Source organism: Manacus vitellinus, unplaced genomic scaffold (assembly GCF_001715985.3).
Source record: "Manacus vitellinus isolate BGI_N305 unplaced genomic scaffold, ASM171598v3 scaffold_1_pilon, whole genome shotgun sequence".
In the NCBI taxonomy this organism is placed as follows: domain Eukaryota; kingdom Metazoa; phylum Chordata; class Aves; order Passeriformes; family Pipridae; genus Manacus; species Manacus vitellinus.
The window spans coordinates 38050612-38172507 of record NW_021939396.1 but is presented as its reverse complement, the minus strand read 5'-3'; the positions used below and the strand labels follow the sequence as shown (position 1 = coordinate 38172507).

The 121896-nt window shown below is 40.0% G+C and overlaps 4 protein-coding genes across 11 annotated transcripts; 1 reads left to right on the top strand and 3 right to left on the bottom strand.

Annotated features, from left to right (window-relative positions):
* Positions 1-7063: 7063 nt before the first annotated feature.
* MOS (MOS proto-oncogene, serine/threonine kinase) lies at positions 7064-9779 on the bottom strand. The gene has a single exon (XM_018080162.2). The coding sequence runs from the start codon at positions 9016-9018 to the stop codon at positions 7969-7971; it is 1050 nt and encodes a 349-aa protein (XP_017935651.1). The 5' UTR covers positions 9019-9779; the 3' UTR covers positions 7064-7968.
* Positions 9780-17406: 7627 nt separating this feature from the next.
* Positions 17407-68833, bottom strand: PLAG1 (PLAG1 zinc finger). The gene is made up of 4 exons (XM_029959213.1): positions 68648-68833; positions 28420-28519; positions 24237-24595; positions 17407-23647 (listed from the first exon to the last, which is right to left on the bottom strand). The coding sequence occupies exons 3-4, from the start codon at positions 24476-24478 to the stop codon at positions 22384-22386; spliced, it is 1506 nt and encodes a 501-aa protein (XP_029815073.1). The 5' UTR covers positions 24479-24595; positions 28420-28519; positions 68648-68833; the 3' UTR covers positions 17407-22383.
* Positions 68834-69070: 237 nt separating this feature from the next.
* On the top strand, positions 69071-74060 carry CHCHD7 (coiled-coil-helix-coiled-coil-helix domain containing 7). 5 transcript variants are annotated; one of them, XM_029959215.1, is made up of 5 exons: positions 69107-69195; positions 69915-70104; positions 71911-71982; positions 72551-72649; positions 73458-74060. In XM_029959215.1, the coding sequence occupies exons 3-5, from the start codon at positions 71929-71931 to the stop codon at positions 73557-73559; spliced, it is 255 nt and encodes an 84-aa protein (XP_029815075.1). In that variant the 5' UTR covers positions 69107-69195; positions 69915-70104; positions 71911-71928; the 3' UTR covers positions 73560-74060. The 5 variants fall into 5 exon arrangements, with proteins under 5 accessions (XP_029815074.1, XP_029815075.1, XP_017935602.1 ...); XM_029959214.1 differs by lacking the exon at positions 69915-70104 and having other exon boundaries at positions 69071-69195; XM_018080113.1 differs by lacking the exons at positions 69107-69195; positions 69915-70104 and adding an exon at positions 70342-70468.
* Positions 74061-93128: 19068 nt separating this feature from the next.
* Positions 93129-107286, bottom strand: LOC103755441 (epidermal retinol dehydrogenase 2). 4 transcript variants are annotated; one of them, XM_008921379.3, is made up of 7 exons: positions 107187-107286; positions 103880-104223; positions 99350-99481; positions 98289-98388; positions 97195-97339; positions 96501-96629; positions 93129-95909 (listed from the first exon to the last, which is right to left on the bottom strand). In XM_008921379.3, exons 2-7 carry the CDS (start codon positions 104198-104200, stop codon positions 95816-95818), a joined length of 921 nt encoding a protein of 306 aa, XP_008919627.2. In that variant the 5' UTR covers positions 104201-104223; positions 107187-107286; the 3' UTR covers positions 93129-95815. The 4 variants fall into 4 exon arrangements, with proteins under 4 accessions (XP_008919627.2, XP_017935575.1, XP_017935583.1 ...); XM_018080086.2 differs by lacking the exon at positions 107187-107286 and adding an exon at positions 107056-107175; XM_018080094.2 differs by lacking the exon at positions 107187-107286 and adding an exon at positions 107025-107137.
* Between the last annotated feature and the right edge of the window lie 14610 nt (positions 107287-121896).

Sequence of the window (121896 nt, the reverse complement as noted above, 5' to 3'; positions counted from 1 at the left end):
GATATTAGTTGCAAGTCACAATTTTATCTAGATTACATCCAGGTGTTGGACTTCTGTGGGACTTGTGAAAAGGTGCCCTTCCCAACCCTGGCATCAGTAAAGAAAGATTAAAGCCAATTCAGTAATGCTTCTGTTGTGATCTGACCCTCTATGACCCAGGCAAGTTAAATTACTCAAAGCCTGACAGAAACAGGAATAACAACATAGAACTTAGGACCTGGAACTAAAGGAGATACTGTGGTGTTAAAGATGTGCTTTAGAAACAGGAGTTAGCCACTGAGGAAATTGTTACACTGTGATTGCTCAGAACAGCTGGTCAGATCCACACTGTAACATGAAAATGATCCAAGAGGCATCAAATATGAAGAAGTTTTGGTTTCAAAGGGTTTGCTAACTTCTCTAAAAGGCTAACATGGCAAAGTGGCAGCTGTGGCTTACTGCATAGGAGTTCTGAGGTTGTGGTAGGGGGGCAGGAGCAACAACACTAGAGTCTGTAATGTCATCTCATGGAAGACCCAGAAGTTTTATTTAAGAGAACAACTTACTAGGAGAGTACAGCAAGTCTATTAAACTTGTCTTTCACCTAAATATATGTCAGAAGTTCCTACTGGTAATGAAAACTGGGCTTGTACATGTCCTTTCACACCAGACTATAAAACATCATTGTAAATGTGGAATAGGTTTTGGAAATTATATAAAACAGAAGTCTTTTTCCCTTGCCACAATCACTTAAATGATGTAACAGCAATTATATGTAAATGCACACAATTGCACTTCTAACACTCCTACCTCTGTGCACAGTGAAAACCCTAGCAACAGGTTTTCCAGATGCAGATCAAGGGAAGCAGTATTGTCCACAGGCTTAAAACCAAGGAAAAAATAGTATTAGCATTTAAGAGGGTTATGTTCAAGCATTCAGTTTTTAGGCAAATAAAAATAAGTATCGTGGTATACACAGAACGTGGGTTTGAGTATGGTAGCCATGCCTTTTGAAAAAATTCCAGAAATATCAATACTTGTAATTTTTTTCAGTATTATGGCCTCATGTTTTTCTTTTAAATACAAAACACACATGTTAAAAAAATATTCTTTCATTATGTGAATGACTGTTGGAAGATGTTTCTGAGAGCACCCAGCAGGTACTTCATCCTATCAATAACCCCTTACCACATCAGAGCAGGTATATTTCCTTTTTGAGAGTCCCTTATGTATTCAGAGGAACAACTGATTCTCATACACTCTTGTTCCTGGTGTAAGGTAGAGCCAATAACTTTGTTCTGGCAGGCACAAATGCTTATGCTAATACCTAGGGATTGATTCTCATCTTTCCTAAACACAAACAAACAAAACCAAACCAACAATACACCTTTGATAAAGGAAGTGTAGCTTTTTACTCTTAAAGTCTTCTGTATATAAAGGAAATTTCTTTTCCAGCGAAGAAATCTACTTTGCTAAGTCATTGGTGCTATTAAAGTGTAGCACTCTCAGGCAGTTTGGGGACAGGTAATGGTTTGCAGAACATTTAATTTAGACAGTTTTTCAAGAGCACTTGGGTTTTGGGAGGGCTGGGGCTAAGAGTGGAAGGTTATGCTTCTTTTAACTAAATGGGACTACTATGAGCTGGCGGTAATGGGTGACCACTCTGAACTGAATCAGTGGCCTCAGCTAATTTTAAGCACTAGTTCAAGACCTTAGTTTAAGTCATAAAGGGTTCTGACAGCCCAGTGGGCAGGTATCTCTAGCATACAACACACAAAGTCATGTGCCAGAATAAAGTTATTTTTCAGTGAGAGCTTCACTGATTCACAGGCTTGTAGCAAATAGGTTTGGGATTTGGGGTGTCTCCCCTCTCCCTGTTTCTGGCTTGACTCCTTTCCTTCTCCAGCCACCTCCCTTGTTGCCCTGTGCAAATGGCCCTTTTTCTATGATTGGTCAGGTAATGCTAATTTTTATGATCAGGACACTTTTTCAAATGCTGTTTGCAATTCAGTATACAACTTTTTAAACAAACTATGCAAGCACAAAAACATTTTTTAAAAAAACTAACATTTATTTCCTCTGAAAGTCAGCTTTTGGCAAAAAAGATTAATTAAACTTTAAGAATATCCTTTCTTCCCCTTTAAATCAGAAAACATCTACTAGCAATCATTTCAGTCTCAAAAGCTATACAAGGATTGATAACTTTAAGGGAAGTCTGGAGTTCTGTCACTTTCTTAACAAAGAGAAATCTGGGTGACATTCATCTACTGGCATGTCAGTGCAACAATACATTCCTTCAAAAGTTTTGCATGTGGCTTTTGTGTTATCTGTAAAACATTTTATTAGAACTGTTAGATAAGAGAAAAACAAGGATGTGGAAAAAGTATATGATATCTCCCTAAACTTCCTGTATTATATCATGTATAGAATTAACTGCTATTAAAAAAAAACCAGCTTCCCCAGCCTATCACTTCCCTTATTTACATTTATCTTTTTTACAATCTCTGTTCAGGTGCAACTTTCTTTACTTGTCTCTGGGACCAGCTTCATTTGTGCCATATCTGAATCAAAATCCTTTCCCCATTTTCCCAGTAAGTGGTTGAGAAAAATACATGGCTTGAAAATAAAACTGATTTTCCTTCCACCCTTGTGGGGGGAGTAACTTGAAAAGAGCTAGACATTTACGTTTCCAATTTGCAGCCTACTTTGCTCTTTGTAGCCTGGCACATGTGCAGTAGAATATTTATTAAGTTATGAATTACCCTATTATCCCAGGTGCCCTGCAAAGGCAAATGCAATCACCTCCCTGCTCTGCTGAACACTTGAGCTATTGAACTTCAGGCGGGGTTGAGAGCAAAACTCAGCCTCACGCTTGGAGAAGTCCAGGGGCGGATGGTGGTTCCTCTACTGCCAAACTGTCCTATGGCATCCTTAGCTGATGGCAGACTGGGATAGATGCCAGTAGACTTTTTTGTTCCATTTTCCTTCTTTAACTGGTTTTAAGGCTTTTCATTTGACAGGCAGACAAATATTTGGCAGCTGGGTTAACTGAAGCATAGAAAGAGGCTCTTTGAGTGCTTCATGAAGGTATTTGCAGCAGATAAATGGCTAAAATAAACAATACGTAAAATTTTCCACATACAGTTAATTTTAAAAATAACCATTCATTTTCTGTCCCTGTTTTCATCTTTGTTCTAGTGGATGAATTCATGAACACAAATGCTAATGCTGCAAAAGTTGATATACAAGTTAAATAATAAGCATCCACGTGACTCCCATTGCATTTACAAATATTTGTGTTATATTGTGTAAAACACTCTTTGTTTTCTTTGCTGCGGTATATCTTACCACGGAATACGGAGGCAACCCATACATCTTCACACTTATGTTTTTGTGCTTCCCGTCCTAATTCTGTATTGAGGACCTGCTCACCTCCAAGTCATATAGTATTTTTATTATTTGAAGATAGTGATGTTGTTACCGCTTTCTTTCTGGGTTGAGATAAAGCGTAATACTGAAAAAAAAAAAAAAAAGAAGCCTTCAAGGAAAGAAGAACAAACAACAGAACAAGCCAGGACCAGGGTTACAGAAGCTTCTGGTTGATGGGAAGCCAGAAGCTCTGTAAAAGAGAAACAGATAAAGGTTCCCCACTTAATTATCAAATATGTTTACCTGCAATACTCCACCCCACCTCCAAATAAAGAGAGTAGCATCAGAATTGTAGCTTATGCTTCTTTTTTCAAAACCTATTTTGAAATGTCTGTTGATATTTCTAGTTGGGAACCAAAGACACTAAACCTTAAGTAAGAGCATGAAGATTAAGACAGAAGATAAAATTCCTGTAATCAACTTAATGGCCCTTTGCTGCACTCCTGGTCCAGTACAGCCATGACTTTCTTGTTCTGGCAGAGTCCTGAGCTGACCAGAGAGCTCCACGTGTCTCACCAGGGCTGAGTGAACAGCGGGGAATAACCTCTTGTAGCAGCGCTCCAGAAGAGCTGGCACCACCCTTTGGAATGCACCACAGATGCTGTTGGCCGCCTTTGCCACAAGGGCGCATTGCTTGCTCATGTTCAACCTGGTGTCTGCCAGCAGCTCCAGGTCCCTGCAAAGCTTCTTTCCAAGCGGTTGGCCCCCAGCCCCCGGCATCGGTTCCCATCAGCTGATTTCTCCAGCTTGGTAAGATCTCTCTGAACACCAGCACAACCATCCAAGGTATTGACTGCTCCATCCAATTCTGTATCAACTGCAAACTTGCAGAGGGTGCACCATCCCATCATCCAAGGCTTTAATGGAGGTGTTAACCTGCACTGTGTCCAGTATTGATCTCTGGGATACACCACTAGTGACTGGTCTCCCACTGGACTTCATGCCATTGATCACAACACTCTGAGCCCAGCGGCTCAGCTGATTTTCAGTTTCCACTATCTAGTCAGTGCTTCATCAGTTTCTTTATGAGAATGTAATGGGAAACAACATCAAAAACACCACTAAAGTCAAGATAAGCAACAACCACTGCTCTCCAGCAGCCAGTAATCTCACTGTAGAAGGCTCCTAAGTTGATCAAACATGATTTCCTCTTGACAAATCCCCTACGATCCCCCAAACACCGTTTTGTCCTTCATTTATTTGGCAATGATTTCCAGAATGGTGCATTCCACCAGTTTCCCAGGGATTTAGGTGAGGCTGACTGGCTTGTAATTTTCTACATCCTCCTTTTTGGCCATCTTGCAGACATGAGTTAGATTTGTTTTCTTCCAGACCTCAGGAATCTCTCCTGACCACACGACCTTTCAAAGGTAGTCAAGAGTTGCCCCACAATGACACTGGCAAGCTCTGTCAGCATTCGTGAGTGCATCCCATCAGGTCCTCTGAACTTCTCTAAGTCTTGTTTAAATGTTCCCTAACCTCATCCTTCTTTACCAACAGTAAGTCTTCCTTGCTTCAGACTCCCCACTGGTCTCTCAACTCTTGCATATTTATTATTTACATTTGAGTTTAATCAGGAGCTCTTTTTTTATCCCTGGGGGCATCCTGCCACCTTTGCCTGATTTCCTGTTTATGAGGACTGAATCTTGAGTTTGTAAAAGGCAATCTTTTAAAACCAACCAGCTGTCCTTGGCCCGTCCTCTTAAGGATCATATCCCAAGGAAGTCTTTAAAAAATAAGTTTTCTGATTACATGATTGACATCTGTATAAGATACATTAGCAGATCCTATATTAAAGGAAATAACAGACACATAGACCTGATTTGTTTAGAAGGAGCCAATATTGCTTTGGCTGGAAGGAGTTGCACTTCACAATTGTGTAGGATTGTATTAGGATTCTTTAGGAGCGCTGTCAGCATGCAGATAAAGCACTGATTGATATGTTCCCTTAGGGTTTCCAAAGGTATTTGAAAAATCCTTCACTGCAAACTTTTGAAAGGTATTAAGCAGCCACATTTAGGAGAGAAAATCCTGCACTGGATAAGTCAAAAGATAGGCACGGGGGTAAAAAGTAAAGTGTCAGTTCTCTCAGCTAGAGAAAGTGTCCACTGGTGTTTCAGGGGATCCTGTGCTGCCCAGCACATCCATAAATGAAGTGCAAGAGAGTGACCCATAAGATAAACAAATTTGTTGATGGTGGAGTTATTTTGGATGTTAACTACAAGGGCCAACTACAAACTGGCAGAAAGAAATTCAAGGTATATGCATTTAAAGTGAAGCAGGCAGGCAAAATTATCCTCATCACATAGAACCAGGGATTCTGAGCTATTAGGGTTGAGATGTTTCTTGATTAGTATTAACTCAGAGCTCAATAGCAATCAAAAAACCCTCAAAACAAATCAAACCTTAGAAGTTACTAAAAACTAGAGACCATCATTATTACAGCAGAGTATGATGTGCCTACATCTTGAATGCTGTGCAGAGTTCTCTCTCACTCGCTGTCAAAAGAGAACCCTGAAAAATTGACAGACATCTGCAGAGCTGATTATACTTCAAGAGTAGGTCTTGGCCATCCAGTATCATTCTGTCAAGTACAACAGAGAATTTGAAGGGTGCTTGATTTTTCACAGAGACTCAAGTAGCACTTGTTGATGCTGAAGGATCATTAAGGAAAAAAATAGCAGTTTTCTAACAGTATAAGCAACCAGCTACCTAGATTGGCAAAATAAATACAACACATAAGCATCTAGGAACTACTAACAAACTTCAATTCCATTTTTTATTATATACTTTTGAAAACTGGAGAAGCACTTTTATTTAAGGCTTGATGTTAAGATAAGGCATGTCAATTGGCTTTATCTAATATTTTATCTTAGATGCCCTCAGCTTATCATTTCAAAAGGTAACTGACTTATCATAATAACTTCTTTAAGATATCTTCTTTATTAAAATAAGTTATGCTACACACACAAAAAAAGTTCTGGTTCTATAGCATAATTATTTTGACAGAGAAAACATGGAAAATATTTTCCAGGATTCACCTTAGGTTTTTTGATTCCAGCCAGCATTTTACAGTTCCGCTTAAGGGGGACGGAAGACCAAGAAATAGTTAAGCTTAGATATGCTTTATAAACCATTAATTTCAATTACCAACCCAAATACCATAAAGACCTACAGAATCATCTCAAATTCACATAGTTGCTCATTTCCAGGATTTCACGGGGCTAAGAACAGATGTGTGTCAGAAATCAGGAAACTGGCTCAATTCCTTGGGGATTTTTTTTTTTCCAGAATGGAAGCAAGGGGGAGGAAGGGTAAAGAAGAAAAACAATTTGACTGAAACATCACTCTTTCTCCTGTCTTAAAAAGAAGCAGAGTCTTTGAGCAGAATGGCAATATCAGCTACAGCAGTTGGCCTCTGATAAGGGCTCAGATGTACAATTATCAGTTCTGATAAATCATGGATCAGAGCTCTTTGTCATCTGCATTGCCTACAGCACTTCCTTTCCCAGACACATTACAGCCAGATTAGGAAAGATAGTAGATAAGACATAAGCAGTGCAGAGGATAGTTCAATGGCAAACACTTTGAGTACCAGCAGAGTATCATTATTACTGCTTTAAGCAAACTTTCTTTACAGTACTTCCAGTATCTTGTCTAATACTGACCCATGCATTATGAAGCACAAATAATCCTCCTTTTACCAATAATTTTTTCCCCAATTTTTTTATTTTTCTAACTCACCCTGTACCTCAAAAACTTGGTAACTTTCTGCTCTGCACAAGATGCTCTTATAATGCTTCAGATATTAAAGTTTGCAGTGTTCCAGCTAGCAAGTTGCAACTAACACTTCCCTCGTAGCAGGGAGGTCTTATAAAAGTACAGGTTGTTAATGTATCTTCTTACTCTTAATAGCCTTAGACTGGCAAAAAGTTTCCTTATTTCAAGATGTATATCATCAGTTCACATTTTCCATATCAAAAGCAGCATACTTACTGGAATTAAGTACATCCAAGAACAAGGGAAAAAAACCCCACTGACACTTTGTATTTATTTTTCTGCATTCACTGATTTGCGATACACACTCATTCCTTGGTAAATGGAGAAGAAAAGCTCAAATGCACAACCCAAGCTAGTGAAGAACTACTCATATCTGACATTTTGAAAATACCAAAAGGTATTAGGTATAAAGAACCTTCCAAAAGCAGCTCCTTAGCCCCTTTTTTTGTACTTCACTTACTTAAAACCAACTATTTTTTTTGCACATCACATTCCCTAGTTTCTCCCTGAGCAAGACAGCACACAACAGATCAGCCTGAAAAAGTTTTATCTGCCAGTGTCTTGATCCTTGTGTCTATTCCCTCCCAAGGTAAGAGCCCACAGTTTTATTAAATCTCTTTATTTATAGTCTTCTTATATCAAAACAGTTTGGTGTGTTTTTTTTTTAGTATAAAAAAACAGCAACAAAACCTTTAGAACACACAGGGGCTAAATTAATTATGTTCAGAGAAAGGGTTAAGGAAAAGTTGACAAAATAAATTTAAAGTGTCCCAAGTTTTCCTAGAGACTCTGTTTGAGGGCTCTGAGGCTGGGAAGCAGCTGGGCTGCACTCAGGCGCTCCTCTACATTGGCCTTCCAGCAGCAGCTAATAATACTTTGGAGTTTCTGGCCCAGTGGTGACTCGTGGAAAATAGCAGCAGCCAGTGAAGGGCGTAAGTTGTAGGCTACCACAGCATAGAGCACGTGCTGCCGCTCTCCCAGGTAGGGCTGCTCCCGCATGACAATTTGCCAGAGCGTGATGGCAAACGAGTAGATGTCTGCTTTGGCAGTGACCCTCTCCCCCTTGAGGAGCTCAGGGGCACGGTGTGTGTATGTGCCCCCTTGCTGGCAAACATGGGGGCTGTGGGACAAGCCCTCCTCCAGTTTCTGGGAGCACCCAAAGTCTCCAATCTTGCACACTCCCTGCTCAGTGATAAAGATGTTTGCAGGCTTCAGGTCCAAGTGCACAATGTCCTGTGAGTGGAGAAAGGCTAAGCCAGTCATGATGTCACAAGAATAGCACACAGTCTCTTCCATGCTCAGGGCCTTCCTTCCACATCCTCCTTCATCATCCTCCCCCTGTCTCCACGTATCACCAGTGCCATAAATCACATGGTGCAGGGTGATGCTGCCCACATACTCCATAATGATGGTGCCCAGGCTGTTCTCGCTGGCTGGGGCACACGTGCTGGCGGCCACCACACGTACCACATTATCATGCTGCAGCCAGGCTACGTTCAGCTCAGCCCAGAAGCTCTGTCGCGATGCCAGCCGGTTTTTGCTGCTTTTCTTCACCTGCTTTACAGCCACGGTTGTACCATGGTAGGTAGCTTTGTAGACAGAACCAAAGCCCCCAGAACCTATGGGCTGCAGGAGGCAGAGTTGCTCCCAGTCAATGGAGCACCAGGCCAGGCGTGGAGGCAAGCGGCGAGTCCTGACTGCAGGAGTTCCCCCCAAAAAGCTTTTGCTGTCTTTGCCAGGGATAACTAAAGGGCTGCTGCAGGGGCGCAAATCTGCAGATGGGGAATACTCAAAAGAAAGAAAACAATTAAGAGGAATAGGTGATGGCATAATAAGATGGAGAAAACCAGAGGCAGTTAATAAGACAGAAGACTAGAAAAATTTCCCCAACAGAAAGGACTCTACAGTGCCTTCCAAAGCCTTTTATCCTCCCTTCACCATTCTCCCTCCCACCCCCAAATGAGCTGCATCTGTCTCAACTAGCTGAACCAAATCAGTCTCACCTGGAAACATTCTTCTCCAACCCTGAAGCAAATCTCTAGAAAGTCAGAGCAAATGGATTTAAAGCTAAAAAGTTAATAACTCATAAGTATTTCACATCATTTCTAATCTCAAAAAGAAAGATGTTCTGCCCATTGAATGCCTCTAGTAAAATGCCTCAGGAGTTAATAAAGCAGTGACTAGTGAATGCATTTCACCATGACTCCAGGCAGGAATGATCAGCATCAGGTGCATTAAACAGCTCAAAGTCTTTGTCAGTGGAAGTAACTGAAATGGTGAGTGCTAACATTTGATGAGGCTACAGCAGGCATAACTAAATATAAAAGTGTGTTTGTAGAAACCTACCACTTCAACATGACTGGGACAAAGGGACTGGTTTGGCTGCTCAGTTCTGCCCATGCAGGACAGCAACCTTAATAGCAGCATAAATACAAATGATTGCTCCATATCATCCTTTGGATATAGTAACTAGAATTATATATAAGTACTTGGTAATCTTCCCATCACACTCCATGCAGTTACTAGAGGTGTGTATTTTATTTCTGGATCCTCCTTTGAAAACTTACTGCTGAATTTACAGAGCTGTTCTGGTAGAAATAAAAAAAAAAATGTAATTTCGCCCTGGTGTTTCTTCACAGAGGCTTTTGGAATTTTGACCCTGCTTTCACATATTCACAGTGGTCATTCTAACTGCCATAGTGTTCAGTACCTGCTGTACTGCCCAGGTATCAGAGCACACTTATGGAACCTATACAGCTAACAGCTTTTGAATATTCCAGTAAGTAACTTTCTGTACATGCTGACAAGCATCTTGGAAAGACTGGGCCTCATTTCCCACCTCCTCACCCTTCAGAACCTTCCTCTGGATGTCAGCTTTGTTGGTGTGGATCCTGCCATGGGACCTCAAAGATTGGCAGTGCCTGTTTCTCCAGAGTTTACCTCTGGGCAGTACTGGCTCTGCAGGCAGTTCCTGCAGAGTCTTCCTGGTATTTTCTGTTCTCTTTCTTTTGCTTCTCTGGATAAGATGCAGCACAGGTCACCGAGGGAGGTTTCAGGGGTACTCAGAACATGTTCAAGCAGAACTGGAGTGTTCTCCACTTTGAGATGGATTCAGTTGCTCACCTCAACAGGCAAACCTGATGTCCAAAAGGCATCTTCTGATCCTACTTGAACTCTAGAGAGTGAATTCATTCTGTAGTAAATCAGTGACGGAGATCTTCCCCAGTACTGAGACTATCAGGAGAAATTTGTCACAGCAATTCACAGGGAAGCAAGCTTGGATCAGAGATTAGTGTGAATGGGAAATTTGGGTCATCACCTGGCAGTGTGTGAGACAGACAGGCAGTGAAAGAACTTATAAACAAGTGCTAAGAGGAGTTGTTACCAAGGGAGAGTGCGAAGACTTAAGCATGGCAAAAGGCCTCTCAGTGGCCCTGGGTACAACAGTTCCTGCAGATGAGACTGGTTGACAGCACAAGGCTCTTCTTTCCTGGCCCCTCCCAGAAGAGACTAACAGTTCAAGAGGCCCCTGGACCCCTCAGGTGCTATCAAACCCTGTGAGCTTTCTTTGTACAGTACAAGCCAGCCAGGTAATACCCTGTTGCTGCCTGCTCCTTGGAGCAGCTCTCTGGTTGGAAGCACTGCTCAACATCAGTTACACAGGGTTGTTTGGGGGTGGGGGGAGGACCAGAAGATCTTTAGTGTATTCACTTTCCTTTTCTGAGCAGCACTGTGATGTTATACTTGTAAATAAAAGTCTTCACTTCCAATCTTTGCAGAGAATGTTTTCTATGCAGGTGAGCTGTGATGGAAACATAAAGCTGCAGAAAGCTGATGAAACTATATGGAAGAAAGATTTTTATGCCTGTTTTCTGAGTACTATTAGGGCTCCAATTCTTCAATGGGCTTCTCTGCCAAATAGCATATAAAAGCACCAGAAAGACATTTCTGCTCTGAATTCTCCAAGAACTTAAACCTGTTTTCACCAGGTTAAGCTGGCAGTGAAGTTCAAAGGGCAAGTTGGTTGTGGGAGAGGCACAGGTAGAAGGATGCATGGATGAAGAGACCTGTTAAGCTGCCAACTATAGCAGCATATCTGATGATTCAGAATGCTATAGAACACAGCAGTAAAATCTATGTTCATAAAACAGAGGGTTAGAATTAGGGTTGTTTCCAAATTTCTTTGATCGAAATGTCATTCAGAAGGGTATACTAGACCTTCCATATTACTATTTCCAAACTTTATGTCCACTTCTTTCAGTTGTCCCTTTGTTGATAATTTTCCTGTTACCCTTTTCTGCTAGCAACCTTTCTGTTTTGCCCCTGTCATGGCAGACATGTTGTATTGTTCTCGGGGAATACACTGAATTTTTGAACAGGAACTGTCTTAATGTAACTTACTGTCTTGTCTCAGACTTATTGCTGTGGACCAAAGCAAGGGAACATCCAGTGTCTTTCAATGTGAACACAATTAAATCAGATTAAAATGCAAGGAGGCTTTTATTAAGAATAAAGATTATTTTCCTCTAATCCATTAATGACTTGGCCCAGTGACATCACAGGAGACACAACTGCTGTATGACATCCTTGCCATGCTTCACAGCCTCGTTTAGCTCCAGCATTACCACAGGCTGGAGTAGGGAAACACAGCGAGGCCTAGGGACCAGCTGCTGGGGACAAGCTGCCCCTTCCCTACCAGCTGCTCTTCCCCAGGGAACCCACAGCAACCTCCAACCACACTGTTCCCACTGCACTGCTATTTCCACAAGGAGAAAGGAAGCTGTAGGAACCAGAAGTCATTAGCAGAAAATGCAACAGGAACTTTTACAAGTGACAAGAGGGAAACACACAGTCTGTGTCCCGTGGGCTGCAATATGTCACAGCTACAATAACCTGCAACAGCAATAATTTTGTTCCAAGCTTGTGTATTTCTGCAAGTAAAACACACCTGTGCATCCAGTGTTGCAATAGCTGCCCAGCCTAATCTGTGCTTCTGGCTGGGAAGGTATACAGAATCAGTCTAGCTCAGTTCCTCCATTTATATTTCACTTGTTTATCAGGAATATAGAAACTCTTTGTTTGCTGTCGTTACTTACTACTGCTGTTTAACTGGTCATTGGACAGGAGAAGTCAGGCCCAACACCAAGGGCCCTTTTTAAAGGGCTGATATGGATGTAACACAGGACACATACCAAAAATCAGAGTTTCATTTTGATTGAGGTGCATTACTCTTGTGGTTAACAGCCAAAGTTTTGTCTAAAACAGGTGAAGGACAGAAATGGGAATTGGAACTGTTTTCACAGAGAGTTTAAGAGTATATATCCTTCTCCATAATCATTACTTTATTTCTTTGTACATTTGGTTGGTGTACCATATAACAAACCCTTGAAGGCTTGCCCGTCCAGAGGCTCCTAAGAACTGCTTTACAATACATTGTGTTTCTAATAAGGTACTTTGTAATCTTGCTAAAGGAGCCAAATGTAGCTCTTCAGGACTTAAATTACAGTCCTAGTCAGAGCAAGACAGTTCCTTTGCCTGTTCCTTCGTGACTTCTGAGAGGTTTTCTTCTCTGTTTCAAATAAAAGTTTTCTTTTTCCTCCATTTACTGTCAGTCCCTGTGATCTCAGTTTGGGATTTGATGATGAACCTACATTCTCCTTACACACATAGCGTTTCATGGTCCAAGCGTTGCTTCCAGTCACAACTCATAGATCTCAAATGATATTCAGAGTTGCCTGAAAGGAGTTCTGATATTATCAATTGCACAGGTGTAAGTGATACCATTATCTGAAGCCAGTCCCTACAAGGCTTTCTCTGAAGATAGGCCACTGATTAACTACTTTTTTTTTTTTTTTTTTTTTTTTTAACACTAAAAGCACAAACCAGGAAAAAATCGAGTTCATGTTTCAGAGTTTGGCTGTTTTGGTGAGACAAATGACACCTTGGAACAGCAAATATAAGCAAGTTTTCTTTAAAGCAGTGAGAGGTAAACCCAAATGCAAAGAAAAAATACATCTGCAAGAAATGTGATGTTATTTTACTGCTGAGACATAATAATAATAAATATTTTAAAAGGTTAAACCCTAGTTTATAAATAATAAGATCAAGTTTCAAACACACATTGCCAAACAGCTGCTTGATGCTTTTTTTCCTTCACAGAAAGGTTACTCCATGCATTCAAGAACATGAAGCAAAGGCTCTCCTTACCTGAACACACAGGTTTTAACTGGAGACACTGGCAAGGCAAGTGAGGTTTCACAGATGATTTACTGGGGCCTCAGTGACCAAGGTGGATCAGGGATAACAATCTGGGATCTGCTGCTCTAGATTAATATCACAGTTTCAAAAGAGTACCTTGCAAGAAGCTAAGAGAATCTAAACTTAGGGATAAAGACAATGAAATGTGACATACAGGCTCTCACCCATAGCAATATTTTCTGGCCATGCAAAGACAGACACCTATGCTGGCAAGTTGACTGTTGTCATGTGGCAGGCAGTTTCAGTATTTTCAGCCAAATGGTCCAAGATGGGTTTTGCAGTCTTGCCCCTGGAGCAAAGCTGACTTTGCTGGGTCACAGGGAAATGCCAAATATAGTGGTAGAATATGGGACTTGTAGCTTAAGGACTAGAAAAGAGCTTCAGTGCTTAATGAGAAAAATTAATCACATACAGCAAAGGGCCCAAGGAGGTAATGTTAGTGCTAGTCTAGTGCTGGGAGGCTGCTGCCTTCCCAGGTACATAGATCTAATGCTGATGTCTAGGACTGATGCATAAAGGGGTCAGTCTCTCCCAGTAGCTTGCAGAAGCCCATTAACACAGATCATGCCCAGCCCTGTGACTGTATATTAAATACACTGCCATAGCAAATGTGGTGGCTTCCTGCAAATACCACCTCTTTGCAGAGTTGTAGAGGGGAAAGGGCAAGAGGATCATCCAAATTTGGTGGCTCTGAAATGATGACCTGGCTACTCTGGTGGGCCATAGCAAATTCTCAGAGGCTGCTGTAAGTTAAAGGGTTTTAAACCTGACTGATTAAAATGGGTTATACAGTTCAAGTACATTGTTGCAATTCATAAATTTTCATCAGTGAGTAAGCAGAAGCTTCTTGTAAAAATACTGCTGAAGAAAAATATGCCTAAGCTGAAGAGAAGAGAGCACATAAACTATGGGACAACCCTGTAATACTTTATTGGCATAAAGAGCCAGACAGTGACGAAATAAGAGGAGACAATTTTCAGGCGAGGACAGACTTCAGAAAGTTTGCGAGTTTAGTCTGTATTTATTTGTCATGAATGTTTGATATTTGATATTCCTATGTTACATCTCAGACATTGCTCGCTTATGGCATGCCCCTTAATCATACAGAGCCTGTATTTTATTTTTATTTTCAATGTAAGTACTTGTGAGGGAACTTAAGGATTTACCCATGACCATGTGTGAAACAGTTTAATACAAAAGCCAGTAAGCCAGTTGAGTTTAATTTCAGAGGCACAGCCTACAGAACTTTTCTGCTGAAATTGTATCTAGTACTACACAAGGACAGCTGACAAACACCTTCCTTGCGGGAGTCTGTGCACCCCTTAGATAAATTGCTGTCTCTCATAGATTAATCAAGTATTTGGAAGAAACTCTTCCAGCTTGCATGGGAAACAACACACTGTGTTAACTAGGGGATACTTTAACAAACAGCAGGATTCACTTTGGACTTGTAAAACACAAACACTTTAAACATTTTGAAGTAAACCAAAACAAAATAATTTATCAAGTTTTTCATCTTACATTGATACTTTCCCACGCATACATACATACATATCTACATGTACACACAAATGTAGATATATATATATATATACACACACACACACATACATACGCAAAAGTTGAAGCAGTGTACTGATTTTGAGAGGCTATGACTATTCAGGTTCTCTGCATTACTTAACACACATCAAGCAGAGATCTGACTGATTTATATGAAAATTACACTAAGTCATTCTTCTTTTTACATTGCACTTCGGTGCAACAGTAAGAATCAGTCCCATGGGTAAACTATCAAGGAATCAATTCAAATGATTTCCAGCTCAGCCACAGACTGCATTACCATAGTCCTGTTTTCAGACTGCTCAGCCAATAGCTGATGTCTCTTCAGCTCTATCTGAGGCAAACTAGCTTTATAGCTGAAGGTTTTATGATACAAGTATATCCGAACAAGACAAGGTTGTGCAATGATGACACTGAAGAACCACTCGTATTTTTTACAAATACTTACTCCTCTGAATATGTTAATTTCCTAAGGACACACAGGTCATTACAACAAATAAACAGAATTATATAAAGATAAAAATACCAGGCAAGATGTTACACCTTTATTAGGAGTAGAGAAAGTTTATACTGAATTACCTGGGATATAGCACATAAGCAGGAACTTGAAACCTCATGCAGCAGTTAATCTTTCAATACATTTCTCAAACTATTAAGTTCAGACTAAATTTTGCAATAGAGCTTATCTTGCTGTGCTACTTGCTGCCTGTTTGTGATCACCAACCCTTGCTGTGCCAACTACGGCAGCTGCCACTTTGTAAAACTTACTTTCTATCCGATTTAATACAATGTTTTGATTTGCAAAGCGGGGAGGCCAACAGCATGTAGCTGCTTAGTTCTTGCTAGTTCAGCAGTAGCTCTGCATCACAGTTTTGGATTTCTCTGTCAAAAAACAGCCTTTATCCTAGGGCATGCTTATCTGTGGGAAGGAAAAGAAGGCATGAAAAGTGAGGGAGGGTGAAGGGGGAAACTAGCATAGTCTTACTCTTCCACTCCTGAAGGACAGTGAGACAGGTATAGAGGATACTGAAGGACCATTGTTCTGTACTTTCTTATGCGAGTTTTGGAAAGGGGAGGTTACACAAAAGAGAGAAGGGAAGACGCCTGTGGCTCTGAATTTAAACAAAGAAACTCTGGAAAGACTGCAGCAAGAGATCTCTGGATATAACACAGATATCATCTGTGCAATCACATTCCACTTACTACAGGGGCTGACAGAGTTTCTAGAGGGTTTCCAGAAGCTATCCATTTGGAAGGAGGACAGGTTAAATAGTAACGGTGGGTGAGACCAGCTGTGATGGGATGGCTTTCTCTCGAGGGGTTGTGGGCGAGGGTGTGTGTGTTTGTGGGTGGCTATAAATGGTTTTGCAGAGCATTTATTATCATAGAGCATCTGTAGACCTCTTGACCCTCAATATAACAAGGCCAACCCTCTCAAACAAGTTAGAAACCTGTGGTACAGAAGTGATAAGTCAGCTCAGAGGAAAGGGGTAGGTAGGGATTACAAGAAAGGAAAGATGTCTGCATATGGAGAAGGTAAAAGCCAACAACTCTCTCTACAATCATTTCTCTCATACTGGGTTACAGCAACAAATCTAAAAAGTCAAGACTTAAAAAAGAGGGGAACTCAAAAGCAGGGAAACACAGACAATGCTGAAGATGTTAACAAAATATGTTCCAAAAAGCAATGAAATGTGAAATGCTAGTCTTTTACTTCCCTGTCAGACAGTCTACGCTAGGGAACAACTGCACGGAATGAGCAGAGGCAACCTTCTGCAGTTGTGTGCAGGCTGCTTGTCTGGCTGCGAGGCACCTCTGCCCCCACGCACTACAGTCTGACTTCTTAGGCACTGTCATGGGCAGATGGGAGAACTATGGGATCAAAGCAATGGAGTTTCTCCTGGAAATACTGCAGAGAGAAACCCTCTGGCATGCTTAGTACATGCCACACCCCTAAAGTCTGTCCTGTAAACCATAACAATTGATGTAAATGATTTGCATTAATCTGAAACGATAAGAGAATCACTCACCTATGTCTCCCAAATGAGTGGTCCCACTACAGAAACCCCACACTCACCTTCCAGTGTCTCACAGCATTTCAAAGTGCAATTTGATGGCAAGTTCAATTGCTTCCTTCAGTTCAGATCTGTCTTGTCACAGACACAGTAGCATCATCCCATTTGTTCCTTGGTGAAATCATGAAACGTGGATATTTGTGCTTTAATATTTTCTGAAAAACTGACATTTTACCAGTCATAAATTGGAAAGACAGTTATGCTTTTGCAAACTCAGAATAACTACACCCAGCAAAACTGGATGTATTCTGTAATTACTTACTGTAACCCCAAACACGCAGATCAAGATTAACTATTGAAATGCCAGGCATAAGTTATTCATTAACTAAAACCATTCTGTAATTTTATTGATATATTTTGTGGAGTTCACATATTTTTGTACAGCAAACATAACACTGTAGGCCACAAGAAGCTGCAGCACTATTGTTTAATAGCAGCAAGGTATATTTTATAATCAGGGTATGTGGACAATAAATAGTCTGTTTCTTTGGATGTGAATGTTTAAAATGAAGTTCTGCTGCAGCTTCATAATGTGATTGCTATTTTACAGAGCTTATACACAAAAATATATATGCAATCTTTTTGTCTATATTTTATACAAATACAACAGTAGTTTGTGAATACATTTTAAAGTACATATACATGATAAGCAACTCAATTTCCCATATCACAGGATAGCAAATTTTAAATGCAAGAAACATATACAAATTCAGTCTGGAATGCAGGGTTTTCTGTGTTCTTTTTTTTTTCTCTATTTTTTGACTCAAAATTTTTATCATTAAAAACATTTTAGCAAACAAGTCCAAACAATTTTTCCACTAGCTAAAAAATATAATTTCAGCAATCCGACTCAGGTTAGGCTGTGTCATCATTCCCCAATATACTTTTCCCAGTTTTTGTCTAAATCCAAAGGCTTTTAATAATATATAGCATGTTCTTCACTCCACACCATATAAAAAGCCCGCATTTAACATTAACTAGCAGTCACCTATTTTTGTGAACAAGAGCTAGGCTTGTCAGCGTTTAAATTTGCATGTCCAAAATTTTACTTTTGCAAGTGCATATGAATACATTGTGGTGTTGCACAAAGTTCATTAATGACAAATTAAGTCACAGTATAAAAATATATCATACAACTATAGGTCTAGTATAGTCCTCTTTTTCTATGGGTAAAAATACATCTGAATGAGACAGGGAGGTTTGTAGCACCATGAGAGGAGTTGTATCCCAAGTTACATTAGCAGCATGATCCAATATAACAATATTGCAGGAGTGTTTCTGAGGAGATAAACATTCACTCTGGTTCAACTGTACCACTGAAGCTTATACTGAAAAGTGTTTACATATGATTAGCAATAGTTCTGTGTCACTTCCAGGGCTAGATAACTGTTATCAAAAGACACTGCCTTCCAACAAAAGTAAGACACCCTTATTGCATAAAAGCTTTGGGACTACCCAAACACATTTTGAACTACTGTGGCATTACTTGTAAGTTGAGCATGATGCTAAGTAAGCTGTGGTTTTAACTGTACACTGGGAGGATGCAGGACGGGCAGCTAAGCCTATACGGTTTACTACATACCAGAGAAGTACATATATTTCAGAGGCTTATCTATAGACTGAGAAGAATACAGGAGAAGCTGCTAAACCAGTGTATGAGACAGACATAACAAAGGATGCAATCCTGCTGCCCTTGACATTTACGGATGCAGGATCAGGCCCTAAGTTAACTTCAGACAGCAGCATAGCAATGATAGGATATGATAAAAAAAATCTGTATCAAATACTGCATGTTAAACATTTTTGACATAGTTTACCATCCAGAACTCCAGAGGACACAGTTTGCAAACGGAGAGGACAAACTCCTATTTGTTTTTGACTGGTATTCAAAATGGCAGTAGAAGACAGTGTAGTTTGAAACATGTAAACCTAGTAAAAACCATTGTAAAACCCTTAAGAAAGACACACTGGTTCTGTGCAATATAGCAAATTGATAAGAAAACACTGTAAAAATGTACCTGTTTAAAATTACAATGTCTACCATTTTGTACACAAAGCATTATACCAAAGGCCTACATATATGTAATCTAATGGCACTTGAAACAAATTATAATAAAAGGTTTTATAATAAAAAGCATAACCTGTAAGAAATTTTCTTAAAAGGTTTAGGTTTTCTTTTTGAAAGTGCTATATCTTGTAATATGTGTAACATAGAGGTTGACCAAGCTTTATTTTAAAAAATATTGGCCTATAATACAAGTTTAGCTCACTAGGCAAATGATCCTGAAAATATGTACTCTTAACATTCATTATTAGCTTAATAAAGCAATCAGCTCTGGCTCATGTTTCAGTCAGTATATGGTTTTTAAAAACCGCTACTGCCAAATTAACAATAAATCACTCTATTCCACAATTTACTACTAAATAAAGCACAAGCAACAAGTACACAAAAATATATATATTTAAAAAAAACCCAACAAAAAACAAAAACAAAAAAAAAACCAAAAACCAAAACAACCTTACTAGAAGTTTAGAAGTTGCACAAAGAGTGGTGCATGATCAGCCAGCCCTCCCCCCCCTCCCACCAAGAATCCATCTGAAATCAAATAAATGGAGTTTAAAAACTGATGGTTTAGTAGTGGCCAATATTGACTCTGCCTAAGTGATGCTCAAAAGCACTCCGGTGGCGGTGGTATTGCTTACAGGGTCAGTCTGCTTCCACATTACCCTACATCCTAGTTCAGCCGCAAACATGCCGGGTGCACCCACCCACTGAAACCCTGACTGAATGAGGTTCAATATCTTGTCTGAGGTCCCTATTTCTCAAGTGAAATGTACATCTAACTCCAAAGGGAAATGTCAATCCCTTTTCAGGAAGCTAAGGCACAAATGAAGTAGTAATAAGGGTTCTGGCTACACACTAAGAAACAGGTGTTGGCAAAGTGTCCGTTGGGTTTTGTTTTCTAATGAAGTCTTTTGGCAACTGAGACAAACAGTGGCTACAGATTGGAAATTTGTGAGCCAGAGGCTACCCAGGATGGGCAGTGCTGCCTGGTCACACTGCTGGGCCAGCTGCAGGATGACAAGCACTTGCAGCTTTCCTCTGCTGCAGGGAGAGTTGCAGATGCTTGGCTCCACATGGGACATAACCCACTGGAGGAGTTAAGTCCATTTATCTTCATCTCAGATCAATTAAAAAGATTGAGAATAAACCCGAGTTTTTTCTAGATGCATTATTGTTGCTCATTTAGACTAAAGTTACATTCGGTTGCATTCACTTTGTGCTCTGTTCATCTGTTTTTTTCTTTCCTTTAGAAAGGTGAAGGGAAAAAAAGCAATATTGAACAAATCATTCAACTAAAGATGTAAGTAAGTGAGCAATCTGTTTCACAGAAACCAGAGGAAGCAGTTGTGAAGCAGAGCTAAAAGCCCACTGAGATACTATGCTCCTAACCCCAAAATCTAGGAGTAGTTTGCAGAATTTCAAAAAGTATTTTCCTTATTAATACATCCTTATTTTAATGCCTTTGGAACACAAACACATTTATAAAAATGTTATCTTTCGGTAATAAAATTTAAATACACATATGTATAAAATAGTAAAACTACACCTGCATATTGCTCCTAGAATTAAAAAAACACAGTAGGAGCTACTGATAAAACATCTGGAGCATGAGCTCCTTAAATGGGAGCAACTTTTGTTTCTGTGAAGTATATTTAGTTTAACCACTTAAAACCTTGTACGAATCTTCATTATTGTTTGAGAGATATTAATGTACTTGATTTCTATTTTTTAATTCCTTGTACAAAAATGACAAGGAAAATAATGTTATTGTTGAATTACAGCAAATCTAGTTTGCTCTTATGCATCACAGGGTTGGTTGTTTTTTTAGTTTTTTTTTTTCCTCTTTTGGTTATTAGGGGTTGGGGAATAGAATATATTGCATTAGGTAAAAGTGGTGTAAGCAATATGCTTTTACTTCACTCCTAAGAGTCCTGTCTTTAAATCTTGGCAACGGGCAAAAAGTCCCTAACCAAGTACCCAGGTGTAGAAAGTGTGATTAACATCTAACTTGTTGCTTAGGAGGACATAACACACCATGTAACACAACTGAAAAGATCATTCCAATAAAAAAAAAATCCAAAACAAAAACCTGGTAGTTGCAAATTTACATTCACTCTCTGACTGCACACTAGTTTTGAACTGAAAATAGATACACACTTTCTGGCTGGACTTGATCCACCTTTTGGTGGTGGCAGCTGGGAGAAGACTGATGCCTACAAATGTGAATACACTACTGGAAGATTCCTATGCAGTACTCCTTCTATGCTACTAAAGAGAAAAAACAGCAAGTTAAGAATTAAAACAAAAACTGCGACAAAATATTCTGCATTACTACATTACAACACTTTTATATTTCAAGATCAGCCATTAATTTTGCCTGTTTCCCTATACCAGAGTCATAAAAGCACAACAACACAGTTCCAAATTCAACTTGAAACATTTGTCAACTAGGCAAGCAGAGATTCTCTGTTGAAATTCTATTCAGCCATAACTTTAGAGAAGTAAATTTTTTTTTCTGTTATCCATAACAGGCCACAAAAATTTAAGCCAGAAAATGGCAAAATTCTTAACAACTTTTATAATGACTTCGATACAAGTCAAAATGCTGTATAAATGTACATGTGTATATATGGACTTCTATATATACACACACAAGTTTTCAGAAAAATCTGAATTCTATATTTATTTAAAAAATTTAGATTTGTCATTATAGAACAGGTCAGATGTGTCACCATTTGGGAAGAGGATTTGTTTGGAAATGGACTGGAGATTTTTTTTCCCAAATCTTCAGGAATATTTGTGATACATATTTTAACTGGATTACCTGCAAATAGTAAAATATATTAAAAGTTAAAAGTGGCAGTTCTACCACTGACATCAACAAAATGGAATAACTGGTATGGTTAAAAAACTTCTAAAAAAAGGGATGAGTGTTGAGAGTTTGCTTGGGATGACTTTCTACTGAACATTTTAAATGTGTGAATTGGCAGTGAATATGAAAACAATACAATGAGACTGTTTAAAAAAAAAAACAAACCAAAAACCAAAGTAAACACAGCTGAGAATAAACACTTTCAAAACATTTTAAAAAAGTTAATTTAAATTTCTTACTGGCTTCATGAGATTGGTACTGTACAAAAGCAGAGAATTTATAATGTCTTATAGTAGGCACTAAGTTAAAAATGGTCACCTAAGGCATTTCTACAAATAGACAGTAACAAGCCAGCTTTGTACATCCTATTGGAAAGCTTGATGAAATCGTGGTAGGGTGGTGGTTGTGCTTAGACTGCTTGTGAAAGCTGCTGACAATGAGTGCAGAGACCCAAGACCTATACTATTGCTAGGATCTTGTGGATCCTGGGTTTGTGGTGGAAGTTGAGTCATAGAAGAATGTGCCTCTTCTTGCGTATAACTCATTCCGAGGTTTCCCACTGAAACAGAAGGAGTATAGGGAGGGCCATTTACAGGTATGAAGTTGAACAGCTGAGAAAAGTCCAATGATGGGGCGTTTAGAGGTTCACTAATAGGAACAGAGCCCTTGGAAAGGGAAACTTCCCCAGACCCATCATCTAGTGGCCCTACTTGTGGATCCAGCCCTAGTTTTGATGAAGATGCTTGAGAATCCTGGGATGAAGAAGGCATACCACTTTGCAACTCCATTAAGTAACTTTCAATTTCCCCTTTCAATGGCTGTTCTTTTTCAGGCATAGAAATTGCGTATGAGGTAGTACCGAGCGGATATTTCAATGATAGCTGGTGAGAAGGGTGGACAGACTCCATATCTATTGGACAAGGCATTCCCAATGGTAACGATGTGGCAACCATTTGGTGTGCAGATGCAGAACTCTGCATGGACTGAATCTGAGTGTTGTAGAGATTTAATTGCAAAGTGTTTGTAAATGGCTTTGATGTCAGTTCACTGGAAGGTAAAGACATCACTGGAAGCAGCTCATCCTTAATAGGCACAGAAACATTGCAGGTAAAGGGATCTAGAAGGTCCATTGGCTCTGTTTTGACCTTCAGAAGTTCTTGGTTGTGACTTTTCTTCATGTGGCGTGTGAGGTGATCCTTCCGCCCAAATCTCTGTGCACAGTATTGACAGAGGAAGTCCTTTCTTCCAGTGTGCACTACCATGTGTCTGCGGACATCCTTTCGGGTGTAGAACCGACGATCACAGTGTTCACACTGGTGTTTTTTCTCCTTCACTCCACCCGATGACTTGCCTGCATGAGTTTTTAGGTGCTCCAGCAGCACTCCTGTGCTTTCAAAAGTCTGCAAACATACCTTACAGGTGAGGTCACCACTTGTTGCAGCATGCAAAGCCAGGTGACGTTTGAACCCAAGCTTGGTATTGTAGTTCTTTCCACATTCTTCACACTTAAAGGCCTCTTTGTTGGGATTGTGTGTATGTAGGTGATTCTTTAGGTGATCTTTTCGGTGAAACATTTTCTCACAATAATTACACTTGTGGGTTTTCTCAGGAGAATGAGTAGCCATATGCCTTTAAACACAGATATATTCTGTAAGTAATTATTTTGATCAAAAAACATGTGCTCATTTTTTAATGGCAGCTAAATACTACACTAAGGACTGCTTTGCAACAGAACCTTTTAACTGAAAGCATGACACTACAAAGACATTTTGACAAATTTAAATATAGCAAAACGCGAGCCATTTCTCTTAAATTGACACTTTAGTTTTGGTGGGTTTTAGCTACTGTAACAGGGGTATATGGGCAAGTATGAAAGTACTCGTGTAAAAGTCCATAGCCAAAGAACTTTCAGTCCATACTCTTTTTCTTGTGACAATTCCTTACACAAAGGAAAATTCTACGCTCATTAAAAACAAAACAAAACAAAACAAAAACAAACAGAAAACAAAAGCAGAAAACAAATTAAGAAACAAAATCAAAGACATTAGCTTGCAAACTTAGGTAATTTAGAATTCTAGAAACAATCCAATGGCTACTTTAATTAACACATCCTCTCTGCAATCAGCTGAAGGCGTACAGAAATATATACTTTTACACGGCTTAACACGGCCAACATAAAATAGATAATATAATCTGAAAGATAAATAGAGTTTAATACCTTAGTAATTTGTACTTAGAAACAAAGGCCTTGGTGCAGTCTTGTTGTGTGCACTTGTAGGGCCTCTCTCCTGTGTGAGAGTATGAGTGAACCTTTAATTTCTCAACACTGTTAAAGGCCTTGTCACACAGTTGGCAAGGAAAGTTTTTTCTTGGTTTGGTTTCACCACGCTTACGTTTCCCTGAAGGGACTTTCTGGGTATCTCTTACTTCTGACAAATCACCAGGAATGACAGTGGCCATCGCAGCCTAAACCAGGCCTTCTTGTTGGACACTTGGGAATTGCCCAACTCCACTAAATGATTTAGCTTTAGATGGCTTCTCAAGTTTCATGTGGTCGTAAAAGAAAGCAAAAGGGGACTGGAAAAAAAAAATAAGAAACAACTAGTTTGTAACTAAACTTAGATTTTGAAGTTTACTTGCTATGTGATGCTTCTGAATAAAACTTAAAAATAAAATTAGGTTCAGCTGGTCTAATGTAATACCTGCAGGTTTCTTTATACTATTTGCTGCAACTCTTAAAATGCATTGCTCAGGATGAACAGATCCACATATGCCCTGAAATCACACCTCACCTCTCCCTCAAACACTGATGGAGAACAGCAAAGTTTCTGTCAGATTAAGGGAGGCATGAGGCAAAGAACCTACCTACCCAGGCACCTTTTGGCAGCTTCGGATTTCAAAGGAATAACAGCCGCGCCTGTGGTGTTTATACAGACATCCGCACGCAGGCACACACCCATGCACGCAGCTATCAAAGTGAAAATCTGTAAGCCTCAAAATACTTGAAAACCTGCACAAAACACAGCAGTACCCATGCTGACAGTATGGGGGACAAAGCTTGTGTTCTCCCTCAGGCATACCTCTCCCCTGTGATCACTGACATCTATGCACCCACTCTAGCAAAATGCACGCATTGCCAATGATGGCTAATGCCAGGTGAAATTCTCCTGTTAACTTGCCCTCTGCAAACAGACTTGATGTATTGACAACAGAAATCCCATGGGTTAGAGATAGATTATCAGCCAGCACTGGAGACCCCCACCCTCCTCATGCTATCCTGCGAGACATGAGGGCTCTAAGTGTTCTGACTCAGGCCAGCTCAGGATGGAAGCTCCTAGTCCTGCCCCTGTGGCATGGCAAACTGTGAACTAAATCACAGGTTTTCAGTGTCGGGAGGTGTACGACGTGACCTTCGTGTCTGACTTGTAGGTAAACAGCTTTAAATTCATCATCTGGTATCATATAGTGGCAACTGGGCCCCTGCCATCACAGGGCACTCAACAGCCCTCCTTTGTCAGCGGTGGCTGACAGCTTTTCCTCATCATCGGAGCACAACTGCTACTACAGATACCAAACCCCAGTGCTACCAGTTGTGGTAAGGGTGGAGCGCGAGGTCTGCAGCAGCAGGGGCAAGGAGGACAGCGGGAGGACAGCACTCAACGCAAGCGTTTGGCAGGGTTGGAAAGCCCCAAAATTTGGCCTCTCTCCCTCAAAAGTGCCACCACCCACCCCCTGGCCCCGGTGTCAGGGCTGGCAGCTGCTGTCCACTCCGGTCTCTGCCGGGGCAGCTGCGCGAGAAGCGGCTGGGCTGGGCGGCACCAGGGCCAGGCCGCAGCCGGGCGGGGCTCGGCAGCCAGGCACCGCCACAGCCCCCAGCAGCAGGGCTGGGGAAGCCGCAGCTGCTGGGACAGGTGGAGCTGGGCAGCTGGGAGCTGGGCAGGCACCATCAGGCTGCAGCTGCTCCAGCCCAGCGCCACCTCCCTGAAAAACAAACCGGGCTCTTCCCTGCTGGCAGCAAGGGAGGATGGATAGCTGGGAGGGAGCCTGGGCCTGGCTTAGCTGTCCTCTCCATTGCTGAGGCTCAGCAGAGATGGAGGGAGTCAATTGCCCAAGAGGGGAGTGGAGAGCAGCGCCCAGTTGCACAGGGGCAAAACTACAGAGTCATTGCAAGAGCCCCAGTGTGGTCCTGGAAGAAAGCAAGAAGGAAGGAGAGCCTGTGTTTTCCTCAATGCATGCCAGGACAGGAAGGCTGAAGGAGCAGGGAGAGGGAGAAGGGGATGTGCCTCTTTAATGTCTGCATTTTATGAAATCTTCAGACTGAGATCTCCACTGGAAATGTGTACACAGACTATGTCTTTATCTACGCCTTTTCCTCCCACCTCCCTGTAGCTTTTCCCTTGTCTTTAGAAGAGGAGAGAAGTACCGGCACACCAAGATGAAAATCTGCTTCCTTTCAACCCTGAAGTCCTTGAATGACAGGTTAAACTATGCTACCTTGTTTAAGCAAGTAGTTTTGTAAAACCACCTTTAATCCCTCAAATTTTATAAGGAAACACTAACCTCTTTAAAGATACCCAGTGACAGAAAAGGTGTTTCTTTAGGGACTCTTATGATTTCAAACTTGTCTAGGACTCATTCCCACTCGTGGGACGAAGTCTGGAGACATCAGTTCCATGAGTGGGAACATGCACAGGTCTTCAAAGTATCAGCTTAATTTTATTTTCTGTCTCATAATCAACTATCTAGTTCATAACTGAAAAAGTGAAACATTGTTTGGAGACTTGGCAGCAATATATTTTCTTCAATAAAAGTAAATGAAGATCAGTTGCAAAACACTTCAATAAAGCCACCAATGTAATCAAAAGGAGGGTCTGATTCACATCAAAGTTGTGATATATTTGTGGACTGAAAGATACTTTTTTTTCAATATAAGCTTTAATTAGAATCTGGCAATAAAATTAATTTTGCTTTTCTGTTAACAAACACACTGGTCTTTAACACACATTGGCCTGAATGTAGAATGAAATTTTGTTTTAGCCTAATCTCTCCTGACCTACACAATTCAGGAGGGAGAAAAAAATTCAACTTGACCTCCACTCACACAGTCTTTTTTTATACCATGCAGGCACCTGTATGAGACCCACCACACAGAGCCAGCACAGCAGCCATGCCCTCACTGCATAGCTAGGGCACTTATAGCCTCAAGAGGGTTAAGAAGGCACTCTGGCTCCTTTTGCCTCCCTGCCAAATCCACACCGAGCCTGAGACAGGGCAGTCAGCATTTGCATCAAAGGGCAAGGCAACTGCCTCCACAGGTTGCTGCAGGGGAGCGTGGCTACTTTGACCATGCCGGGTCCAGAACTCAGCAGCAAGTGGACTCTGTGCCCAGCCAGTGACAAGGGAAGCAGGCACAGCAGGCAAGATACAGGCAGGGAGGATGAGCTGCTGCAGGGAGGGACGGCGGTCAGAACCAGGATGGGGCTGTGGGGCTAGGGAGGCACAGGGAATCCTGTACAGGGGTTGGAAATATCTAAGGACATGTGGATAGGGGTGAGCTGGTAATGCTGAGGGCTGGTAAGAAGGAACTTAACGTGCATCAAGCTGGGGAGATGCAGGATACTAGGCCACGCAGAAGGGTGATCTGCAGGGTCTGTTGTGAGGTCAAAAGCAGTGTTTGTTGTGGAACAGCATATTAAGCTTAACTGTTAAAATTAACAACTGACAACTTCTCACTTCTTTTCTCAATGCAAAGATCACACCTCAGGCTGGAGGCCATCCTATATTCAGGCCAATATAACATTTTGTTTTCTTCTCCAAAACTTCAGGTAATCTAGCTGCTGTACCAGAAGTAAGTCAGAACATTCACAGGATGAAGAATTTGGGTTTTGTTCCTCTATGATCAAAACTAATTAAGCTGACTTTGAACTGTGTATAAGTGTCCTTAAAAATGCATCATTAGAACAAATATAGTGTGGATCCAATCTTTGACAATGACAGCGATTTATTAAAAACCACGTACGCACTATTATCTCAGTACCATTTCTCAACAGCTGAAGCAATTAAAAACTTTAGTATTGATCTCTGAATAGCAAATAACCATTTTTTTTGGTGTGGATATACAGACTGAGCAATGGAGATAAAACTTTAAAAAACACTGATCCTCAAATATTAAATTTTTCAAAGACCAGCTGAAAGAATTTTATGAGTAATATTGCCTGTTTGTGCCTCAACATATTATCACTTAAAATCCCCATTCTTACTGGTGCTTTCACAACTGCAGGATGAATGATTATATGCAGTATCAAATAACAAACACATTACACAAAAGCTCATATATAATACTATTTTTAAATAAGCATATACTTAAAGCAGGATTAAAGCAGCCTCTGTTCAATGCACACCTGATGTTTGCCCACTAAAGTCCTCAGATTTTGCTCTTAACCAGTTCCGCTGACTCTTCTTGGAGGAAACCAGAATCCAGTACTTCCCATTTTTACTGGTCTGAAAAACAAAAGGAAGAATGGACTAGACTCCAGCGAAACCAGTATGTTCATAAAGGCTGGGATGTGACAAGACCAGGAATTGGAAAGAATCAGAAAGGAAAAGTTAAAAGGGATAGATCCAACCCATGCACAGAACATTATATACTGTTAATTATAAACTGTAGGAATCATTCTCGCATTATCAGTAGCAATTATGCACTTCAATTTGCAGTATACTTACATAATTTCAACTAACGCTATGCTGGACAGTGACACATAAAGAGATAAAATTAGACAAAAGCAAAGGAGTTGTTGTCGTGAAGTTAAAACAAAACAAAAATAATCCACAGACCACAAATAATTCAGAAGTAACAGCAAAAACCATAAAATGCTGGGCCCAGACTTGAGTTTCTTACTCAGAAAGGACTGAGTAAGAGAAGATTCTGGATTAGGCCCAACTTTACTAGAACCTAATGCCTTCATTCTGCTTAATTATACAGGAAATAGCAGCTTAAAATGTGACCTGCAAAGGAAAATAAAATTAATTTAAAAAATAATAATAAAACCTCTTAATGATGTACATGCTACAGGTAAATCCCAATAGAGGGCAAGTCTAGGTATGCCTGAGCAAACCAAGAGGGCTTTTCTGGAATTTCCCTTACATCTCCCTTTTCCCTGCCACCATAATTTTGTAAATTTGCAGCAGGTCTTCCTTTTCTTCCTAGAAGGCCTCCTGAATGACACAGGTATACACGTTCAGTGCCTTATTGTAATGGGGAGGTTTATCCTGTCCAGCTCTTCCAGACATATAAGGGCGAAGCCCTATACAGTGCACATACCCCACGTGGCATAGCAGGCTGAAGTTATTTGGCAGGAGCCCCAGAGTAATGTAACATTTCCCCACAGACAAGCCATTTTCCCTTCTTGCTTCCCATTCATTCCAGAAAGCATTCTTCCTTTTGATACCAAGTTCAGCTTCGCACAGCCCCAGCCTCCTCTGTTGGTAAGAATGAACATGAGCAAACAGGTGTCCTTGAACACCTATTAATGTCAAAAGGGCTTCAGAGCAGCCGACTGAAGCTCTCTGAGAGCCAAGGAGCATTTATCCAGGGCTTTGTACACACAGGCAAGAGGCAGAAACAGCTCCAGTACCCAAAGAAAAAGCGGAAGTTCTGTTTTCAACTAATAAGCACAACCCTCACCTCCTCTTTTGGGAGTCCCCAAATCACCTTGTTTAAGGGAGAAAATGCTGACCCCCTCTCTCAGCAAGACCCTTATAAATCAGTTACCCTGCAGTGCCTATCTCAACATCTTCCACTATTGCAGCAGAAAGGAAGAGCTTCATTCCCCAGATGTTTCTGCTAATGTAGTTCACAATAAGGAGACAATATTTAAGACAGCCACATAAATGTAATGCACTAAGTTCTCATGAAGAACATAATACAAATACAGATTATTTCCTATTCAGGGAAAAAAAAACACAACAAAAAACCCAAAAAATCCTATCTAAAATATTATAAAGCCCTCTCAACAGCATTTAACATTTTCTCTTAAATGCTTATAGTCCTCAATGTTCACCATACATCTAAAGTTACTCTAGCAAAAAGCACAGGCTCTCAGAAACAGGCCACTAGAGGCATGGAAAGACCACTGAATCAGGGGAAACCAAAGCAATTGGAACAAATAAATAAGCAAGATAAACACCAGATGTAGCAAAAATGCTGAAGAGAATGAAGGAGGACAGTCAGGTACTCTTATTTATTACCTTACAAATACAGCAAAATCACAATGCAGAGGATCCAGATGAGAGCACTGCTATACCTACATTAGCTGGGATCTCAACTTCTACAAGACCATTAGCAGGTAAAGAGCTTAACAACATACACATAAAAGGGGATAAGTTTGTATGAATAATGAAAACATTTACTACATTTGACAGGATTAAGTGAAAAGATAACATAATTCCTATGCTTTGCAGCAATAAATATGCTATTGGAGAAAAGATATTTCCTTATGCACAGAATACAAAAGCTGTCCATGATAATGCCCATTTTTACACCACCTTTCTCAGAAGCTTTTGGTGTTAGAAAATCTCTGAGGCAGAACATTGGACAAAGATGTACGATTCTCCTTGTAATTGCTTAGAGTCATATTGTTCTAAGCTTCTTCTCAATTATTAGATGAGGTAGGAAGAATTTTTAACGAATAACAAAACTCAGATTATTCTCCACATGAAGCAGAGAAGCATCACACTCTAAAATGCATTGTCACATGCACATACCCAAAGCTCACTTAGGTACTAGTAGCAAAATATGACTTCCATAATTTGTCAGCATTCTTAGAATTTACCAGAACTTCCAGTATCTGTGAGGCACTAATTTTGCTAACTTTCCAAACACCCAGATAATTCCAGGTTAGACAATATTTGAATTTCTACCATATCAGGAGTGAAAACAAAAAGCCCCAAAACCCTAATAAAGAAGATAGATCATATAAAATATAAATATAAAATAATTTATTCTTTTCAATAATAATAACTAACCTTTTTTCAAAATTCACAGATCGTATTCAAAAATCTGAGAAAAGAGCTGCACTTGAAAATTTTTTAAAACATTTGATATCTCAGCTAAAAGGATAATGAAGACATTACACAAATATAACCAATAAGCCTCCTCCTAACTTGCATATCATACATAAGAGTGTTCAAGCACAGTAAAGGAAAGCAAGTTTCATGGTTATTTTCTTTCAAAATAAAAGAGCAATAATGAGAACACAGTACTGAGAATGCAGTATCTGTCATTTTGCCTTTTATATAAAACAGCAAATCTAGTTTCAATTCCTGAAATCGATCAGTTTTAAACCAGAGGAAGGATCCTAGAAACATTAGAGTCATAATAATGGTGGAACTCAATAAGGATTTAATAGTACTACAGAGTCATCCCAGGGTTTAAAAATTTCTTTAGGAAACAAAAAGAAAAGCGGTTACTTACCCTATGAAAACTGTGATTCTTTAAGAAGTGCTGTCCGCACAGATCCCAGGTGAGCACGTACTCACACGGACAGGATCAAGTCCTCTGAAGACATTATGTCCATCCAGGCAGTGGTGTAAGGCTAAGGACTCCCCAGCAGTGCCACACACACCATCGCACCCCCCAACCCGCTCTGCAGCAGTGGCAGCTCCCACTCTGCTCTTCACTTACACCATGGGGCAAAAGCCAATCACAGACACCACTGCCATCACTGTGCTGCCTCAGGAAGTGGCAACCTCCCTCTTCTGTGGCTGCTGTAGTCCTGCTGCTCCCAAGCCTGTGTTCCCATCTCAGGGGGTCAGGTGCTGATGGGAATTGAGCTGGCAAGGTTTGTTGTGGCTGATGAAAGGTCATAGGAGAGAAACATGTGGGCAAAAGTTGATATCCTAGTTGGAAGTGTGGTGAGAGGTTTGGAAAGCTGAAACACAGACTGGCATTCTGGTTTAGGAAGAAGGATGAACAAATGCAGCCCAAGGCAGCAAGGAGTTGCTGCTGCTCAGGGTAGTAATGGAGCAAACAAAGCTCAGGATGCTCCAGTCTAACCTCGCTCAGGTTTGCCAACAGTAAAGAGTCATTTCAGAGTGAAGGACAATAGATGACTTGTGGTGCCTCTATTGCAAATGTACCTGGAAGAGCCACCATTACTGTAGCGTAAATAATTTTCCTCTTTTCTGTATCAGGTGACTAATAGTCTAAAGAGCACTGACTAGCAGTCACCTGACCATAAAAAGTACTGACAGACGACACTTGCTCTGTCTGAGCAGTCAGGGATACCTGGGGGAGCCGAGTTGGTGAAAGAGTCAGCAAGAGACAGTTGATTTAGCCACTTACTGTGGCTCAGAAGAGCCAAAGTGACAGACAGCACCTCCATTTACAGAGTGGCAGACTCTGGAACACATTGCCCAGAGAAGTCAGATGCCCCATCCCTGGGAGTGTTCAAGACCAGGTTGGATGGGGCTTTGAGGGTCTAGTGGAAGGTGTCCCTGCCTGTGGCATGAAAATTGGAATTAGACAATCTTCAACGTCCCTTCCAACCCAAACCAATCTATGATTCCAACTGCAAATCTCATCATGTCTGCCCCCTCAGTCAGGGCTGTTAAAATGGCACAAATGTCTCCAGAGCTCCTGAAGATGAAGGAATCTAACCTGCTCAGGAAACTGAAGAAGGAGCACCATTTAGCCTCCTCTGGCTTTCCTTGTGCTGTGGACTTACACACAAGACTCTCACTAGGCAGTTCCACTCGTGGAGATGCAGATTTAATCCTCCTTCCTTCAGACACCTCAGCTGATAAAGCTGTTGGAAGGGGTTGAGGGCATAAGTGGCAAAGTGCCTGCACTGCTCCAGGACAGCATGCTGGGACCTGCAGCCCTGCAAGGCTCAGACACCCTCCCTGGATCAACAAGGATCAACGTGCCTATTGCACACTTGTACAGACCTCAGAGAGAGAGCAGAAGGTCTGACTGGCTTTGTAGAAAATTACTAGACTTTTTGCAGCAGAAGCTTCACCTCAGAGTAGCTGCAGCTAGCAGAAGATCTAGTTGCCAATCCGTGAGTTTCAGAGGTCCCTCTTACAGAGAATTAACTTTCAGTAAGGGAAGATCTCAAATGGAGAAGCTGATCCTACCAATGGAAACAGTCAAACAGGTAAGAAAAATTTATGCTTAATTGGCAAAGATGTTGAAGCATTGATGACTTCAGGGGTGCCTTTCTCCATGTAGAATTAAAATCAGTCTTCTGGCTGATGCAGGGCTCTACATCACTGTTTTTGCGTGGCAGGCCATTTGATCCGCATCTATTTGAACAGCATGTCACTCTTTAAAGGAGGCAGCCAGGGAAACCTGCTCACCTTTGTCCATGTTTAGAAGAAGAATCCTATCTTTGGTAGGAAGGTGCTGATCCTCCCCTACTTGTTCTTGTCTGGATGGGCCTGGAGAGGGAAGGGGGCAACAAAAGGAGGTGTCCCTCTGTGGCCTGAGTTCTCCTACATCTGTAAGCTGAAGCTGAGACATTGATGCTAGAGGACAGGAAGGAAGAAGAGTGGGCATTGCTGGGGTGAGGCAACCAGAAGGTGGGTTTGATCACAAAGTCTCCCTAGGCCAGGACGGGCTCACACCAACACTTTCACAAAGTGAAATTTAATTTTCCACCTGTTTTATTGTGTAATTTGGAAGACATCTGAACAGCAAGCACCATGTACCGACGTGTTTCTACCCTAATCAATGAAAATGCCTGGCATTACTGTCTATAAACACGGCACTGCCAAATGGCAGGAGGGACAGATCTTACCCCCAGAGCCCCCTGCCCCTTTTGTATGGCAGGCAGGGAGGGGAAGAGAGCTGGCTGGTACTCTACCTGACAGCAGCTGGGAATCAGCCAGGGGTTTACAGCTCCTCTCAGAAGCTGACAGAGAGATGTGAAAAGACAAAGGGGTCCAACACTGAGGCCCCAGGGGGATAAGATGTTACGGAGGGGTGGGTGATGCCACTTGGCCTTCAGCATTTTGAGACAACAGTTATTGTAAATAACCACTCAAAGATGTAGGCAGTGTTTCATGTAAGAACAGATAGTTAGCTGTTTGGTTTTTTAAATACATACAAGGTTGTATTTATCTTATCTTGAACTTCACAACTTCTTATAGCAGGCAGCTGAATTCAGAGAAATTCTGTTCCATGAATTCAAGCTCTAGCCTACAGCATAGAGGGGTGGCTGAGGAAGCGTGGTAGGACAGCAGTGAGAGCATGCACAGGCTGCAGGAAGACACAACCAAATCCAAGCATGCATCAGGAGAACTGCCTGTGAAAGGTGCTGCAGGAAAATGAAATGATGTGGGCAAAACAGTGAAAATATCTCTCCAGCGATCTTAGGTATAAACATAAGAATGACTTAGAGATAATAACACATAAGACTTCACCCCTCAGGGAAACAGCCTAACATCTAGAAAACAATGAAATCACATAAGCACTGAAACTAAAACCAGGCAATCTTTGTACTCTACACATCACTAATAACTACTGTGTGCAGAGCGATGATTATGCTGCAAAGAATATTATATAGAAGGTAGAAAAATACAAGATCCATCAATACAAAATTTTAATTAAGTCTTTGTTGTTTTTTTTTTTTTTAAACATCCACAAAACAGAGAAACCTACTGAAATTGCATAAAGCTGAGCAGGAAAAAAATCACAATCCTTTTAAATTAGTCTGAAAATTGGGTAGCAATGGAAACAAATGCATAAAATCATTAAACCCATTTCTTTTCTTGTGAGCAGTATATATACACAGATTCCACTAAGAAACGTCTGTTAAATATACATATCTTTTATTAATTAATAAAGCAAGCACTTGGAGGAAAAAATACACTAGGTTCCTGTGAGACAGCAACTATCATACAAAAACAGGTATTTCTATAGATTTGACTATTAAGTTCAACATTTTTTTTCATGATCATAATACCATGCAATTCTTGAAATCCGTACTACAGTCATGAAATTTGGACAACCAGCTTTTTAATTTTAGAAAGTAACTAATTCTTATAATAGAATCTTACAGTAGAAAGAGCATTACATAACTTTTTCTTCATAATATAGAAGAAAAATTCTATCAGGCCTGCCTTTTTTTTTTTCCTGTTAATTTTCTGGAAAAGTAGAACGTGAACTTACCAGTGTTTATTTTAGCATGACCTAATAGTCTGTAATTTAAAGGAAAAAAATCACAATACCATCTAGCATCTCTTTGTGGGCTTTCTATGTTTCAGATTACTTAGGTCCACTTTAAATCTTGAGAGCTCAGTTTTGGTTACTAAATGTTCCAAATTGAATGTACTCAATTGAAGGAAACAAGAGCTGTCTAGAGTTAACCCATCTGATGATTGTGGTTTTATGGGCTTTTTAAGAATCTCTATGGCACTGCACTGATGTTTTTCTAAAAGCTTTGGAGAGGCTGTGATAAAATAACATTGTTATTGTAAATACTGTTAGAATTTTTTAAAACCTGCAAAAGTGTTCTCATGTGCTTTGGAATGACACCACGATCCCCACCCCTTCTCAAGAATAATCTGCATCCATTTTTAACGTGATGATGCTTCCGTGAAAACAAACTTTGGTTACTATTTAATCTGCATATAGGACCATGTCATTTTTATAGTAAAGCCTAGTCAAAGGCAAATCCTATAGATGTACATGTAAGCACAAACACACAACCTCAAGGTGTATATGAGATTATACACCAATATGATCAGGAATTAATTGATGTTTGTAAGTAACAATATTGTCCTTTGTCACAAGACACCTTAAGTGAGACTGGACGTGCAGGCTAGATTAGCGGTACATCTCGGCCAGTATTCCGTCTTCAGTAATAGCCAAAAGTTCAGAAGAGGTCACAGATGTGTGACAATTCTCACTGACACCCTTCTGACCACCAACTACTTTGATGTCAGGAACTTCCTGAACCATATGTTATTTCTGTTAGTTTAGCAACTTTCAGCACATCACCCTTCCAAGCAATAGTCCATGCTTCCCCTGGAAACCGTATCAGTTTATAATATCTACTGCATATATTTGACAAGTCATCCCACAGGTCTCTCCACTACTGATGTCATGGAGAACCTCTTCTTTTTGAAGGCTCTGAATCTGCCTTTCCTCCTGTGTATGTTTTTGTTTTGAAAAGAAGTTGTCTTCATCTTCCTTCTCTGCAGATCTCCACGATATTGCTCTCAAGTCATTCTTATCCTAGACCAAAGTCCTAGTTTACAGAAATGTTCTTAAATGGAAGCCACTCCATCTAGCTCATCATCCTTGCCAACCTTCTCTAAGCCTCTTCTACTTTTAATAAACCTTTGAAAGCTCCAGAAGTACACACAGCACTCAGAAGGTAACTGGACCATACACTCTCATAATGACATTCTCAAATTTATTCTGAATTTCTTTACTCTGACATTTGAGTTGTGTTTTGGTGACCAATGAGCTCATGATCTCATAGGATCCCCAATCACAATCCCCAAATCTTACTTCTCAATGGTAATACTCAGCTTAAACTCACAACCTAATATATAATTGGGATTGTTCGGCCTAGTTATCCTTCTCAGTTATCCTCATTTATCTACACTGAATTTTATCACTCATTTTGTTGCACAAACATCCTCAGCACTTTAACATCCTTCCATTGTTCTCCACAATGAACCTGAACACTTTAGCATGTACCATTTAAACAACATAATTAGGTTGCAGAGCACACAGAGGATATGAAGTTCCAAGTTTTGCTTTTTGAGACAGTCACCTAACTCAAACTGTAATTCAAGATGTTTTTAACAGTTTCAGCTATCAGTCAGGTAAATGGCTTCTGGTGCTCTAGTCCTGCTAGCTAACACAAGCTCAAATAAGAGGGGCAAGGCAGTGGTTGAAAAAAAATCACAATACCACACAGAAGCTGCAAGGACCGTACTAGGACAAGGCCTTTCATGGGAGATAACTTTCCTCATGACGTTACACTAGATGGTTGGGAACAAAAAGACAACTCGTGAAGGACAGAAATAAAGTGACTGAGAGACAGTCACTGGGGAGGGTAGTCTCCCCAGTACATACACTGCATCCTGGCTGTAGGTGGTAGCTATGCAGTAGTCCAAACCCTGCAGCAGAAGTCCAGCCCTGCCCTGAGTCCCACTGCCTGAACAGCATTGCCTGGGTGCAATAGCTGTGACAGGGTTTAGCAGTGCTTTTTTCATAACCTCTGATTTTCATATTATTTGTTGGAGCTATTAAAATTAAAATACTGATTCTGGTTGCCCTGTTTCCTCTTCACCTTATCCCAGCCCTCATAAAAAGGCAACAAGTAAGAAAGAGTGGCCAATTTCCAAGCAGCCTAGAGTCAAGGAACTGCTGTTCTATGTGAAAAGAAAATACTTCATAGATTATTGTAGCTTTATAGTGAATAGAAAGAGTCACATTTAGCCATGACTGCTTTTGCTACTGCTACAGCTGTGATGTTGGATGATTGTATCAATGACCTGATGAGTTAAAACACAAAAGCCTTAGGGAAGGATAACTGAAGATGCAGAATATTTAGGATAACAACAAAGCAAATCCCTCTTCAAAGCTATAATCAACGAGCCTTTCTGAAGCTGCACAGCAGAGACAACGAATGTATTTCTGACTCTTGTTCATGCATCAGCTTTGTCTATACAATGATATAAGCATACACCTAAAAGTCACTAGAGTGACTTCACAGTCCTTCACACCATTTTGCTATGAGAACATCCTTGTGAATGAGGTAAGTGTGTAGCTCTGCATTTGTTCCCATCTCCCATTCAGTATGTTGAACATTCTGCTCCAGAGCACTGTGATGTGCTACGCATGTCATTTTGGGATGCACATTTGAATCTATAAGAATTCTGATATTGATGCCAGATTAGCGAACAGCTAAAAGCAGTCATGCATAACTTAGAGCTACATGACTGAACACAGCAGAGGGAGATAAGCCAGACAGTTAGTATCCAGAATAGTCACCTGGATTGCAATATTTGGATTCAGGTGACCAGCAGCAACTACTGGATCAGTTTTAGGCAGCAAAGCCAGAACCTGCTAGAAGTCCACGCAGATTCTGCCCTGGAGCTGCACCAATGTAAAACCATTTTGGGTGCTCCTGTCAGCCTGATGAAATGTCATAACTGTGGTCACCAAACAACTCTAGTATTAAATCACAAGGTAATCACCTCATTACTGGCAGGGTAACACATCCAGGAAGGCTGATAGTAGCACACGGGGGTTTCTGAATGTCATGTCAAGTCACAGCAATAGGGTTCCCTGTTCCCACAGGTTATGAAACACATACCTGTTGCACTACTCTATCCCAGCTCCATCTCCCAAATGTACAGGCTTAAGACTTTGTCAACACACTGTCATATTCCTACACATCTTGCTGGACACAGTTTACCACATTAAGCATTCACCAATACTAATAATGCATGATCTATGACAAAAGACCCATGTCCTGAAAAGTAACTTTTATTCTCCACAGACACCAGGACACTTATGAGCCCTCCTCTTTTTTTTAAAGCAACTTAGTAGACTCTGCTTCCCTGATTTTCAATCCTACATTAGGTAATGGGAGAAAAACACATGCAAGATGTTGCCTTAAACAGCTGCAGACTGCCAGTGCGACAGGCTTCCAGAAAGGTGGAAGGAAGATGCTGACAAAAAAGATGGAACAAAAATAGTCTTATGATGTATGGTATGCATCAATGTTTCATGCACGTTATGAGAAGAAATCCTGGAGGGCAGATGGAAACATGAAACGGAAACGCTTTTGTGAATCCTGTAGAATGTGTTCCTCTAAAAGTGCTCTCCAACAAGACGCTTGAGCTCCTTTCACGCTGTGGGAAAGTAGCTGTAGGCTAGCAAAAAATTTGCAATCAAAAAGATATGTTTAGTTTAATTTTATTTTTAAAACGTTGTGAGGAGATGAGTTTTACAATAGTCATGTGTTCCATTTATTTTTCAGACGGGTTTTTAGTAAAATTGATTTATTTACTGATTTAGCTGACAGTGAATTTTTTTCAATGAAAAATAATGACCTTAAAAACAAAGCAGGTCACGCACAGAGTGCTCCTCTAGATGATGTACACAAGAATCAGAAGAGTCAGGAAGCACTTCAGTTCAACTGACACAGTGGTCTCAATATGGAACATCTTCTATGTTTTGCAGGGTGTTGGAGACATAATGCTTGAACCGTGTTTTGTTACAACTGTTTATGTTTAGCACCTTTGTATTGCCTGTTTCTTGTCCCCTTCCAGAAATGCATAATCCATCACAATCTTCTGGGTATTCTCCAGGAAACCCTCCTTTCACCACTTTGCCTTTGCTGAGCTGACAATTTCAAGGTTCAGATCCACCTTTCATTTATCTTCAGAAATCTGATGGCTATCTTTTAGCTACTAATTCCCCTCTTCATGTGGGCTGCAGCTTTTTTATGTGCTAAGAGAAATCAGAAAAAAAATAAAGATGTTACTAGTCAACCCACTCATTACAAACTCTATTTTAATACTGCTAACTAGTTTCTTCCCTCATGACCACATTCAGATTCTTTTCTCCCAACTTTTCACCGTGTGCCCTTCAAAACTGCAGGATGCCTTCCAAATTACTTCCACATATTACATATGCTGTTGTAGGTTTTTCTGGGACACACATAATGGGGTAAGTTGGTTGCTATTGTTTCAAAAATTGAAATGTCAGACACTGTTGGATAGGCATTTGAGTATGAAGGGTTCTGCTTTTAGTTTTTGGGGTTTTTTGTGTTGTTTTTTTTTTTTTTTAAGAAAAAACTAGGAGGCATTACATATTTAATTGCATACACACGCAACTAGCTGTCCTTATCCTAGAGGATATTACTCCCTAGAAAATTCCTGGGAGACTTAAGGATCTCATTTATATAGATAACAGGCAAATTTGTGATAATGTACTGCGAGGTTATCTATTGACAAGCTCATCCAGCAGTGCTAGCAGAGCATTTCTTTAAAGAGAAAAGAAACCCCAACAACCCAACACCTCCTTTACCTGCACTTTTTGCATCAAACCTCCCTCCCACACACTTTTTCATGGCTCCTAAAAATTACACAAAGCTAAGAAAATTCTGTAGACATTGTTAGGTCTAGACAAGCTCACTCTACTAAATAAAAGTTTTAGAACAGCAACACAGTTCAAAATTCTTTGTGTACTTCACCGTGAGTGAAGATTGAGCACACTAATGAAACTCCATGACAGCACAGCTTTATACTTGAGACTGCATTAAGATGTATAAACACTCTGAGCATGACTAAGGTCTGGAGCAGGGGGGCAGCATAACCAAAGCTGGAGAAGGCTGTGATTAGTGAGGAGGAAATGAGAGGAGATCAAATCAGCTGCGAAAGGAGGCAGAAAAGTGCAACTCATGTTTGGGACTTGGCACAGCAAAGAAATATATCATTAAAGCTTTAAAGTAAGACTGATGAGAAGATGACATTTCAGTGAGGGGAACGAGAGTAAAGAAAAAAAATGCAAAGGCATCAAAAAGTGTGATCAAGAGCTCTTGTATTTGTAGAGTCGGGTATTGGAGAAACTGAAGGATGTCACCTGGGCAGGGGTGTAGGCAGCGGCAGGAAGAAACACAGTCCCATGTAACAACACCCACTCTCTATGTCTGTGCATGCCTTCGTACACATGGTTCCCTCCAGCCTTCAAACTATCTCCCCTTGCACCTACATGAGGAGCAGAGCTCCAGGGAGCGTGGATGTGAGCCATACCATGGCTTCAGCTCAGCTAACACAGGCAGCTCCTTGCCGTGTCTAGCTGGGTTGGGCTGCTTCATGCCTTCCCCACAGCCCCAGGGACCCCCCAAAGGCAGGGAGCGAGCAGTGTGCTCCATGGTGACATCAGCACCAAGAGCAGGGTCACCGCTCTCCTCCTGGAGATTTCCAGCCAGGATTTCCAAATAGGGCAAGGCAGGTACGGGACAGAGTTGCAAAGATCTGGACAGTGAAAACAACTGATTTGGGCAGAGAAGATAACTTGATGCTATTTCTCATGGAATGGGTCTTTTAAATTGAGGGTAGAGAGCACAGAGAATGAGGGGAAGGAGAAGACATGGAGGTACCAGGGAGCTGACAGTGTAAAGTTTCCAAAAAGTCCTTCAGTACAGCTGGACTGATATGTAGGCAAGGTTAGCTGAGCAAAGACCAGGGATAGGGGTAGGGGATACTAACAGTAAAAGTTGATACTCTGGGTGAGAGTGTAAGAGAAATGACAGGATGGAGGGACAGCAGCTGGAGTGCAGAAGTTTGGAGGTGGCCAGCGATGCACACAGTGCATCTGTGTGGATGAGGACCCCACAGAAAATAAATAAAACAGGAGTCTGATCTAAGTCTGAGAACAGCTAAGTTAAATGTCCAGGGAAAGTCTGCTACCTGAGCGGTAGAGCTCCACTCCAGAAAAAGTAGTTTAAACCCTCCTGTCAAGTTACTGTGCAATTTGGCATGCAATACTTACCAGATTAGTTTCCTCCTCCAGCCTCTGCAGGATCCTGTAGCCGTTTCTTGGGTATTGTTCACAGCTGATGAAACACAGAGCTTTGCAGCAGGCCCAGGCCCAGACAGACACTATGGCACGGGTGAGGTTATTGACCTTTCTTGCTGGGTTTTTACCCAGTTACCTCAGGCTGTGGCATTGTGCACCATCCGAGAGAAAAAAAATAAATTGCTGGTGGCTTTGGTGGCAATGTCACTTGCAAAACCACAGCCCAGAGCATGTATGAAGGCACTGATCAAGAATCCTGTTGTGTCTCTTTGTCTTCTGCTACATCTTTTGTGGTCCCTTCTGCTGATTCATCCCCAAGGCCAGGTCCAGGTGTGCTTTCTCTCTTTCACTTATGTGGGGAGTGACCTGTACCTGTCTATCCCATAACAATTCATATCTGAGTAGGGTCAGTCATATATGAACTGGAGGCCACCCAGAGCCTTGGCAGACTCTTCAAAACTAATTGATTATTCCAAGCAACTTGCTTGCAACCTCCACCACAAAGAGCAGCCACTCTTGCCTACCTGTCAAAATCTGTGGAGCATCCCCTCAGGATGATCCTGGAGTAAAGAAGGACATGGGTAGTGAGCCAAGTAGGAATACAAACTCCAAATACAAACTCCAGTATATTATAAGCAATTAACCCAAAGAAACCTTAAAGTGGAAACTAACTCACCACAACAAGCATTTACTAAAGTAAGTAGTCCTCCGTGATGCAACACTGAGAATTAAGTTCAGTATGGACACATGATGCTGTAAAGGATCTGAAGTGTGTTCAAGGTAACATCCTACTGTGGACTAAGCCATAGTACATTGGTTTTACTAATTATTTCCCAGTAATCATCAGTCTAGACATTCTTTCTCACTTCATCTATTTTAAAGTTCACAAAGGGACAATTCTACCTATTGTTTGCTTGAGTGAATCCTATGTTTCCATACTTCGAAAAACAAAATAGAAGTAAAGAACAGAAAGTGAAGTAAATTTTGCATGCAGTTTCTGTTTGTTAGGGAGAATCTCTTTTTCAACATACAGAAAGAATATCATGCATAATATAAAGAAAAAAAATTCCCCACAATAGGTTATTCCTTATCCTCTACCTTTAAGAGACTACTGCAGTAGATAATACAAACTGGTTTGTAGTAACTGTTTTCAAGCAGATCATCTCTAAGCCACTAAGATACCAAAAGAATGGGTCAGATGGATATATATATTTCAAATCTCCTAAGTCCTGGTCCCATCTCTCTCACATACCCCTCTGCAATTTTGAGCAAAAGCAGCTCACATCTAAGGCATATCAACATACACGTTTTTATCAACTTCCAGACTTTACTTAAAAAAGAAACAAAACTACTTAACCAAACCCAGCCTACCTCTCTGTCAAGTCTGCTCTCCTCTTGCAACCTGACCCAACCACCCCTAGTTTCTAGAGTGCAGCCCTAGCCACTCTAGTCTTGCAGAGCCTCCACTGGCCACAAGCAGTTGCAGAGCCACACTCCTGCTTCCAAGGCTTCATTGCTCTAATGGCAAAACCTGAGGAATCACTTCAGATCCTTGGTGAAAAAGCCTGTAGGTCACTGTGCACCACGAATCAAGTGTTGGAGCTTTCTGTTAGATACACAGGCTGTTCATTATTTACAAAGGCCTGGATGTTAAGAAGACACCACTACAAACAGGAGCAGTATTTATTTACAGATATCATTAGCAATTTACAAGAAAATATAATAAATGGGTCACACAGGAACAGCTGAAGCACTGGATCTTAACTTCAGTATTGCATCAAATGCTGTAAGAGAGCGACAGATCACTAACGCCAAGTTAGTAATTTTCAGTAACAGTTCTCATGGAATTTTTTCCTTCTAAATAATCAAAACAATTGGTCATTGGTCCTTATAAGGAAAAATGCCATACCAAACAGAATTTCATAAAATACAGCTGTTTTAACTTTACGGTTCCTTCCAGTGTATCTGCAGCACCTGAATTTTGGGGTTGCATTTTTATGATTGATTGTTTTGGGGTTTTTTTTCTTAACAAGATAACAAGATAAAACTGTTGACGTTATTGGCAGTAGAATTAACTTGTTCAGATGGTTTCATCTGTTTTTATGACAGAGAGAGATACTCAATAAAACCACAGCATAGCAAATTTTAAACTAATAAACACCAAAACTTTATTTTTAAACAGCAAAGTATTAGCCCGTTGCTGCTAGAAGATAGCACACAATTAAACAGACAAGATTTATATAAATAACTGGATCATCCAGAATTAATATGATTTCAAGATGGCTTCAGGAAAAAAATAATGCCAACCCTCTTTTTCCAGGGCAAAATACAAACCAGCACAGAGTTAAAAAAGAGAGGATCTTTTCCTTTGTATCTTACGGTTATACCACCCCTTGAAGCATCTAATAGCACCTCATATTAAGACAAAATACAGGACTAGACAGAACAGTAGTCAGAATTCCTGAGTTGTATCAGATCTAGAGAGGATAACACTTTTGTGAACTCCAAACAGCAGCCTCCCATCTCTCCAGAGCATCTTTTGAAACATGCAGTTGAGCTTGCCTCGAGTATAGCAAAGTATATGTTTTAAGACCTCAGGCACTGGGATACCTGCCAAGTCACAACAAATATGTACACATAATCTAATCTACTTAAATTTTGAGTGGAAACTCTGTGCCCTTCAGGTATATCCCTCAAGGCTACGAACAGTATGCTTGTCAGACAGGATGAAGTTTCCCTGTGTAAGTAATAACTGAGCTATTCTGGCAGCTAACCACTCCTCCTGGCTTCATCCAAACCAAAGATCAGGGAGGGAGGAGTCATGAAGATGAGGGAGAGGAAGTTTGGAGATAGGGGCAAAATGAGATTAAGTAAGAAGAAACAGAGACAAATTAGAGGCCGATTAGGAACAACAAGGCTCTCTTAATAAAACAGGTATAAGAAAGCACTCTTTTCCATTCATCCCTCCCTTTATCTGGCAGATGACAAGTTGGTAAAAAATGCCTCAAAACAGCGAATGCCATGAAGAGGAGAAGGAGATCTAAAGAGTGAAATGAAGCCAAGCAGAGGCAAATCAGCAGTGTTAACAAATTACAAGGCAATGCTCGGTAGAGGATTTTTCACACCCTTGGTATGGTCGCTGTTTAGGAAAAAGTGGGTAGAAAGCAAGCCAGTTAAATCCTTGGAACCCTATAAGGGCTTCTGCAACTAAGAACAAAATTAACAAAACAAAAATCAAAACAGTTTAGAATACAAACAAATGTAAACAAACGGGCATATGTTGACAGCAAAAAGCACTTACTGCATTGTTTTCTGAAATTATGGAATATTACTATTTTTCTTTAAAAGCAGGTGACTATTGAGCTTGAAATTTCATATGACACTCGTTTCTAAGGCCTATGAACCTTCTGTTAAGAAAAGCTAAACAACTGGATAAATTCTAATAAGAGATCTTCCCATTTGGACTCTAAAAAAAAAATTCACTGGCAGCCTTACTTCCTACCACTAATCAATCTCTCAAAATATAATATTTATTAATCCTTTAAAACACTTGGTCTAATTGCACACGATAATGGTCAGGTTTATCTGAAGCAATCTAGTATTTTCTAGTTGTTCTAGTATGTTCTACACTACTGATTTTAGCAGGGTTTTTTTTCTTCTTCTTTACTTCTAACAGATAATGTTACAATTGCAAATTTAAAAACTGCAACTGCCCTGATTACCCAAATCTGAGTATCACAGGGAGAGAAGAGAGATGCAGAGACACATGCCCATGCCGTTTGTGTGCAACTGCACAAATGAGCAGCCTTTAAGAAAAAAGAAATACGTGCAAATATGAAGTGTGGATTCATAACCAGCTAACGCTGACAGCAGTCTGACAGCACAGCTTTCTATCATTAAGAACACATGAAAGTGTAACACACAGAAACTTGGCTGTAGAAGTTACATTTCTTTCGTGCCTCCTATCATATCTCAGAAATCTGCCAGAGTAAAGGAAGGTATGTATCCCCTTCTGCAGGAAGGGCTGGGAGCTCATCTTACTAAACCACACTTGTTACATATTATCAACTGCACACAATACACTTATTTATGACCTGTGGCGATGACAACCTTCCATCACTCTCCCCTGACACACCCAGCCCTGTCACTGTGCACAAGCTGCCACCATGACTAGTGCTGAGGGGAAGCATCTTCTAATGAAAAGGGAACAAAATGGTTGAAAAGAGTTAGGGCTATGCAAACAAATGGCTAAGAAAAAAGACAGACTATAAAAACAGGTACAATGGCCTGATGATTTCAACATGCTCGTTTTTGAAATCGCTTGTTTCCTTACCAAAGCAGGGGTTGCTTTTGGAGGAGCCTCTATCCCGAATAAGAACGTGAGAATGCATCAGACATTTACATTTTAATTTCTCATTGTTACCATAGTTGTCACCAAAACGTCAAGGTTTGTACGCAAAAGGCTGTACTTTGCTGTACTTGCCAAGAGGAGGGCTGGTATTTCCCTTGAATTACACACAAACTAGCACTGTGAGACATCACCTTTTCAAAACAAAACAGAACACAAAACAAAACACAGAAGAATCACTCAGTATATAGCTATGGTACAGATAATTGCTGTCAGTTAACCTCAAGGCCTGATCCTTCATCAGATTTGATATCTGCCTTGGCAAGCAACTTCAGCAGTTACCTTCTCATCTCTGGATCCAATCCCAAAAGCAAAGCAGCTATCTCCAGAACTAGGTAATTCCACCCAAGCAAGCACTTTGTTTACTGGGTCAGCCACAGGCAGAGGTGACCACGCTCAGCCAACAACCCAAGCTGGCCAGATACAAGCCACCTTCTTGATGGAGGCCAGGCTGTGTGGCAAAAGCATCCATGAGCAGCTCAGAGGCAGGGGTTACAGATCTGGTACAGTGTCTTGGCTAATGCTCTAGGATTGGAGATGGACACATCTGTCCAGCTGTCACGTTGAAGAGAACACATGAGAGCGCTCTGTTAGCATGTCCAGAACTTAGTTATTTTCAGCATGTCCCCACGCTGAAACAGTTCAAGGTACAGTGCTTCTTCCTCCCTCCCTTTCCTTCTCACACTGGTGCTTGTCTGACCACACAGTATACCAGGCCAGAAACCTAAAACATTCACGTTAACCCTAAAGAGCTAAAACAGTCAAATTAACCCTACAGAAAAAATGTTAACCATTTCTGTGCAGTCCAAGTCTTTGGAGTGGTTTAGTGCCAGGACAAGAGGAGGCAGAGAAGAGCCACCTCATGAACACGGATGAGCAGTTCGGGATTCCCACATGCCTAGCTCCCCCTGCACTCACAGATTTCCCGTGGTCTCTTGGTACTAACTGTATTGAGTAGCCATCCAGAGACAGGAATAGCAGAAATTTCAGCATCCTTCTAGACAAGGGGATTTGGCACCATCTCTGCCTTGCAGACCCAACATCCAAGAAGAATCAACCTGGCAGAACTGAGCACAACAGACTAATGCAGTATCATGACACTGTGAGAGGCTCTCACCTCAGCCAGGGAGATGAAAGGTACTAAACGACTAAATTAATATTATTGGTGAGATGTCTCCTTGAATAAACTTGGTTCAAACTAAGCCTGCCAAACATCTACAATCACAACAGAGAAAGCAGTGGGCAACTGTTAGAAATCACTATTCCTAGTAGAGTGAAAATAATGTAGAATTTTACAGTCCTCTGCACCAGAGATGGATGTCAACCACAGACAGCAACACAGGAGCTTCTGAAAGGTGAATTTAAAAAAAATATATAATCTTTCTTATTGAAATACTATCTTCTGATTTCACAGTAAGCAAGGCTGTGATGATATGGAAGTCTCTCAGAACAGCATCAAATCCAAGTACAAACTTTTTGCCTCATTTCAATATTGAGGAAAGGTGGAGAAAAGTTATCTGGACACGCAATTAATGATGACAGCATAGCCTCTTGCTTGGAGCATGCTTTCAAAGAAAGAATGAAAACACAGAGGTAAAGAGAAAAAGCAAATAAAATGTTTCATGATTCTTAAAGTTGAACCACATCAAACACTCAACTTTTCTTCACCATCACAAATAGTCTTTATACAAAAGAGGTACAACAGCTCTAGTCTCACTCAGTAAGAAATCTGCTATACTACCACCTGAGCAGTAGTTTGTTGAGCTGAGAAGAGAGGGGTTAGTTCAAGAATAGTATGGTAGGAAAAGCAGATCAAGAGGAGATAGCAACAGATTTCTTTCAGAAAAAGGTGGAAGGATTTTACTTATGGACTTCTGCCAAGACTGGTCTTCAGTATTTTTTGATTCAACATTTTCATTCAGAATTTTTTTGATGTCTTTAAGTGAGCACTACTAAAATGCGCAGAAAACATGAAACTAGAAGGTGGTAGAAGTACAGTGCAGACTGAAACAACACACAAGAAAAATGGTAACAAATCTTAAGGACAGAAATAGGATGAAAAGTAACAACAAAGAACAGAGTAACACAGAGACTACTAGTTTCTGATGAGAAGTGATGAACTGTTAGTTGGAAGCAGCAGAAAAGGAAAAAATTTGTGTATAATCTTCCTATAAGCAGCTAGTAAAAATCACTAAAACAAGTTGGTTCAGAAGAAAGAAAATATAATGACTGGAAAAAGCTGTATTTTCAGAGCAGAAAGGGACATACAGATGCTACGTCCAAGATCTTGCTGGGAACACCATGTATAAATTTAGTAATACAAATTCACAAAAAAATTTATCTCGGATAGCACAACAAAACATCTGACCAAAAAAAAAAATGCCTACAGTTCTTAGTAAGTACACCAAAGAGACAATCTACAGGGCTGGAGCAAATAATAAGTGTAAGCTTATCAAAAGTAAGTTTAGGCTGGAAATGAAAAGGCTTTCTAGACAACAAAACACTGGCTTTAAGTTTACATGGAAAAAACTTCACTAGTTCGCAAGTGGTTCTCTATAGGTTCAGAGACAGACATGGTTTCTGTGACAGCAAGGCATCTGGCTCAGCCAGAGTGATTTGTTACAGTTCTGGGTGATTTGTTCCGGTTCGGGGTCCCTGAATATTCATCAAAACACAACGATGGTCCTAGTGGGCCAGAGCAAAAGTCCATCCAGCCCAGCAGCCTTGCTCCAATAACAGCAACAGCAGATCATGAGGAAGACAAGTATGTAGTATTTTTGGGAATTTCACCATTTGTGATTTAGCGACTTACTGAGCTAGATAGATTAAATACCCCTCTTTCCCACTATTTTGGCAGCCCTCTCTCGTGCTCATGTAAGCCTTTGTACTGACAACATCCCATGGCAAGGAGTTCCACAGCTTAATTTCACATTTTATTAACAACTGCTTTCTCTTAGCTCATTCTGAACCCATTTCCCACCATTTCTCTTTTCTCTTAGCTAATGATTTTGCTCCCCTTCATCCCATCAGTGCCATTCATGGTTCCTTTATGATTCTGCCTATGACATGAAATCTCTATTTTCAGTACTCTCCCTTTTGTAGTCTCATTCCAGGCTGAAAAGTCTAAGCCAACTTAGGCCTTCCTTTTTTACATTCATCACCTTGTCCTGTATTTTTGCCATGCTACATATCTTTTGTACAGCATTGAGCAGACAGACACACCACAGATTGCTGCCCGTTTGATTTCTTTCCTAACAATTAATACCCAAAATCCATCAAAGTACTACAGTAAGCTTGATGTCTACGCCAGGCAAGTCAGGATAAACTTGAATAACAACTGGGGGGTGGGAGGATACATGAACAAATACAATATATTGGTGAAGAGGCAACACAACTAAGGAAAGGAAGTCAAGCTCCACGAAGCAAGGGAGCTCTCTGAAGGAATCAATACACAGGTATGCCTGCACTGAAGTGGCTGGAGAGAGACAAAGCTGAACAGACTGGTAGCTACTGCTTCTTCCAATAAAAGGGCTAGAGATACAAAATTAAATGAAAGGACACAGGCTTGAGAAGGAAATGTACCTGCTTTTCACACATTTCTGCTGCGTAACTCCTTGCAACAGGGTCTCTAGACACTTTAAAATTTACAAAGGCTCAAGAGGTCACAGGAAAAAGTCATGGAAAAAGTCCAGTGAGGGTTGGTAAATACAAACCCATCGTGTTTGGCTCAGGAAGCCTTTGACAAGTGGATAACTGAAGATCAGGATAATACTCTGGGAAAGCCATTCCTACTCCTGTAACTTTCACAACACCTTTGGTTTTGCCAGTGTCAGAAACAGAACACCAGGCTTTGATATGCACACAAGTATAATTATTCTTCCTAAATAAAATGCAAACATAGAATTTGATCAGCATTTATCAGGTTAAATAAAAGTGCTATCATCTCGGGCCTTGATGGGATGGCAAAGGCCCGTGGTAACAGTTCTCTTACAACTCTTGATTTAATAGCAGGACAATTCCTCTGTTAATGTACACAGGAACTGACATTGCTTTCACTAGGTACAAATATGAACTCAAATCCAGCATATTTTACTATTGGTAGAATTAGTAGGGTCACATTTCACCATGCTGCCAAACACTTGCCATTATAAGACAAACTCCTCTGTATAAGACAACTTTGCCAAACTGCCATTGTTTTGGCTGAAATTTTACAAATTAGTCTGCTACCCTGTTCTGTTTCTTCACTTTTTATTCATTTAAAACGGTGCAGCCATTTCAAAAACAAAGGTTAATATAAAATAGCTTTGTCTGGGTCAAAAGATTCTGGCAGACTTCTCCTACTTTTCCTTTTCCTAGTGTTTTGAACCCCTGTCCTTTGTGACGGAGACTTGAAATTAGACAGGGATAGCGGTAGAGCTGTCATTCCTGAGAACTCTACCCAAATTTAACCAATTTTTGATTACTTATTCCACAAGCCTTTTAGTATTCAGAAATCAATGTTTTGAGTCAGAAAGCTGTCCTAGAAGGACTCTGATTCTATTAGAAATCTCTGTGTCATTTAAACTAAATGCTACAGAAAGGTCATTAATTTTCTCGGTCCTTAGCGTGACTCTACAAGGAGTGATTTGCAGAAACACTTAGTGCCTGAAGCTGCATTGGGAGGCAGTGAAAGCTGCATTCTAAACGGATTACAAAGACAATGGTTTTGAAAAACTCAGCCTAGTAGTCTCAGAACAGGTTCTTCCAAAAAATGCCAAAAAGTTTGATTCTTAAAAAAACAAGTCTAAGAAAAAAAGCCACAAGAGTAATTTACTTTATTCTCACTCTGCATTTTATCCTGTGCATGCAACCCAGGCTCTCCTCCTTTGGTATCAAGGTGCTTTACAGTACAAGTATCATGATGCAGGTTGGGCAAGAGGTGTCTCTCTATCACAAGAGTCAGAAACAACATACAAGCAGCTCAGTGTTTCACCAGGGTATGGACTGTGGCTGTAGGGCAGGTTTTCTGGCTGTAGGGCAGGTTTTCTCACAGTATCCAGAGCCTGAAGCAAAACATCAAACGTGCTAGAGAGCATACCAGAACTCTGTATAAATATGTTCCATTGTCAAAATCCATGCATAAGTTTCCAGCCAGAAAACTGGCTTATGAACTCCCATCTGCAGGATACATACAGCTCTGAGAACTAGCACCCCACTGGATATTTGCCTTCAGTGATTCAGGGCCTGTAAAACAGGATAGCATAGGAGTGTCCATGGCAATGACTGAGAGGAACATAGTTTGGCTTTGTGTAAATGAGGGACAGCTGAATTTACTATTTGATTTAAAAACAGTAGTGTCAGCCACTGTTGTTAAATTAACACACAAAATTAAACAGGGTGCATACATGCAACCACAAGTACTCAAACTGCATTTTTTCCTTTCTTTTCCACATGTCTCAGTTCTCCTCCTTCGAGTAACACTGTAAGCTTGTCAGGGGAAGGACAGATGCCTGCTGTGTTTTCCTTTACAACTTCTAGTACACTGAATCCTAAAAATGGATGTTACTTTTCTTTTTTCTAAGACACGAACAAAGCAACACAACTCCTAAAGCCTCCTTTAGTTCCATTTATTCTTACCCGGTCATCAGTGCTTAGAAACAAACATTCTTCCTGTCCACTGCTCTCCTGTGAAAGACCACAGTATCTATAGTTACTGGAGAGGAGTGCTTCAGTTATCTAGGCTCCAATCCTTCCCATGCTTCACTTTTCAGCTTGTCCCAGAAGGATCCTCTGCTTTCCTCTGCTTTCTCAGAGGATACCAGAACCAAGATTTCTCTCTTTCCAACAGCAGCTACTGAAATTCACTCTCATCACCAGGAAGCTCATCAATCCCTAAGAGAATCAAATACGAAGATCACATCTGAAACTGAAGAGCTGAAGAGTCACTTCTGATCAGCTTATAACTTCCAGAATCTTGCCAGGCCTTCCCCAGTGCAAGCAAAGAGGTGAGACTGCAACTCTAGCCCTAAGAAATGCTATCAGAGAACACAGGTTGAGCTTTTTTTTTTAAAAAAAAAAAAAAAAAAAAAGAGTTACTAACTTCCCCCAAACCATTTTTCTTCTTATTTGTAGGCCTTCCTGCCAAAGGAAAGCATACTGGGCAGGTGGCACACACAGTTGACACTGTGAAACTCTCACCGGAAGGATACAAATAGTATCAGAAGCACCATCCCAACTTCCTTCAAAATATCCACGATTTTCTAACAGCCCTGAGAAGCAAATACCACGATAATTTCCTATCCTAAGAATGGAATAGCATGAGGGAGCAGGAGAAGAAGGGCTATATGAAGAAAGAATCTATCCCACTCCTTTCTTAAGCCATGACTGCTTACAAGAGGCAATCTCACACAAATACAAGATATTTTTGTCTGATCTTGCTCAGCTGTTTCTCCTTGGACATTTGGATACCAAATTTATTAAAGACAATACTGTATTTTTGGTTAAAGGCAGACTAAGAGCTTCCTCCTTAGAATCCATGAGAATTCCTCTTCAGTTCAGTGGAGCAGCACAAACTTGCGGCTAAGAGATTTCGGGCGTTAATTCTGAAAGGTACAAACAAACAAGCCGACGTCCAAGTTCACGCAAATATCCTCTCAGGGCAGCTGTTTATTTTATATGATTCTTCCAGCTGTGCAAAAGGTGCTTTTAAAAAGCAGAGCACATTGCAGAAGGCGGCGCAGTAGCTCAACACAACCCCCAGTATGGCAGAGTTCTTCCCTGGGGAGGAGATGGGGCACGGGCAAGAAGTCCAAGCCCAAGAAGCTGCTGTGGCACAGAACACAGAGTAGCAAGACCCAGGACCTGAAACCCTGCTGGCAGATGGACATTTCAGATAGTTCATCTCAAGGAATGTGTTAAGAATCACACACAAGAATCCACTGAAGCATTCAAGTAGTCAGAGGATTGATATATTTTGCAGGTATGTATATCCTCAGTCACAGTCTGCTAGTGCTTTATCTACAAATTACTTGTCAATACACAAATAATCCTCTGTCTCCTAGTGATCCTATGTCACAGAGCACCACTGGAACAAGTGGTGCAGAAATAAGCACACAAACATCTTTCTTTTGCAACTGATGAGTAATATGGGACTGAAAAATGATGAAAGCAGAATAGAAAAGCAACGTGGTACAGAAAAACAGTACATTAAAAAAAGTAGTAACGAAGCATTCAGGAAAGAATGAATCAAAACAAAACCTAAACTGAACTTTTCCTTTAAATCAGACATTTCAAAATACTGAACAATGAGATACTTGATTATGAAAAATCTTAACATGCAAAAATAAAAGGGCCAGATCAATAAGGTGTTTTGAAGTATTATTAAAATGATGGTCCACCTGGAGAAGGTAGTTTCCAGATGCACTGACTACTCTGGACAATCTTATTTTATGCTCTCCCTGTTTTCTTGGAGATATAAATGAAAACCACTGTTGAAGAAAGCTGCTTAAACTTGGAATAAACACGAAAGAGTAACAAGATGAGAAAAGCCATAACTAGACAGGAAAAGACAGAAAGCAGAAACCTGGAAAACCTGAAGCAAAATAACAAACAAACAGTTTAACCTTGTTGAGGACAGTGGGACATGGATAACTAGGAACACATACTCTCCTGGTCCTCTTTTACTATAAGGAATTTATCCCGGGTTTGACTTCTTGTCTGACTTGGCTTTTTAAATATAAAAGCTCCCCTTCGGTAAATACATTCTCATCTTTAAAACATAATTATCGTCTGAAAGTTGACACTAAAAATAGCATGAAGGAGCTTCATATTCACGTCTTCTTGATTTCTGTATCAATTTACTTGATTGCAACAGTCAAGCATATGTCCTCTGGTCCTCAAGACTCAAAGGAGTTCTGAATGTTAGTCCTAAAGCAATGTTTGACAGCGTGATGCTTTTCAGTTTAAATCCATGAGTAATAGTTGAAATTCAACGTGTAACTGTAAACACGTTACATATAAAGAACAAAGCAGTCAAAAATGTTTACTAACTTTCTTAAGAAAAGCAAGTATCTGAGCAAAAAAACCCCAAATTAGATTAGGGAAACACACAAAAAACCAAAAAGAATACATATTCCACTAATCCGTACTGGCATGCCAGGAAAACTTAAAGACAATTTGGAACAAACTTCACAAATTCTTACAATTAGGAAATACATGAGGAATAACATCATGAATAAGTCTTCAAATTAGCAAGTGACCAAGAAGTATACACTTTGCCAATTTCAGTTCAAATCAAAATACTTCATGATACAAGCATATTTTTAGTACTTTTACAAATAAATGAGTTCTTTGGAATAAGATTCTTAACTCATTAACATTCCCCTTTTTTCTCCTGCAGTGTCAGAAACAGCCATTTCAAGATGACTTTTGCAAATCTGTAAATTGAAAGGAACACTTAACATGTAATCTCATATGAAATTAGTCTGAAAAAAAAAGGTCAAAAATCTTTTAAATATGAATCTTGGAAAAGTTAGGGCTCTTTTTTTCCTTTACTTTAACGACTGTCTGAACTAACTACTGCACTAACCTGATGACACACTTATTTATTATATTTTCTTATGCTTGTTATTCACTTGTTGGCAGTAATACAATTTCATTTAGCAATAGCTTGGACCCCTCAGTAAGGGAATGTGTACATAGTAGCGCTCTAATCTTGCTGCCCAGCTGCTAAGACAGTCACATGAGTCACTTGCTGCCTTTAGAGCAACACACACCACTTGCTGAATTTAGAGACATTCTCTGTTTCTGCACTGACCATACATGTCAACTGAGTAATACCCTATCCTAACCACACACAAAATTCACTAGGTGTTTGTTGGTGGGGTTTTTATATTTAAATCAGTGAGTCAAAGAGTGTATTTCTTACTAATGCAGTTAACTACCCAGCTCCACAAAGTGATTTATGTACCGGTTTCCAGTATTATCATTCTCACACCAGTTAGGCTAACTTCAGGAATCATTTCAAATGTAGGTAACCTCATCTAATTGTTCAGTGAAAATCCAGTCCCGGAAGAATGAAGAACTCTGTCTGCCAGGACGATTCAGTATACAGCTCTGGAACAAAACACTTTACAACAATTCCTGCCTTATCAGGATTTTAAACTGCGACTGTTTGGAACACCACCTTATTCAACAGTCTAATTAAAAACAATTTACATAAAGACTGTCAAAACTACTTCCACATAGCACTTCAGTCTACTAATACATATAACTCCTTGTGGAAAATACTCTATTTATTAACATAATCTATAGGTGCTACGTAGGAAGTGCTATCTCATACTGTTTGGTACGCTGCCTTACAGCAAAACACTGTGAGGAGACAGTTCTTTGGGCTGTTGCTGCATCCTCAGTGTAGGCCTGAGGATGTTTCATTTTACTCTGTATCACGTAATATCCTCTTTCCCACTTCCCACCAAACCCGAGGAGTCTTTTAGATTATACGAAACACACTTCTACAGTCCAAAAATACGCTGGCACAAATTCCAAAAGATGTTTCAGTCGGCCTAAAGAAGAAAGCAGTGTATCAAACCTTACCTAACTCTGTTTGTTTCAATTATGGCCAAGCTTGCCTTGAAACAATCCTTACAGATTTCTTGCCAGTAGGAAATCACAGTAGGCAATGTCTCAGCTTGCCAGTCAAGCAGCAGCACATTTTCAAGTTAAATACTCTAATCTGTCAGATAACATTAAATAGAGCTCCATAACTAGCCAGAATAGAGTATCAAGTAATAACAACTAACTAAACTTTTCATTCATGTTGTATCATTCTGAATTAGCATTTTAAAAAATAAACTAAAAGGATTATTTCTATGCTGTTTCAGCAAACTTTGCACTGTAATTTAACTAAATACAAGCAAATTCCTTGTATTGGTATTTATTACCTAAAAAATTCTAGTCACTGATGTACACATTGCCAGTCAAACTCCAGTCAAATTTCAGATTAACACCCATATATATACTGTTCTTACAAGCAACATCTAAGATTTCTGAAGTCAAAAGATAAGGCAGAACTACTTTTTGTTGTATTTTTGCACTTTACAGAATTTTCTGCCAAGTCAGTATTGCGGTTTCCCACGTCTGTGTGACTCTTTACTCAGCAACAGTATACTATTACAAACATTGAAAAGACAACTTCAGAAAACAAAGTGGCAGAGGGACATGGGGCAAGATTAGCAATTGAAACAACTAATCCAGATGAATCTCAGTGTCTCCAATCCAGCTGGCATAGATTCGCACACCCCTTTATCTTTCCCCTAATCAGTATAGCATTCTATTCAGGTATTTCACTATCACAACAGAATAATCTACATCAGAATTAGGAACTGCTACCCCCTCACGCTGTGAAAAAGTTTTGGCATATGCCAGTTTTAATCATCAATTTGTCTTGAATAGCCAGAATGCCTTAAAGCAGGCCAAAACATGCTGACGTATAAAACAATTCTTGGAAAAAAGTCTGCAATTTGATAATGAACGTATTACGCATTCTATTAAAGAAGCTTCTCTGCTTAAGAATTCAACTTCATGGGCGTATTTCTGGGATGTCCTGAAACCTTTCAGATGGGCTCTAGTAAGAGGTAGCTGCTTAGGATAAAAACATTGCCTACAGAATGATGTATGATGGCTTAGTGGATTAGCACGTTAAAAGTATAATCTCTTTTGACACAGCTATTTTTAAGGGTTCTTAAAAAAGAGTATAAAATGTTAATTCTGTTTTCCAGTAAACATAACTTTTGATCTGCTGAGTCAGAGGTGTTATGCATAATAATCACAGCAGGAGTACAATGCTATTTGTATTTTTTTGTAGGAAAAAGAATGAGCACAATTCCATGCAAATAACAAGAAAAAAATAATCACAGAGCAGAAGTCAGTTAAGGGCAAATACACCAGAGGAAAACTGTAGTTCTGGCAAAACAAAACAATTGTTTTCCTAGGTAAAATCCACATTTCTACAGAGTCAACTCCAGAGCCATATAACATTCACATACAGGTTTTATAATATGCACTTTCAACACTTGACTAAAATACTGTGTGCTACTAAGTCAGCACAGTATCACTTTTCTATGTATCACTTTTAATTCTGAATTCAGACCCACAAAACCAACAAACTCAGTAACCTTAGAAAGCACTTTATCATGCACTATCTGAATGCAGCAGAAGAGCTTTGTGTTTGTACAGCTCCCAAAAATCATCATGGAAGATTCTGAATACCTATGCATGTCTAGGTACCTAACCTTTTCATCTCAAAAGAAAAAGCTATGGATGTACATGGACACAATGTAATTTTTTCTTTGGTCAAGTTTTGAAGGTTTTGTTATTGAAAACTACATTCTTCTAAATGTACATAATATATTATTTTAATAAATATACTCATATAGCACACATTCCCTTATTGAGGGATCCAAGCTATTGCTCAACGCATCTTTTATGACATCTAAGTATTATTTACTTTGTTGGAAAATATCACCAGATGAGTACAGTAGTTATTTTTCTTTGCTTTCAAGACAGTTAAATATTTTTCAAACACTCTAACTTCATATGTGGTTACACTAATTGCCCTTTCAAGTTAAGAGACTTGTAAAATCATCCTGAAGTGTCCATTTCTGATACTGTAGGAAAAAATCAAAATGACACTGAATGAAGGAAGGATCTTATTATAAATAATTAATTTATTTGTAAAAGCCAGAGTAAAGCAGTTCCCTGTTCACACTCTAGAAAGCAATGAGTCCTTCACTGCTGGTCTGCTCCTTCCACATTTAGGACACTGCAGTTCCATCATTAAGCAGCATCCCCTGCCGAGAAGCACATGACTCTACTGTTCCATGATGTACCCTCAGTGACCACCAATTTCCGAATGAACCTGAAAAAATACTGGTTTTAACCTGTAAAAAAACCTGCTGAACAGCTTGATTCTGGGCAGCCTTAAAGATCACCCCTTTTCATGAGTGCTACCTGAAGCAATCTCAAATGCATGTTGCAATATTAAAAAAAAATAAAAAGCTAATGGGGAAATACCACTCCCTCCCTGAGCAGCACTTCAGCTTTAACACAGATCTCTCATTCTAAGACAGGTTTAATATGTTAGCACTACAGACCATACAGTTACTACTGTATAGTTACTAATGACCTACCTAGAATTTGATAGATGGAAATGGTGACATTTGGAAAGCATGAAATAGAAGCTTCACGTCTTGAAGGTCACAGAGAAAAGAATTGTTAGCATCCAACTGGATTTTGATAAGCTTTGTCAGAGGAACCTGGGACACGCGTTTTTATTGACAGCTTGTTCAATTTATTTTGTTTTCATTTATAGCTAAGCACTGTTGAAAAGGCAAAGGAAACTTTCAAATAATCTGGTCAGGATCAGACAGGAAAAAATCTCCCTCTTCCACCAAAAAATTCTGTAGTTCATATCATTTAATAACTTTGCCAGCCACTGCAACACACTAAAAAAAATACCAAGAACAGACTTCCTAAGCAACTGACAAATGCAATAAGTTGAGGTGAAAAAAACCAAAGGATTAATTTTTTACTCCACATAACCAGTCTAAAAATACCCAAAGCAAGAGGATAGAACACTTGCTCTTCAGGCCAGAATTCTGCCATGCACTGGGAGGGGAGCTGAAGTAATTTTGACAACATTCGCTCTCAGATGCACCCCAAACACAAAATCACATCACAAAATTACAAAGCCATTAAGTAACAGTTAATTCATTAGAGGGATACAAATGCAATATGACCTTTGTCCAGCAAACCTTACAACCTTCCTACAAAGGCCTAAGTTACAAAAAATTTGGATATATTACAGAATTGTAGAATGGTTTGGGTTGGAAGGGACCTTAAAATCATCCAGTTCCAATCCCCCTGCCATGGGCAGGGACACCTTCCACTAGACCAGGTTGCTCAAAGGCCTTGAACACTTTCAGGGATAGGGCACCCACAACACATCTGTGGGCAATGCATTTCAGTGCCTCACCACCCTCACAAGTAAAGAATTTCTTCCTAAAATCAAATCCAGTCCTCTGTCAGTTTTACCTCTTGTCATATCACTACACGCCCTTATAAAAAAATCCCTCTCCAGAGGCTGTTGTCAGCCAAAGTGGTGGCAAATTTAAAATGTATTTGGGAAGGAAGAATTAACAAATCAGTTACGCTCTGTCTTCTTCAAACTATGAGTCTCACTATCCCAATGTAAGAAATGGGATTTAAGTACTACTTCACAGAACAGAGTACTTGCAACCTGACAACATATTTCTGCCTGCCTTTTTGCTTTTTTGTTAAGCTACCTACATAAAACTTTTATGCTAAAACTACCTTCAAATACCAAACTACCTCCTTTATGATGAAGATCTTAGCAGAATGGATTATTTGACTTTCAACCACAATTTAAGAACTAAAACTATGACAAGAATAGGGGACATCCATTAAGTCTTAAGTCCATTAAGTTTAGGGCATCCATTAAACCTTTGAAAAATGGTTTGCTCAGAGTTGAGAGACTTTCTATTGCTTGGTTCCTATTAAAAACCAGAATAAATAGCACAATACTCAAGTACTTATTCAGACATAACCTTTAGGAAATTTAATCTGCCTAATGAAGAATTACAGAGTTCATCTCAAGATAACTGAATATATTATCAGTTTCAAGGTTGCAACATTACTGTGTGACTGATATCACAAATAAAGGACTGAGAGGCAGTGATTTAAGTTGCCAGAGCCCCTTCTTGATCACACCTCCCTTTTCATTCAAGGCTTGAAGAAAAATTCAGTCTCGTTTTATGTTCAGTATTTTTATTAGTCAAACTATAGAAATAATAAAAATAATAATACATATTCAACCTCCTTAAACTAAAGCACCTTGCTACTCTAATTAAATGGATGAGCAACCAATGCAGCTAAAAACTGCTTAAATGAACTTTCCTTTCAGTACAAATATTTAAGTATAATGAAAAGCAAGAAGTTTGTTTTACATAATGCAGAGATAAAAACTGTACTAGAAACCAAAACGTGTTACTCAAGATGAACTTAACTTACTTGTTCTCAAATATTCTGAAGTGGCCAAGTTTTCAAAGGTGAAATAATATTATACTGCAGGGGAGACCTCTAAAACTTGTTTTTTGTTCCAGGAAACTCATCTCATCATTTAACAATACTGAAAGTATAATCTAGACTTCTGTTTGCCTTCTACAGCAATTCATACTAGGAGTGTGTTTGAGTAATTCTTATGAGAAATAAGTATAGTACATATTTGACTAATCCTACAAGGCTACAAAACCTGACATCTTTTCCTCATAAGTTAGTTTAACATTCGTCCAGTTGGGGTCTATTCCCATCATCCAAACACCATTATGACTAAGTTTCCAGTGTTACTCTACACACAATTTTTATACTTGTAGCATCACCAGCTCAAGTTAATGACACAGTACTCCTCAGCACAATTTTTGTAGTACAAAAATGATCAATATCAAAACTTAATGAGACACAGATTCACTCCAAGAGACTAAAAGAACTTTAAGTAAGTGAAATTACTGCTGGGTTCAGAAAAGAGTGTATCCAGATGAAAAGATACTCTCATGCAGCTAAGACAAAAACCCTTTAAAATTATAACTGGGAAAACATTACATTTTACAAGTAATGAGAAATTAAACGAGTTTGATATAAATATTTCATATATACTTTTTAAAGTAATTTCAACACATATTAAAACCAGCCTGAATAATTAGGATAATTAACATATTAGGATTCTGGGTTAACTTTTTAAGTAAAAAATAATGTAACTTTGTTGTTTAGGAATAGAGCTGATTTCATTGTACTGGTATGCTTATAACTGTACTTAAACACCATTTAAAATAGCATGTAGCAACACCGTCCTTTGACAGACGCAATAATATTTTTATGACTTTTTCTGAAACTGATTAAAATATAGCCATAAGCTATATGTTTGTGCTGGGACATAATTAGAAGTGGTTTAGTCTAAACACAATCCTAGTATTCAAAAGAATAAAAGAAAACTGTCAAGTCACAGAGGAAAAAAAAAATCCAAATATTTAAATTAACTGGCATCTATTGTGATCAGCTATGTCTAAGCTCTTCTCTAAGCTATGCGGTTCACCGTTTCCTAGTGTCCTAGATGAAACAAATTATGCGAGTATCGACCACAGTAACTTCCAGTGAACAAAATAAGCTTGAACAATGTCTATGTTTAGCTTTTAAACAGAGCATGAAACCCTGGCAGGATTTTATATTTGTTTTATTTTAGTTTAATACTCACTCTTCTTAAAGTACTTGTGAGGAGAAGAGTACCAGTAACTGATAGCAGGTAGCTAACACCATAAATTTACACCTTTGGAGGGTATCGTCTTATGAAAACATAAGAACAGCTGCAGGCAATTTCTACTTTTACATATTTATATTGTATCTATACTTGCATGTGATAAATGCAGTACAACTAAGCTCTGCATGTAGGCAGCTGCAGTAAATGCACAACTAGTATAAATGAAAATTCCACACATGACAGTAAGAGTTTGAAGAAACTTAACATTTACAAACTTGTAAATGTTTTATTACTAAATATACTGGCTTGATTGAAATTTAATAGCAAGCTGCCAGAATCTCTCTTTTTGCCTTTTCTTCAAAAAGGTCTCTTTTAAAAAAATATTCCTATATCACAACTGATTCAAAAGACATTACATTCTATCTGAACAGCCAGATGTTTCCTTAAAATGTGTCTGTGTATCTATTACATATAAATGTAACATTCATGATAAATACATATACCGCACAGTAAAGAGCTTTATTAGAAGTGACAAGCACTTGGGACAGTAAAGTCTGATTTGCATACACAGGGTCTTTCTGCTGTTCAAACACTTAGTGTAATGAGATCTCATTAATTCAGAATCAGGTGATTTGCAGGGCTTTTTAGAAAACTCATGCACTAGCAAATCTGACACCCTGTAGTACACAACTACATAGTCAATACATGAAGAGGGAAGGTAAGTTTTCTGACATTCTCCTTCCTTTCTGATTACTTGGCAATTCACAGTAACTGTGCATAAGGCAAAATCAACCATCTACATCTTATTTCATATGAAATACTTCATGCTTTGCAGACTGCCAAATCTGATGTGACTCACAACCATAAAGAAAAGCTCTCATGGTTAGTAATACAGTGTCAGGCTACTAGGTAAATTACCTGTACAATACATAAGTAAGTCTATGTGCAATCTGCATGGTTAAATGATATCAAACAAAGTATTATTATAGCAATATGGAAGAGATTATTATTAGTTATCCTAACTTTAGTGAAAAAACAACTTTGACAAATAATTCCCTTTAAACACCTTCTAATCTGATTTCTAGGGATATTCTCCTTGAGAGAGGAATTTAGCACATTAAGTGCAAAAGAAGATTATAGCAATTCAGTTTACTGTAACAGACACTTTTTGCATTTTTCCAAGTTCCTTTACATAGTTATTTCTTAATTACTTCTGATGGCAATTGTTAGGTTTTACTTTGCTCATTCCCACTTGACTTTCTCAAATCTGATTTGAGCTGTTTTACTCCAGAGTTTTAAGTTACTGTTCTGTGTATTATAACCACACTTGTCTATATTCGTTGTATCTATCTCCCTTTTTGGTTTTATACCAGTTCAGACCTGTTTTTTCTTTTCCTCTCTTTCCTTTCCTCTAAACAAATAAAATAAAATTATGCACACTGGGCCACATGCTACTCTCCCCGTGCCATCTTGTAAGTCTATCAAAACCACAAGGGCTGAGCATGAAAAAATAGTCCCTCGCTCTGGACAGGTATTTCAATGTGTTTAACAAGGTATTTTTACAGTCTGCAAAGACAATGAACTAGGAAGGGGACAGAAGTTATTACAGAGAAGGCTATAACAGAACTGATTTATTCCTTCAACATGAGAATATCTACATATTCTTTTCCACTCCTCACTGTCAAGTATGTACTTAGTCAGTCACCTCAAAACTCTGCTATGTACGGGGGTTAATTTTAATGCCATGATCCTACAGTAACTGCTCACTAGACATGCAGGGTCCATTTAAATATTAACAATTTTAATATAACCTATGAGAAGGCCCCATACTTTAAAACTGTTAGCACAAAGATACTTTAAAAAGCATTTTATATCTTGTCAAAATTTAAAAAAAACCCCTCTCATTCTGTTCATTTTTGCTATTTGTCTTAAGATGATACAATAACAGGTGAACACTGATACTGAAGTAGATAAAAAACACTTTAACAAGCCAATCTAAATAAAAGTGAAGCTGAACCTGCAGCAACGGTGACCAGTTCTGCTAAATATTACGTTTTCTTTAGTTGCATACAATTAGAATTTCTTGCATTTGATATTTGGTGGAAAACTGTTCATTTAAAATGCATTAATAACTGCAATCTATGCAATTTCAGATAAATATTTCTTGAAAAATCAAAACATATATAAGCATCTGTATAAGTGATTATATTGAGAGTTAATCAATGTTTTACATTCAAGTTACAAGATCACACAATTTAAAAATCAAAATAAATTAAATTAAATTCTAGATGTCTTTTTTTTTTTGATTAGCAGGAAAAATACACAATTCTCTACTATCAAAATGCTCAGATAAATGCAAAAAAACCCCTTAGGCTTCAAAAATTTAAACATTTTATATTTGATCAATACAAATGTTACTTTGGTCTAATATTTGAATTATTTTTAAATAGTTTTTTAAGGCTACCTAAACATTTGGTAATTGGTTAAAGATGCTTAGAAGTTCAGTGGATAAATACTGCACATTTTTTTTCAAAAGCTCTGCAAGCTAAATCTTTTCTAGTAGCAGATATTTGGAGAATATCTCCATGAAAGCAAGTGCTCTGTCACTTCAGTGGTGATGACTGCTAGCTCCTTTTAACTCTACACTGATTTGAGAATGGTCTAAGTGCTCTAACATATTTCATGTTTTCCAGAATATCTCCCCTTGGTAAACAGATAAAGTTGTTCAAGAACCTTCCCAAAAAGCATTTGTTCATAAAATCTGGTTTTAACAACATAAGAAGTTATAAGCAATTTTATAAAAAATTTTAAAAACTTATGTTTTAGACTCTGAAGCAAAACATCCATTTTAACAAAATAACCTTGAACAGTTGCAAACAGTGGTTTATTTAGAACATGAGCAGTACCCTCTTTAACCCATTAATTTTAAAACACATGTAATACCCTGAAAGGAGGAGACTTAAGGGCACCATTTTGACTAACTAGCTGCAGAGATGGACAACCATTAGAAGTGTCTGTGCTTAGTATGTAGTGCCTTTTGGAATTACACAAACTTTTTAAAGGTTTCTTAATTTAAATCTCAAAAGTTCTATGCTGGGAAACTAATTTTTTCAGGATAATTAGTAAATTAAAAGTACACACCAAGAGACACATTTGAACTAAGCATTCAAGGAAAGCTGAATGCATATCAATTCAGATTCGTGTATTTGCTTGTACTGTTGTAGAATATTGCAGTTATTAACTTTTAAACAGTATTGAATAGGAATGATAAGTATCTAAGAAGGATTTTAACACATTTACAGCTCTCCAGTTTACCTACAAAAAGTAGGGTAACTTTACCAACAACAGCCCATAGCATTTGTTTCTTCAGGTGTTTTAATTTTAGAAAATCTTGATAAAATCATACTGTATCATGTATAGAATCAGACCAACTCATAACACAGGAGATTATCTTAACTCTTAGAACTAAGGAAGCTTTGAAAGTTACTTTCTATTTTTATTAAAAAAAACCCACTTCATCACTGTAAGAAAAATTCAGTTTTCTACAAAAGAGAGTAAGTTTGTAAAAAAAAATCCTAAACAACATTTATTTTCTGCTATTACTATCACCATCTGGACTATACCTTAAATTAAACCCAGTTTAGAACAGCATCAAATTCTGTGAGAACACCCTTTCCTCTTTCTCCTCCCTATGTCCTGAATTTTGTACTATGGTTGGATACACCGAATTTAATTTGTAATACATAGCTGTAAGTCAAGAAAGATACTGCACTACCTGTGCTTCTTTCATGTTGTTATTACCAGTGCCTATACCTATTTTCAGCATTACAATATTAATGATTAAGAAGTTCTTAATTAGGTAAAAATATAGTAACATATTAAACACTTCATACTGATGGTCACAGATACAGCATTTGAAGGGTTCTTAAATACTGTTCTCAATACCATTAACTAGTTTATTTAAGTTAGTTCTGCACATCTACTAGTATCTGTCTATCTACCCTGGTACATTAAAACCACCAACACACAGTGTACTGCTATTAATTTATCAAATTTCTATGCATTCCAGGGTAATGTTACTTCAGTCAATAAAAATAATAGATCAGGTTAAGAAATATTCAGAAAGGAACTTTTAAGTCTGAATCTCTAAACCATAAAAGGCAGTTTTGGAAAAATGTTAAAGTTCATTCCTTTATACAAACTGATTAATCTTTCTTCCTTAATGAGCATTTTTTTTCTAGCCTAAAAGTAGTTAATGTGATTTAATTTTCACAACTGTGAGTCACTGGAAAACTTTGAGATTTCTTCCCAAATTTTTAACCACCAGGCTATCTAGACAACAAGCTTCTTTGGTCACCTTTGTAGTAAAGGTACAGATGATTTGTGAGCACATGCTATTGAACACAGAGGGCTATCACAACTGATACTCAACTTCCACAAATTCAAAGAAAATATTTGCTGAAATAGCCTGCCTACAAGTTCAGTACTTCAGCTTTGCTCTCAAGAACCACATACCTGTATTCAACTTTCAATACAGAATTAAATACAATGACTAAAAAAACCAAAGCAAATCTAAAGGAAACATTGTAACTCTCATAAAGATATAAAATTACCATGTTAAGAGGCGATGTTATTTTTTTAAAATAGGATATTTCACTGAAAATTAAAATACATAGGAGATAATAGGGATAAGCAGAGCATTTCACATCATTACAGTTAAACATTTGCAAGTTAAAAATCAAGCATAAAACTGTATCAGCCAGAACCCATGCTAAAAGCATGCATGCACACACACATGCACACATATACATGAAACTAGACCACAGTTAGGACGATTTTTCTTTCTTTAAACAATGCCAGAGGCAATTCTTCCAAGTGATGCTATAACTACACAGCTAAGGTGTACTTATAAAGAGCCCCTACCTTGGCCAATTAAAACCTACAGTTACTTTCACTATTTTCAAAACCTTTGGGGACTGTTCAGGAGATTCAAGTACAGAACAAGCTTTTCAGCAAACTCAGGTGTTCCCAACAAAACTGAATGTATTCAAAGTAAGAATAATGCACTTCACAACTTTTACAAAATGTCTATGAAATTGCCCTACACGCATAGGGAATTCATCTCCTCCCAGGGAATTCACAGCTAGCAGAACAGCACTAGGTCTTAATATTAAACAACCTGAGACTATTTTATTTCTGCAACATGCACTCCAAAAAATGCTCTCCAAAACACAGCATCTCAATTAACACACCAAGAAAACTCCCCTAAAGACCTGCTACGCACAAAAGAATTGCTTTGATCCCAACGAATCTGCACGTTTTTCCCTGTTATCCTGCCTTAATTTATCAGACCAGGGCCGATTTGATAGCTTTCCATTAAAAAAAACCAACAACGAACCATCCCTCTGCTAAAGGCAGAGGTGCTGCAGAGGTGATGATAACCCTAGGAAAAGAGAAGCTGTCTCTTTAAAATGTCCTGCTATGTCCCTGATCCCACGTGGAACCAACATCAGCAGCACTTTCGCATTAACTTCAACGTGAGGTGAGATGAGGCATCATTATTTTATATAAATAAAACGAGGAGACTGCAGAATACATTCTTTGTAGGAGACAAACAGGTGAACTGAACGTGCCAGGGAAATCAGCAACCACCCGCAGAAGAGGTGCCCTGCCCCTGAGCCCTCTCTTCTTTCCCTATGGAGCATTACCTCAACCCCACACTACTCCGAAGAATCCAGTTTAAATAGAGGAGGGAGCTACCAGGAAAACTTGAAATTCAAAGACAACGAAAACGCACTTTATAAACCGGAAAGGTTTACTCTTTGCCTCACACATCCTAATTAGATCAGGAAAGTGACACTACAAAGGCATTACATTCCGGTCCGAAAAAAAAAAAAAAAAGGAAAGAAAAAGACAGAGGCAAAGAAAGGAGCCCCCATCTCCCCAAACCCCCCCAAACATACCAAAAAAGCATTAAAAAAGGAAGTTATAAAGCAGCACATAAAGCATTTATCTTATCTAGGATCACTCCACATTACCCCCAAGTTACACACTTTCTGCACCATCATCTCCCCCTACCTCTCTCTCCTGAAAGGGATTTTCACGTTTTCTCATTGTCGGTGGCGAGTTATAAGAGGCTTTTGCCTTTCCAAAGAATTCATCAACAAAAAAAAAATAATAAATATTAACTCCTTGCTCCCTGAAACCTTAAAACGGTCTCGGGAAGACACGGGTTTTATTCTGTTACCTTGAGGAAGAAAAGGGGGAGCAGCTCCGATTTTTAGGTATTTTTTGGCATTTTTTTCTGATTTTTATTTTGTTATATGCCTCAGTTCTCCCTCCATTTTGGTTGTTTATGATACTGACAACAAGCTGTCCCTGCTCTCTCTCTCTCTCTCTCCGGATCTCTCCTGCTTTCAGTTAGCAAAACCCCCCTCCCCAATGAAACACGACTCAGCACTTACTTGGGTTCACACTTTTCTCTAAACACATACCGATGGGGAAGGGAAAAGCTCCTGGGCCACTCGGAGGGAGAGAGCAGGCAAATTCGTTTCTTTATTACGAAAAAAAAAACTTTTGTCCAAAAAACGACGGGAAAGGGGGGTCGAGTGCCCCAAAGTCACTCCGGATCCCCCCAAAGCCGCAGCCGCCAGGTCCGGGGGACACCCCACGGGTAGCCGGGTCCACGGGGGAAATTTCTGTGCGAAATTTGTCCGGTTTGAGGCGGTGGGCGAATTTATATTAATTTTTTCCCTCATTTTTCGGCACCGCGGTCTCTAATGTCTTCCGCTCCCTCTCTCGCCGCTCTCGCCGCTGTCACTGCATTCACAGCACAGGCTCCGGAGAGGCGAGGAGGGGAGGGCGGCCCGCGCGCAGCTCCTGCCCCTGCCCCTGCCCCGCGGCCCCGGCCCCGGCCCGGCGCGGGGGTCGGCGGCGGGCACCCCGCGCCCTCCTGTCGTCCCCCGGGCAGGCCCCGCCGCCTCGCCCGCTCGCTCGCGAACCAACATAAGCGCGCGGGAGGGAGGGGAGGAGTGGAGGAAACTCCTGAGAGAGGTTTTTCTGAAAATCATCTCTTTCTCCCCGCGAGGGAGGGGAAGGGGGGGCACCTCTCGCCTCGGCCTCCCCTCCCTGCTTTTCCCCTTCGTGGTGGGGGGGTCCGACGCCGGGGCGGCGGGGGGGCTGCGGGAGATGGCGGGGAGAGGGATGGAAGGGAGGGATGGTTAACACAAACTTTTCCTCACTGCTCGCTGCTCCTCTCTCCTCTCCCCCCTCCTTCTCCTCCTCCCCCTTCATAATTTAAATAACCCTGATATTTCCCTGCTAAACCCCGGCGCCTGCCCCCCAAACCCGCAGCAGACTCACCGCGGGAGCCTCAGCATCCCCTCTGCGCCCCGTTTCCACCCTTTACAGTGTTCTCCGATTTTTCTGTAATTTTTTCCCCATATTTCGGGCTGGACGCGGCGGGCCTGGAAATTGTTTGCTTTCCCGTCTTTCCAGCGCCATTGTAGTGTATGCGCTGCGGTGCAGCCCAGCCTGCGCACACGCCGCGCCCACACCGCCCGCCGCCACACGCACCGCGCGGTTGGACGCCTCCCCCAGTCAGTCCAGGGCCGCGCGGCCGCGCCCGCCGCCGGCGCCTGCGGGCCGCGCCGCCGCCCCGTGTGAAGGAGGCCGCGCTCACGGCCGGGGCGGGCGCGACGCCGCCGCTTGGCGGCTCGGCCGTGCCCACTCAGCACCGCCGGGGGGCGTGGGCGCGCGGCGGCGCGGGGGCCGGGGGAGCCGCGGGGCCGGACGGGGTAGGCTGCGCCCGTACTTAAGCGCGCTGCCCGAGCCGCTGACGTCTTCGAATTGGAGACGGGCTGTCCCCCTCCCGCCCCCGGCTCCCGCGGAACACGGCCGGGGACGGAGAGGTGAGTGCCGCCGGCGGCGACCCGCGTTGTGCCTGCCGCCGCTTCCCCTTCCCGGCCGGCGGAGGGAGGCTCTCTCGCCCTTCGCCTCCCGCGGCCGGGGCAGCTCCGCTCGGGCCCGGCGCGGCGCGGCCCGGGCACCGCTCCCTGGGCGGCAGGTGGTGCCGGGGGGTGGCAGCGGGACCGACCGCGGGGGACCGACCCGGGCCGGGGGAAGGTGGCGCCGGGAGCCTCAGGCCGCTCGCCGGGGGGCGGGGACGGCTGGGGCCGGGCAGTGGGCACCTGGATGGCCCCCGGCCCCTCTGGGAGGCCGAGTTCGGCCGGGCGGCAGCTCCGCGGGGCCGTGCGCCCGGGTCCGCAGGCTGCCGCCTCCCGCCCCCCTCCGCCGCAACAGCGGTAAAAGCCGTAGGGTGTTTAATACGGCCTTGGCTTCAGGGTTCAAAGTTTAATAAGCTAGTCTGTATTGCAGCATAATTAGCGATTTTGCATGCGTATATGTGCATTTAGAACAGACCAAGCGCTTTTCAGTGGGAGGGAGCCTGTGGAGAAGTGCCCTGATGGGTTTATGAACTGAAAAAGCCCAAGGGCTAAAGAGTGCCAGCAACAGCCCTGGTTCTCTGTGGTACAGTTAACAACTGTTAATGTGTTAAAACATAATTATGAACTGCCGAATAGACAGGCCTTTGGTTGTGGTTGGGTTCTGACCTGTGATCTGAAAGCAGGAAGGGAAGCCTGTGCCTATGCAAAACCTGGGAGGAGGAGGAAGCTCGCTTCCTGCCCAACTGCTCGTGCAGTCACACAGCAGCATTTCGGCGTGACCCGCCTGCCCTTCCAGCTGATAATGTTTCAGGTCCTGAAGTACTTCGGAGAGGGGGAGAGAGGAACACGCGCGGGAGCTATCAGAGCTTTTCGGTAGTACTAAGAATGTTTAAGCACTTGTCTGCTCTGAGCTAAGCAGCTTCGTGAGAACCTGAACTGCCTGTTCATTAGTAGGTATTTAATGCATTGCGTGCATTGTTCCTTAAACCAGGCAAGGCTGCAGACTCTGGTACTGTAATCATACTGAAAGCGTTAAGCGCAGTTTGTATAATGAACGCTGATTATGACAACGGATCCTATGAGTCACAAACACTCTTTCAGAGAGTAAGTCTGAAGTCAAGCTAATACTGTACACCTTAAGGCATGTCTGCTTAGGTGGTAATATCAATGAAATGCAGAGTTATAACACAGACACAAACGAACATCTAAAACTATTGTGTCTTTTATGCTGACTTAGGTGAGGCATTGTGACGTGCTGCTTTTGCTTTCTGCTGCTTTTCCTCTCCCTCCTCCTTTCTCGAAGTCTGGGGTGATACTAGTATAGCTGCTTGTGTTTCCATTTGAGTTGGAAGTGCTGGATCAAAAATACTCTTGCACTCACAAAAAAGGCAAACATTTGCCTAGCTTGTAAAGTTAACTTAAGCACTGGATAGTTCTCAAAGGCAGGTTGAAGGGTTTCCAGATGCTGTTCGTTAAAAGGCCCATTTGCAGAAGACTATCCTGTGGAATGCAGAGAGTACTCTAAGCATGAGGAGAGAGTATACATGCACAGGATGTAAAATCTAGGGCTTGTTTGCCGAGAATGGCTTACTTTTACCCGAAGAAGAAACCCCATCGAAAACACTGTTTTCTGTCTGTGAGTTACAAAGAACAGTATTTGATTTTTGTTTGCTGATATTAAGCAAAACTGGCTTTTTACTGCAGACTTGCATTATCTTTCTCTAATGTGAACAGAAACAAGTTTAAGTTTAGAACTTTTAGGGAAAATAAAAAAATGAAAGATGCAGCTCAGTTTCCCTCATCAGTAGTATTTGCTCCCTCAGTCCTGTTCCTGCTTGCATTGCCTCAAACAGTCATCTGGTCAACATTAATTTATTTTTTGTTAGATTTAGTATTTGTTTGGAACAAATACCTGCATGGCCATATGTGTGCCAGAGGCAATGTATAGGAAGTTGTAAAGAGAAAGGGAGTCTGCTCTTCATCTTGATGTCATCGTCTTGGATCAGTGTAGGTTCTTGGCACTGAATTCTGTGTCTCTTAAGCTTACAGTTCCTAGAGTCAGTGTCAAACTACTAAAGTGCTGAAAAATGCGATTCAAGGTGTCACGCAAGTGCTAGTGCGTCTGGTCCCACCTTGCAGGGAAACCATTTCTCTTTCTATTAAATATTTGATACAACATCACAGGAAGTAGTTGGGCACTTGTTGTACCTGGGAAAGCTCAGTGAAAATACAGATGTGATTGAGCTAAGGAGTAGGCACAAATCTAGAAAAGTTTACTTGTACATTCCTCCCACACACTATTAATTGAGGCGCCTACAGTGTGTTGGCTGTGAACAGTTTCTATGGAGCTGTTTCTCCTAAACGCGGTCACTTCCTTTGTGATATCACGGGCTAGTGTGAGTGTTACTGCAGTGACTCCATTCTCTGCAGAAATTCATCAGGGAGTAAGCAGTCTTGGTGGTGGGCTAAACTTGCCTGAGTTTTCTTGCTGTTACTGCTTTTGAAATAACATTTTTGCAAAATAAGTTTGGTAGTGATTTGGCTTTTGTTTGTTGTTTTTTTTTAAAGGCAACCAAACTCTGTGTGTTATTACAAGGCCTTTATTACATGTTCAGACTTAATCCTGAGTTACTAATAAAAGTAGATACTTAACCTGTTTATTTTATGTTTCTATCCAAGGTACAAGTATCTGTCTAGATGTCCAGGCATGCACAAAAGCTTAGAGATCACGATATAAATCCATGTGTAGCGGTAAGATGATCAAATTGAGATTTCTGTTTTTATGTTTTGATGTTAAATAATGCAATTTCTAGAGGCCTTTTTCAGGAATACCACTCTTACATTATAGCATTTTGCATAAAGAGTTTCTTAAAACTTTGAAGATGGAAGAGCTGAAGATCATCCATTATAGTAAGCGTGAAATAATGAGTAATTCCCAATAAATAGGAGTGATACAACTGATAGCAATCTCTTTTAATTTTCTGTCCTTAAAACCAGAGCCTGAAATCCTGGTTAGACCAGCTTGGTTGTTTTTTAAAAGTCTTTTGTGAGTTATACTAAGCATCATTGTAAACAATTATTCTGCGCACTCTATCCTTACTGTTTAAAGAGTACTAATGTCTGTTACCTCCAAATGAAGTCACTACTTGGAAGTACTGATTATCCTTTGTGATAGATGTTCCTTTACTCTCTTTGATAGTATTCTTTCATCTCAGAAGCTGCCTCCTATCTTCATAGATATTCTGGGACTTGTTGAAATATTTAAACACTGAGTACAGTAACTTCCCTCAGCTCTGAAGTATTTTTTCCCCTATTAAAGGAAACAGATGCCACTACGAAATGTCTGGATGAAAACAACTATAAGAAGGATATGTGTACTGCTTATTTTTTGAAGTACAAAAACTGCAGAAAATTCTGGGTAAGCAGAGTAGACTTTCTAATTTTTACTCCCTGTTTTGCTTTAAGTACGTTACTTCTGACACACTGGTTTCTGAACCCTTCAGACTTAGCTAATGCTGACTACTGCTGTTTTTATGGTAACTTACAGGTCCAAGTAGTCTCAGTATGTGTTGCTGGAAGACTTAAGCAGATGCACATCAAAGCACTTCACTCAATTCTTCTAAGTTTACCCTCTTAGGTTGTGTGTTCCTGCAGTACCTGATGTTTCCCTCTCAATTTGAGTCAGATATTTCTGGTAATAAGTTTTCTTTTAAGCGTAGGCAATGAAAAAGTTCTGAGGTAAGGTAAGGTTATCTGGTTTTCCATTGTTTTAGATCATGTTTGCTTTAACTTAGGATAAAGCTTAGGAAGAGATCATTCTTATTTGGTGGTTCATTCTTAGGAAGAGTTCATTCTTATTGCCTTCTCTCTTGTGGTAAAGAAGTATAATGAGGAACTACGTGGTTTTGCTGCTTTATTTCCTTATGCCATAGTAGTAAAGAGTTTTTAGCTTAGCCTTTAAATACTTTGCAAACTGCAAAAAAAACTATTTACAGACAATTGTGCGTTAGTCTGACGGAGTGTAACGGGAATATGGATTTCACTGTCTTCTGAAGCAGCAGGGTAAACTATCAGGTATCTTCAATTAAGTACTAGTAAGCTTAGTTATAGAGTATCTGGTTCTTGATATATTAAAAGTTTTTCTGTTAAAGAATCTTGTTCGTTTGGAGCTCTGAAGCAGAGATTCTGAGAAATCTGTTCTCATGGTCATTTTATTCTATTTTCAGCATGCCATTATGATGCAAAGGAGAAGAAATGGTGTGAAACCAGAGATGCCCTCAGCAGACGAGAGAAAGAAAATCTTGGAATCAGTGGGGAAGCCCTACTGACTAGAAACTTGAATTGACTGTTTTCTCTGTACATATGAAGACTTACCAGCAGCAAGTTACTGTTTTATGAACTGAACTCTACAGTTGTCATATCTTGGATTAAAATAAGATCTTAAGTTTTGAAATGTGTGAGCTTTCTAGGATAGAACTTCCTGGTCTGATTCATACTTCCTGTCATGGGAACTTGGCCTTTTGCTGGAAGACATGAGTATCAACACAACTTATGTCTAGATATTTTGGAAGTAGAAACTAACTTGCTGTGAAATGCTAAATATAAAATTAATGGGACCTGCAGAAAGTCTGAGTAAAAAGAGGGGGTGATGAGTGTTGCAGTGTGGTTCTAAGACTGGAGCTGGTTGAGAAGCTGGTACATGCAACGTGTTTCGTGCACCCAGCTATTCTGCCCAACAGTGTGGATTTACCGTGTGTGTTCTTATCACTCTTTCCACGTGTGTCGAATTCTGTGTCCCGAGATTAAATAAGACTGTTCATAAACTAAAATCCTAAATGCAGCGAGCTTGTCGTTAGGTCTGCCACTGTACTTGTCAGTGACAGCAGAAGCTTGCAATAAATCAGATCTGTAAGCTTTGCTTGTTGCAAGGTTAGAGAGGTTGATGAAGATAGTTCAGACCTGAGGAATCCAGTTCTGAATAGTACTTTCTGTCGATAGTAAATAGATACTTCGCTGGTGGGCAGGCGGGGGGGGGACTTGCAGACATGTAAACATATACTCTGAGTGACATGGCAGGTTTAACTATAGTACATCTATCTAAGACTCTCTGGACAGCTGAAGCTCTGGGTTTAGAAATGCTTACTCATACAAGGCTCCAAGCTCAGTTTGAACAGGTACTGTAATCTTAAGTAGGATTGATTCCTTAACGGAACAACTAATAAGTGTAAACAGGTTGCTGTCTAGTGGAAATAGTGTCTTCTTACCTTTTGCCTTCTGATGTCGTGGCTTAAAAGCTTGAACCCTGTGGCAAAACAGGAAAACTACTATCATGAGCTCAGGTTCCATATGAAATCTTTTAGTACTTACTGGGATCAAGTTGGCAGAACTCTGGCTGACCTCATGGAGGATAGTGTAAAAGTGTTGTCTCTATTTAGACTGTTTTGGAAAGTCTTCATGGCTTCCTGTTTCCCCTGTCTGGCTTGCCTTGTTTCTTTCCACTGGAGGCCTATTTCTATGCTTGCTGGGATTTTTATGTTGTTTCCACCTGCCCCCTTATTTGATCTGACTAATAACTATACAAAATCTGCTTTCGCTCTTCCTTTCTGTTCTCCATCTACATCTGAGTTTTGAAATGGATTGATCCTATCCTTTCTCTTATTGGAATAAGTGTGTAACTCTATGCCTTTTGAGTATGCAATTCTCTGAGCATAGCTGTGCAGCCTCTAAGCCATGTCACAAGTTCTCTTGTCAGTTCCTGGCAAGGAAAGTGGACTTTCTTCAGTCAAGATCATAAGATTCTTAATTTCAAAGTACTTTCTCTGCACTTAAATGCAAACTTTGACATTTTACTTTTTTTTTCCTAGTGTGGAACAGAGAAGAAATTTTCATTCTAGATTCAAGGGCTTGCTTTTGTCCACTGCTTCCTTGCCACCTTCTTCCAATACCCTCCTACATACCAGTCTTTTTTTTTTTTCCCCATTTGGCACCAATTCTTTTTTTACTGATTTGGTCTGTTCTTATTCCATCTTTTTTCTAGCACCTTTGTTCTGTCTCTGATCTAATGATGTAGTGTTGCAATAATGTTCTACTACATCTCCTTTTGAAGGTCTTGTGCTCTGTTCTTGTCATAGTGAAAGAACTCCTTGCTTTCATTAGTCAAACTTAGCCATAGTACCTCCTCATTGGCCATGCCTCTCTCAGCTGCAATTTTGATGGAGCTATTGTCCACTTTTCCTTGGGGCTGTGTCTCTCTGGACTCCTAGTTTTGCCGCCTTGCTTGCCTAAGGGCACCTTCTCTCCTACTTGGCACAGGTTTGTCATTTGGCACCTCTGCCGTATCTTTGGGCATGTTCTTTGCTCCTATGGCTTTAGCTACTATTCTAGTGCTTGCTGTTTTTCTGCTGCTGTGCTCTTACGCTCTGGGCTCACAGTAATTAAAACATATATTAGATATTATACAAAAGAACTTATCCTAAGTTTTCCTTTCAGGTTTTCCTAGGTAAACTGTTGCATTTACTTTTTTTTTTTTTCCTGCCAGTATTTGCTTGGAAAGTTTCCACTAGTGTTCTTTTCTTTTGAAGGTTGACTGACTTATCTTTAGACTTTGATAGGTACTCTGTACTGCTTTGTAAAGAACTAGTGCTGGACTTCAGAAAGTCAGAAAAAGAGGTGCATTCCCTGCTTTCAAGTATCATTACAAGAATGTGGGATCACAGGTTAGGCTAAGGCACATGTAATGAAAGAACAGTAGTCTAATATTAGACTTCCTGATCATCAGTGGACACACATGGTGAGCTGTCTGTGGGTGTTACAACAAAAATGAGTTTAGTGTAGAACTGAGAGCAATTTAAGCAGTGAACTTGTAGATTTAATTCAGGTGATCAGTCATCTGTTGTAGGGAATGCCACTTATTTCCACTGCGTATGCCTTATAGTTACTGTTAAGTAACACAAGTTTATGAAAAATCTTGGAGAGCAAGAAGTTTTCTTCCTTGTGTTATAACGTCTCAAGTGATCTGTTAGTTGAGTATGACTTTTCATCATTTTTTTCCCTCACTAGAGGTTGCTGTTCTTGCTTTCATTACTGAAGCTCAAGTGGTAAATTATGATAGCTAAAACATAGGCTCTTATGTATGAAATGGTTGAGTTTTTTCCATTAATTTCTGTAGTGTGATTAACTGTCTTTGGTTGTGAGCCAAAGATAATGGTCTTTTTCTCATACCTGAGAGCTTATATTCTACACTTCACTGAAACACCGAGGTAAGCTGTAGCTTGCCAGTCTTACTGGGCAGAAGTAAACTGGGCAGAATTCTTAGTTTGCTAAAGCACACTTTTGTGTACTAACACAGAAAACATAACACAATGGATCAATATAATTAATTCAGAAGAAAGGAAGGACCTGTGAGTTGGTTGTGGGTTTTATTTTGGTTTTTAAAGGTTTTTTGTTTTGGGGGTTGTTTGTGGTTTTTTGTTTGTTTTGTTGTGGTTTTTGTTTTTTGTTTTTTGTTTTTTGGTTTTTTTTAGTTTTTGGGTTTTTTTAATAGGTATAATCATTCATTTTGTTTGTGGTACAAGGACCAAATCTGGATAGTAGCATGAACATTTGATAACTTTTTTGTTTGACAGCTGGATGGTGCTGTTGCACAACAGACTGAAAACAGCAGCACTCCACCCACTACTGGCTCTTTCAAGCTCTTTTGGCCTCTTCCCACAGAGGTAGCAGAATTCATGCAGGAGAAAGGAAAGATTGGTGCTGTCTCTACACTGTAAACAGAAGAGGACAAGAGTCTAAATCACTGCTGGGAAACAGGAGGTTTCTGTGCAGCCTGGGAAGCTTTGAAATAGGGTCCTTGAAAGAGTTTTATTTTTTTTTCCACAGTGGTCATTTGATCACAGCTGGGCACAGAGCAGCAGCTACAGGCTCTCTCCCAGGCTTAGGTGAATATCCAGACTCCCATCTGTACACTTTTACCATCTCATTTTTCCATTAACCTACAGTGCAAGGTCTTTGTCTGGCTCTGGGAGTTAGCTGCTGCCACAGTTGGAATGAGTCTGCTCTTGAAGATGTTAGAAGTAAGTTATCTAGCTCTAGAGTCCTGAACATTTCTTTGGGTTTATCTGAAGCTTTTGAAAGGCAGGGAGTTGCACCTGCTGTGGCTGTGAATCTCTTTCATGGTCTTCACCTAATAAAACTTCTGCGCTCGTGATCAAGGGCATAACAAGATTTTGCTAAAACTTCTTCAGGACAGGCAGGATAAATTTACAGTATAAAATGTTATTCTGCTCTAATGTTTTTGTAGACAGCCCGTAGGTTAAAAGTATCTGCATCTGTAGAGTTAGTCTTCAGAAATAGCCATTAAAAAAGCACTCATAGTGTGAAAAAAGATTGGAAAAATAGTACACTATTGCAGGCTTTTTTTTTTCCTCTTAGAAGAATCTGAGGCAACTGGAGGAAATAGTTCAGAAAGTATCAAAGTAGTAAAAAGTAAAACAAGCACACTACTATAGAATTTTTAAATTTTTATTACAGCCTATTTGATATGAAGAGGAGGGAAGTACTGCATTTATACTAGCTAAATGCAGTGGGTTCTTAAAACTTTAGTATATGTTTTACTACATACATGATATCATATGTAGTAACTCAAACCATCAGATTTTTGAATAAGTAATTTTTCTCCATCCTTTAGGTTTCTGCCTTGATTTCTATCTCACAATCCTTTTTTTGAGGATTTTCAGCACCATTCTTCCAATCATTACTCACTCTTAAAAGTCCCTCTACTCTTGAGCTGCCTCTTTACGTATTTTACTTCAATAAACAGCTATGCAATGCAAACACTCGCTTATGTCAAGAGACTTTGGCAGAACACAACAAAATTCAGGATACAACAAAATTAAACTAGTGTCTTTGAAAACAGAAGATAATTGCAATATAAGGTGATGTCTAATGATAAAAAAGATTATTGTCAGTACCTCATTTCTATCTTGAGCATAGAGTAAAAGCAGTTCACAGCTGTATGACAACATTACACTTATAGCAGAAATAGGGGCCATCAGTTCAAGCTTGCAGACATAAGTCTTTGAAGAATCCAAATGCTTTAATTGATGATAAAAGATGCCAACTGTTTTGTAAAAAAAAAAAAATTACAGCATTTTCACAGAAATGGCCTGCTGGTAATATTTTGTTATTGTATTGCATGTGAATCTAAAATTTTTTTCTTGCTCTCAAATGTGAACCTACCTCTAAGCAGTCCTTGGTGGCAGTTTCATGCAGCTGGTGAAATGAATGTGGTTGCATATGACAAGTAGGGTGACATTTTCTCCTGATTTTTGTTAAATAGTGGAATCAAATGAAGTTTCTGCATTGGGCTACGTTAGTCATACAATGCTTGCTTCAATGCATAAGTAACAAAAGGATGGAATGGAGATAAGAGGATAAATTCTTAAGGTGGGGGTGGACTATGAATTTGCCATATCCTGCAATATCAGTCTTCAGAACTTCAGCTCTATGTTTCCTGATGCTGAGTGGATTTGAACAGGTGTTACTGATAGTCTAAGAAATACTGTGTTTTAGTATTCTTCCATTTGACTGTCAAACAACTACAATAGTTCTTAAGTTAAAGATGACAGTTCAAGGTCTTGGGCTGGTCCTATACAGGATTGAAGAACTACTTTGACTCTCAGATTTCAAATTAACAGATCCTTAAGGATCTACACTTGTCTATCTTGGTGTTTGGACATCTAGAGCCTGTGGATGCCAGTTTGATATTAGAAGTCCCTGGTGCTTTATGTTCTACCTTGCACTTTGATGCTGACAGTGCTGAGGGACTGCTGGAATTTATGGAATAAATATTTCACTCCCATCAGCCTTGCAGACTGACTGTGAAGTCTGCTAGTGTGTGGGTGAGTGGAAGGAAATTTATTTTTCTTCAGGGTGTTGCTTGATGGTCATCTTTACAGTCCTTCCCTTGAGCAACTGCCATTCCATCTCCCTTCTTCCTGCCTCTATCTGGTGCCTCTGCACCAGATTCCCACCACCACTACTCGTGCAGAGCTCTAGTAGCTGGGGCATGTATCCAGCTGCAAAATAGCAAAGGGAAAAGGAGAGAACCTCTGGGCATCTCTCTAGAGCTGCAGCTGCACCCTTGTACCCCTTCAACAAATGTGGAAGTCACAGCTGCTCTCACAGGTCAAAAAGACTTTCTATGTTTGAAGAAGCAGCTTAGCTATTAAAAGCTGTGAGTACACAAGGGCTGTGATTCTTAGAATCATAGATGTAACATTTCAAATACCTCCAGGAATGGTGACTCCACCACTTCCCTTGGTAGCCTGTTCCAATGTTTGACAACCTTTTTGGTGAAGAATATTCTCCTGATGTCCAATCTGAACCTCCCCTGGCAAAACTTGAGGCCATTTCCTCTTGTCCTGTTCATTACTTGGGAGAAGAGACTGCTTCCTACCTTACTACAAGGTCCTTTCAGATGGTTGTAGAGAGCAATGAGGTCCCCTGCTGAGCCCACTTTTCTCCAGGCTAAATACCCTCAGTTCCCTCAGCTGCTCCTTATTAAACTTTTCTCAAGACCCTTCTTGAAGGATGTCTAGCTTTTCTGGCCTCCTTTGCCCTTCAGGACTGCCTCCAAAGAGATTGTCAACCAGACTTCTAAAGACGCCAAAGTCTGCCCTCCCAGTGTTGAAGGTGGCAGTTCTTCTGACAAACCTCTCCAGTACCCTGCCACCTGCTCCCTTACTTTGAGAACTGAAAACTGTCATTTCATTATCACTGTGTGCCAGGTGGCCTCTAACCATCATGCCCCTCTAGCATCCCCCAACAGTCCTTCTTTGTTCACAAACAACTAGAGTGCCTTCCCTAGTTCGCTCCCTCACCGGCTGTGTCAGGAAGTTTTCTTCCACACACTTCAGGAACTTCCTGGACTGTTTTCTCTCCACTGTGTTATATGAGGTGTCAGGCAGCTAGAAGTAGATAGAACCTAGAAGGAGCCACAGTTTCCTAGCACTTCTGTCCTTTAAATTTTAGTGTTCAAAACCCTGAAAATCAATTATATTAATAAATACTTTAGCACCTCAGCTCTTTTAGGGTTGCTGTGGGACAAGAAGAGTTCACAAAATGCTTTGGTTTTCTGCAGTGTAGAAAAATTGCCAGCCAGGAGTGGTAGAGAGCATCAGTATATCTCCTGGTCTCTTCCAGTTGGCAGCTGGAGGAGGTCAGCCTGCTGGAAAAGCAGGTGAATATTTCCAAACAGCCAGCTGCTCCTTGAGTCACGGTAATTTCGTTCTCTGACCCAAGTGGGTACAGATCAGCTCAATTTTATACAGGTCTGGAAACGCAGGCTGATTGTTTCTGGTTGTGCTAGGGAGGTCAGTTGTGGCTGATTATTGCTACCAGTTTGCCTCTGTAAAGCCACGAGAAGCTGACACTGTTCCTAAATCAGCCATTTGCTAATTTCAAATGTTAACTGATTAATTTGGTTTTGTTCACATCCTCTATTGGGTCTAGAATTGCTGTTCCCTTGTAGAGAATGATTTTTTTTGTGCAAGATTTTCCTCATGATTTATTTCCAGTTCAGCTTCCATATTGCTAGATTCTGCACCAACCCAAGAGAAATAATATTCGCTTTTCAGTAAGGGATTAATACAGTTGATGTTTCTGACACAGGAGGTTCACAGATGTTCTTGCACAAGCCTTTAGAAGGACATTCGACATGTGGCGATGCAGTAACATATTCAGGAAATTTTAGGTAAGCAAATTAACTTAATAAACCACTTTTCATCGAACTAGATGGAGCCAAATCAGGTACTTTGCCAAGAAATCTATGTTTATTAGTGCAGTATAATTTGTTGCTTACAAAGCTCTTTGGCTCAGGCAGGGTTTGTGAGGGGAACGAGCGGTGGTGTTGGGAGGTTTCCTGCCGAAAGAGGGCGGCTCCGCTGGGAGCACAGCAGCAGCGCTCACTGTTCCTTCTCCGGGTCCTTAAGGAGGAGATCAATACTGTGCCGCACAACCCATCCCTGAAGCTCGAAAAAAATCATCATTTGACATGAAAACCAAAGAAAGGTGAGCTGTTTGGTATGCCAGTTTGCTGCTAAGGGGGGCTGGACTAGGAAATTGTCACAGCACCAGAAAGCATCCTAGGACTGTGCTTCCAGTCTCACAGTAGTTTCTGGGGTTTCTAACAAGGGCAACCATTCACTGAGTTAAATTCACATCCATAAACTCTTTTGTGGGTAGTGAATGCATTGGCGTATGCAGAGTTCTTCTTTTAAAAGCCTATATTCAATAGAGATTTAAACATCTCCACAGCAAGTCATCTCTCTGTATCCCCAAAGACTAAGAACCATAGAAGTTGGGCACTTTTTATAATTTAAGTGTGATTTCTCTAAAGGGAGATGATTGCGGAAAAGAAGAATTTTTCTTTTGCCAGAAATGACCTCCCTATATCACTGTCTCTACTGGAAGATGTGTGTGGTATTTGGGATATGCTGTTATCTTCACAGTGGGTCTTGGATGTGCCTTGCACTTTGCCCAACACAGAGCCTATCAGGCAGCTCACAGATAGTGTTGACTCCCACAGTATTTATCCAAATGACCTTAAAATTACTTAGTCAAAGAAAAAAAAAGGTCATAGTCTTTCCCACCTTAGACCCCTGGAGAGTTGCATAAATATCATATTTCTTTAAGAGTTATATAGGAAGAAGTCTTTGTTTATATTCCCCTTGTTTGTAGCACAGGAACTGTTTAATATGTCCTGCTGTTTCTGGATAGGTAGCACTCTCCCAGCGTCAAACACAGCTTACTAGACTGCCAGAGTGACAATTTCATACCTTATGATGGAAGTCCTTAGCATGGCTTTTCTCAGCATAAGGCATCCAAAAGCTCCTTGTTTCAGCACCTGTGATCCCACTTTATTATTTCTACCCTTATTACATCACCCAACATATGCTACTCTGTTTTGTTAGGTGGGATCTGATAAGTCTTTTGTGATGTTATGTGAAATAATAAGGCAAACCAAAATTAGGTGTCCCTACTTCAGCCACTGGAATAAGAGTTTTGTTAGCAAAGTGAGATAGAAATTAATTTTATTTTGAAATATTAGCATTTGGTTTTGAGGGTATCTGCTTGCCAAGTTAATTTTATGTTTCTTAATATACGTATCCCTTATACTGTACCATCATTTCCTGGTTTGTAAAGCTGAAACAAATTTGGTACTCTTCCTAGTCACATAGTTTTTGTTAAAATGGAGTTTTGATTTGGTTCTCTTAAAATTAGGAGTATATTTTGATTCAATTTGATTGTTTTTTTAAATTTTGGCAACTCTGAAAACAAAAAACTTCTCAAAACGACTTCTTATAAATATCTGGACACTTCAAAATAAATGAAACAACACCAGGTAGTTGTTCTTCAACAGCCTCATTGTATTTTAATCTCTTCTTTTAACAGTATTATCCACTTTTTAAAAAGCAGTATTATCAAAATTACTCAATAAAGACATTTCATCATTGCATCCATAAGCTAATCTTGATTTTTTGAGATACATCTATACAATCTGGCCTAAAGATCTGAGCCAGCAACTTAAATGCATGTGAATGCTCATTAATTTTACTGGTGGATCTGAGCTAAGCTGTGGGCAGGGTGTATCCCTGAGCTGCAGTGTTGAACCCTTCTGAGTGCCTGATGAGGAATAAGTTTTCTTGTGTGAGATGGATGTGAAACACTTGAATTATGAAATACTAGCTACATGTAAGGAAATGTATTGCTTGTGTCAGTGAGTTTAGTGATTATTTTTCTTTCAGATGAACCTCAGAATGTCACAAGTTGCTGTACATTAGGGAAGCCTTTTGAAATGTTCCCTCTGTGCTCAACAGAATCAAGACTGTTAGTGAAAGACTCAAACATGATATCCTGCTGATTAGAAGGGGTGTCATCTGCTCCTAAAAACTTATCTAGGAGTGCAGTAAACAACATCACTGAAAATTAGCTTCACCTATAGACATTGAAAGAAATCCACAACCTCTAGCCCCCAGAACAGTTAAAGATTATTTTGATTCAGTAAAGACAGCAGTAGGAAACTAATGTAATTTCTTCTATTCCCAAGAAGCCAGATCACAAAACTGGTACTTTTCTTCCTCAGGTATTACAAAAACCTAATTCTTGAGAGGAAAAAAATGATATCTAACAAGTCTCTCTGTGCTCCTTATATATCTGCCCTAATTTTTGCCTTACTGTCAAGGACAGCTAAGATTTAATTGACCACAAGCAGAAAAACAACTTCTAAATTCCTCACAAAGACCACATTCTACCAGCCGGTAGAATGAAAAAATATGAAAAACCAAAAAATATGCAAGTAATGGCACTTCCAAATAGGCCATCTCCAATCCTATTATGAAGACAGGTAATTTCCCAGGTAAACCTATACTAATGGTTTAATTGTTCAAACTTCTAGGCCTCATTCTGCTAAAAAACAAACAAAAGACTAGCCCACCAAAAGGAAAAGTAAAAAACCAAAACCAAACCAACAAACCCTGAGGGGCAACTAGCACACATCTAAGTAGGCATTTCCATGTCAGAGTTCACTGCATGTGTATGATCATGTGCATATTTTCCCTCTGGTGAAGCAATCACATTTTAGCTCTCAAAACTACAAACGTTTTCCCCCTGTCTTTGAGACTTGTTTAAACTATTTGGATGTTATTAAGCTAAGTATCATTTGTGAGAATAATTCAAGCAAGCAGAGAGATAATGGGAAAAAAAGAATATTTGAGAGTATTTACAGACTTGTTTTAGTATTTAATAATTTAATTATTTTTTTATCTTAAAAAAATCCTCTAGAAGAGAGATTTTATTGCCAATGTGAAATCTGGGGTTTTAAAAAAAATGCAGACCTAGGCCATAGATACTTCACTCTTTTGAATAAATTTTAGAAGTTCATATGCACTTCTAGCATCAACGTTCCCAAGTCAGCAAGTGGCAAAGTCTGGAGCCTCGATCACCAGTTCTATGTTCCATTAGAACACATGGATGGGGAACACTGCAGCCTGTGCCCTATTTGTGGTAGACCTGTGGCATCCACAGAGGAGTCTTGTAGTCACAGACCCCTGCCCAGACATTATGACATTTCAAACAAGGTTTTAAGAATGGAAATATGTGATTTTTTAGGTAGTGTTTCTTCCTTATATCTGTATAGGGAGTGTCTCAGGGTATACTCATAGTATGGAAATGCCCAACCACTCAATACATCTTAAATCCTGACCTTTAACTGTTCGTATCACACTCCTGATGTTCTTACACCTTCATTCAAGTTCCTCAAGAACCTGCATCACATGCTAGATTCTGCCTCCTCCTCCTCCTATCTGGAGAAGTTGGGACAAAAAAAAGAAGATATGGGAATATTTTGCCTCTACTCATGTTCTCTTTGGAAACTGAGCTATTTCTGGGAACCTGGAGCCTAGTTCTAGTCCAGTTTTCTTGTCCTGAGGTAAGCCAAAGTTTGCCTTTGAGAAGACAAGTATGTCCCCTCCATTCACCCTCACCTGCAATGGCAGAAACTGTTTTCAACCCAGGCAAGTGCAGTGGATGTTCCTGTTCTGTGGAAAGTACAGATCAAAGTGATTTTTGAGACTTGTTTTGACTGTACCAAAATGTTGTAAAGCATTACACTGTCTGTGAATTTGTTCATTAACTCATGGTGCAGGAAAAACAATCAACTGTGTACCTTTATCTTGCAAAGTTTGATGGTTTAATTGTTCATTGCAGCATATGGAAAGCAACTAATTATTACCAGTTTTCTTTTTTCTTTAAGTGGTACCTGTCATCAATAAGCAAAACGTTTTTAGATGAGAAACTGTAGAGCTGATCTCTCTAACAGCTCACCATTGTCAAATGGGGAGACCCTGCTCCCTTTACCCCATCCCATTGCCTAGGGACATTTCATCTTTAGCCTTCCACAAGTTCTCACACTTGCTAGATCCTTCACTGAACTGATCCCATTGCTAACCAAGCAGCTTAAAGGGTACAGCTTCTGTGTTGTTAATGGCTGCTCTTAAGTAATTTCACACTTAAGCAAGTGATTGTGCAAGCACTGAGACTCATGAACCTCAGGCACCAAGCAGTATCTGGTTACAGATAACCATCTGTGATTGCTGCCCTTCTGTTCAGTTATGGACATTCAGGCCAAGTGACCTCCCATGTAAACCTGGGTTACCACCAACCAAAGTTATGAGTCAAGGCTGCAACAGCTCATATCCTCTATGGCTCACCAGAGAGACCTCTAGCACCAAAAGACTCCAGTTGCATGACAGTGGGTTCAATTCCAATTTTTCCATCTAACTGTTTAACAACAAAAGCCTGCAAAAAAAAAAAAAAAAAAAAAAAAAAGCCTGACAAACCAAACTTATGAGTTTGCTTCCTGTTTTCTGAAGCTAAACTCAGAACAACAGTTTGTGTAATGATGATGAACTGTTAAATAAAATTAAGTCCCTTTCCCTATGGACTTTGTAATAAAAATTGTAAACAATATTTTGCAAACAAAGCTGCAGGACTATGGGCTGTCACTCCCAGATGGCATAAATTAGTGGAAGGTTTGTTGTGCTTCCCTTCCCAAGCCATCCACCCCTCCCTGGGTTTTGTATGTGCTAGCCTTGAACAGGGATGACTCAGCTGCTGGTGAATCACCTGCTGAAGTGCTAAAAGTGCTAGCTTGGCTGCATTTCCTCAAGCAACAGTGAACTGTCAAGGCAGACTAGCAAGAAAATAGTCTTCTGCAGCTGGGAGAATTTTCCTGCTTGCACATCTCAATGTGCTGCAATTAGAGGTGGTTGCACAGATATTACCGTGACTTCAACAATCCCTGTTGAGATGTTGCTTGCTAAAATCTTCCTTGTGCAATTGCTTGTTCATGACAGGGTTTTTCCACAGGCACTGCTCTAAAGCTTTCTTTAACAGAAAATTAGTTGGTTAATAGGTCCTGTACACTATAACTGGAGAAATACTGGTCAGGGATGTTTCACTGTTTTCCTGTTGCTGACATGAAAAGTAATGGAATATTCCAACCAGAGAGATTGTTCCAAAAAAGACATGAGGTCTAGAAAAGCCTTCTGAAATCTTGCTGTTTCAAATTACTGTTTTCTGGATTGATGATGCTGGAGAAAGACAGGAGGAAAAGTAAAAACTGCATGGAAAGCTTTGCTGGACTCTACATCCCCACAGGACTGTATATATCCAACCAGCTGCTAGAGAGAAAAATATGGAGAACCTATTGTCACTGTGTGGTAAGTCTAAATGTCTTTTACAAACAGAGACAGTTTGAGAGATACAAATCAAGGCTGGCTTGCCACAATAATTTTTAACTAATATGATTGATGGGCCTTTTTGACTATTTTGTTTAGTATTTGTATCTTCTTTGCCTTAATAGTCAAAGAGTTACAAAATCACTTAGGTTAGAAAAGACCTCTGAGGTCATCGAGTGCAACCTTTGACCAATCACCACCTTGTCAACTAGACCATGGCACTAAGTGCCACATTCAGTCGTTTCTTGAACATCTCCAAGAACAGTGTCTCCACCACCTCCCTGGGCAGTCCATTACAATGCTTTAAAACCCTTTCTGTGAAAAAATTCCTCCTGATGTCCGACCTGAACTTCCCCTGGCACAGGTTAAGACTATGTCCTCTCATCCTGTTGCTAGTTTCCTGGAAGAAGAGGCTAGCCCCCACCTTGCCACAAACTCCTTTCAGGTAGTTGCAGAGCATGATAAGGTTGCCCCAAGCCTCCTTTTCTCCAGGCTAAACAATCCCAGCTTGCTTAGCCACTCCTTATAAGACTTGTGCTCCAGACCTTTCACCAGCTTCATTGCCCTTCTCTGGACACACTGCAGCACCTCAGTGAAGGGGCTTGAAGTGAAGGGGCCCAAGACTGGACACAGCACTCAAGGTGTGGCATCACTAGTGCCAAGTACAGGGGGACAGTCACTTCCCTGGTCCTGCTGGCCACATCATTCTTACTACAAGCCAGGATGACACTGGCCTTCTTGGCCACCCGGGCACACTGTTGGCTCATGTTTAGCCAGCTGTCAATCAGCACTTTTCCACTGGGCTACGTTCCAACCACTCCTCCCCCAGCCTGCATAGGTAATAGCAGTGTATAGTATATGGCAGTAGTGTATAGGCCAGCTGCCAGTTCTCAGCAACAGCAGGACCAGCCTCCCCTGCTGATAAGCAAGCAGACAATGGGAGGAAATCATGTCCAAACCTCTTTTGTGGCCCTAAGCATGAACCAGCATGTGAAGAGCAGGAGTATCGTGGCCCATTTAGCTGGTTGACCAGGTCAACCTTTCCCAACAGATATTTCCTATCATCATCTTTGTCAGGGTCCTCTGAGTCAGAATCCTCTTGCAAACCAATGGTTGCACAATGATGGTTAAATTCTGAGTCATGTAGGATAGAGAAAACAGTGCCAAAAAGGATTATTCAGGTTACATATCTGTGTAATTTCTCATTGTGACAAAGCCAGAGGGTTCATCACCTGGCAGGACCAAGGTAAACAAACAAGTCTATTTCTATCAATTCTTATTTTTGGAACAAGTCTGATTAATATTAACATTCTTGTGGGGGAAGATCCAAGGATATGGCAGAATCCCCATATGAGCCAGGTTTGCTCATATAATGTCTCAATAAACCTTCAAATTAGTCTTACAATAAGCATATTGTTTGAAAAACAGACAGGAGATTTACTCAAAGGCCTTCCTTCCTTCCTTTGAGTATTCCTTCCTTTCCATATTTTTTTCATGAACATTCCACATCAGTAATATTAAAAAATATTCCACTGTCTGGAAAAGCAGGCATTGGTCTTGGTGCTGTTTGAGGTTCTTACAGGCAGAGGAGGTGTTCCAAAACATAACTGCATGCAGAATGCAAATATCAAAATATTTGCAGAAAAGCAAATGCAAGGGTACATACACATCTCTAAGTGCTGTGTAATACTACCTATTCTAACACCATTCCAGCTTCAGTGGAAAGCCACTGCTAACCTGTGTGCTTAGTTGCATGACAGCACACAAATCTTAGATACAAACAATTATTATCAGCGTTGTACTGACTGTTATTTGCCTTTTCTTGTCTTTCTACCTCAATTTATTTTCAAACCATAAGCCACTTTAGTGTTGAAAGTCTTCATACCACTGAAGCTAACTATTTGTCATTGTCAACTTTATTCTAAAGTTAAGCATAATATATGTGTATGTAAATTTACAGGTATTATTTTTTTCTCCTAAGATAATTGCTTTTGTTAAGAGGGATCTTCTTAAGGGATTATAGTCCATTTACAATCAATCCATTTTGCTAATCTTTAAAAACCTCTAAGATAACTGCTGTCAATTTATATCAGTCCTTTCTCTACGCTCACAAAATATGAAGGTTCTCAATATTTTCCATCCAAGTCTCCTTACAGTCCAGCTTGGGAGTGGCAATAGGATGAGAGCCAAGGAATTTCCAGAAATCTTGAAATGCTACTAAGTCATTACTGACGCAGTGCCATGAATACTTACTTGATGAAAGTTAGATGCAGGACCATTCTGTCCCTAATTAGCAGATATTATCAGTGCATCCCATCAAAAGTCAAAGCTTCTTGCTTGCTTACAGACTGGGGAAAGAAAAAGGGTAGTTACTTCCCCATTTAGGAACAAACACAATCTTTCAGCACTCTCTGACCTCTCTCTGGAAGAGACTATTTTAGCTACCACCTTTTCTGAGTCCCTTTCTCACCTCCAGTCATTCTTCATTTAGGTTATATTTGGTTTACAGTTTAAAAGATTAATAGATCTATTGATGTTAAAATATCCTTTAAAAATATTTGTAGGTGTATTAAGTCTGGAGACCAGTCTTGTGGCAGAATGTCTTCCAAAATAGATTTAATGGAATACACAGACATGAAGCCCTAACGAATGCCAAACTTGATAAGTCACCACAGAAGCTCTAATGGTTTACATGTAGGAATGTAAGAATGGACATTGTAGATTTCCTCAGGGTGATTTTCAAAGTGGCAAGATCAAATACTTCAAAGTAGTTAAGAGAATTTGTATTTGGTTGTAAAGGCATAATTTATTGCTTTTTTACACCTCCTCCAAAATCCTTAGCCAAGGAATTGGTGTGATCTCTGAATTTCTCCCTCAGCTTGTTCTCTTGATCTGCTTGTACTATTCATGCTCTTTTCTGACTATTAAGAGAACACTATTAAAAAGAAAACAATAAAATAAACAAATCAATCTATAACTCAGGTGGAGAACATGGATAGATATTCACAGTATGTCTTTGTGGCTTTGTCTGCTGTAACAGAACAAAATAAAGAACACACAACACAGGAGAGGCCTTCACAATGGAAATAATGCAACAGCTCTTTCTATGAATGTGAAAAATCCATTATTTCTGCACCATGTTCTGAAAAACTGTGTTCAAAAGGCTAGGCTTGTGGCTGGCTGAATAAAGAAAAGAGATGTGAACATGCCACTGTCTCAGTCCAGGTTCTTAGCAGTCAGGGTGCTGGCCCATAAAATGCCTGCTATTTTGAAAGAAATTATTTAATCTGGCAGGGAAAGCATTGCACAGGCAAGTCACTATCTGGCTTCAGATGTAAATCTCAAATCTGCTATAGCATACCAGATTGCAAAAACTAGTTGAAAAGACTTGTCTGCCTCAGGAAGGAGGCATATTGCTCCTTCACTCACAACAGCTCTGATCTACCTCTTTATATCTCTGTACAGGCAGAATCCAAAGAAAACCTAAACATTATAATTAATATATGTATAATTGAAGCATATATATATATATATGTATGTTTATAGATGTCCTATATTCCGCTTTTCCAAAGTGCTTATTCTCTTTTAAAAAATACCTTGTTTGAGACTCTAAAACACAATGCTAGCCTACCATTATTTCAGCTCAGGAAATTCTCTAGACCAGTAAAACAGGTCCAGCCTTCAAGAATCCTGTGGACCAAAAGGAAATTTTATGGTACTTCCCATAAGGAGACTATTTACCAACTAATTACTCATCACCCATATCACCCTTCCCTCTTTCCTTGCATCTTCCATGTATTTAGTGGACTCCCATTTGAACTGGTGAATTAAACTTCCTCACTGTTTTTTCATGCATCCTCCCATCTTTTTCCCTAAGGTGGTTTTCCACTTTGGATACCGTAGTTCTTTCCCAAAAAATGTAGCTGCCTCTCTCCAAATCTAGGAAAAAGCAGATGACAGGACATTATTTCTTGAATGTGAAGTGATTGTTTAAGTGCTCTCTCCCCTTTGAATGGAAGCTGAAAACCAGACCCATTTTATATGGGCAGAGTTAAAACCACACACAAATTAAAAGCAAAGATACTTTGTTTTTTTTAATTATCTGAAGACTAAGGACCAATCTATAATCCTTAAAATGTTATTATAAATATTATTGTAGATAAAATTATCTGTATCTAAAAGCATGAATGAGGGCAGTCAGCCATTTCATTGGCAATGTGGGAAAAAAAAAATTGAATAAACTAGTTTCATAGCTCTTTTCCAAGTCCTTGGCTCAGAAGCAAGGTTGGAAACAGACTTCTGCCTCTTGCTGCAGATGGAGATAATTTCTACAAGGAGACTCTACCTGCTTCAAGTCTTTTTTTTTTTTTGTGAAATTAATTTGGTATTCCTTTTCTTAGGGAATTGGAACACAGAAATTTCAACTAGATACCTTGTCATTTTACTCCCATCCTCTGTTACAGACTGACTCAATACTACGGCATGGAAATTACATACTTCCTGAAGGAAACACTTCAAAACAGCACCTCACCTGGCTATCCAGGTGAGATTTGTTCCTTCTGGATACAACAACCTTTACAGATGTGATTGCTTGGAATTGATAGCTCTCTCTTAATTTGTTAGAAGCTCCCCAAAAAATGAGAACAATATTCTGCAATAACTGTAGCATGATTCAAATCAGTTTTGGAATTTTATTAACTGTCCATAGTGCATTGTGTGGTTATTTTTCAGGGTCAACCATTATCATGCCAGAAATATGCAGATAGACCAATAAGTAATGCAAAGTGTATTTTCTAAAATTAATATAGAGAAGACTTTCCATGTTAGCCTTCCAACAAGAATTCCCACTTCTTGGCAATAATAATTAAAAACCATGTGCTGAATAGATTCTGCAGCTATCACCAATCACCCTGCATTAATCCCTGAACAAGCTGCTTCTGCAGTGAGGTACTTAATACAGGTGATGCAGTACCTCCCCAGCGGGACTGCACCATCGCCCGGGTTTCATAGCCTAAATCATGGCACCTTCTGGGCATGAAGTTTATGGTGCCAACAGGTCACACTTGTTCAGTAAGAACCTCTTTTTTTGCTGTTGGCTGCATCTGCTGACAGCGTTGTTGCTGCTGCTCGTGTTCTGGCTCTGTTGATTCTTCTTTCTATGCTAAAGCCAGGGATGCTGCCTCTGGACCTGAAGACACAGAAAGGAGGAAATGTCAGAATACGTCTCAGGGTTCTGCCTCTTCTGCATTTTTTCTGTTGTTCTTCCCTCCTGGGCAGGGATTCTGGAACATTACTCCAATACAAGGCCTGTAGAACCACATTTCCTGAGATAGATGTAGTTATTTGCCACCTTGGATAAAGGTGACATCTCTCAACACAGCTATACCAATAATCAAGGTTTGTTTTAATTGAACAGTAACTACCCAGCAGACCAAATACTGCAAGGCGCCTTGGCATAGAACTTCTGCCTTTGTCATACCCTTTTCTTGAACATCTGTGTCCCAATTAAGAGGATGCTCATATTCCTGGTGTGAATGGTGCCAAGGGCAAAGGAAAAAGGTGTGAAGATTTTGTCACCTCTCTTCCCTAGACAAAACTATGTTTTCCTCAGGCATACGCTGTCTGCACAACTTCAGGCTCTGAGCTTGGTGGCTTTGGCAAGAAGCTAAAGTATGGGTCAAGCTGGAGACACTTAGGACTGCAGAGAAAGTGTGTCATACACTGAGTGGACAAAAGCCACTGTTTGTAGTGCTCCTCCACCTATTGAAGCATTAATAACACTTTTAAGTGTCACCTGAGAGACAGCAGTTCTGCATTCTCCTAGAATATCTGATAACTGTGGACCCAAACCCACCTCTCATGACTGTCACAGTAAAGAAAAAGTCAGTGAGAGAAGCTATTTTGTTAAAGTATTTGTTTTACAAAGCCCATAGTTTTGAACAGCTGCTTAGCAAAAGCACACAGTCCACACAGGTGTCAACTGCCCCTAGGAAAAGTTACCAGAAAAGAGGTACCTGCTTGGTTCCTTCCTGAAGTGAGACCAGACCACCATGAACACCAGCTTCCAAGGAGGTGCATATAGCTCTTGGGTATGATTTCCAAATTCATAAAATAAGTAATAATAAAACTTGTATCTCAGCTGCTGGTTTTTTGTTTGTTTGCTTTCTTCCTCAGTCTTGTTCAGAGAATCAAGTTAATTTTTCTTGGCACTATGTCCTCCATGTTCTGAAGCATTAAAAGAAATACAACAGGCAACAAAATACCATACGTTGTCTTTGAATCACCCTATCACTAATTTTTAGGCCAACACAGCCATCCCAGCCAAATTTGGGACCCAGTCATTTTTGTTAAGAGACTATTTAATATTTCAAGCAGTGGTCATGAAACCAACAATTCTTTTGTGGGAGCTGCCCAACATACCATTCAGCAGTCCTGGGCTACTGTCAGACATTATGCTGTCACAACTGAGTTGCTCTTTCTTTTGATGTTCTATCTTCTTGTTTGGGTCTGACAGCTATCCTTCCATGAGTTTTCTTGCTAAAAGCAGGACGAAAGAATCTCTCTTAGCATCAGGAAAGTAGTCAATCAAGACCATTATTATGCTGGAAGTAAACCATCTTTTATCTCAAAAAGTTCATATGGCAGTTGAAGATCCAAACACTCCATGCAACCTTCTGAACACAGGGAAGCTGTTTGTGCTGTTTGACCTCCAGGATACAGCTCCACTTATCTGTCATGCCATCTCAGGAGATGTGGAAGATCAAAAGCACCACAGGACAGGTTATTATCCTCCAGGCACATGATGTAATTTGACAGTGACCACAGTATTCAAAGTGGCAGCAGCACACTTACATAAAAGCAATATTTCTGTACTCCTACCAGCACAGCAGAAATTTTCTAGTGAAGCTCTGTATGACATATTGTACGTGCTCAATCTTCCACAGAGCTTGGTCTCTAAAAGACACGAATATACTGGACTGAGGCCAGCAAAGGGCTGCAAAGATAATTAAGGTACTGGAACACCTGTCATACAAAGAGAGGTCAAGATTGCAGAGATTGCTCAGTCTGGAGAAAAGGCTCAGGCCCAATGTGTATAAGTACCTAAAAGGAAGGTGTAAAACACAGAACCAGACTCTTAGTGGTATTCACGTAAAAGAAAAGAAAAAAGAAAGTACATTCAATGTAAACATAATTTTATTTGTTTTTAAGAAGAGTGTGAACAAACACTGGAACAGGTTACCCAGAGAGATTATAGAGTTTTCAACCTTAGAGATATTTAGAACTTAACTGAACACAGATACTTTCCAAGCTTAACGATTCTGTGAAGTCGTAGTCCCTTGGAGACGTACTTCTCTAGCACAGATTATCAGGTAAAATCCTCCTAGTGGTGTGACAAACCTGAACCTGCTGAGAATCCACAAATCCCACTGCCTGACTCACTGCTTCTAATTTCGCTCAGAAGAACATGTCCACAAAGACACTAAAAATGAAAAGCTACTTGCTCTGGAGTTTGGTACTCATACTGTTTATATGCATAACCCACTTTTCTTCCCCTTTGCTCCAGAATTCTGCATACCTAGTATTTCATAGCCAGAAGGGAAAAATGTGGTGCATTGGTATAAAAAGGTGAGGAGTCTGAAAACACAGATACATCACACAGTTATTAGTGGTGGACTTTGAGAACAGTGAGATGTGTGTATGGACACCACATTTAGACAGCCTCATTTTTTACTTGTTAACTTTTGTTTCCTCAAGCATAAAATAAGTGGAAATTCTGAGGTAGAAAAGCTGCAGAACTGAGAGTGAAACAAATCCCTTCTTCATCAGTCTGAATTCTAGCTCTCATCGATCCCTCATAAAGGTAAGACTTTTTAACACACTTCTTTTACTCAGTGTTTCTTGCTCATCAGTAGTAAAGTAAATCTTTCTCTGCTAGTATATTTCACTAATTGTATAGACAAGAGAAATGAAATAGTTTCTAGGCCATCATGTAAAGAAAAAAAAAGACCCACCATTAAAAAAAGTCACCCTTTTCTCCATACCATTCCAACTGCTGTACCAATTGCTAGCAGAGTACTGTGACATGACATGGGCTTAGCCAGCATTTACATAAATGACATACATATAAGATTACTGTTTCTTGTTTTGGATTACAAAAAGCCAAGGGGGCTTTCAGCTTTCTAAGCATCCCTTTTCAAAAGGGCAAGGCCTCCTCAGCATCTGTCCAAAATAAATGGATGGTCCTAAGAGTAAAGGGAAAGTAAAACAAGTCTCTGTGGACACAAGGCAACCTGCCACCCAACTCAGAGAACCAAAACATCATGCCACTACTCAAGCTATGACTGTAATGAGACCATTCACTCCAGTTCCATCAGCATCATCCCTTTCTGAAGTAATCCCAAGAGAAACCCCTATTATTCAATACACCACCTTTGCTTTTAGTAGCTTGTTGTCTTACTTGACAAGACATTGTATTGCCCACCTAGACTGGCCTTATGCTTTATAGCTACAAGTTCATTCTTTTTAGGAGATGACAATTTCAAATTGTTCTTAAAATACTGCACCTAAATGATACAAAGACTTCTGTTACAAAGTTGCATAGTATGAGCTTTTAAAATAAATTAGGCAAAGTAGATCAGCAGCACAAAAACATAATTTAAATCCTTCCCCATCCCTGTTCCGACATCCATAGTCATCTGTGAGTTCGGAGACCACCACCTCCAAATATTAATATATGTCATTAATATATTTCATGTTTTTTTCATCAACACAGCACATATTTTCATTTCACAAAACTTTCATTTGTATGAATTACAATCTTGTTTCAGGAAACTCTTGAATTCTTCAGCTTACCAGGGAATGATACCAGCAGTACAGCTCATCCTCATGGTTCATTGAATGGCAGCAAGAAGTCAGGTCCACTAGTGCCTTTTCTGGCTCCCTGCTGAATACATGAGGCTTCTTGCTCCGTTCTCCCCACAAAGTCACCAATTAGTAGTTTGTGATGGAGGATCATATTTAAGGCATTATAAACAGATATAACTAAAGCAACTAAATTCAATTAATGTATTTTCATAATGAGATGAAAATAAACCAGTTCACTGGATTAAAAAAATAGTTTAAATGAAAGCTGTTAAGTGCCAATTAAAAAGCAACTTGTCTAAATCTTGTTACTAATGAGAAATGAGGCACCCTAAGTTCACAGCTGCTAGAGAAGCAAACCTTTCCCATCACCACCTTTAGCAAGGTCCACTTTAGAGTTGCTAGTCTCTGCATTTTGTGCTTTTTCACTCTTTCTTTGGTCGACCTTTGAAGGTATCCATTGCATGGAGTACTCCAAAATAGTCCAAAAGGAGAACAGTTGCTTTTGCTGGTAGAATGCTGTAAGGAAGAAGATAGAAAGGAACAAAACAGACATCAGAGGAGTTGTGCAGTTTTATCACAGAATTAGTTTTACCTAGCTAGTACTGGCAAAGGCAGTATACTCTTTAGAATATTGGCCCACCGGTCCTCTCATAATATCTATTATACTTGTTTGGCAGCCTGAGTTATTAGACAGGTTGGTATCCCAACCTGGCTTTTAACAGAGTCATAAATGCCCTAATGCCGGAGCAAGACACCAGATAGGTGCTGGGTTAACAGCTGCACTCAATGATCTTAGAGGTCTTTTTCAACCCATGATCCTATGACATGCAGTAACAGAGCAGCAGGCCCAGTCTCTACAGCCTACTGTAAAACAGCACCCTAATGGAGTCAGCAAGTCACAGTTAGACATTTCTGTCATTGTTCTGTGGTCCAAGGGTAGACCGAACCCCTAAAACAAAACAAAACAAGAAGAGAAGCCCTCCAGAAATATGCAGAACCTAATGAAAAGTCACAGCAACAAGTAGAAGTCTGGTACATTTAGTCAAACATGCAGCTGTAACATCCCTGGACAGAAAAGAGAGAGAGGAAAAGAAAGTCATAACTTACCTTTTCAAAGCAAATAATACATGAAGGATGGTGTGTGGTATCAGCAGCAGTTCTTGGTTCTGCCGAACAGCAGTGACTATCTTCTCAGCCACATACTCTGGATCCAGCAGAGGAAGGATACGTGGCCACCTGAAAGAGAAAACATCTCTTACTGTAATATAAATTGGTTTGAATTGACATTTAACTCAAAATAAGTCTCCATTTTACAGTTATTCAACTAGAAAAAGAAATAAATACCACAAATCCTATGAACAACGGAACCTTCATTATGTTAGAGTGAGTGGACATTGTTATTTTCCCTCTGTATGACCTCTCACAAGACAAATCAGAGTCCTCCTATTAAGACACACCAGGCTTTTATTCGGCTCATAAATTTTGTCATTATATACACATACTGAGCAAACCTATGACATTGGTTTCAGGAGTTGAATGGGGGTTTAGAAACCAGACAGGACAACCAGAGCATTTGGCTTCTGCAGAGGAAAGAACACTAAATTATTCACATTTCAGCTTAAATGAATGGTAAAGTACTTAGGCTTTTGACATTTGGCTTGCCCAGTCACTGTTAACACCCATCTGAAGCCCTAAAAACAGCACAAGCAGAGAAAAGCCTAGCTCCTGATTTTCATAAAGGAAATAGGGGTAACACACTAAACATGCAACTTGCATAAAAACCTCACAAGAGTTTACTCACTTGGTTTTAACACCATCAAACATTCCTGTGTTTATGACGACAGGACACACAATTGTGGTTTTAATACCAGTCTTTCCCAGACTTTTCATCTCTATATCAATTGACTCTGCAAAACCAACTGCTGCAAATTTACTTGAACAGTAATCTGTAAAATAAACATTAATTGCACTTTAATATTTAAATTTACAAGTTAAACTTTACTGAACAGATTAACAGTTTTTGACAGAGAACAAAATTTTGCTCTAGTAAGTAAATGGACTAGACACCTATTCTTTTTTCAGTGTATAACAACACAATATAGTATTGAAATGATATATACATAGTACCTGCAGGAAATTACTGTCCAATAATAAAACACTTCACAAAAGAATAGGAACGGTTTTCAGGATTAGGTTACTAATAAAATTTGCCTTTGATGTGATTCATTCCATTACTTTCCCTCTCCTAAATTAACAGTTGTTCTAGACTGGCAGACAGAGGGTCTCTCATTGCATCCCTGCTATCACTTTTCCACTTTGTATGGAGCAATGGTAAATGAAATTACCTTTTCATACCAGACCTTATCTTTGAATCCATGTACTTGCTTCTTATAATCAAACCTAAGTTTTCAAGACTCTCTAATGTGGTTTCAACTTGAAATGCAATTTGTCCTCATTATCACTGCCTTGAGGCTAGATTTCTTTTACTGCTATGTCACCTTATTTCATTTTCCTCCCCCTTTGTATACATTTTCCAGAAATGCCTTCTGAGTTTTCACTAAATCTAGAGTGGCCTCTTCCCTATCAGAAATGCTCAAGTTAACTTTATGGAAACTGAGACCCTCAGTGTTGAAAGTTTTATATGGCTTCTAGATCTTCTAACTGCCTTGGCAGAAAAACCTGTTTTAGAGCACAACTGAGCTTCTGGAAAACTCTTTTTAAAGAAATTGTCTATTTAAGGTCAGCTGCTTTGAAAGTATGACTATTTGCTGTACCTATAAGGAAAGATCCAGAAACTCAAATTTAGTTTGTGAGGTTTTTTTTCCCCCATGAGTATTGATTGCAGAATTTAAATCAAACTAATTGTCTAAATGAACATTAGCTTTAATACACTACCTGAAAGACGAGTGATTCCACATATGCCTGCAGCGCTTGCTATGCTAACCAAGTGTCCATGGTTAGTGGCAATCATTGCTGGGAGGAAGGCTTTGTAAGTCTGCAATATAAGTCAGAGTTGCAATGTAACATTTTACTAATTAAGCTACATGTGATAATATTACGAAATTGTTGTTTTTAGAGAAATTTTCCCTACAGAAGCTCTCCCCCTTCCATTATGGAAAGGGGGTGTGTGTGTGTATGTGGAGTTTGTTGTTTGAACTCTAACCTTCAGGTATTTAAACGGGGACTTTTCCAGCCACACAAGTACTACCAAAGACAGATGATAACTTGCTGAAAGCTAACTATATAAATTCAGCTAGTTGTGAAGTTTCTTCCAGCTCACCACTGCAACATTTCAAACGAGAATGAAGTGTTCAGTGTAAATTTTCTAAAATGGCAAAAATTGGAATTTCATGTTTTCCTTCTACTGAAGGAATTAAATCTTTGTTATTAAATTTATTTATAAATAAACCAAAACATTTTAATATCTTCTTCACAATTCTTTATGATAGAAACACTACATAGGTGATCTGCCTTGCCTGGAAGGAAGAAAAAGCACATAAGCTTATTAATTTTGAACAAAAGCTCCACGTATTATTAAGAGCATTATCTGAACATGTGGTATTTCTTACTTAAACTATCATAACCACAAAACAACTAGAACACTAACAGAATTGAACACTTCTCTGTGACTAGGGCAGCAATTATTCAGATGGGCCTGCTTCATGTCGCTTAATCATATGACTACACTCAGAATTTCGAAGATGGTACACTTTGGTTCTTAAGAGCATTTCTAAATGTGAAATACTTCCACCTACACCAGAGGTTCTCAAAGGATCCACTCTTCCACCTTTTTTTTTTTTTTTTTTACAGACTCCAGGGCATAGAAAGCAATTTCTTGCATCGTTTCTAACCCAACTTCCTTGCATGATTCCCTCAATTCCAAAAGGCAAAATTAACACTGAAAACATGTTAGAGGGATGTTTTATATATATATATATGGAAAATACGGGTATTACCCAGAAATGTGCCATTGTGTTGACTTCCATGGTTTTTTCTACAAGTGAATCTGGAGAATCAATAAATGTCTTCCCAGTTACAATACCAGCATTGTTGACTAGGATGCTAACATCGCCAACTTCTTTTTTAACCTAAAAACAAAAAGCATCAAGAGATTACAATAAGTACGAACCATGCTTTCCAAATATTATATAAGAAAACTTAACAAACAGAAATATTAAACATTTCAAATAAGTTAAACTTATCCTCTTATGGATCCAAACACCTCAGGTCCCTGCATATTTTCACCTGATGCCTTTTTAAAATCTGAGTTTTCTACTGGATTTTCTTTGGAGATGTGGAGTCCCAACAGCTCCATACAAGCTTCTGCTTTCAGCACCTCTGTTTCTGGGGACAACTGTTACAGATAAGTGTCTACTGCAGAGAGCTTAACGAATGCAACAAGTATTTTTCTACGGTAAATCCATCTTAAAATCAATGAACAATTCTGGACTAGAAGCTGGTACACTCTATCCTAGAAAATAAGTTGGCTAAAAAGCAATACCTATACCTTTAATTCAGTAAGAGGAAGTATAGTTCTCATTTTAGCTCCAGACTGAAAACATTGATGAACAGACTCACTTGAGAGAACAACTACAGGCCAGCTGATACCAAGATACTGTACCAGTTCTCAAAAGGAGAATGAAAATATTCAATATAGTATTTGTAGTACAATTAATTCATCTGAGCTATCTGGGAAAAAAAGAAAAAAGTACTCTTTATGTGGTTTAATTTGTGACTTCCAGATTAAGTGCTGAACACATACTGATCAGTAGTTTTGGGAAACCAGGTTGGTTTTATACCATTTTGCCATACAACTGGAGATCACAGAACCTTAACTTCTTCATGCTTCTTTTGCTAGATGCCTACAGTGACTAAAGAAAGCCCAGGCAGACCAGATAGGCTAGCCTATATAACAGTAAAGAATTAAAGGGTAATTTATCACCTACCCTTTATTCTAGCTTAACTTTCTCATCTTCCTTAAACTTATTCATGTTTGTTGACTAAGCAAGGGTTCAAAAAAACAAACAACAAAACCCAGAGAGCAACTTACACAGAATTAGGATTACACAGAATAGCTTATATAACAAATTCAACAGCCAGAGCCACTGTCCACTTCAGTCATTGCTCGAATATTCTTATCTGTCTATTGCTCTCTCCAAAAGTTGTAGCAATTTAAATACTCTGAAGCAGTGGCACACGATCTCCATAGGCAGCCTCAGACAAGTTGTTCCAGTCACCAACCTGAGTATGCACCTCTCATCACAAGTTAAAAATAGCATAGACTCATAAATGTATTTGTTAGTGAGGGATGTTTTAATACTGCCTCATGTCAGATGATCTAGCAATTCTGGAAACCTGGACCAGTACCTCAAATCTACTCTTTGGGGCAAATAAATACCTGAATAAATGGTCATGCTTCTTTTGTGCAAACAAAAAAAGGACAGAGTTGGGGGATGTGGTACGTACAATTCATAACTTGGTGACTGGGGCACTCACATTAGATGAGCAGAAGGACAGCAAACAGAACTTTTATCATGCCATTTCTAACTAGTGGTGAAAACCTGAACAACCTCTTCTTTTACCACTTGGCTCTGCTGAGTCTTACAAAATATATTCACATTTTGGATGGAATTCAAAGCAGATTTAAGTGCCACACTTTGCAACCCAGACAAATAATTCCAGCTTTACAACACCTCTGTTCATGCTGCTTCCCTATTAACTAGATGTGACAGCTTTCCTCAGCAAATTGGCTGTTTTAATTCACTTCTCTCAGCCCTCCCTTGTGCATGACAGTGTCATGATACTCAGCACAGGCTTCCACATTCTGCTTTGAGGCCAAGTATAGAGACCTTTATCAAGCCTTTTCTCTAGCTACTGGGGGTGGAGGAGTGAGTGTGTGTGTATGTGTAAAAACAATGCCAACTCTCCAGAGCATTAAACCTCTCAAATCATGCAGTGCAAGAAATTATGTTCCAGGTGTTTTAGGCCTCAGCAAAGGAAGCATTATGCAAACAGCTGGTCTGATTAAACATCTTTTCCAGGTATAAACACTTTTCTGTTTGTTTCTGCATTTATACTTAAGCATTTACATTGAAGTTTAGTAGTGAGCAATTCCCATGATTCCCAAACAGCATTCCAAAATGCCAAAATTTCTAAGAACCATGAGTTCTTAGAACTCCATAACTGCTTACAAGAGGTATTAAAAAACACTAGATATTTTATAGGCAGCATGAAATACCACCAGGAAGTGTGTTTCTACTGTTGCTCCTCTGCACAAGAAAGAAGACTCTTAGAATACTGGAAGACTGACTGTAAACTATCATCTTGACCAAAAAGCAAGAAACAAAATCAGCAGATAAGTAAAAAAGTACAATGCAAGAGAGATCCTGAATGTGACCCATGATACAATTTTGCAGCATGACTATGATAAAGGGCTTCTGTTGTTTCTTCACAAGTAGAAGGAACAAAAAACAGAGTTACTTCCATCTTTCAAGGTCCTAGATTTTTTAAGTATAGCTGAACTTGAGGGAGGGGTAGACAAGAGAAGGCCACATTCCTTTATGAGTTGGGTACTTCTGGAACAGGGACATTAGAAATAAATTTTAAGCTATAGCTCTTGATACCCAAAAGCTGTCCTTGATCCTGTTAGTACAGGAAAGGAACAAGGACCTCACATGTGCAGGGCCTTTGGGTTCTCTTCCTGCTCTAGTAACTTTTTTTCCAGGTGTCTCTGTGTGGCTGATGAAGCAAGTATTAAAGGTTCACATAAATTCCTTTTTGGCTTTGAGATTTGGCTTTTACTGTGGACAAAGTTTTCAACCATATCTTGCCCCGCCTGCATGAATTTAGTTCACTATAGTCTTGCAAAACCCCAAGTCACTGTGTGAAGCTAAATCACCAGAAGGGGAAAAAACCCAGAATCTGGAACCACGATATCTTATTTTGCAAAGGCTGATGCTGAGCACTGTAAACCAAAGTCTACTATGCTGCATTAAGTAAACAGTGGCACAAGGCACCAACTACTACTAAAGTCTTTTTGTCACTTGTAAGATGGGAAAGTTGCTAGCATGATTCTACAGCAGCGCCAGGACGTGACACTTCTGGAATAACATTAGCAGGGTATTTTCTTTTCTGGGATCAGCAGGAGGATTATTAGTGAATCTGACAGTTAGTGAACTACTGACAAAGTTATAAGTGAGGGATCATGCACCAAGACCCTATTACAACTTCTTTGCCTCTGTCTAGCTCTGTTTGTATCATCTGGAACCTGTGTTACACACAAATCTACATGCGCTTCTCTTTTTTAAATTTGGGCAGAATGGCTCAATTATTGCTTTTCTCCATGGGACTGAAGTGTTAGCCCTCAAGTCTTCAAAACTGAAGGTTAGTTTTCATCTTCTTCGTTCCAGTGTCCTTCACTCTACAGTACTCCCTCCTCCTCCAGTCCTCCCAGTTCAGCAGGAAGCACAGCTACAGGCCTGTGGAGAGACATGTGCAGCTACTCTGCAGGGATAGCAGATGTCCAGCTCAGCTGGTGTAAAGGAGCTGCAAGGGGGACCAAGGATGATCAGAAGTACTGGAATAAAAAAACCAATAGCACCAGCCTCTAACAAGCTGCAAGTTATGCATAAGCTTCACTTATCAGAAAGCTTGTTGTAATCATTTTTGCACAGATAGAAAAAGAAAAAAGGCTAGAGCTTCTTAAAGAGCATCAAAACCTGAGTTCAGCCTTCAGCCAATAGATGTTCCTGAAGACAGTGGAACTTTTTTTTTTTTTTAAAAATTTTTCCCCAGGCAAACACTCACTGTGGAAACTTTTTAGTCCAACAGTTAAGTTTAGCAAATTTTAAGCAAATGAGAACATGTTGTTATACTGTAAACTGTTAAGCAATTTTAGCTTTTGGCAATGCTACTATGCTGCCCAAAATATCTAACTACATGCTATGTTTACAAAGCTCTTCAGAAATGAAAGAAAGAAATATTTAAGACCTCAAGATATATTTATTAATTCAGACAAAGTGAGTTTGCAAAAATCTATTCACAGCCATCGAATTATTTGAAAATTGTCTAAGCAGTTAATCCTTTTTACGATGTATAGTCTTTAGGGTTTAATTTTGGCAAAAGGCTGCCAGAACTTGAAATACTGCTTTAGCTTCAATAAATTGATTTTCTGCACTTCACAAGTAAGTGCCTGCTCAGTAACTGAATGTTACCCAGCTGAAGGGTAACATTGAGAAGTTGAGAAGTTACCCAGCTGAAAGGAGCTACTGAAAAAGAGAACCAGCTCTTTTTACTTTTTAAGGAATAAAGATACACAAGTCAACTCTAAAAAACAGAATTCTTGAACTAGATAATGCACAATACATTCAGAATTAATTAACCTTAATTTCTTGCTTTGAAGCCACTAAAAAACTCAATCATGCATCTAACACACACGCATACACTCATCTTAGGATAGTGTCAAAGCCACAAATAAGATACTTTACCTGATCAGCTACTCTGTAGACATCCAGCCTCTTACTAATATCACAGATGTAAGAGTGTACTCTTTCTGCTCCATTTTCTCTGGCCAGTCTGACTGTCTCCTTGAGCCCCTCTTGATTAACATCCCATAGAACCAACGTGGCTCCAAGTCTGGCAAACTTTAATGATAAGCATCTTCCAATGCCACTTGCTGCTCCTGTTATTAACACTATTTCACCACTAACATTCTTCTTCCGCCTAGGCACAACCAAGAACACTAGTGACTCCAGTAAGTAATAAACAAGAAGTCCGATGACTTTTAATGTTTCCAGGAAGAAGTTCATCTTGAGGCTATTTATTCAGATACCTGATGAAAAAAAAACCAAAAAACAAACATTTACCAAATAGGATAAACCATAGAGAAAAATCCAATGCCAACATTTCAAAACTGAAAACACATTTTCAGGTCCATTCTAAATATTTTCTCTAGCCCACTTTTGGTGTTGTTTCAAAAAAATGTATAGGCTTACACCTGCATATCTGACCCAATTTTTCATGTTCTGTCTCATCTCCAGGTTATTCCTCCAGAATGCAGTACACAATTCATTTACAATTCAGCAGCAGTAAGAAACAACTGCCCTTGTTTGCTTTAGAAATTTCCCATCCCTGATGTTATGGGTTTCATTCTCTGCTCGGATAGAATGTGGACTCAAAATAAAACAGAATAAAAAAAAATAATAATGAAAGTGATATCTACCCATTGAACATCTTAAACAGAAATGCATGACAAACAACTTTAGTGCTCATAAGCTAGTACTTTAGTAAGGAAAAATTCTGCTTTTAGAATCACAACGTTTTTTGCTTTGTAGGCACTCCTTGTCATCACAAAATATGTAGAACAAGTCACAGTCTCAACTCTGCCGAAAAAAAACAAACCAAAAACCCATGAGCATAGGGACAATATCCTTATAAATCTCCAAAACACAGCAGGTAAACAACTGGCTGTCACTCCTAGCTTTTCAACTACCTGTACTACCACTATTGAGGATAGTTTGCTTTTGCAGTTGAACACAGTGCTGTAAGAACTCACTGCAAAGCTGTTGGGTTTCTTCTCTTCACCTTCCTGCACGAAGCAAATGTCATAGGCTTGAATCATACCACCTCAGATATGCTTTTAACCTCATAGTCTGTACTCATCCAGTAATGATGAAAACGAAGCAGGCATTTAAGCCCTTGAAGAAATGTTATTTTATTTCCCAGTATACGAATGCTATGCAAGAAATGCACCCTTCGTCAAAGGAGATCTTTAATCTCTTAACTACAGTATGAAGGATTATTATCTTCCTTCTCAGCTAAATGTAGAGTACACTGGCACTTACACTTCAACCTTTAGCACTACATGCCCACTTTGCTTACATTCTTAGTGAACTTTGCTATCTATGTATATAGGTAATTGTGTTTGACAAGTGCCAGGAAATAAGTAACTTAGATCTCTGCTACTCTGAGCAAAGTTCATGAAAGTTAGCATGTGGACATAAACGTGTTATCACGAGTCAGATTTGGTACATGGGAAACAAGGGCAGTCTTGAAAAGAGATAAGCTACTGCTAGAATACAGCTAGTTATTTCAGAAAGTTTTCTGGCAGAAACATTAGAACATCTTAAAACTATTCCAATAACAGAAAAACATTTGTCAAAAACATCGTGGGTAGGAAAACAAGTTCTTCTTTCTGGTGAAGTCTTAGGGAGAATGCTTTCTGTTGAATACTTTCTATTCCTCATTCCCATTAAAACATGACAAAATGTACATAGAGGCAGTAACACCAGTAAGAAATGGAAGAAATATCAAAGCAGCACAGGAATATTTTTCTAGAGATAATATTGACATGTCCTGTAATGGGCTCTCATAGCTATAGAGCTACTACAGATTAAGCAAAAGTAGAGTTATAAAAGTGTCATTAAATTTCATGTACATATATACATATAAAAAAAACCAGCAAGTTTTTGGAAACACAAGTTCTTTGTTGAGTTTAAAACAGAAGCAACAAATCTTTAAAATAAATGCAATTACTGAATTTAGCCTGATTACACTAATTTAATGCACCAAACAAAACACCTTCCATTTACATGAAAGGGGACTGGCAACTCTGGAGTAGATAAGGATATTAAAGTTAATCCCTAAGGAAAACTGAGGGAGGCAATTGCCTTCAGAGGTAATAGACGATTTGACTTAAACCCAGTTTAGAACTTAGGACAGTAATTCTTTAAATAAAATAATCATATATTAGGCTTGTATAGGACAGACAGACATTAGATTTTTCAGAAAAGTACTGACTTTCACTTAATGAAGTAGAATTGTTTAGGCATACAGACCACAGGATACTTCCGGTTAGAACATCAACTCTGTATCCTTCAGAGACAATTTCCACTGACACATTTCTCCCCCGACCCAACTTTGACTGGGGCAGGAGTCCTCCATTCTCACTCACTGCATTAGAACTGCTAATTATACCAGCTACTGTAACCAAGCATATCCATACAGACAGTTAAATTTACCAACTCACTTGACCAATTTTGCATCCTCAACTTAAGCAACCAGGGATTTATTTCCAGGTGAATTAACCAAAGATGCCTTTGGCACATATAAGATCTCAGATCACTTCTGGTGCCATGAATTATTTTTTAATATGTCTACATACACACAGACATAAGTGTGGAAGGCTGTTACACAGTAGTGAAGTATCAGAGGTTTTATAATGGCTTATCAGACAGATCTCGAGTGCAGATAACTTAGCTAACACAGGCTTGTTGGTACCGGTGACAAAACTCACAGCCGACAGGCTCTTGCAGACCTAACAGACTCCTAAAGACTATCATCGCTCACAAATCACAAGGGCAGGACTGAGGCTGGCAGCTGAACGGCAAAACACCTCTGCTAGTCGAAGGGACTAAAGGTTGATCACGCAGGCACCTGAGCAGGACTTGGCATGCAAGAATTTTTCTCACTGCATCTGGAGGGTTGCGATCCCAGAAAAATACAGTGGTCCTGTAGCCAAGGCTGTCCAAGAGCTGAGGTGCAGCAATACCCTCCTCACCGCCCGGAGGATGTCGGACAACCTCACTCTCACTTAGCGTCTGCTAACCCGATCAGCGTCATAACAAAACCTACGGGCAGCTTTCAGCTGCGGTAACCGGCTCACCACTCGCTTTCAGGCCGCCTCCCCGGCACTCGCCGCTGCCCGGGCCCCCCGCTCCTCCCGCCGAGCGACCACACAGCCTGTCCCGTCCGCCAGCGCCCGCCCGGCCAGAACTCCCCCAGGACCGTGGGTACCTCCGTCTGCCCGGCGTGGCACAGCGGCTCTGATACGAGCGACAACAAGGCGACGGAGAAGAGAAATCTGCAAGGCGGAGCGGAGCAGCCCTGCTTTTATGTCGGCAGCCCGCCCCGGCGCGGGGCTGACCGGATGCCCGGGGGCGGGACGAGATGGAATGGCATAGGATAGCATAGTATGGTATGGCATGGCATGGCATGCCATGGATGGCATGGCACGGCACGGATGGCATGGCACGGCATGGCCCCTCTCCGCTCCGCTCTGCGGCGGCAGGGAGCCGGGCCGGGGGCTGCGGTTTGCCAGGGCCTGCCGGGAGGCGGGACAGCATTCAGCCAGGCGGGGGAGCGGGCGGAGGGGTGCCTGCCCTCCGCGCCCAGCACGGAGCTGTGGGGTCGCCCCCGGAAAGGAGAGATGCGGCCCCGGGGGGCAGTGAGGACGCTCGGGCCCCTGGGCTGCTCGCTGAGGCCGCGGTAGGGCCACAGACTCAAAGGACGGAGCAGCTTTATGGGGCAAAGGCCCTCGGGGCGACGGCCCCATACTTTCCCTTGGTTTCTTTTTTTTTTTTTTTGTATTCATAATGTCCTTTTGATTTTTATGAAGGAGAGATTTTTCTGTTGGAGAGATGACCGACTGGGAGAAGATGGATTTCGCACAGCTGGCCTAGAACGAGTGGGGGTGCTGGAGGGCTCGTACTGAGGAGAGGTGGGTGCTGATTATGGCTTCAGAGGAACTCTGAAGAAAACTGTTGGGCAGTATTGGGCTTCGGACGTGTAGGATTTATGGAAGCCTGTGTGAACAAGTCACTACACATGTGGTGGTTGTAACTCCATGTAGAGACCTGCACACCTGGTTGTTGTGAAGAGATCACCTGACCTGTAGGGCCAAACCCTGTGTGAAGCCATAATGTGTAAAAGGGGTTTCACCAGGGTGAGTGTGAGCCTTTCAGGGTGGTGTCCTCTCAAGGGAATGAACAGCACTCCAGCTTGCAAAATGTCTTTTGGCTGTGGTCAGAATAAATTCGTCTTGAGTTTGCTAATTCAGTGAAATGCTCTGCATTTACTGCTACATATGCTTGAATCCCTTAGGGCAGCATTGTTTTGGAAGGGTTTTTTTTATCTCATGCTCTTCCTTAGCCAGCAGAACTCTGAAACTGTAAGGTACTGAATATTCACAACTTCAAGGAAAGTTTGTATGAGGAGAAGATGTTTAGTACCCACAGAAAAAAATATGACTGAAGGCATTTGCTTGGCAAATCATTATCATGATCATTAATATGCCTCCTTTCCAGAGGCATGTTTGTGTTGTTGTTATACTTCTGTAGAAGTATGAGAACACAGCTTTTGGAGTGTTATTTTCATCTGATGAATTAAGCAAATATTTATGAAACACTAGAATTAATATACTGCTTAATAATGGCTGTGAAACAGCAATTAATAATGTAAGCTACCTTGAGAAGCTTTGAAAATCTGTTGTTTGATCCAGTATTCTTCAAAGAAAATTTGAAAACTTCATGTGCACAATCACTTTGAAGGAAAAAGGATGGAAGCACACTTGGCAATACATACTGTAGAGGGAGCAGGTTTCTTTGGTTGCTTGCTTGCCTTGAAATAAATGGGTCCCTATAGTCAAAAAGAGTAGAGGTCTGTAAGGTGCTGTGCTGTTTCAACAGATATGTTTCTTGCTTTGCCTACACTTTCTGTTTAAATTATTGTTGAAAGAGGTCAAAAGGTCTTTTATTTCAGGTATGCAGCTTTGGATCAGAGTCTAGGCTCTTGACTCTAAACTCTGCTGCACCCTAAGAGCTACTCACTGAAAAGAAATAAACTGCTGGATTAGAATATTTTAGTGGGAGTTAGTGTATTGTATTAATACAGTACATTCAGGAGGCTAATGATAATCAAACAGTGACACTGGTGGCTGCTCCTTTCTTTTTGTGGATTGTATTGTTTGCAGTGGCTTGCTTAAAAACAGGAAGCATAAAAGACCCCTATTCATTTAATTTTAAAAAGGTTTAAGTATGTGCTTTATATGAAAACTTGGTAAGTAATAGCATTTAACATTGAGGCTGACCTTATGATTGGAGTTGGAGGATAGAAGGTGGGAGACTTTTCCTTTCCCCAGCTTGTACAAAGATTTCCTGCATGTTATAAACTCACTGAATAAAACTTGCTGAAACAAAACTCACCAGATAGCTCAACTTTGCTAGTCTCTGTTATGAAAAACTAAAATTAGTCTGTAGAGAAACCATTTTTAAGATGTCAAATGAGCGTCTTCCGCAGTTTTGGGTCAGAGAAGACCCAAGTGGAATCATTACTCTTGATTCAGGTCTAGGAATGGAACTACGCTAATTTGTATCAGATAAGGATGTCTCCCTCTTGCCACATGTTACTTTTGGACCAATTTGTGAGTGCTGTCAAAATTCCAGGAGTGTACAACCCCACGAGATTGGTGTTGTTTGTTTGTTTTGTGTAACATCCTGGTGGATGTTTTCAAAAGAACCCAAGATATTCAAGCCATAAGAACACATTGAGGGACTTGGTAAGTGCTCTCACTTTTGCTTGTCTGAAGTACTTGTGCTACATAAGTGTACTCCTAGTTTAGCCATTTTTTACTGAGGGCTGTACTGTATTTTGGCCTACCTTAACTTCAAGAAAACACTTGGCATTTGTTGTAAGGCAGATATTGGCCTCCTGCTACTGGAACAGTAGCACAGGTGTAACCTAAAAATAGCACTAAAAATAGCACTAAAGTGCTATTTACACTTCATGTGAATCTTTGGTAGAAGCTTTATTACATTTGCCTTACTTCACCACTATTTAATCTTGTTTATGGATGTGTCAAACAAACGTGGATAAAGCAAATAGAGAGTAAGGATTGGTCTGAGCTGGATAAATCCAATTGCATGGTGACTTGGATAGTCATCCTCACTTTAGAGTAATAAAACCAAACAACAATATCTTGTCATGCTGTTGCAGCCATATTTTCTTAAGAGTTCTCATACTACTTTTTTTTCTACCAGAACACTCAAAATGCAATAAATGTTTTGATATTAAAGCATCAGTTATCCCCCATGTACCCCAGGTGCTGAAGTGGAATAGTGTAATATGCTTGTAAACAGTCAGATCTTTCTGCTTTCTTTGAATGCCTACTGTGAAATTTGTAGAATCCTAAGAAGACCTCATTGCAGTCTTCAACATCCTCATGAGGGGAAGAGGAGAGGCAAGTACCGATATCTTCACTTTCTTGATCAGTGACAGGGCTCGAGGAAACAGCAGGAAGCTACATCGAGGGAGCTTTAGGTTGGATATCAGGAAAAAGATTTTCACCCATAGGATGGTTGGGCACTGGAATGGGCTCCCCAGGGAAGTGGTCACAGCACTAAACCTGTCTGAGTTCAAGAAGTATTTGGACAATACTCTCAGGCACATGCTGTGATTCTTGGGGTGTCCTGTGCAGGGCCAGGAGTTGGACTTGATGATCCAGATGGGTCCCTTCCAACTCAGCTTATTCTGTGGTAAGTGGCACTGTCAGCTGCTTCAGCAATTGCAGGTATGTCATTGCACTTGCAGCCTGAACAAACTTGCTCTTAGTCACACATTGCAACTGCTCACAGAGAAGTGGGTCTTCATTTGAAAAACTAATGCCTTGCTAATAGAAGTCAAATGTCTCCTGTGTTGCCTCTGAAGGAAGCAGGGCAAACACCACTGAGCCAGAGTTCTTCAAAACTGACGTTTTTCTCTTATTCCAGCAGAAGAAAAACAACTGAGGCAAAGGAGATTCCAGTCAAACAGAAAAATCATCATTATGAACACAAAAGACTGAGTTGAATTCTGAATTTTCATTTACCATATGCATTTCCTTTGAGTCATATTTACCATCTAACAGAGGTTTATTGAATTCTAGTTCCCCCTATCATCAGGTTTAAAATAGAGGAATTAGAGAAGTGACAAACTATTACCCACTGGTGCCCCATTTACTACATCTGGGAAAAGTGCCAAGTCCTGTTTAGTGAGGGTGAGCAGGTGAGATATGATGCACTAACATCTCTTCAAAGTATTTACTAACTGCATAGCAAATGTGAGCAGCAGCTTGGTGCACTGAATAGCATCCCTTGCAAATCAAATTGAGAGAGGGACAAATTCTCATCAGAAGAGGAACATGCCAGCACTAAGTACCATCATGACTTAGCCTTTGGATGCTCAGGCCCCAGAGTTCACTCCTTGTTAAACTGTGCTTACATTATGATAGTCAGTGTCAGGACCTGATACATTGTTTTTCATTCCCTGAGCATTTTACTGCAGTGTAGTAAACCTCCTCAGAACAGATAAGTAAAGCCCTGCAAGAAAATATTTTGATATGGGCTAGCTCTGCAATCAGATCTGTCATATGTTCACACAGCACAGAGGATTGTGTGGGAAGAGGAGTGAAAGCTTGCAAAACAAGACTAACTTAATTGGAGCTCCCATGGGATGAGAAAGTGTGGAATGGACTCTCTTACCTCTCAGCTTGGCAACAGGTAATATGATACACAGGGGTGTGTGTGAAATTATGTTCTTTACTCATGCAGGAATGCCCATTATGTCAGTCGTGTAAGAAGGCAATATTGGCTGAGCTTCCATCCGCTTCCAGAGCTAACCCACTTTATTCAGAACAGCGAGCTGAATTAAAAAAAAAAAGGTGCATTGTAGTGTGATACAGAAATGTTACATCATATGCTCACGTAGTAAGTATGTGACCAAGTGCTCTTATGAATCAGGGCTTTGTCTAGCAGTGCAGGTTTTCTGATCCCTCAGTTGGATTTTATTTGCAAATGCACAAACTGTAACTTTGATGCACTATGAACACAGATAATCAGTAGCCCACCACAGTCAGGTGAAAAGAGATTGCTGTTATGTAGCTCTTGGCTCACTGTTTTTACAGGCTTCCCTATCTGTGCATGGTGTGTTCCCCATAGTATCCTTATTTGTAAGAGAACCTGCCTGTACTGCAGGAGGAAGTATCTCACAAGAGATTTTTCTCCTTTCTTCATGAAAAAAAGCCCAAACCAAACCCCATATATTTGTGAATGGTTACCTGGGGAGTTTGGGCTGAAACATCATTTACAATACAGATGTGTACAGGCTGTTGGGATGGATTTAAAGAGAGAAGTTGAAAAAAAAAAGTAATTTGTAATCCTTGCTGAACAGTAAGCAGAGTCAGGCAGCTTCCTACTGTCTGGAACTTAGAAAAATTTCTTCCTAATAAAGAGTAATGCAAGGTTTCCGACATAGAAAAATTAGACACAGCAGGGAAGCAAAACTAGCAAAAGAGATCGGAGGTCTGGGAAATGAGGCAGCAAAGCTGTTAACCAGCTAACAGAAAGAAAAGTTAGCAAGATTTTAATTGATTACAATTGAATATATGTGAAAGCAGTGGTGGGAGAGTGTATTCTAGTACAGGAATAAGCAGGGATTGGAGGAGAACATGGGATGGAAACAGCAGGGTAAAACCAAAGAACTAATTTAAACCTCCATGTGTTGGAGGGAAGATGCCAGGTAAGGTGGTCATGAATACCTCATATGGCCTTGCAGATCTGTGCCCTGATGGAAAACTGGAGCAGCCTTTCATGGTAGGGGCTACAAGTGAAGATAAATGATAAGGGGAGAAGGAAACAGTAATAATGATTCTGTGCCAGAGCTAGTCTTCATTTCTCTGCTTTTCCTTCTTTTCAGATTCTGTTGCTTTTTGTCTCATTTCAGATGCTAAATATCCTGGGGACAGTGAGGTACAGAACTTTTAGCATACTCTAATGTACTCTGTAACATGTGGCCACTAATTCTCTGAGTGTTCAGCCTCATTCCATACTTGTATCACTGTGAGCTACCATTAAAACAGGAAACATCCTTTGCTCCCATGTCCTTTCATTACTTAGTTTTTTCATAGGCCTAAAGCAGATGGGAGTTCCCAGCTCTGCACCATACTTTCTAGGATGTGAGCTCATGTGATTATTAAGCATCAGAATTTTTTGCTATTCTGAAGTGCCTCTCAACAAGGCAAAAAGTACCCTCTGTCCCTCAGTGAAACTTTGTGAATGCCAGAACATACTTACATGTCTTGTGATGCTCTATTTGTGATGCTCTATTTTGGATTGCTGTATATTTTTTACTTGAGATAATGCTGCAAATGTCCATGATGGAAGTAAAAGTTGCTACATTTCTCTGCACTAATTGTTGGCCTGCAAATTGAAGAAAAATGCTACGAAGGGAAAAACTGCCGATATTTTAATGCTAACTTTTATGTCCTTGATATCATACTTAGTTGCCAGATGCAATGACATAAACCCTCGAGTCTCTGCTACATGGAAGAGTGCAGCATTGGTGCTTTTGGGTTTTAATTTGCCTTTTCTCTACAATTTCTAAATTATTAGGGTATTCAGTTGCACAGGAAATCCACACATAAACATTTTGGTGAAACTATTTTCTCAGAGAAGATGTACATTCATGAACATTGATCATGAAGAATTTACAGGAGTGTACTGGCATGGACAAGGTTTCACTGTGTTCCCCTGGTAACTTCAGAAGAGCCCCAAACCTGCTACTTTCCGAGTGATCCAGCTGATATCTGATGAACCAGAGATTAAATAACCTTTGCTTTGCCAAGTTTGAATCAAACTTAAATGTCACTCTCCCTCATCTGCAAATTTGGATTTCTATACATAATAGTTTACTTAGGTTGAACAACTCCCCAAAAGAAGATAAGGGTGTACAGGCCTAATTTCCACATGGTGGTTCTGGATTTGCCTCAGGGCTACCCACTTGTGCTGCGTGGTACACATGACATGACATGCAGTGCAAGCTGCTGTTTTCATGATGTAAAATTCTGATCTAAACTGGGGAGGTGATTTGTATTCAGGACTTTGAGGTCTTGAGTACTATTGAGGCTATTGCAGTGCACTCTGGGTTAGAAAGTTAGGGAGTTCAAGGAAAATTAGAGAATTTAAGGAAAAAGGCATTTCAAATATATAAGCAGGGGGAAAAAAATCCTGTCCAGCTCTTTTAGTCACACTTCTCAATCTTTTTCTAAGTTGTACTATATTTTTGTTGTATATTACTTACTATATTTACACTTGGATGATTTTGTTACCTCAGTTTGCCATCATTTGTTTGAAATGCATCCAATACATTTTTCCTACAATAAAATGTTGTAACTTTGTGTATTGTATATAAGATTCTTCTTTTAAAATTCCCTGTTGTCACACTTCAGCTCTGATTGTAATGCCTGTGGCTGGCTATTGATGGATAAAACTGAACACCATGTTGTTTGGTGGCAAAGGGCTGATATATGTGATACCACAGCAGCACAAAGTGGTATGATGAAAAAATCTGAAGTAAGTTTGTAAAGAAAAAAAACCTGTCCAGGAGATTTTTACTCTCAGCTAATCCTAAGGAAAAGCTTGTCACAGAAAAGTTTTTGTAGTCCTTTATTGTATTTGTATTATCTTGATGTATTGTATTATCTTTCATTGTGTTTTATACTAGAAAACCTAGAAACATGGTGCTCAATTAAAACTTTTTTCCACAGCTGACTTCAAACAGCCACAGGAGATTTTGATTTTGTGATCTTATTTGTCCAGACATCACTTGCTAAGTGTGAAACCTCACCCATAGAAATCCTAAGAAATCAACTCAATATTACAGAGGCAGAACTTTTTTCCATGTTTTGGTTCCATTGGAATGCAGGATATGATCTTAGCACTCATAGTGTCATTTCTCATCTATCTGAATATGAAGTAAGTCCCTTATATTTTCCAAAAGGTCAGCATTTCTCACTATTGCTCATTTAATTTCTGAAGTATTTTTCTGTACTTGACTTGAAATCTCTTACATGTTAATTCCATCGCTCAAAGCCAAACAAAACCATTCTTAAAATGCTTACCCATTTAACTTCCTGTAGTTAAAGGATAGTTCCACTAACCTTATCTTTCTCAGCCTCCTTCCTGTTCCCTGAAAATTACACTTGGACAAAACATGATCACTGAACCTGGTTTTAGACTGGACTTTGTATTAAAATCTATCAGGTTGACAATCGCTTGCTTTTTAAACCCAAATCAATGGTCTCTGAAGTAGGGAATGAGCTCAGAAAGCATTGGGAAGTATGTCAGCATAACATGTGAAGTGACATAAAAGTTTTTCAGGGAAGAAAGGATAAGAAAATAGAAAGCAATGATTACATCATCATGCACCCACATCTTTCATGCTGAGTGAGGGCTAATTCCCATGCATTTTACTCCCTCTCGGATAAGATATAGAACAAAGAGTGAGCGGGCTGGTTACACTGTGCAATAGTTTTTGCTTAAGAGAAATTTCAACAGCTTGGAAGAGTTGAGAGGGGAGAGATGTGATGGAGGAATAGAATATCTCAAATGGTGTGAATGAAGTGAATGATTATTCAGTTTCTCACAATACACAAGTAGGTGATAACAAGTGACTGTCATCCACAAACTGTAAATGAAAGAAAAGAAATTGCACTTTCCCTCAAGACCCTTAGTCCTGGAAATCAGACTGATTTTCATGCCAAAAATTGTAATCCTTTTAAGCAAATTGTTTATAAATATATATTATATAAATACATACACAAAAAGGTGTACTTAATAGCCATTGTTTCCAGAAATTGCCTACTAGAAGTCCCATTTCAGAGACCCAACAGTCAGCTATGTATGTATGTAATAATTATTGGACATTTTACAAAGTGATTGTGAAGAATGTTGTTATTGCTCAGAGCAGCAGTTTAAAGAAAGAAGCATTTCATTTCAGAAGGCTAAATTACACAGCTGATCTGACATGACTGATTCTTGTACCTATACAGTACTGGCAGTGACATCATTTGTTACAGGATAACAGCCATACTGTGTTAGTCAAAACATCTATTTAACCTTGTATTTTACTTCTCAGGTAGCCAGCAGCATGTATGTAGGCAAACAGTGTAAAAACAGGGAAACCATACAAGTGCTCTTTCCCCAGTGTGTATGGACACATTCAGTTCAGGGACTTCCTGAGCCACAGAAAATAGTCTTGCATTTAATGGTCCTGATGGATAAATGGAGCAAATGTAATTGGTGTGCTCATGCACTACAGCAGTTTCTGAATGATTACGGAAATGTTGCTTTTCTGCCTTTTGATCTCTGGATAATCTGTGTGGATTTCCCCTTAAAAAAAAAAAAAAGACCTATTTTATGTAGGGTGCATGTTTTGGTTTGCCCATGTTCGTACGTCACACATCTACAATTAAAATATTAGGATTTTATCTATCTTACCTGCCTTTGTAGGCATTAGAGTATAGGCACATAATACTTATACTGTGCAATTAGGGGAACTATTAATTATTGAAGGTACCACTGAACTGGAAAACAATGTATATCAGCCTATCTGCTGCATTTGAAACTGCAATTTATGGATTGTTTCATCTGTGGATCGTGCCCAACATATGACAACAGTAACTAAAAAAAAAGTAAACTTCTTCTCACTGGGCTTAAATTTGCCATATGGGGACATGTACCTCCATTGGAAAATTTCTAGACACCTGCAAACTGAGATGGAAAAATATATTAAGAAAGGAATATCAGTAAGGAAGGTGGGAAAAAGCTTCCCATCATGTTCAACAGAGATCTTCATCCTTTCATTTTTTTTAAAATTGACTTATCATCGATAGTTCTTAAAGAAAAACAGCGATCTACTAACTTCTGAGCAAAGAAAATCCACTGGCCAGCTTGTACACCAGAGGTTTTCAGTTAGAAGCAATCAAAACTAAACCTGAGCTTTGAAGATTCCATTCTTATTTTCATGTTGTCTGCATTTGTTTGTTTGCACCCCCAAATACTGGTGGGTACAGTTTTGGCTTTTTGTTTACATGATTTCATAGACTGCCTTTCTGTTTTGCACAACATTGGGTAATAAAACATTGGTTAGGAAGGTATGGCCAAGGAGATGGCCCAGATGCCAACCTCACATTACCAGTCTTTCCTAGAAAGTCCGAAAAGCCATAAAAAACAAAAAGATGCGTGATATATCTGCCCATCTCAGGTTATGTCAGAAGTGGTGTAACAGCCACAGCCTCACAGTGACTGAACTTTCTGTTTGAAACAAACGCCCACAAACACAGTCACAGCCCGTAGGCATCACGATCCTCCAAGAGCTGTCCCGCTCCAGGATGTCTGTGAAGTGATTATAGAAATAATAAATTTAATAAACGAATTTTAAACCCTAGCTCGTAAGTGCCACAGTCATCGAGAGGAACGAGCCGCTTCCCCTGCAGAACGAGCTGGGGGCCAGCTGAAACCCCATTCCTGCGCTAGCTGGCGGTCACGGTTGTTTTAGGCTGTTGGGCTTTCCTCTTTAGACTTGCACCTACAACAACAAAAAAAAAAACGCACCCAACCCCAACCCCACCTTCCTCCGGAGTACCACGCCGCCGGCGCTCCGGGAAACCGGGAGGGGAGGCACCGGCCCTCCCAGCAGCCCCACGCCGGGCCCGCCCGCGCTGCCGGGAAATGTAGTGCGGGGCCGGGCCGGCGGGAGCGAGCTGGGGGCGGCCCGCCGGGGCCGGTAGGGGGTCCCCGCCGTGCCCCGCGCCAGCAGTCCACCCCCCGCATGGCTGGGCAAGCACCGGGGCGCGCCTGCGGGGGCTGCCGGAGGGCTTGCGGGCCTCTGGTGCCACAAAATGGCACCTGCTGGTTCGAGCGTTGGGCTCGGCGCACGGCTGAGGCCCGGCCCTGAGGGCAGATGAGCCCCGTTGCGGCAACGGCGGCACTTGCGCAATGAGGGCTGATAGAGCAATAGGCACCTGATACAGCTACATGGGTCGCGCAATGTTTTCTCTGGGCCTCCAGCTTGGGCGTGCCCCTGTGTGAGGACGTTTCCATGGGTGGGAAACACAGTTTTGCGCTTACATGTGAACAGGTTTCCACCGTGCACTCTGGCAGTGCCAGGTTTCAGTGTTACAGGCCATGTTACAACCAGACCTGCTTCTCCATGTTACAAGGACTGGAGTCTCTTTTTCCAAGTCTGTGATGCTTAAAGCTCAAGTCATCCACAGTTCCTGGCTTCCCACCTTGTCTTCCCCATAGCTTTCCCTTTGTTGGTGGTGTGCTTTCCTCAGCTCTTTTGGGATCAGAAGCAGATCACAGTCCCTTCTCCCTCAGGAGAATCTTACCTACTTCCACCAAGAAGATCCTTAGCCAACCTATACTTACTACTTGTTGTAATTCTATCAGTCTTCCAAGCACCACCTCTTTGACATTTGGACATACCTCATATACACACCATTTTAAGGTCAGATTCTCAGCTCTTACCACCACTCCATTTTCGTGCGTTACTAACTTCCACACTCCCAAAATCTACAGTCCTTCCTACTCAGCAAGCTGCCCACTGTCTTATTCTTTCCACCCTTGACTATTCAATTTTGGTTTTATTTCACCATTTTAAATCTTAAAAATCAGTCCTTTACTTATCAGTTGCATCATTAAAATAGTATCTATGTGTCAGTCATTCGTAGTTGACCTCAGAAATCCAAGGAAAGACTTTCCACAGAGGAAGTTGCCCAGACGCTTGACTATCAGAACAATGAAATATGTATGAGATTATGAGAGGCTGGTGGCAGATCAGTTCCTCATACAGCAAAGCCAGAGAACCTCTTAAACATCAGGGATGTGGGAACAGAAAATGCATTGTTAATGACCCACAGGATCTGTTTCTTTCTTCATTCCTCCTGTTAGGTCTGGAAAGCCGGGACAGGAGGAGCTCTGATGCACAGGCTAGCTGTTCCCTCAGCTAAGCCTCTTCTCTGAGGTGAAACGACAGTAGTCAAAGCTGGGATAGTAAAGCACATAGGAACATGCTCAGCCAGCCAATCTTACATAGGTCAGGACTGCAGGATAAGAGAACTTTCTGCTGCATGGGCCTGGAAAGGAGCTAGTGGGGAGCAGCAGTGTTGTAATGACACCTGTGCTGTTTGACTTCTTTTCCTTGGCACTGGGAATGTGCTGGCCTAAATGATGCCAATCATGAAGTTACCCACTGTAACCTACTAGAAGGTTACTGTGAAGTGCAGAGATTTTCTCATAAGACATTATGAGAGAACTCTTTCAAAACCCATACAAATAATGTCTGACTTATCTACTCTTCATACATCTTGATGAACATTCAAATATTTAGGTCCATCTCCACAATTTGCTAGTATTTGTTGTCCACCTCTTCATCAGTTCCGTTTCTGTTGTGTCTAACTTCCATATGACTCTTTCTGCATGTAATAAATCATGAATGAAATTTGGGTGGGAAGCAAAGTGCTCAAGAATAATTCACTGAGTGACTTGCTTGCTTTGTTTGGGTGTTTGTTTATTTGGGCTTGTTTATTTTACAGGAAGAGACCTGTGTTTCTTCATCTGCTAAATATTTATTCTGCCATCACAGTATTCAGATGTGATAGGAAATCAAACTCACTGGGGTTTATTTCATGTATTTCCCTCTAAACTTCCTTCATGTTTGGCAAACTTGCTTTGCATGTGAAAAACTGAACTGTAAACATTTTGAAACTAGATTGTCTTCTTAACTTTTCCTCTGAATCATTTAACATGCTCCATTGAAAAGTTTGTAATACTGAACATTATTTTCTGATGGCCCTATAATAAAACAAAGATAAATTAAAAGCTTCCTGAGTGTCCTTATTCAGACATAGGTACTGTTTGAAGAGGTGATGGTCATTAGGTGTTGCTGGAAATGACTGGACCATTGAGTGTACAAAGGTCAGTACAGTACAGAGGTTTCAGATTTGACAGGTTAATATGATTCACAGAACAGTCTCATTTTAAAGAAGATATATTTATGCTAGTATAGAGAAATTTCATCTGTCTGTAATTTTAATACTGCTAAATCTCCTATGACTGTGAAATCTAAAGTGAAAAACCTATGCAGTGAAGGGCATGTGACTCCTTGAGCAGTTGAGCCTGAGTTGTCTATCTTGAACCAGTCCTGCCTGGTTTTCTAATGCCCTCACTAATTAGTCCTTCCAGTGGAACCATTATTTGTCTATGTGTTCTTATCATCTTGTCTCTGGTGTCCCTTTGTAGAAAGCCCTTGAAGCAAATTTCCACCTTTCTTTAGTTTATCCTGTTTCTTCTTTATCAACGTATCCTGTGAACTTCTTCTTGTGTGTCCTGCCAGCTCCTGCATAGATATAATTATGCATTCCTTCATTTGTTTAGGACTTGTAGCAACCACAGCAAAAGGTACACAACAAGATATTTGATACATAATCAAATGACACCTCAATTTGATTTATTACCAAGAAAAATAGGACAAATGTAATAGGGAAGTCACGGGCTTCTGTATTTGAGCAATTATGTATGTGTGGAATGGAGCAAGAATGATTGTCATCCTACTGTGTTCAGTCTTACCTAACCTCACTATAGTTCCAGTTGCCGGTGACCATCCTTCACGGCCTGACAGAACTGGAGTTGAATGGAAGACTTCAGAGATGAGAAGGCTCAGAAGTAAAATATGAACTGGAACTCCCTGTGGGCAGAAGTCAAAAGGCCGCCTCAGAGTTGGAACACTTAGTATGTTGCTTCATACAGATAAGATAATTTTATCATCAGTAGATAGATCATGCTATATCAGCAGTAGATAGATTTATTTACCTCATAAACTTCCCCCATTTTCCCATGTCTGTTCAGGTTTCACTTTGTCTATTTTGCAACTCTTAGGAGCACAATTGCAGGTCAAAACTAAAAATGGCTACCATCTTTGCAGATGTTATTTTCCAATATTCCATGTCAGTTTCAAATGCAATCATATTTTTTTATACGGAAAAAAATATTATACCTTATTTGTACTCTACAGAATTGTTTGCATGGCTAAAATACAAGCTTATTAGGCTTATGACTAAGGTTACAGCACATAAGAACACTATCCATACACTCTTATAACCAGAAAAACAGGGCCAACAGTGCATCAAAGACTCACAAGAAATAAACTCTCTCAATTTTTCTGAATGTGATGGTCATATGAGGGAAGAGACGATTGCATACAGAAGGGTGAGGAAGAAGTGGCTGAGCTTGTGATTTAAAAAGCTTGGCCATTAGCTTGATAATCCTGCTAGTTTCACTGCAGAAAAATGTGTTACCACATTGTCAAAATTGCTCTGTAATGTCTCATGCTCTTTCAGGATGTGCAGTTCAATAGCATTCTGATCTCTGAAAACCAAAGTGAGTAATCTAGGTACATGCTAATGCAACCTTAGCACTTCCTCATTGAACAGGTAATAATCACTTGCGGTTGTCTGATAGTGTCCAGTTGTGTTCCCATTTTTAGATGATGCTGAACTGAGGTGTTAGGGGATTAGCTGGAACAGCTTGAAACAATTAGGGCATGAGATGATTCATCCTTCAATAGAAGATGAAGGGTGAAGGCTCTCCTCTAGATCCTCTCTAACTGGAGATCACAAAGATGATTAGAAGGATGGAACACCTCTCCTATGAGGAAAGGCTGAGAGAGCTGGGGTTGTTCAGCCTGGAGAAGAAAAGGCTCCAGGGAGACCTTATGGCAGACCTTGAATATTTAAGTGGGACTTATAAAATAAGATTGGGACAAACTTTTTATTAGGGCTGTTGCAATCGGACAAGGTGTAACAGTTTTAAACTGAAGGAGGGTACATTGGGACAAGAAATAAGGAAAAGGT

Excerpts from the sequence above, each read along its gene's own strand:
- PLAG1 (XM_029959213.1), bottom strand. The coding sequence starts at position 24,478 with ATGGCCACTGTCATTCCTGGTGATTTGTCAGAAGTAAGAGATACCCAG. Across the intron at positions 23,648-24,236 it reads TCTAAGTACAAATTACTAAG|GCATATGGCTACTCATTCTC; the intron begins GTATTAAACTCT and ends CTGTGTTTAAAG.
- CHCHD7 (XM_029959214.1), top strand. The coding sequence starts at position 71,929 with ATGTCCAGGCATGCACAAAAGCTTAGAGATCACGATATAAATCCATGT. Across the intron at positions 71,983-72,550 it reads ATATAAATCCATGTGTAGCG|GAAACAGATGCCACTACGAA; the intron begins GTAAGATGATCA and ends CCCCTATTAAAG. Across the intron at positions 72,650-73,457 it reads AAAACTGCAGAAAATTCTGG|CATGCCATTATGATGCAAAG; the intron begins GTAAGCAGAGTA and ends TTCTATTTTCAG.
- MOS (XM_018080162.2), bottom strand. The coding sequence starts at position 9,018 with ATGCCATCACCTATTCCTCTTAATTGTTTTCTTTCTTTTGAGTATTCC.
- LOC103755441 (XM_008921379.3), bottom strand. The coding sequence starts at position 104,200 with ATGAACTTCTTCCTGGAAACATTAAAAGTCATCGGACTTCTTGTTTAT. Across the intron at positions 97,340-98,288 it reads TGGAATCACTCGTCTTTCAG|ATTACTGTTCAAGTAAATTT; the intron begins GTAGTGTATTAA and ends TTTATTTTACAG. Across the intron at positions 96,630-97,194 it reads TTTGATGGTGTTAAAACCAA|GTGGCCACGTATCCTTCCTC; the intron begins GTGAGTAAACTC and ends TTTCTCTTTCAG.